The 138769-nt window shown below is 45.7% G+C and overlaps 5 protein-coding genes across 16 annotated transcripts in view; 3 read left to right on the top strand and 2 right to left on the bottom strand.

Annotated features, from left to right (window-relative positions):
* LOC131591400 (DENN domain-containing protein 2A-like) overlaps positions 1–43728 on the top strand; it is a 56084-nt gene extending 12356 nt beyond the window's left edge. For 2 of the 4 annotated variants that reach the window (XM_058862052.1, XM_058862053.1), the window contains 19 exons: positions 9867–9965; positions 10832–12043; positions 13062–13189; positions 16395–16516; positions 18880–19077; positions 20995–21088; positions 22367–22417; positions 25299–25486; positions 26182–26291; positions 26519–26588; positions 27208–27285; positions 27778–27918; positions 30191–30339; positions 37469–37646; positions 38434–38475; positions 39797–39914; positions 41083–41322; positions 42145–42231; positions 43011–43728. In XM_058862052.1, coding sequence (XP_058718035.1) covers positions 9895–9965; positions 10832–12043; positions 13062–13189; positions 16395–16516; positions 18880–19077; positions 20995–21088; positions 22367–22417; positions 25299–25486; positions 26182–26291; positions 26519–26588; positions 27208–27285; positions 27778–27918; positions 30191–30339; positions 37469–37646; positions 38434–38475; positions 39797–39914; positions 41083–41322; positions 42145–42231; positions 43011–43042 — 3309 coding nt within the window. In that variant the 5' untranslated portion in view covers positions 9867–9894 and the 3' untranslated portion in view covers positions 43043–43728. Of the gene's footprint in view, positions 1–7010; positions 7030–9866; positions 9966–10831; positions 12044–13061; positions 13190–16394; positions 16517–18879; positions 19078–20994; positions 21089–22366; positions 22418–25298; positions 25487–26181; positions 26292–26518; positions 26589–27207; positions 27286–27777; positions 27919–30190; positions 30340–37468; positions 37647–38433; positions 38476–39796; positions 39915–41082; positions 41323–42144; positions 42232–43010 lie in introns of those variants that run through there. The other 2 variants (XM_058862054.1, XM_058862055.1) reach the window with 2 other exon arrangements.
* Positions 43729–48663: 4935 nt separating this feature from the next.
* On the bottom strand, positions 48664–73492 carry LOC131591401 (uncharacterized). Of its 2 annotated transcripts, none has more exons than XM_058862056.1 (19): positions 73367–73492; positions 71620–71723; positions 70976–71090; positions 69509–69683; positions 68755–68866; positions 67675–67781; positions 66734–66860; positions 66069–66189; positions 65716–65801; positions 64530–64654; positions 63288–63347; positions 59370–59436; positions 58139–58233; positions 56463–56591; positions 54884–54998; positions 53979–54116; positions 53146–53312; positions 52625–52713; positions 48664–49636 (listed from the first exon to the last, which is right to left on the bottom strand). In XM_058862056.1, exons 2-19 carry the CDS (start codon positions 71702–71704, stop codon positions 49441–49443), a joined length of 2109 nt encoding a protein of 702 aa, XP_058718039.1. In that variant the 5' UTR covers positions 71705–71723; positions 73367–73492; the 3' UTR covers positions 48664–49440. The 2 variants fall into 2 exon arrangements, with proteins under 2 accessions (XP_058718039.1, XP_058718040.1); XM_058862057.1 differs by having other exon boundaries at positions 71639–71723; positions 73367–73433.
* A 4010-nt stretch (positions 73493–77502) lies between these two features.
* LOC131591571 (E3 ubiquitin-protein ligase makorin-1-like) lies at positions 77503–97223 on the top strand. Of its 6 annotated transcripts, none has more exons than XM_058862390.1 (9): positions 77503–77687; positions 84744–84872; positions 89257–89483; positions 92139–92279; positions 94064–94290; positions 94757–94971; positions 95677–95787; positions 96231–96345; positions 96784–97223. In XM_058862390.1, exons 1-9 carry the CDS (start codon positions 77518–77520, stop codon positions 96994–96996), a joined length of 1548 nt encoding a protein of 515 aa, XP_058718373.1. In that variant the 5' UTR covers positions 77503–77517; the 3' UTR covers positions 96997–97223. The 6 variants fall into 6 exon arrangements, with proteins under 6 accessions (XP_058718373.1, XP_058718372.1, XP_058718377.1 ...); XM_058862389.1 differs by having other exon boundaries at positions 96231–96369; XM_058862395.1 differs by lacking the exon at positions 77503–77687 and adding an exon at positions 79097–79113 and having other exon boundaries at positions 96231–96369.
* A 3436-nt stretch (positions 97224–100659) lies between these two features.
* On the bottom strand, positions 100660–107948 carry LOC131591625 (ras-related protein Rab-19-like). 2 transcript variants are annotated; one of them, XR_009280422.1, is made up of 4 exons: positions 107632–107948; positions 106605–106788; positions 104166–104564; positions 100660–102015 (listed from the first exon to the last, which is right to left on the bottom strand). XR_009280422.1 is itself a non-coding variant. In XM_058862512.1 (3 exons), the coding sequence occupies exons 1-3, from the start codon at positions 107824–107826 to the stop codon at positions 104299–104301; spliced, it is 645 nt and encodes a 214-aa protein (XP_058718495.1). In that variant the 5' UTR covers positions 107827–107948; the 3' UTR covers positions 102840–104298. The 2 variants fall into 2 exon arrangements, 1 of the variants encoding a protein (XP_058718495.1); XM_058862512.1 differs by lacking the exon at positions 100660–102015 and having other exon boundaries at positions 102840–104564.
* Positions 107949–108037: 89 nt separating this feature from the next.
* On the top strand, positions 108038–130348 carry LOC131591624 (sugar phosphate exchanger 3-like). Of its 2 annotated transcripts, none has more exons than XM_058862511.1 (15): positions 108038–108173; positions 111328–111502; positions 111605–111719; positions 113737–113829; positions 114270–114353; positions 115548–115693; positions 116247–116343; positions 117386–117470; positions 118529–118713; positions 121108–121249; positions 122418–122519; positions 124108–124155; positions 124886–125037; positions 126751–126816; positions 127636–130348. In XM_058862511.1, exons 2-15 carry the CDS (start codon positions 111402–111404, stop codon positions 127726–127728), a joined length of 1509 nt encoding a protein of 502 aa, XP_058718494.1. In that variant the 5' UTR covers positions 108038–108173; positions 111328–111401; the 3' UTR covers positions 127729–130348. The 2 variants fall into 2 exon arrangements, with proteins under 2 accessions (XP_058718494.1, XP_058718493.1); XM_058862510.1 differs by lacking the exon at positions 108038–108173 and adding an exon at positions 108421–108502.
* The last annotated feature ends 8421 nt before the right edge of the window (positions 130349–138769 follow it).

Below are 138769 nucleotides of genomic sequence, written 5' to 3'. Positions count from 1 at the left end.
GACATGCTGAGTTTTAGAGCATCACTGTGTCAGTCTGTCCTCCAAGCTGCCAGATGTGAAGAAGCTCTTTAGACGTCTGTAGATTAATTACTTCTTCTGGAAGTTCCCTTTTCAGGACTGTGATCTGTTATCTGAGACATCTCCCACGTTAGCAAGCTCTGCCAGCTCTGTGGAGCTGGATCTGGCACCTGGTGAGAAGCAGAGTTTACGTAGGTGCACGAAGGTGCACAGAAATGTGCTCTTTATTTTCCCAGCCATACCTAGACCCGTCTCCTGTTGCAGTCAGCAAAAAAGGAATGTGTGATTACAATTCTTTGAAAATTGTAAGCTGCTTCTCCAGTCACGGGATCATTTAGATTGGCAGAGACCTTCAAGATCATGGAGGCCAACCATTAACCTAAAGCTGCCAAGTCCGCCACCACACCGTGTCCCTAAGCGCCACATGAATACAGTGTGGAGCTAATTCAGTCAAAGCTGGGACTTATTTGGGAGTTAAAATAAAGAGATGGAATTGCAAGTGTAAGTGCAAGCCTAGTAGGAATGTTTGTTTAAAAAAAAAATCTGATCCTCAGTTGTGAAAATTGGTCTTAAACTTCAAAGTCATGTAGTCGCTTTTGAAAATCTTACCCTTCCTATTTTACCTCTTTCTTTCTTTGCCTGAGGCTTTACTCCCACAAAAAAGTGGCAGAGGAATGTGCCACCAAGCCATCACAATGTTTTGCCAGCATTTTTGCCTGACCGTACCAGGAGATCAGATCTTTCCTGCCCTCTCTTACCAAGTTTTATGATGAGAAGCTGTACGGAAGCCTCTGGGGTATAATGTATGGCTTATTAATTGATAATGTATGGATGGTTACCTGCAACAGGCTGGCTCCCTGTGCTCTGCCCTTTGCTGGGATTGGGGAGCCTTGGGAGAGCAAAGGGTTGCTCCTGGCGTTGTTTTGTGCTCAGGTTGCCAAATTCCTGCTTATGGAGAGGGTGTGGGCGGACAAGCAACACAGTGATGTGAGTTGATTTTCTCTCTGTGTCACTTTCTTGTCTGGGTTGTTGGTGCTGGGGAACCCTTGTGCTGCTCTCCCCAGGCCATCGCCCTCCAAACCCCGTCCTGTACTTGGGATCGCCCTGCCAGGGGGAAAGAATCAAACCGCATGTGAAAAAGGCTGGAGGAGGAAGAGGAAGAGCAATTTTTCCCTAGGATCTGGGGGTTTTGGTAGGGCCTTTATTGGCCGTGAGTGCAATGACCGCCTAACCACAGGGGCCAGGCTGGCTCCCTCCCCCTCGCTTCCTCTCCCTGGCAAGGCGAAGTCGCTCAGATTTCCTCCCAGCACGGGCGGATAGATGGCGGCTCTCGGCTACATTCCTCTCAATACAAAAGGAAAGGAAAAACTGCTCTCTGCACGGGCAGATGGCCGACTGTTTCCTGGCAGCTCCGCTCCGCTGTCCTTTTTCCCATTGTCCTGACACAAACACTCGCACACATGCACGCACACACCCACCGGGAGCAGCTTTCCTCCTGGAAAAATAAATAAATGCAAGCCCAGAGGTTTATTCCTCCTTGGAGCTGTGTGAGCCTCCTCCTCGTGACGGCTGAACCTTGGGCAGCTCACGTGCTGCCTGGCCCTGCTGTCCGCTCGGGAAGGCTGGGCGAGGGGATGATGTGGTTGGGAGAATTCCATAAATAATAAGGTCAGCAATGAACAGATTCTGCCTTTGTGATGGCCAAGATGCGTGGGAGAGTGAGGGTAAGGGCAAAGAGGAGGTTGAACAAGACAGAGGGAAGCAGGGTCTCCTGAAGTGAAAAGCAATCTGTGGGTGACTGCTTGAGCTCAGAAGGCTTGATAGAGACAGGCTGTAGTGAAAGGTCACAGACCCGGAGTGGGCACAGGAAGGTCTCATGGAGCATGCAGATGCTGCCCCAAGGTTGCAGTGATGGACACTTCAGGAAGCTGTGTGCTAAATCCTCATCACGAGGGACAAGAGTCAGCATCCTGCAGGGTGAAGGCCACCAAAGGAGAGATTTGCTGAGGCTCCATTTATCTCCCTGATGATAACTTATTTTGGAAGAAGTTGAGGTTCTTCATTTTAATGCTCTCATTTCCTTTCTGAATGTGAGACCATTTGTCTTCCTGCCAGGAAACTCTTTGCAGAGTTCCTCCTCGAAGGGACCTCTTTGGGTCTCATTTATGTTAGAATAGCAGAGATTATCTCACCACATCAAAAATGAATTTCAGTGTGGTTCATGAGCTGAACACTGTTTTTTAGTGACAGGTTGTTTCCTATGCTGTCAAATGTCTGGGTTTCTTATAAGCATAATAACCCTGAATTCTTTCCGATTCTTTTACACTAGAAGTGATTTACTGGTGTAGTAGGACTGGAATGTTTGTAACACAGCACTCCTATTAGAGGAGGGAAATGCACCCACATCAGCTGTGGTAGAAGTGAGTATTTGAAGTGAGTATTTGCCAATTTATTTTTGACTTTGTTGGAACCTGAAGCCAGTTCCACTGCATCTGCTGGAATCCTCTCTCTGTGCGGCTGATAGAGGATTCTGCTGGCAGATGTGTGCTTGTGTGAATCTGGTCCATATGTCTTTTGTTTTATTCTGTATTGACCACAGTCATCTTCTCTGTGGGTAGTTTCAAAGCCAAGCAAACCAGGTACGGATCACCATCTCCAGTGATGTAATCTGCAGGCAAGGATACACCCCCAGTGTCTTCTTCAGCCTTGACTTCAAGTAACTGAATTTTCATTCATTAGGCTGCAAAGCAGAAGCAAATATTATCACCCCTTCAAAGGGGATGAGCAACCTCACTGTGTGCACACATACACTCACACAATACCTTAAACACAGGGAGACGATCTAGTAATGCCAGGAACTGTCCCAAAGGGTTGTCCTCCAATCCTGCCTTCACTTCCCAGGGTCTTGCTTTCCTCATCTGGAATCACAGGGTTTTTTCAATCTTTTTTTCATTGCTTCCTTGTAGAAAGCATAGCCTGAAACACATAATTCCATTAAGCATTGCAATCATTTTAGCAGCCAGATTGGAAAATACTGAATCATTCTCTTCCTTACCATGTGAATTTTTTCTTACTATTTGTTAACCTATCTGCAGGAGTTAAGACTCATCGTGTCTCTAAGCAGTCATACTTGCCACCAGGATGAAAAGCAGTATTTACCTTCTATGCATGCAGGACTAAATATGTGACTGGGGGCAGTAAATTAGAAAAAGAGTGTTTGTTTTTTTGTCAGGGTCATGAAACATCCTACTGCTAACCCTGAAAATGCTGTGTTTTTCAGCTGAGGGTGTGTCTGCCTGAAGGAAACTGAAGTCGAATACCCTTTGAGTTGTTTTTTACTGTTTGTTATGTGTTTAGAGGGAGGAACAAAGAGAAAATAAGACAATGGGAAATGTGGAACAATCTTAATAATAGTGGGTGCAACGAGCCCCACCTTTAACAGAAGACAATTCATTGTGAGACCCTGTTTTCGATTACTGTGTTCAGGTCAAGATTTTATTTTTGTTTCAGTCTGCACTTTTCCATGCTGAGCATTGCCTCTGGCTGAATTACTTTTGAAAACCTTTAGCCAAAATGGTTCAGCTGTTTCAGTGTGAAGCTTGGGGAGAAAATTGTTGCTGCTTCCTCTGTGTTTGAAAAGAAAAATGAGGCTTTTCTTTTGCTAAAACGTATCTTATGCTTTGAAACAAAAGTGCTGTTTGGATCAGGAATTTGTCCTTTCCTGAGTCATCTCTACCCTAACTTTTCCAGGGCTCTGTGGGAAGAAAGTTTCAGCTCATGGTCAGCAGAGGTTTTTAGAGCTGCCTTGTTACCAGATGTGCTGTTCTTCCAGCTCCCAGTGTCAGGCAGGTGATGCTGGTGGAGTCCCTATGGAGCTTGACCTACAACCTTCAGCAAATGATCAGTGGAGGGAAGTAGTGGACAAGAGATGAGTGTAGTTTCTCAAGGGTCCATCTGCTTTAGTACAGAATAAGGATGGTCTTGGGATGAAGTTGAGACCCGGCGTGACCCCCTAATATTGCCCACAGCAGGTCCTGCTGGCTCCCTCTTCTCACTGCTGAGGGTTAACTTCTTTACAAGCAGAGTCTTGTTGCCAGCCCTGGCAAGGGGGATTGGAATTCAATTCAAGGCCCCTTCCAGCCCAAATCATTCTATGATTCCTTCCATGTGCTTCAGTGATCATTAGGTTCTCCCAGACAGGTGACTGATGTTGCTATCTGAGCAGAAAACTTTCTGCTTCCCCTGCCTTTTATTTCTTTGCTGGTTTAGGGGGTCAAACCAGGCAGCTTGTGAGCTCGTCCTATCTTGGAAGGGCTTTACGAGCATTGGAGCTGATACAAAGCAAAAGCAAGAAGGGAAGAAAAAAGTAGGCACACCCTTAGTCAATGGCAACCATCAGATGTGATCAGGCATGTCTTTTACCAAGGGCAGGGATAGAACCACCTTGCTGGCAGCCAAAGGAGGAGCAGGGCAAGCCTTGAACCATCCTTTCAGTTAGGTTAAAGACATATAAGCAGGCAGAGTTTGCTCTGTGTGCTTAGAGAGGGAGAAGGTCAGTAGACCAAATTATATCACAGAATTAAAGGTATGTCATAACACCCAGCACAGCTCTAGTGGACACGGTGCATTCCTGCATTCCTGGCATTGCAGAGTTGTTCCCCTGACGTTGGGTGCTTGCACAAAGGCAGAGGTTGTGATACATCAGTTCTACTTGGGGTCTTTGAAAATACTGATTGTTCTGACACACAGGTTCCCGTGACCTCCTTGTAAGCTCTGTGGTGTAAGATATGATAGATCAAAGGGAAAAGTTAGAATGGAGTGGGGAGAGGGGAGTAGGAGGCTGTGTGGGATCTGGCTCTAAAAGATATTGTAGGAGCATGTCACTTCCCAGTCACTGGTCCTTCATCAATACGTTTTGCGTAAGTTTATCCTGCTTTTTTTGTCTTTAACAAATTACTTGGCCCTGATTATCTAGAATTGTCTACAGTTAGGATCCCATTATATGTGTGATGAACTGAGCAATCCTGCTGTTGGTGTCTTCAGTCTTCATGAGATTCACGTAGCCAGGACAATCAGTGTCTGCAAAGAGGTCACCTTGCCCTAAGCTGACTGTGCCCAGCACAGGATAGCAGAGGAGCTGAGGTGGGAAGACACCTCTGGAGGTGGTGAGTACAGCGCCATACTCACAGTGTGGTCATGTAGAGCAGCTTGTTCGGGACATTGTCCGGTTGGGTACTGGGTATCTCCAGGGTAAGAGCCTCCACCATCTCTCTGGTCTTGGTCACCTTCTTGGTAAAAAGGTTTTTCCTCATGAGTGAGCTGATTGACGCTTTTCATGCACTGAGAAGCCCTGCTGCTGTGGAGGCGGCCCATCTGCAGGACTGACCAGGAGAGGAAAGAAGAGGACTTTGTGTAAGTTGTCTGAGGAGAAACTGTTTGGGCTGTCAGCAAAAGATGGCTCATGGCATGTGTTGTGGAGCTCAAGTTTGAGAAAACCCATGCCTTGCTGCTGGGTTGGTGTTGGGCGCCTCAAGTCTGGGACTCCTCCACTGTAAGCATTCACCAAGGGAGCCTCTCCTGGGTCTTGTTGCCCTTCTCAGCTCTGGCTGCACCCTGGCTTGGCTCATGTCCTCCCGGCTAGGCACAGGTTCACTCCCTGAGGTTACACTCTGCCAGGGACCTCAGGAAGGCAGCGTGTTTGTGCTGGGAAAATGGACACTGCCTGCTGCTGGGGCTGTGCATGGGGACCATGCAGTGGCTCTGTGTGTGTGTGTGTGTGTGTGTGTGTGTGTGTGTGTGTGTGTGAGCACAGGCACGCATCCTCATGCCGGCTTCTTCCCCCAGAGGAAAACAGGCTCCAAACAGAGCAAGGGCTGGGGGAGGGAGCCTTGAAGACTTTAACTGTTGGCTTCCCCTTACTCATGTTTTTCCTGTTAGTGTTTTGTCTTCTTGGCATCCTTCCTGTTCGTTATATGTGGATATATGTTATATATTGTTGCCTCCTTGTTGCTGTCTCTATGCTGCACCCTTTGTTGCGTAAAGGAGAAGGGAGGCGTGACTTGTAGGCTTTGGCTGCTCGGAGTTACTCAGGTTTTGAGCACCGAGAAGAAACACTACATGTCCTTTTTCTTCTTGGAGGACAGTTGGATCAGCCCCAGGTTGCTCCTGTTGCTCTGAAGCCATGCTGTGCATATGTGGCAAGTGGCTAGCATCCACTTGTGGACATGGATGAAATTTTCGGGAGGCACAAAGGAAACCTTGAGATATGGCCTCCAGCACACAGCAAGGGTAATACCCATCCCCCAAACCACCTTCAAGGTGTGCTTGGTTTATTCCCCACAAACTTCAAAGAAGGGAGGCCTGGGAGGCTTGCTGCCATCACTGCCTGACCTTCTCAGGGACGAGGCTCCTGGTGTGTGACCTGTGTGCAGTTCTGATAATATCCACCACGGGGCCTTTGCACTCCCATGCCTTCTGTCGTTGTCTGCTGACTGCACCAAGTGTGCTGGGCAAAGCTGGTGTCTTCCTCTCCCTGGAGGTGTTCCTCTGGAAGCCTTCTCTGCCCTTGAGGGTGGGAGTGTTTATTCACTGGTTTTATTCACTGGTTGCTCTGGAAACATCGTGTAGTATCCCGTGCCCTGAACCAGATGTGCATACTCCAAAAGCGTTTGGATCGGAAGTGGGGAAGAGGGCACTGGGGAAGGGGGGCGGGAGGAAAACTTAAATTAGAAGAAAGCCAAACAGCTATTGCTGGAGACAGATGATTACAGCTCATGTCAAGGCTGTTTCCTGCATGCCAATGATAGATCAGTAAACAAACGCCTCTTTGCGAACACAAAGCAGGCAGGAACTCTGTTTGGAAGAGAGAGGTCGGGGTAGGTCTCACTTCACTTGGTAGCAGGAAGCCCCTATCACATGGCCCTGGGAATTGTGAGGCCGGGTGCATGTGGGAGATACGCCGAGAGGCTTCTGCTGGGAGACTTCACATCCTTCCCAGGGTCCAGCCAACAGGTTTGAGAGCTCCTTCCCCTCCCTCTTTCCTCCCACCTCCTCCCCTGTCCTTCCTTTCCCCGTTTAATTTTGAAACACTATCAGATGACTGCTTTGTTCCCCCAAACAATGGCAGGGAGTAAATTGCAGTGGCAAGGTTCTCCAAATGGGGCTCAGTATCTTCTCTCCCCTTTCATGGCCTTGATGTCCTGCTCCAGGATGTACGTGCCAGGTGCAGTGGCCTCAGGCTCGGTTCTATGGAGCTCTGCCTCCCATTGGTAGTAGAAAGTTCTTGTGTGGCTTTTGGAAAAAGCAGCAACCTGTCAATTAGTACCAGCTTGATGGGTGTGTGTATGTCCTCCTTGGGTCTCCTGCTAAGTGAGCTCAGCCCTGCTTGTTTCTTCTAGGCAGTTTATAGAGCAGTTGTGTGGGGTCACATCCTGCTTTGTCACAAACTCTCAGTGAGCTGTAGCAGGTCATAGAGATGCTCCAAAGGGCCTGAGCCAGCACACAGAGTAGTGTGTAGTTGATTTTAGGAGAGATGTGGGCGGTCAGGAGGGACAATGGTTTCTTTTGCCTTTCACAATAAACTGTCGTGTTAGCTTTGGGTGCCTTGTGGAGCCAAAACTTGGAAAACAAAGGTAGATGTTGTCTGTCTACTGGAGGCAATTTTCCATCATTGCCATTGCAATTCCTCTGATCAGGTGCTGGCAATGCCTGTGGGTCAGGCCTGCGAGTTATTTCTGGTGAACTTATTCTTGGAAGAGATGATCATATCACCTCTGAAGCTCACTGGGCTGGTGCTTGGTCCCGGGAAATTGTTTGACTGTTGGGCTTATTGAGACGTATCTTAATATTTTCCACTGTTTTATTCCAGAGGTGACTCTTTTTTCCCCTCATGTGTCTTCTGACGTGTTTGGATAAATATTTACTCTTTTGAGCAGAACCAGCTGATTTGTTGCAATAATTCTCTAGGTGATGCTGAGGGCACCTTTCCCGTGAGACTCTTGCAGCTGCTTTGTGACTCACTTCTGCAAATCAAGGCTTATGGAGTCTGTCCCATCCACCACAGAAGAAGAAACAAGTGCACTTCTTATTCTGTATCATCTTCTTTTCAGCCTGTCCCACAGGAGGCCACATCTGCTTGTACCCATATGTTCGTTTTCAAGGCAGGGTTTGTTAGCAGGCTGCTGGAAAAGGCTGAGAGATGGAGTTTGCTGATGGAGAATCTGAGTGATCTTATGAAGACAGAGGAGCCTGTCCTCAGCAAACACTCGATGTTTCAGCACAGCCACAGGGACTGTGTGTGTGGACACAAGAAATGTTGTATTTCTCACTGCTAAAGGCAGTGATGAGGAGCTGCAAGGTACCAAAAGAGTGCTGAGTGAGGAAACTGTCCCTGCTCTAGGGATGTTGTAAACCAAGTGCAGAGCAGACTCTGTTGCAGCTTTGCAGGAATCTGCTTTGGCTGCCTGGGTGAGTCATTCTTTGGCCAAGGCCACAAGTATGGTTAGTTTTTCATTATATTCAATCCATAACAGTTAATGGATGGATGAATAGATTTTGTTCCTTGGGCTGGTAAATTTTCTTGACAGTGTTGCAAGGCTGCTCTGTGTCTAGAAGTGAAGTGGGTGCTTGTTCCAGTTACTAATGAGGGAGAGAAACCAAGGGGGTTTATTGTCTGGGAAAAGAGAGTCTGCTAAATGGTTAGCAGTGAGCTTCCCTGAGTGTGTACACACTGAGTTGACCCAGAGTTCACTCCTTGCCTCAGGAACATTGCCAATGTGGAATAAAAGGAGGGAGAGAAAACTGTGAACAAACAAAACTGATTTTCCCCCCTGCCCCCCTTTTTCCTTTCTCTGCCCAAAAACTTGAACTGTAGAAATGAGAGATCCTTTTGTTCTTTACTGTTTCTGGTGTGGTGGGCTGTATTTTTTTTTATGATGAGAGGCACTTGGTCAAATGGCAGGCATGGCAGGACAGCCTCTGGCAGACGAGCTGGTGGAGAGACCTGAGAGACTTTTCCAAGTAGTGCCTACAAGATGCTGAGCTTGTTGTCATTGCAGTGCTTTAGGGCAGGCAGACCACACTGATAAGTGAGCAGAGATGGTGCTGCAGAGTAACAGAGTAATTCTTCTGTTTTCTATTTAACAAAAGAGAGCATTGCAGCACAATAAAATGGAGATGGAGTCTGTTGCATTGACTGGGTAGCAGTGGCATTCAAAGAGGGGGACAGTCATTCCAAGAGTGCTAGAAACCATGAGGCAAACAGAATGACTCATTTATGTGAATGACTTATCTTATCCCCACAAGGAGTTGTCCTCTGAAATGAGATCAGTAGCAGGCTAACGTGGGCCACCAGAGAGAAGATCAATGGCTGCAGTGCAGTGTCTCTTCAGGCTAAAATGTTTTCTTATCCCAAGTTTCAAATGCTGTGACAGTGTTATATGCCCAACAACCACTTCTGACTTGCGGCCTTAACACGGGTTGTTATAAAATTTGTTTTGGTTTAGTCTTCTGCAAGGGGAAAAAAGTCTAAATCTGAGGAGATTTTGACAGCAATAAAAGCCTTCTTGTAATGTGCTCCATATTTAATTCAAGGTGTAGCAATTGATGCTGAGTCCAAGACAATCTTTGCCCTCAAAAACTGTCAACTCCTCACTGGGCTTCCAAGGGGTATTGCTGTCACCCCTCTTCCCATTTTGCCGGGGAGGAAGCCTGGGCTGTCCTCAGAAAGCTGTCATGTCTTGCTTCGGCTCCTCTCCTGGATTTCAAGGAGAAATGTGTATGTGTGCGTGGAAGGAAAAGAGAAGGATGCTGAGTGGAGAGCAATGCTTCTTCCTTGTGTCTGTCTGCAGGTGACCTGCTGCCCTGCTGTGTGCTGACATGATGACAGCAAGCAAGGCGGCCGATGTGAGCAGCAAGTCTGGGGGTGCTGTCTGCAAGTCTGTTGAGAGGTGAGAGTTTTCCATCTTCCAGTGCCAGTGTGTTTTGCTTGTGTTTATTATCCTCAACACAAAGAAAACCAAAGGAAGGAAGTCTCTCTGCTAGGCACTGTCCCTCTCTCCTCCCACATTAAAACATAGCCCATGGGTCCCATCCCATATCCCAAGTGTGATATCACACACTTGGAAATCTCTAGGCTAAAGATATTTGGAATTTTTGTTGCACTTTGGACCCAAACAGTGAGGATGTTTAATCTGAGAATGTTGGGTCTGGTTTCTGGGTGCTGTGGGAGTGTGCCTGGCTGCACATGTGGGCTGGGGTGCTAGAGCCCATAGAAACAGAGTAGTAAAAGTACAGTCTTTTGGCATCAGTATGCATTTGGGGAACATTAGGATGGACTGAGAGATCCTCTCAGCAGCAACAGAAATTCCAGCTGCACCATATGCTTTCTCCTCTGTGAAACAGCAGTACTTCTGCTGTTGTTTGCAAGTGGTCCATTTTGCATTTGTTTGCTTAATGCCTGATGATGTCCAAAGCTCTGCTGCACTTCTGCACACCCATACATGCACATTGGAGAAGCTCTCGTTGGTGTCAGCATGTCTGATGTACAAAAAATACCTCTCTCACCTGCAGCCTGCTTCTTCCACAGAGAAAGGTTCCATTTCAAACCTCGTCTTGGTTTTAATGAGAGAAGGGCAGTGTGTTCTGGCTAGAAGGACTTTTTCCTGAGTATCCTCCCCTCTAAGCCCATGTCAAGTGCTTGGTTTGAGCATCATCTGTCATCAGCTTTATGACTAAAGTTTGAGGAGCTGATGAACTAAACCAAGGATGAGCAATGGCAGTGAATGTTTCTTTCCTTTTTGTCTTTGATATGCAGGATCAAGCTTGCAGATAAAAACAATACAGCAGCTGTGAAGGAATTAGAAAAACCTTTGTGTGGATTTTTGAGTGAGAAATGTTCTGAAGGTTCCTCTGTTGCCCTAGGTTTAACACCTGGAGCTGAACCAGTTTCTTCTGTGGTGAAGAACCCACTGGGAGCCTTGGAGAACTTGATGCTGGATCCAAGGCTTGACTGCTTTCAGCAGAACATGCTTAGTCCTAAAATGATCATCAGTGACCCGTCTGTGGATCTGAATGTCAAAGAAAACAATAAAATCATCAGGAGACAGATAGGAGGCACTCAGAATATACGGTCACCTGGAAAAATTGGCTTGAGGAATAAGTCCTTCAGCATCAAGGACAAAATTTCAGAATGGGAAGGGAAAAAGGAAACGCAGTCTGCTCCTCGCAGAGAGGAGGAGCCAGGAGTTAAAGAGGAGCACAAGGTGCCTTGTGGAACTGAGAAGATGAGTGGGGAAGCACTGGTGACTCGGAAAACAGAGACCAAGAGACTTATGAGCTGGGAACTGGAGTGCAAAGGGGCAGGCGAAGAGAATGAGCGGAAAGCAAGAGCTCAGAAAGGCACAGGGCAAGCAGCAGAGCGAAAAGGGGAAACGCAGAAGGATGAGGAAATGGAGTTCAGCCCTGGAAAATGCAAAGAGGTGAAAGGTGGGAAGTGGGAGGTCCAGAAGGAGAATCTTTCAGTGCTTAGTCAGGTCAAGAAGCTAGAGCAGGCTATGAAAGATGGCTCAGCAGAGCTGCAGCCACAGTTGCCGGGTACTTACTATTCCCCACAGTGCTTGCAGGAGAAGGCGACACAAGGGCACACTGCTCCTGAGGGCCACGAGGGCATATGTGGGGCTGAGCTCAACAAAAGGCTTCTTGGCGTGGACTCTGAAATCAGTGAGCCAATTTTTGGGACTCTAGAGGAGATAAGAACTTCTCATGTGAAATCCAAGCACTGCACAGTGGAGAATGTGTACACAGAGCCGGGGGTGCCAGAGAAGAAGCCCTTCATCAACCCACTGCCCAAGCCCCGGCGGACTTTCAAACATGAGGGGGAAGAGGACTGGGTGCCAGCAGCTAGGAATAAAAGAAACTTGCCCCCTCTGCCATCCATTCCTCCCCCTCCTCTGCCCTCCTCTCCTCCTCCATCAGCTGTCAGCAGGAGGCTCTGGAGCGGGAAGCACAAGAACAACGCTGACCACAGGTATTGGGGCTGTGTTTCGTGAAGCTGTTGGTCTTCATGTTGGAGTCCCACCTAATCATCTTTCTCTGAGAGGAACAAATCCTCCCTTTTTGCTTAGAATCTCCAGCATAATCAGCACTCAGTCATCTCTCTGAGAATGTATGAGTGGCCAGCACTACTCCACAGGGTAACTGGAGGGATAAGTCATGGCAGATTTAAGGTCACTGTATTACATGGTTTAGCCTTCGAGCCCAAAATTGAGGGATTTGGGGTTTTGTTTTGGTTTTCTTAGCAGAAACTCCGCTTAATTACAAAATGACCGCAGCTGGTCTGGAACAGTGTTTGGAATGATAATCTTTAGTCTCTACTGCAGCATTTTCACTGTCCATAGTAAACCTCAGTGAATCTCATGTGTATATATTCTTCTGGAATGCTTGCTTGTTTGCCTTTTATCCTCTCCCACACGACTGTCACACATTTTTGGGGTGGAGGACATAAAATACACAGCTTTTCTAGTGCCCTCTGGATAAATCGTCACTTAAAAATTCCTGGCTCTGTTGCAGAAAGGAAATATAAACTTGCTAGGTTTGCTCTTGGAGGGCATAGTTTTACCCTTCCTACCATTCTGCAAGCAAGTTTTGTTTTTTTGTGCTGCTCAGAGTAGATTTTGGGGCCCTCTTACTCTTTTCACGGGCGGGATCTGTGCTGTAAATGGGACCTCTCATGTCCTAAGGTTCTGTGCAGTGTTCCAGGATGTGCCATTTAACACTTGCATCTTCACAGTGTGCTATTGCCATGACAACCCAGATTATCTATGGCACCCCCAAATGCCTTTATTTGTGTGGCTGATAAAAACAGCCAATCTCAGTATTGCTTTTTCATGCTTTATATGGGATGAGGCAGTGAAATGTTCTCAAGTAATTTATTTTGCCAGCTGTGTCGCACGTTGGAGAAGTGAATTAGCTGTAATTTGGTTATAAATGCTGGTTAACTGCATCACTGTCCTCTCTGCTCCTCCTCCCCCCACTCTGTGGTGCAGGAAATCGTATGAGTTTGAAGACTTGCTGCAGTCGTCATCCGAGCACGGCCGCGTGGATTGGTACGCGCAGACCAAGCTGGCCCTCACACGCACTTTATCTGAAGAGAACGTCTATGAAGACATCCTGGGTAGGAGCTCAGCACAGGGAAGGAAGCTGGCTGCCAGTCCTGAGTAGCAGGCATTCAGCAGAGGTGCTGAATAAAGAGTGTTCATTATCCAAATGTAAACCAGGACGCATTTTGCACATATTATTGGCAAGTAATAAGAAAAACGGATGGGGTACTTCAAAGCTCATCAGCTTCAAAAGATAAACCTAAGGCATATGGGAAGCAGCTTTTATTTTTTTGCTGGCAAATCTCCTCTGCCTTCCCTTTGTCCTGTGGATTAATTCTCACAGCTCTGATCTGTCCATTGTGGTGATTTTGTCATTGCTGAGATAATGCGAACAGCCTGAAAACATAGCCTTGAAGTCAGTCCCACAGCTCAGGAATAGGATTGTGTATGGCTTCAGGTACCATTGCAATTAAGAAACTGGGTCCCACAATCTTTGAAATTGTGTTTTACTTAGCTCTCTAACTTCAGTGTCAGATCAGTGCCATTTTGAAGATTATTTCCTGTAACTCTCTCCACTCATATCGTGTTTTTTAATATTGTGAGTTAGGTGGCCTTTGATGGAGCATAGAATAGAAGTGTCCCCCTTGAAACAGCCTTGATGAGTTTTAGTAGCTCTAGGCTGGTGCTGCATGGATCTCTTGGCTGAGGTCAGCAGATTAGGAAGGGAATAGCTGCATCAGCTCTTGCCATATTGCTGTAATCCTACAAAGGTGCCTGTACTGTTCGGCATAGGAGGAGCTGCGCTTTCTCAGGAGCAGGCCAGGCATTATTATTTTGATACAAATAAAATCTGATCATACTTGAAGAGAAGGGGCTCTTAAAGGAATCGTGTTCCTTTGGGACTGATGGCAGACAAGGCAGTTCTAATCCATCCTCTCCGACATTTTTGAAGCTGTTGGCCTCATTTGTGCAGTAAGGGCCTTGTGTTTGCTTTTTTTCTTCTCTTTACTTGGGGGGCCAAAGGAACAGGGAGTGTCTAAGTAGCTGCTGTGGGGTTTTTGTATTGGGGCATGATGGGAGGTCTCAGAAACCACTGAGTAAGGGTCACCTTGTCAGCTGGAATAACATGGATAGCATTACAGAGTGGCTGTGAAGGAAAATCCATCTATTCAAACACAAGCACACCCCCATGTCCCAAGTGTGCAGGGAACTCAAATATCAGCCTAAAGTTCTCTCCCCTCCAGCTTTTAGTTGCAAAGATTAGAAGAAAACAAAGTTATAGGTAATTGTCAGCTAATAGAGCATGTTTGTTTTTTTGTTTTCTTGCTGCATGTTAAAGCTTCGTCTGGAGTCAGTGATCTTTAATTGGTTCCTGCAATCCTGGTGGTGTTACCATGGAAGCTTGGAAAAAGAGGTGGACAGGGATAACTCAAAATAAAAAGCTGCAGTTTATTTTTTTTAAAAGACCACAAACAAGTTTAATCCACAAAACAAACAACGTGTGAAAACCTCACCGGTGGAGGGGGAACCAAGATTTCAGCCACAGGACACTGCTGCTGGCCCACAGACAATCACATGTGCTCGTCAGGACGTGCAGACACACACATACACACACTCATATGTGTGACTTGGGGGGGTTCAGCTGCTGGTGGGATAATGGTTCCAGTTCCCAGCAAGTCACACAGATTTCCTTCATGCACCCTTTTTTCCCCTGTTCATTATTGCTTACCTGGAATATTGGAAGCTAGCCCATGGATGACAAGGTTTATTTGTGAAGAAGAGGGAAATGGTGTTCTTTCTTTTAGACTGAAGCTAATTGGACTTGTTTAGCAGTTTGAGGATGGGACAGGCAACAGAATCCAAGCTGGTTCTTTTTTTCTCTCCAATCTTCCAGTGGCATACAGCTGAAGTATATTTTCAGTACTGAGGAGGCTGTTGAAATTTGAAAGTGGAGCCAGTTTCAGGGACAGCAGAATGCTCGCTGACCAAGTGTTAGTGCAGCCTTACTTTGCTGTGTCACATCCACTTGCCTTCTCATGGTGAATTTGGATTCCCTGCTGGAGCACTGGGTGTCACCAGCCACTGGAGAGGACAGGGCTGGGAAAGGCTTGGGTTTCTGCCCTTGTCTGAAGAGTTCAGCTGCACTCCTGCCCCAGCTGGGCAGGCAGGTGGGAGTGCACTGGTTAGACAGATCCCAGAGCCATTACAGAGTCCTGCAGCACCACTGACTTCCAGTCTTTGCTCTCAGCCAAGCATTATGTGACAGTAAGAGAAAGGCAGTTGCTTCAAGTCCCAGCTGTTCACAGGGATCTGGCATGAAATGAGGGCAGTGAAGAGACAAGGCTCATAACATGTCATTTGCCTGTGCAGATGCTTGGGCTAAGCCTTTGTCAGTGGTTTCTTAGAAGCTTGGGTGGAGATGTCACAACCTGCTTTGTCAGAGTTGTGCTCTTTTTGAACACACTCACATTCCCTAGTAGTGCTGAAGAGAGGGATATAAGAAGTTCATGACATATGATTTTGGGTGTTTAAAGCTCAAATTAGTTGTGTGCCTCATCTCCAGAATTACTGGGAAGAAAGGAACCCACATCTACTAAAGAGGTGTGCATTGTGTCCCACGTACCCTCCCCCCCATCCTTCTCCAGGGCAAGAGCATCCTGACTTTGAGTGGCTTAATCCTTCCCTCTTTCTAAAGTACAGCGTGTGAGACTGAGGTCTCCGTGATTGGTAGACGTGTTTCAAATCTGGATTCCGTGCTAGACATCCATGCTCAGAGCATGGATTCAATCTTCCTGCAGTCAGCCCAAGAGCAGGGCATCACTTCAGCCCCAAGTAAGTAATAACCAGATATCATCCCCCTAAATGTGAGGCTTTAAACAGAGAGAAGACCTTCATGCTAGGCTTCAGCTCACAGTTTCATTGAGCACCTCCAAGCAGAGGACTGGAAATTAAGAAATATAGTTATGAACTTGTACATGAGAACATCACAGCTCTTCTGGACACAGGAGAATGAACTTGAGGGCTCGCAGGGTCTTTCCCATCTGTAGTATCTGTGATATGTTTCTATGGATGCATTTGTCTGTGTCAGGGTTTGGACACTGTCCAGCAAGCAGCTGGACCTCTAGGGCCATGGAAAGGATGCAGCCATTGCAGGAATGCTTGAGAACAGGTCTGGTGTGGGAGGTGGGAGAAGACCACCAGATCCCTAAACAGATTTTAATGGCAAACCTCAGAAATATTCCTCACTTAAATCTTTTGCTTTTGTTTTTTTTGCTGCAGATCCACCATCAAAGGAAAACCCTTATGAAGACATTGAGACCAACAGCCGCTGTTTGGGGAAGAAATGTGTCCTGACCTTCCCAGCATCCCCCACCTCCTCTGTACCGGGGACTCCCACAAAGGTACTTTGATTCAAGTGGCCATCTCTTCTGCTCCAGAAAGTTTTTGGGTAAAGTCTAGGTCCTTTGTGGGAAAAGTGGACACCTTCATTGTGTTAGGGATTTTTCCTTTATGTCTTTTGCCACAGAATACAGTGTGATACGAGGGGATTTACTGCCCTTCAGTGAGGTGAAAACAATACAGCATTCCCTTACATAAATTGTTTGTTTGCTTTCACTTTTTTTTCACTCCAGGATTGCCTTCCCTGGTGGTGTGGGAAGACCTTCCTCCTCTCAAAGAGGGCATGGAAGTATTTGGGTAATCAAGGCCTGCAGTAGCCTTGTCTCAGTGTCTGTGGCAGTGCAGTCTGCCCATGCTGGTGCCCAGGTGCCTCTGCAGCACCCTCCCACCCCCCTCAAGAGCCTCTTTTGCTCTTTCCATGAGACAATTTGCAGGTAACACAGTGCCAGTCCCCTGGCTGGAGAGCTAGTGCTAGAAGGGCATCCCCACCACAGCCCAGCTCACGGCTTGCTGCATTTTTCCTCCTTGTCCATGGAACCAAAAGAAGAGGTAAAACTTTGGTTGGCTCCTCTTGCTCAGAGCTCAGGGTTTACCAAGGCCAGCCCTGCTTGCTCAGCCTCCCAAGCTTCTTTGGTTGATTCATGTTGCCTGTTTCAATAATCCAAGCCTGGGATAGCATGGACAGCATGACAGCCAAAGTCATCTTGGCAATAAATGGGTTCGGAGTGGATAGCAAGGATCTAAACACAGCTTTCCTGACCAAAGGGTTTTCTCATGCTGTCCAAGTAACAACTGTTATTAGAGCCTTCATCCAACATTTTCAGAAGTTTTATGTGCAGTATTCCTTAACATGCTGCTCTTTTCCAACCAGCTTAATCAGCAACTAAGGTGTCTTTGGATAATTCAGCTCTTGAAAGTAAAAACTGTTCTGTAGTTCACAATCCATTCTCCTTGTTGCTAGTTAGGTCTAGAACAGCAAGGGACCATGTATTTGAGTGTTGGGATGAGGTTGATCTCCCTCAGAAAGATTTGCATCACCCCTGCACCCAGATTTCCCACCATGTGTGCTATGGAAAAGGGGCTGCGGTGCTGCACGGGAATGCCTTTCCCCAGAGATACTGTTCCCAGCAGGAGAGCTGAACAGCAGAAATTATGTTACTCTACAGTGCTTTGCCATCTAAAAGCCAGGGTCTGCATGGGTCAGAAAAGAAATGCTGCTGCAGCACTCTTGGCAGCTAATGGGTTTGCACCTGCAGCCTTCATCCTGCTGGAGAGCCTGGCTGGGCTGCAGTGATGAGGAATGGGTCTGGACAGACTCTCAGGATTACTATGTAAGTGCTAGCTCATATCCCTAGTGCAGAATGAGATTCTTCAGTGCAAAGACTCCTTAGAGCCTCATTTTTACACGGCTTCTCTATAAGTGGCAAACATTTTTGTGACCTGAGCATCCTCTGCCGAATCCAGAGACACCTGAGCTAACCTGAATGGATTAATTGGTCTAATTAATAACTGCTGAGTATATCTGTTGATGGAGGCAGATGGTGGTGCTGCCTCAGCTACAGTCACGGTGCTGCTGTGAATTATTCAGAACTAGGCTGGATAGCTCTCCCCCACACTTCTTCATGCCAGATACGTCCTCTGGCAGCGCAGATACTGTTCCCACAAAAGGTGCAATTTACCTTGTCATAACTACTGGGAAATTCTGTAGGAGAAGATTAAAAATGTTCTTATTGAGCATCTTTCTGGTGAGAAGTAGTTTGTTCCTCTTTATCTGGAGCTGAGCTTTCTACTTCTCTGATGCTATTTTTGGTCAGAGACTTTAGGAACTTTATTCTGCTACTAAAACATCTTCTGTTGTACTCCCACCAAACTTGCTAATGAGTTTAGGAGGAAAGCAGTTTCCATAATTGTCTAGCAGCGTCTCTTGTACCCTTTGAAATATCTGATTCTGGCTCCTGTCAAAGGCAGCCATACTGACAGTGCTTTTTGCCTCCTCTCACTGCTTCTCTGTTCCTCCTGGCTAGCTGCTCCTTATCCCAAATGCTTGTGGTTGGTTGGTCTTGTCCTGTTCACAATCCCAGCCTCTGGATTACCCAAATCCTGGGAGATTTTTTTGCACCCTGGAGCAAGGCCTTCTTGGCCAGCCCCTGAGCTTCCCTTCTGTTCTGGAATGAAAATGGGATACTTAATTGCTGGTCAAGTTGTAGCCTGGCAGCTGCATGGGTTTCTTGCACGTGCTGAAATCTGTGGGCTCTCTCAGGCTGTTTTGATGACTGAGTGCTGTGGCTGCCCCCCTGGATTTACTGATATGACAGAGTAAAGATACATGAGGTACTGTGGTCATTCATTCCTTCTTCATTTCCAGCTGCTTTCCAAACCCATGTTTTTCCGGCAAAACTCAGAGCGGCGGAGTTTCAAACTGCCAGACATACGGAAACTGAGCCGTGATGGGACTGGGTCACCATCCAGAATCAGCCCTCCCTCGACCCCCAGCAGTCCAGATGACACCTTCTTCTCCTTGGGAGACTCTCAGAATGGCAAGAGGAGAAGGAAGATTCCCAAGGTAAATATTTGTCTTTTGTGTTTGGCTTCTTCCAGGCAGGAATGTGAGTATGAGACCAGGTTTTCTTTAGTTTCCAGTGTGTGGCATCCCTGCAAGGCAGCTGCTGTCCTGGCTGTTGACTTGACTTGTGTTTAGTCCCCTTTCTGCCTGAAGGAGAAGACACACAAACATGTCTGCACTTTTCAAAGAAGTTATTTTTCCATCTGAGATTTCATAGTAAGGGAAAAAAACAAAAAAAAGGCATTGTAATTTTTGGGGTAGAAGTATGTCGGAGGGGAAGAAAGCAGTTCATATTTTGCAAAAGATGTACCCCATCATACTTCTTTCTGTGCTTCCTGGATGGGACAGTCAGAAATTGTCTGTGTGTTGTGTGTTTGTTTCCCCCCAGAAATCTGTTGTTCTTTGCTCACTCTGATTGGTGCACTGGCTGTTTATAATTTAAGGGAAGGTGTGATTGTAGGAGAGCAATGAACATAATGACAATTAAGTGACAGAAGGGACTTGTCTGCAGTTATGAGTATTTTCTGCAGCAACATTTCCTATTTCTTATTTGGATACAGCATTACTCCGCTTAGATTTTATTTTCTTTCAGATCTGTCAGGATGTGTATTCAGTCCAAATGAGGTTTGGCAGCAGTCTATCTATTGAATGTTTCAAAAACACAGTTATAAAAACACAGTTGCTTATCCCGGTCTTTGCAGGACAAGCAGAGGCTACCAGGGACGGTCTGTGGTGACTTTTTTTCCAAACCCACAGTTTGCATTTGGGGAAAAAGGGATGTGTTTGTGTATCTTCTTTGTTTCCTGGTTGCCAGATCTGGGTTCATGTTTGTATATCTGATTTTTGAATGCTCTCCGTGTGCCTCAACCTTTCAGGAATGAGCCAAAGACTATAAATGTTTAGGGTTTCTTTCCCACTATGTCTTCACATCTGTGCATGGGCTTCAGCTCTGTCAGAGTGTTCACACATACTTTTATGTCAGTTGAAGAGAGGATTCCAAGTATTTATTTACCCCACAGTGTGCCACTCAGCAGTCTTTCAGGGCCAGCTCAGAAATGAGGTTTGCTGTGTCAAGGGCAGCATTCCCTGAGGCTTGAGCTGGGCATCTGGGTGAAGGCTGCACTTCACGTCACAGCATCCTGCTTCCCACTTAAATATTTGTATCCAGAGTTGCCTGACCAAGTTGGTGCTGGGCCTGTCTTACCTTGAGCTCACAAGACCTGTGGAAGTAAATCTGGAATCCGAATTTATTCCAATTATTTATGGAATAAATCTGAATGCTGTGGCCCTATCCTGCTGCTCCTGCCTGAGACCTTGAGGAGGAGGCAGGTCTGCTCAAGCAGGAAGCCTGGCATGGCTCTGCTGCAATTCTCCTCCCCTTCAGGAGTGCACAGGAAGACCAGAGGCACTGAATGAGCCACTAAGGGCAGCATTGCCCAACACTGAAATGTCCTCCCTCTTGGTCAGCTGGGAGCATAGGGATTACAGGATTTGCAAAGGAAACCGCTGGTGTAAAATATTTCAGTATCACTGGCCTCCACCCTTCTCAATTTATTCAGTCATCCACCAGCCAGTTTTCTGCTTCCAAACCTGCAGACCAGGACAGGTTGTCAAGGGACCATCTGGTGCTCCCTGGAGCATGGATCGTGGTGTGGAGAGATGGACTCTGTCAAGCTAATACAGCTGCACAGCGTGGAAGTGCATTGAGGTGTGGCCTTTCATCAGGGTTTGTTACCTGGGCTCCTGCTGTACCAGAGTGTACCAGCACAGATCCTGGGAATTGTGTGTCCTGCACCATCAAGTGAAGAGTTTCAGTATGGCCAGGGTTGGGATAAAGAGCACTTTGCATGAAATTCTAACTCAATTTCTTGCCTGGGGAAGAAATTAACCTTGTTTGTTTGTGTGTTTGCTGAGCAGCTTGTGTTGAAAATCAATGCCATTTACGAGGCACGGAGGGGAAAGAAACGTGTCAAGAGACTGTCACAGTCTACAGAGAGCAATTCAGGGAAAGGTAAAGGAGCTTCAAATTATCCTGCATCTAAGACTTTCTGAGGACTTGCCTGGCACTTTAGACTGCCTTAGTGGTTTATGTGACACTTTCTAGCACTTCTTCCAGTCTGAACTAAGGTTCAGTTGGGGTTTGCACTCCTTTTTTTTTGTAAGATAAGGGCTGTTCCTCTGCCCCAAAAGACTTTGGTTAAAATGGAAGTTTTCTGTTTTTCTTGCTTTTTCTTGCTTTTTCATTCCATGGCTTTGCATGATAACCTTACAGGTCACACCAAACATGTCCCCTCTTTTTGATGTTTATTTCTGGAACATGCTGGAAGCTGTGGAGAGGAATGTTCTGTCCAAAAACTCTGATTTGTTGAGATCAAAATATTTTGTGGGAATGTGTTGCTTCAGTGAACTGTCCAATGGAAGACAGGAGATTTTGGAACAGCCCTGGTTCTTTCACCATCCCAATAAACAAATAGCCTCAGTTGGGAATCAGGGTTTCTACAACTGACTGTAGGACCATCTCCATTATAGAAGGATGGAGACTTTCAGCCTCCCACTGTCAATTAACAGTCTGCCCAAAGCATTCAGACACTTCAGAACAATTATTTTTAAGCATCTCATCTCTGTAAAAATAATGATTGTGTCTTTCCAGCACAGGATTTTCTTCCAAAACACTTTAATTTCCAGCAAAAGGCAACCACCTCTATTTGTTTCCCACAATTATTTGTTACTGTTTATTCTATTTCATAAAGCACAGACAGCCACAGGTGGATGAGGGTGTTTATATGAACTTTCAGGGGCAACATCCCAGACTTTTTATACCCCTCCCTAAAGTATCATTCAGAGAAATAGATTACTGGACCATATAGACCTTGAATCTGATTCAGTCTGACTTTTTTTTTGTTTGTTTCTTTCTTTCTTTTCTTGATTTTATCCCATGTCTCACAAACTACTGCATATTAATGAGTATTTTTGCCTTGGCGTTGTGCTTATACAGACTTGGATAAAATACCATTCTGGCATTTTATTCTTTATGCAGCTCTTCTGGCTGTGCAAAATTGGTTTTGTTGTTTGTTTGGATGGTTTTTTCCCCTGAATGAATGGGAAGATACCTGGGTTGGTAAGCTGAATATCTGTGGGCATGTGCATCCTTGAAAAGAACAAGGCCCTTGAGACTTAAACTGCTTCCCCCTGAAGTTGCCAGGCCCAGCTTTCTCATGCCGGTGACAAGAAATGCAGAGCTGTAAACAGACTTTCCTTAATTCATCTTCTTTCTTTTTTTCTTTCCTAGTTACAGATGAAAACAGTGAATCAGACAGTGACACTGAAGAGAAGCTGAAAGGTAAGGCAATGGCTCCTGATAAACTCTGCTCTGAGCACCTAGGACAAGATCTCTCCTTTGTTTTCTGCCTTTGGAGAAGGACCTTATTTCGGCATAGAAGACAGAGATCTTAATACTGCAGGAGAAAATCTATGGGCAAAGGGCTATGGGAACCCAAAACAAGAATCTCTTCCAGCTCCCATCAAAGCTCTTTGTTGACTGACTTTCCCAAGAGGAGTGTTGGACACTGAGGAAATACATTGAGATTTCTCTAAGTGCAGAGTCAGAAATGTGTGACCAGACTGGTAGAAGCAGTGTTGCATGGCACTGGATGTCCAGACACCTCACCACATGCTTACTATGGGAGAAAAGCCACCAGCCAGACTGGCTAGCTAGGAAAACAGAGTTTGCTCTGTGTGATTTATTGCTGGTTAAACTCTCCTGCACTGAATAGGTTGGGATAAAACACTGCATTTCTTTCTTCACTCTTGTAGAATTACGCAGTGTACCGGTCTCCAAAATGCTCTCCTGAAGCCTTGTACTGATAATTAACCCCTGGACATTCTGGGGATGTTGCTGTCTTTTGGGAATTTGTGTGGCAAATTCAAAGTGCTGGCAGAGTTAGAATGCAAGATGGAAACTCCCTCACATTCCAAAGTTTCCTGACTCACATGCACATCAAATCTGGATAGCAGGTCAGTTCAGTTCCCAGCTGAAAGGACAGGCATGAGCAGCAGTTGAGCTGTGTGTCAGCCACACTGCATTATGAGTGGGAGTGCTTGTTCTCACCTTCTTCCAGGTTTTTAGAAGTGAAAGCTCAGACTGAGTTCCCTCTTGTGAGCAGAGCTTCCCACTCAAGAACTACTGTATGCTCTTGCTTTCTTCTGCATTGAAATCTTTTATCTGTATTGGTATGGTGGCAAGTTCAAGCTGAAAATTGCTGCCACTGCCTACCTTTTCTAAAGCTAGCCTGGAGACAGGAGAGAGGGTTTTTACCAGGGTGGTGCAGAAATTCCATTCACAACCCTCCTGAAATGTGGTGCAGTGAAATACAGACCATGTTCAGATTCAGCTGAGAAAGGCTGATGTGTAGATGTGGCCAGGAAGACTTGAACTCTTGTCTGCTGCTGGTTGCCATAGTGAATCATGTGCATAATCCTGTGTTTCTCTGTAACTGCAGCTCAGAACTCCCTAGAGAGAAGATGATGGAGATCATATGAAGTCACCTCAAATCCAGCAGCACTGGGCTCTGAACAATATCCAGATCCAGACCTGGGTCTGAGTGACTATGCAAATCTGCATAAGTATAAACAGGAGCTCGGCCACTTGCTGTCTGCTCTAACTACACCTGTATTTTGCTTGATGCCTTATTGAACTGTTGACTTCCCTATTTTTAAACAGGGAAGTGAGATGATTTAGCAAGTCTTTTGTTTTTGGGACTTTGTACGTTTTGTGTAACACATCAATCACACCAGCCAGCTGCCTCTGCTTGCAAGTCACTGTACATGATCTGAGACTCAGTAAATCATAAGGCTGTATGTCAGGGCTGGAAGTGCTGACCCTCAGAAAGGAAAAATCTTGGAAGACAAACTCTGCCATGATGACAGCAGTAAAATTCTGGTATCTTTAGAATATAAACAGTGAAAATCTTGAGCAAGCTTTTCAGAAGCACTCAGCATTGCTGTGACACTGCTCCTTTTCAAGTCCCAGGTGAAACAGGAACCACTCCTGAAAGCTTTACAGCCCTAGAGCAAATAACATAGTAGGTGACAAGAGAAAGGAGTCTAAGCCAGCCATCTTTCCAGGCCTTTACCTGTCCAGGGTTTGTTACACTTTCTGGTTTGAGAGGCACCTCAAGATTGCTTTAAATTGCATTGTCTGGAATAGTCCATGAGTGGCACAGCTTTACCAGACAAAAGATCAACAAGTATATTCCATCTCTCAGGAAGTCCTGTCTCCCAAGCAGATATCTTATGTATTTGAGTTCCTAAAGTGTCTCTGGTTGTTATTTCCATCAAAAAGTTGCATTGCCACCCAGCTTCCCAAAAAGCAAAGCTGTGAGAATGCTGTAGTCTCTGCTTGTAGTTAATTCTTTCTTTCTTTTGTAGCAGGGATAAGGGAGACATCATGGAGATTTAATTTGGGATGCAACTGTAAAACGAAGCGGGGGGGTGGTCTCAGGGAATCTCATCTGGTCTCTTCTCAGCAGGCAACTTTTCATTACTTTCCATGCTGGAATGTTTATTGTCCCGTGGCTCATGTGTGTGTTGCAGTTACAGCTTGCTTGGCAATTTTTCTTGTTTTCCCATTGTCTTGGGTGAACTTGTAGAAGTGTGGCACTGAGAGATTAGTTTTGGGCACAGGAAGAACTGGCATGAGCCAGCATTTTTCACTGGCACCTCTTTTCACAGTTTTTTGCTGTTGGCCTACAGCCCAGCCTGTGTGCTGGAGCTGGGAGTCCCCAGCATTACTCAGACAGCAGAGCCCTGGCCTGACCCAAGTGCTGGTCTTGTAAAATCGTGGGGATTGCTGCCTTCTCTGAACAATGGTGGTCAGTCACCTCGCTGTGCTGGCTTTGAAAAATGCATAAATGTGTGCTAGGTTGAATGCCTGGACATTCTGTTACATCATGTCCCATATCTCATCTTGGGCTGCTTCAGCTGTAAAAGCTATCCATTAAATCCTTCTGCTGCCAGAGTTCTTCAGGGTGATGGCACAAGATTATGGCCCATCTCTGTCAATATTTATCTGCAGCTTCCAAATGGTTCCCACCTCTTAGTCAGACGCCGAGAGAACCACTGCAATGAGGTGATTTCAGGTTTGTCCCTCAGTCTGTGCAGAGCACTGTTGATGCTCTGTGCAAAGAGCCAGACTAAGTCAGAATCTCTCCTTGTTTCGGTAGCTCACAGCCAGCGCCTGGTGCACGTGAAATCCCGGCTGAAGCAAACCCCGCGGTACCAGACCTTGGAGCGGGACCTGATCGAGTACCAGGAGAGGCAGCTCTTCGAGTACTTCGTCGTGGTGTCGCTGCACAAGAAGCAGGCTGGGGCTGCCTACATCCCTGAGGTCACCCAGCAGTTCCCACTGAAGGTCTGCCTGACCTGTCTCGGATCGAGTGGTGCACTTGGACAGCGGGAGGAGCTGCAGCTTCTCTGCTGACCACGTTGTATCACTGACCCCTCTGCTGTGTCACTATTGAGGGAGACTGAAGATAGTGGGAGGGCTTCAGTCACTGCCTGAGGATTGCCATGGTATCGCTCACTTCTGAAAGAGCAGCTGATTTAGATCTTTTGCTGCACTTGGCTATGGCTTTTATGTAGTTATTCCCTTTCTTCCCCTTTCCTCTTTAAAGAAAACCGAAGGCTGAGAGAAAATACTTGTTCTGAAAGGGAAGGAACAGCTTTTGGTGACAGCCTAGCTCAAAATGGGGAAGGAGGAGTGGAAGAAACACGGAACCAGTGTGACAGAGAGTCTGTAAATGGGATGTGACCAGAGCTCCTCTCAGACTTCAGTTCTCTTGCCCCTTGCCTGGAGTTGTGTCCCAGATTAGAGGCACAATATAGCAGAGGCAGGTGTTGCAGAGGCCAGGCTTGGTGGAATTGGGAGCACAGAGTTACCTTGAGATATCTAGAGATTAAGTGAGCCAGAATCACGGAAATTTTAATATCTTCCAGGCAGAAGCTTAGCTTCTGTCATCACCTCTTCATTTGTCACAGGAAAAATATTTGAAGTCATTCCATCCCCACATGACTAATTGGAAACATTCCTTCTCTCTATTCTGCTAGCTTGAGCGCTCGTTCAAATTCATGCGTGAGGCAGAAGATCAGTTGAAAGCTATTCCCCAGTTTTGCTTCCCTGATGCAAAAGACTGGGCCCCCATCCATCAGTTTGCCAGGTAAGTACTGTGCTTTGTATCCTGATTCATGAGAAACAGATTTCTATATCAAGCTAATTAAGTACAAGAGCTTTTATGGTAGAAGATTGGGCAGAGCTCTGAGTGGGCAGAGCTCTGAGAGGGGTGTATGGGAAATGCAGAAATACTGGGGGTTAATTGGATTTGTGTGTCTGAGACTGGTAATATGGCTGATGAGTATCTTGTCATTCTGGTTTCTCTTCCTGCAGTGAGACATTCTCATTTGTCCTGACGGGAGAAGATGGAAGCAGGAGATTTGGGTATTGTAGGAGGCTGCTGGTAATTATCCCTGAGTTTTTCTCTTTTCCTAGTGGTGCAGCCTTCTGTGGGGTTGGTGTTACTGGCACCCATTCTGGAAAGTGGATAGCTGCTGCTCCTCTCTTTCAGTGTGGAATGAAAAGAGAGGCAACAGAGCAGCTTTGCTCTTTTTTTTTCATTGCCAAAGTCCCTCTCTGCATCCCATCCTCCACTCCAGACATAACTCTCTTGCATTTTTCTTGCACCAGCACTTTACCATGACCATGGACTGTTGTTTCATCCCTGAACCGAAGACAGGGTTTATCCTCTTTAGATTTGGATAACTATTAAACAGTTGTCTAAACCTGTGCTGGTCCTGTAGGTTCAGAGTTGTCTCTGTAGATCAGTCTGCTCTGCCTTTGTCATTTGATTGGGGTAAGCTGGGACTTTACTGTGGATGTGGCCATTTCTCCTCACTGTTTCTGGTGTACCAGGGTTTGAGCCAGGTTGTCATCATCACCATGCTATCAAATGCCTGCCAGTTTCTGAGCCAGCCAGTGAGATGTACAACTGAGGGACCACTCACTCTACCTTTGCAGTAGTTACAACTCTGACATTTCCTTGGTGTTTTTTGTCTGTGTGTTTGTGTTTGTCCTGAAAGCCCAGTGGAAAAGGGAAGCGTCTCCCAGAAGTTTACTGCATTGTGAGTCGCCTTGGATGCTTCAATCTCTTCTCTAAGGTGAGGGGGGAGAAAGAGAGGGAATTTTTGCTGTAGGTCAAGAGGGACCTGAAAGTGAAGCCAGCATCTGAATGAATGAGGATTAGGGAAGCTGATAGCTGGAGAAAGGATCTCAAATGGTGTTGGTGAGGCAACCACATGCTAATTCCAGAACCCAGCAAAAGCACAGTTAGTAGGAAAACTAGATTGTCAGCTCTTGCCTTCTTCCTTCAGCAGAACTCCCAGAATGCAAGAGAGGTTAAAAGGTGGAGTCCTGACTCTGAGTGTAGTGGGGAGTTTGCAAATTTCCAGCGTTACAGTGAGCTCAGTGGAGCCATGCTTCCCCTGATAAGTGAAATCAAGGGTCTTCAGTTGCACCTTTTGCCTTCTTTCTTTTGATCCAAAGCTCCATCTCAGTACTGGATTAAGGAGAAGACATAGATAGGTGTTATCTTGATGTTATCTCCCTCCTCCTGATTTGCATGTCTTTGTGTCTTCATGCTTTTATTTCAGATCTTGGATGAGGTTGAGAAGAGACGGGGCATTTCCCCAGCCCTGGTGCAGCCTCTCATGAGGAGTGTTATGGAGGCACCTTTCCCAGCTCTGGGCAGGACAATTACAGTCAAGAACTTCTTGCCAGGCTCAGGAACAGAGGTAAAGATACTTCCTAGAGAGAGGGAAACAGGCCAGCAAATGGTGCAGGACTAGCAACTGGAAGTTGGAACCATGGCATAGCTCTGTGGGTTTTCAAGAACAGATGATCTGTCAGCTGTGGGGGAAGCTGAGGAGATGGAATGGAGACTTCAGTGACCTCAGAATCAAAGTGGAAATCCTATGGTGAAAATGAATGTAAGCACACAGACTAATATACTAATATAGCAGAAGGAAATGGGACACTGGCCTTGAGGCCACGAGACACAGACAGCAGGTCCTGTGCTGCCCAGCATATGACCTTGGATCTGCTCAAAGACACCACACTCACCATCATAACGACAGGTTTGTACAGCGTGCTCCAGCACCCTTAATACAGAATCTCTGCTTGTGTGGATCAGGTCAAAAAATTCTTGAAACCACACCAAGCTAATGTTGCAGCCTTTGAGAACAGCATTTTCACAGTGTGGAGGTGAGAATCTGTGCCGCATCTCACATGATGTGGTGTGAGGACAAGGGGAGAGTTTTAAGAGTGCAGAGCTTTAGGGTGTAGCAATGAAGGACTGTGGGAGGATGTAGGGAGACAAATTGAATGTAGTTTTGGCCATACTTGCTGCAGGGCATGATATGCCTTGAATGTGAGAGGGAGGAAAGTAAGAAAGTTGATAAAGTTGTGTCTGTGGGCTTTCAGCAGAGCACTACATGAGCACATTCTCCTCAACCCAACTGAAAACAGCCCCAACTAAATGACATTACCGCAGAGAACAAGCAAAGCTGGTTAAAAATGTGTGCTGGAGGAGCAAAGTCCCAGTGGTGTGCTGTGAGAAGGTTGTGGCTGGCTTGTGTCTGGGATTCTGTTCATTAATTATCTGGTTGATGGCATAAACTCCACATGTGCACAGTACAGCACTGGGATGGGGACAGGCACTTTGGAGAGTGAGGGATTAAAAGTTCAAAGTGCCCCACTCCCCTAAATTCAAGAAATACATTCAAGTGTTCAAGAAATGACTGGATGTGGCACTGTGGTCTAGGTGTCATGGTGGAGATCCATTGGACTCAATGATCTTGGGGATCTTTTCCAGTCTAAATGATTCTATGATTCTGTCAATTGAAGATTCGGTGTGAAAATCAATATGGACAAGAGCAAAATTCTGAGAGGAAGAAAGGAATAGTCTAATAGAACATGAAAGTAACTGAGTGAGCAATGGTACTTCAGAGAAGGATCTGGTGGTACAGTGGGCCATAACGTGAGCAAGAGTAACAGTGTGGTATTATTTAGACAAAATCCTTCATTGCAATAGCAAGTGAAGGGATGAATAATAAAGGAAAGCAACTTTTCTACTTTCCAGTACTGATGGAGTTTTATTTAGAGTATCATTTTCCAAAACATGCAACCACTAGGAGAAAGCCCCAGAAGGGCAGTTCTGCTTACTAAGTGATCTAGAGAATACAGGCAAATCTTGAGGAATTGTTTACTTAATAAAGAAAACAAAAGACAAAGGAAGACACGTGATAACTTTTCAATACACAAGAAGTTTCCTACAGAGAGGAATGTGACCAGTTGTTCCTAGTGGATACTGAAAGTAAGAAAACAAGTAATTGAAGTAATTTGCCACTGACATGTTTCAGCTGCAGGCTTAGTGTTGGTGAGGCTAGTTCAGAACTAGAGTAATTTTCTTGTGGGATTTATGAAATGTGTGGTGTTGGAGGCTTTCAAAAACAATTTAGATAAGCATCTGTCTAAGATAAGGAGTATGAAGTGCTAAGGTGCTATGACAGGCATTATTTAAGTACATATGAACAAAGAAAAATATCCACAGGCTACTCTTGTCTGTAACTGTTATAAAAAATACGGTCAGGAGGTTAGGCATCCAGATTCTTGCAGTAAAACAAAAAAAAAAATTGTAACTGTAAAAGTCAGAGTGTAGATTTGAAAGGCTCCATGACATTCTGCTGCTTGAATACCAGAAAGCCTGAAAACCACTCCTAGCTGGACACAAACTAGTTTTCCTCCTTATGAAGAGCTCCCTGTCCTCAGTCCAGTGGGAAGAACTTGTGGTTGATTTCATGCTGTGCCTGTTGGACTGGACTCTGGATCATCTTCATCTGGGAGAAGGATTTCTGGGAGGCGTTTGGAAGGACTGTATTGGAGGACTTACTGCTGTGTGGTGTTCAGTGCAGTCAGTGCTAGCTGTGACAATACCTGCTGGGTCCTTGCTTGGCACACTCTGGGAGGGCAGCAAGGGCTCACCTGTGCTCTTTTTGTCCCCACCAGGTCATCGAGCTGCGGCGGCCGCTTGACTCCAGGCTGGAGCACGTTGATTTCGAGTCCTTGTTCACGTCCCTCAGCGTGCGGCACCTGAGCAGAGTCTTTGCCTCCTTGCTGCTGGAAAGGAGGGTGATCTTTATTGCAGACAAGCTCAGGTACCCTCTTGCATTTCCCTAAAGAAAATGCTGGCAAGGAAGGGAGTCTGGAAGGGCTGCAGTGACAGATCTCTCTGCTTTGTTCTTTTTCTTCTCCGCCCTTTTCCAACCTTGTAACAATGTGAACAGAGCTGTTCTTCCCAGGAATGGGGAACTTAGGCCATGAACCATAATTTCATTTTGTAGCTTGCAAAAAGTGCTGCTTCTCATCCCCAGGGAGAACCAAGTTCCACTTCCTCCAGACAATTTCAGAGCAGATTCCTGGTGCTAAGGAAGCAAAACCCCTCCTTTTGCTCCATGATGCTGCAGTGTTCCTGGCTGAGCTGTGCTTGGGTTTTCCAGGGATCTCACACTGTCCTTTCTGAGTTCTTCCCTGATGTCACAAAATCTTCTTAATTTTTTAGCTTGTATTTTCATATCGGTTTCTAACAACTCCTTTTTTCTTATGGGGATGAAAGTAAAGGAGGGCAAGGGGCAATGAGACAGAGGACTTCTCCCTTCTGTTTTGAATCTGCTCAATTTGCTCTTTTAAAAATGTATTTGTTTGCTCTCCTAAATTATGAAAATGGGTCCGGATTTCTTTAAGATCTTGTGCAGCTGGTGGCTGGCAGCTCTCCAGCTCTTGAAGCACTTGAGGATTCAGGGAGGAAAGTTCGCCAAGGCTGGGGAAAGAAAAGCTGCCTGGATGAGTAATGACACTTAGGAGCACGCTCAGGTTTCAGGAGTGTACAATGCCCCTAAGCTGTCTGTTTTCACAACTTCCAGGCAGCAGCCTGCAGCTTTGGGACTGAGCACTGGGGCAAAGAATGGAGAGGCCCCTTCTAGAGGAAAACGAAGGGGAAAACTTTGTTCTACATGGATCCAGGGCTCTCTCTGGGCAGAGCTCAGGCAGTCTCATTGCAGGAATAGAAAGGCTGGGGAGAGGGAAGCTGTAGCACTGTCTACTTGCAAGTTTTGGCAGCTGTTTTGGTTCAGAAAGGGGAAAATTTGCCTCTTTATAATCACCGAGACATTATGTGTGTAGAGACTTCATATTCTGGATACTTAAACCACACATTTCATGCAGAGCATTTAGATTTGAATTGAAAGTGAGAGAATTCATCCGTACACTAGATCTCTGTGAAACATATATGATTTATGACATAATCTATGATCACAGGCTCTCAAATATTTTTCTCTTCCTCTGTAGGATAAATTTTGCATTCTGAGAAAATTTTTTAAGGGCACAGATTGACATTGTAATCTCTACATGAGAGCTGGGTGGTATCAGGAAATGGCAGGGAACTTTTTTGTCGGGGGGGCGGTTGAGACATCACTTTAGAAAGAACATTTATTTAACAAATCTTTTCTTATCACATCTTTACATCTTTACAAAATACAACACTGTGTATTCTGAGTATGAGGTGTGATATCTCTAACTGAAAACACCTTGATGGGTTTTGGTGTTCTTTTCCCACCCCTGTATCTTTTGTCAGGATATCTAGAGTCCTTAGGAATGAATCCAGCTGTACAGGCCTGTAAAGAGAATGGGAAGCAGCTATAGGATCTTAGTTTCTAGGATCACTAAATATCTCATAAACAGGTTTGGTTTTTTTTTCCTGTGAAAAAAAGGAATTGTCGTGTTTAAAAGATCTGGGGTCTGTTAGACCACAGGTCTCAGATTCAAATATTTACCATAGATTTGACAACTCTCTATGAGACTTTTAGTATTTGATGTTTCTGAGAACACCTTGCTCTGAGCAATTTCAGGAGAGTCTTTTTCTTTTCCTCTTACAAAATACGAAGATTCTCTAGCTCATTTTTGTGGAGTGAAAGGTTGGAAATTATCCCAAAGGACTGTAAAGGCATGAAACATGCAGAAAACAAATAAAATGCCCTTCAAAATTAAGTAACTACTATATTTTAATCCAGTTCAGTGACTTGAATGGACTGGCTTTGTGAGCCTGTCCTAAGGTGAGCAGTCTCTTTTACTCATAGGTGGGCCTTCCATGTTTTGAAAGTTGATGCTGTTGTAGGTATAGGATCTTCTGTCCAAATTATATTTTTCCTAGGACAGGAACACATTGAACTCAATGAGTATTGTGTAGTATTCACTCTAGGAGTGAAAATGCCAGTTTGAGAGGAAAGAAAAGAAGCACTTTTTGGAAGTAACTGAAGAGAAGGAAAAAAAGCTACAAAAGCAGCTGTTGGAAACTGCTCAGAGGTTAGGAATGCTAGAAATAATCCAGCTGAGATGGATTAATGGGAAGAGTGCAGGTGACACAGTGAAAGATGCACAATAAATTACGTTTATCGTTCATCTTTGTGGTTCTTCGTGTGGGCACTATCAATAACTATCTGTCCATGTTTGAGAAGGTGTGTCTGGGTGTGAGTGACAGAGAAATGAAGTGAACAGTTTATTTACGTCCTTTAATTGCTATAAAATCAGTCTGTGGGAAAAGTAGGCTGAAAGGTCTCCTGCCAAATACTGCATGAACTGTGAAATGTTTTCAAGCTGAGCCAAAAAATGCATCTAACAAGTGTACAGCAAGTGAAATACTTTGTCTTTTCCATCTTTAGAATGAGCATTGAGTGTTTAAATACCTGTCAATCCACAGCTTGGCAGCGGAAAAGGAAAGAATTTGGTTTATTAGTTTTTGGGTGGGTTTTTTTTTTTCTCTGTCACTATGGATACTGGAGTTATACATTGCCTCGCAACCCGGGAAAATGACTTAGTTAAAATTGTGTTGGCCTGTGTAATCTTTTCCCAGCTTTTGTTCATTCCTGCACTGTTAACTTTAGTCCTAGGGCAGTGGAGACAGTGGCACAGGTTAGACACTGCAACATGAGAGCTGCTTTTGTTTCAGAGGGATGTTGCCTGGCATGCAGATCCAGGCGCTGCCAGCCAACCTTTTAGAAGGCATCTTTCAGCTGAAATCACCTGATGTCACAAGGTACCTCGAGCTGGGCAGTTTTTAGTGGCCTGACCAGGAGATCTTTGTGATTCAGAAGGCTTTTTAAAAAGAAAAGCTTGCACGGGCTTAAAATCAAGGCATCCTTTTTCCAGAGCTCAAAAGCTTGTTGTGGATCTGACCAACTCAAGCAATTGCCTCTGTCTCTGCCAGAAACCACAGCTGTATCAACAACACAAAGTGGTCATTGTTATCAAAGGCAGATCTGACAGAATTAGAGTAGACACTTTAAATGTGGTCATCCCCAGCAAAAGGTAATTAATCATCAGGAAGAACCCTTTACCATGTGCTACAAAAACAAATTTGGGACTGCAAATACCAACCTCATGGGTTTCTCCCTTTTTGCCCTGTGATTAGGGAGAAGAGGAAACCCAAGGATGAAGTTTGGATGTCAGATAATAGTGTTGTGTCTTCAGATCATCTTAATACTCATTGCTTCACCTGCACAAACCTGCCACATTGGCGGGAGTCAGTGAGGGTCCCCAGAGAGCTGGTGGAACTTGGCGCCCTCCTGGTGGGATTTGCAGCAGTGCTGTGTGAAGTCATGGGACAATGCTTGGAGGCTCCCGTGCCTGCTAAATGTTGTCAACCAGATCTGTAATCCATCATAAGTAAATCCAGATGTGACACAGTGTCAGAAATCTGAAGGTGTTTGTAAAACAAATCCTACTGTGGCAGAGCTTATAAAAAAAAATAAATTTAAATATACATATTTGAACAGTGTTAAATTGCCAAATGCCAGCATATTTTGAGCAGTTTGGTTAGTGCAAGGACCACAGGACTTCCTGGCATTAAACTAAAGCAGGGTGTTTGGATCAATGGTGTTTTACAGAAATCAGGCAGTATCCTAAACCCAAAGAGGGTGTCAGCTTTGGGGGCTTTTTATCACGTATGCATGCCTTTGGAGTGGAAAGCAACCAGGCTGAACAGCCAGTGTCCCTTCATAGAAGCTGTTGCAATTTGTCAAGGTGCCTTCCAAAGCAAGTCAAGCTAGTCTTGGATCAAGTTTTCCCAGGAGAGGAAGAAGGGATTCTGTGTAATTGCAGCTGTTGTGTTCAGCTTCTGCATTGACCACCTGTGTTCGAGGTGGCTACCAAGAAGCAGCAGCTTCACAGGGTGCTGTGGGGTGGGTTTGTGCACAGGGTGCTGTGGGGTGGGTTTGTGCACAGGGTGCTGTGGTGTGGGAAGGCTGTTGTTCAAGGAAACCTGTGTCACAGGTTGCTGCAGTATCATTGTTCTGACCAAGGGAATGCTTTACCCAGTGAGATCTGTGTGTCAGTGTCTGTCCAAATCAGCCCTTCAGGGAGGGCTCTGAGGGTTTTTGTGTACCCCAGTTGTTTTTAGCCTCTGCACTATTGACATCTCAGTATCAGCGGAGGGCAGCATGCAGCTCAGCCACATTCCCTGCAGAATGCTGAATGAACCCATGAAAATTTGCTTAGCATCTTGAAAGTGTTTTTCAGAGACCTGCAGCATTTTAAAGATTGCACATGAAACCAAAGGCCTTAAAAAATGGTGTCTGTGTCCCGTTTGAACAGCTGGACTGAACCTGTGTGGCCTGAGGGTAGGGCATGGCACTTCCCAAAGCACGCTGCAGTGATGTGGCTGCTGGCTGAAGAGCACACAGTCACACAGGTGGCATAAAAGGGATTTATCAAGCTGGATTTTTTTGCAAGGCTCAGCAGGCTGGTGTGAATCAGCAGTCCCTTAGTGCTTGTTGCAGTGCCAAGTGCAAGAGAAAGAGAGAGCTTAGGTTTGAGTCACTCCAGAAGGCCACGGTTCTCCAGGGCTCCTGGCAACCTGCAGCTCCCTGAGACTACCTGCAGAGTGAGTCTGATGTGTGAAAAAGATACCTCAGCGTCCATCCCTGAACTGCTCTGCCTACAAAGGAGGCTCACAGAACCTCAACCCGACCAGTATTGTTCCCTGGAAAGGTCTTCCACAGTGAGAAGTGTTTGGGAGCAAGAGATCACTGGGTTTCACCCTGGAGGCGATGAGTCATGCACAGATGGAAGGGTGGAAGGGGAAGTTATCTTTACTTCCCACTGCCTGGTGTGTACAATTTCAGACTTAACACAGCTCTCTCTTTGACTTCACTTGCTGGAGCCCAGCCATCTCTCCTCCCACTCAATCTCTCACGTACCATGTGTACTCGCTGGGACTCGAGAGCTGGGCTGAGGGAAGAACAAGCACCATAAATATAGCAGGAGACAGCTTGCCATAATATCTCACCATGCCATAAATAACCACATACTTCAGCTGCTCACTGTTCCTCTGTGGAGCTACCTGGACTCAAAGATGTTTTCCATAGGTTTTCACATGCTGTCTATAAATTTAGGTCCCATGTTTAGGCAGAAAATTTGGATACACCTTCAAAATAGAGGATTGGTGACAAATGTAAAACTTCTAACACTTCCATATTCACCCTTTCCTCAAAGGAGAGGAACAGTGGGTGGTGATAGTGCCCCACTGCTGTGCACAAGTGATGAAAGGTGCAGTTCTTTCAGCTTTCACTATGCTGCTGCTGCTATTACCAGGTCTATTATCAGTCAGAAACTGAGGAGTGGAAAATATGCTCTGCAGTAATGGAGAGGAAGACAAGCCCCTGCTTTTGTATCTGCTAACATGACCTGAAATGTATGAGTAGCCCAGCTTTGAAGGAGATGGTTTTTAAAGGATCTTATTAGCTTGGAGTGCACTTCTCAGACGACACATTCACTTTCGTTGCAATTCCTTTCAAGATTAGCTTGTATGAAAGATACAACAAAAATCATCTACTTTGACATTATTCCCACAGTTTTTCTGGGTGGGTTTTTTTTTTTTAATGTTTCTGTTTCTTGCTAGCTCTGTGTTTTCTCATTATTTTAATTTTGTGTCTCTCAGATTCATTATCTACCTTGCATTTGTGATAGACACAGCAAGGTGTGGGCTTGCTGATGATGGCAAGCACAGCTGGAGAGCAGCAACACAGAGGAGGAGTGAATGCAGGGAGGGGGATACACTCACACCTTCCCAAACAAGGATGCAGAACTGAAGGGTTTTTCCCATTTAAAGGCTTAAAGCTGCCAGTCTGTAACACAGCCTGGCTGTGTGGATTGAATCCTGGCTTGAAGGATCTTCCTCTGTTTTTAGAGTATCCCCTTAAAAAAGACAGTCCTCTGGGAGTGAAGGTAGAGGAAACCATCCCCATTTTGTGAAGAGACTTTCTCAGAACACAAATCCCAGGCATCTTTCCCAAGTGCCAGTTCCCTACCTGTTGCTGTCAGCAATAAAATTTTCAGGTTAAAGCAGATTCCAGCCTCTTCACTGAGATCTCCTTTTCTCCAAGAAGCGTCATGTGTTTATCAATGTTTGCTGCCTGATTACTTTGTACTGTCACACTGATGTCCCAGCAGCTACAATTTTGTTCTGCTAACCCGAGCTTACGTGATGGAAGGCAGCCAGCAGTCCCCCAGCCACACCACTCTGCTCGCCTGCCCTAGTGATACAGCACAGGGATGCACATCCACCAAACTTAACTGGAGTGGGGAGGGAAAGCAGGCTTCACTTCTCAAAGCAAGCTCAAGTCCACACCCATCGAACCCCTTCCCTGTCAAGTCAGCAATAAACCCAGCTTGCTGAATATAAATTCTCCCACAGAGTCTAATGGGAGCCAGCTGGGCATCTTTCTGTAGCCACGTGACTCCTGCATGCTGCACCAGTCTCCTTCCTCTCCCTCCTCTCCTTTCCCGGATGCTGGTAAAACCAAATGATGTTATATATACAGGGTTTGTAGCAGCTAGCCTTCCCTCTCTCTTGACACATAAAAATGCTTCCAGACCCAGAACAGATGAGTAACTGGTGCCCTGTGGCAAGCTCTGCTTGTTGCAAGTATCTGCTAACTGGATATTCTGCCTGATTCCTGCCAGAGAGCTGTGGGAGAATGGACTCGTTTCTCTTAGGAAAGGCAGTGGCATCAAAGGTGTTGTGTTTGCCTGATATATTCCATCAGAACACTGGAGCAGCAGATCTCTGATTCAGTGGAACCTATCTCTTGTCATTGCTTCTAAAGCTGAAAAATGGGTCAGAAATGAGGGAAAGCCCCTAGTAATTGGAGAGCTATCAGGGAACAGTTGATTTCTAGGAAGCACCCCTCATTTCCTGACTGACCATTGTCTTTGTTGTGTTTTGTCTTCCAGCACTCTCTCCAAGTGTTGCCACGCCACAGTGGCCCTACTGTACCCCTTCACCTGGCAGCACACCTACATCCCCGTGCTGCCACCTTCCATGATCGACATCGTGTGCTCGCCCACCCCCTTCCTCATCGGCCTGCTCTCCAGCTCCCTGCCCCGCCTGAAGGAGCTGCCCGTGGAGGAGGTGAGTCCTGCATCCACACTGTGCCCTGCTCGAGGTTGTTTCCTGTGGGCTGAGCTGTTTTCTGGCAGCGCCAGGGAGCAGAGCTCTCATCCTCTGGCTGCTGTGAGTGTGGGGTAAGGGTGGAGCTGGATGTTCCCCCGGGGATACAAAGGTCTGTGCTCTGCTTTGGCCACAGCTTGGGAAGGCTGGAAGTCTCCCAGTGTGGGGCTGCTGAGGGTAGGAAATGGTTTTAGTACAGTTTATGCTGGTTTCTGCATAGTGCTGTCTCGGGGCTGTGTGCAAATCCTGTCACTTTAGGTGTGATTGCTACAGCTGGCCAGGATACCTGCTCCTTGGGTTAATACAGGTGCCTCATGGTAGCAATACTTAATAACTAAATAATAAATAAAACACAATAAATAAAAAACTAAGAATTGGATTCTTGGCGCACAAGGGTGAGCACAGCAAGGCTGAACATGCTTGGGGAGGGATTTCCCTCCCTGCCTCCCAGGAGACAGCAGTGCAGCAACACAGGGAGAAAGGATGAGACTGACTATGCAATGAGGAGCAGTGGGCCAGGCCTGGAGCACAGCCTTCTGTTGTCCAAGCTGTGCTGTGGTTTGCAATGACATCCCCAGAAAGCCACAACACAGGCTCTGTTCCTGGATCATGCTGGGTGCCTCCTCCAGCTGCAGTGGTGGGTAGGAGGAGCAGGGAAGTGTTCCCTCCAGAGCAGTTACAGAGAAAGATAAACTCTGATGATCGAAATAATTACTTCCCCTTTTAATTCTTGCTCTTTCATTCTTAGGTCCTCGTCGTTGACCTTGTAAATAATCGGTTTCTGAGACAGGTGAGCAGAGCTAATTCATATCTTTTTCTCCCCTTTTTCCTCCATAACTTACCTCCATCTGTGTTTGCTGACCTGCCTGGCAGGATAGATCACTTTCTCCCCACTCAAAAACTGAGGCAGGGCTTGTGGTTGGCAGCGTTATAGGGGTTGGTGTGTATATATGTAACATCAGCATCCCAAACCACATGTGTTGAGGACTAAATCGTTGTGAGTTACTTCTTTCTGGGTTTTTTGTTTGCTTGTTTGTTTGTTTCTTTAAGAGGGGAAATGGTGGCACTTGAGTGCTGTGGATCCTTAAGTGTCATCCTGTAGGGCAGAGGACAGAGCTGGAAGGCCTTGGCTCAGCACTGTCTGCTGGGTTCTTCCAGCCTGTGTCTATCAGTTCATCTCCCATCACATACTCCTCCCTGAGTGGGAAGGGAGCCTCGATGATTTTTTGAAATCCTTACTGCCTCGGGAGCTTGTGGCACCTCACTCTGGTCCTTGCTCTGGATGGCTCAGAAGCAGGAAGGTGGTACATGGGAGTCTGTGTGTTGCTCTGCAGGCAAGATTGCTCGCTGATTTTCACTTCCCTTTGTTGTGGAGAGGAGGAGTGGGAAGGGGAGGAGGAAGGGAAGAGGATAAATGAGCAGACATACTCCTGGCCCAGGAAGCTCTTTTTTCCCAGAGCTCTTTGGCAGCTCTCTGAGCAGCGCTGGCAGTGTCGGTCTCTGCCGTGACTAAGACGGGCTGAGTGCTCCTCCTGCTGCAGGGAGCAGCGTGTGGGTGAGGGCCAAGCCCTCCCACAGCCCTCGCCTGCCAGCTGCCTTTGCTCTGGGGTAATGCTTTACCTTGCACCTCTCTTCTGCAGGCTTAAGCTGAATCAGCCAACTCAGCCAGGGCTGGTGGGAGCTCTGCACAGTCACTGGCAGTTCCTTGGCTCCGTTGCTCCCTGGGAATTCCTTATGCCTGTGGAAGAGGATTGGTGCCTGAGCAGGGGCTCTGCTCACCTGGCCACATGCCAGCATTGTTCACACACCTCCCCTTTGTGGTGGGGCCAGTGCTCGTGGGCAGATGGTGAGCCCTGCCCAGTAACCTCTCGGGTCAGACATGTAAAATTCCTCCAGAATAGGGGAACATTTAGGAAAAGACACCTGCTTTCTCCTTCCTCTTGTGCTTCTTGATAGTACTGCACTGGGTGGGGCTGGGAATGTGCCAAACATATTTGCCTTCTGCCTCTCCTCACGGTTCATTTCTAGTGCTCCCCCTGCTGTGCTGGGGACAGGGTAGGAGGTGTTTTTGTCCCAGCCCAGGTCCATGAGGAGGTGGATCTCTGTTACAGATGGAAGATGAGGACTCCATCCTGCCCCGCAAGCTGCAGGCTGCCCTAGAGCACATTTTGGAGCAGAGGAATGAGCTGGCAAGTGACAAGGAGGAGGGCCCTGTCAATGGCAAGCAGGGTAAGGCACAGTGCCTTTCAGCTTAAAACCATGTCTTTTCCTGCCCCTTTTTTTTCTGCCACTTCTTAGAGGAGAACTAGGCTTGTACTGAATTTAGCACCACAGGTACTGGAGGTAGATGAGGATTTTGTTAAGCTCTATGAAATATTCCAGCACACAGGGGGCAGCTCTCTGTGTGAAGAGCAGCAGTACTTATCTCTTCCCAGCTCTGCTTACAATTCCTTACAATTCCAGCGAACACCTGTACTCAGGTGGGGTTTCATAAGCTTCTTCTCTCTGCTGCTGGCCATGAGTGATGCAGGCTCCTCCAGGGAACAGTCACCTGCAGAGCTGCAGACTCCCGTGTGGCTCATGGGTGACTGGGCTGAGACAGCTCTCTCGGGGGGACAGTATGGGCATCTCCTTGCTGCAGAGGAGCCTGAAGAATTTGCTGGTTTTGCTTAGGACAGAGTTCATTTTCTCCATAGCTAGTATGGGGCTGTGTTTTGGATTTGTGCTGGAAATGGTGTTGATAATACAGGGATGTTTTAGCTGCTGCTGAGCAGAGCTCACAGTGAGCCAACACCTTTCTGCCTCTCATCCCACCCCACCATTGAGTGGGTTGAGGGCCCACAAGGAGAGGAGAGGGAACATAGCCAGGACAGCTGACCCCAGATGACCAAAGGGATGTTCCACATGGAGTGATGTTCATGGAGTCATGCTCAGCATATGAAGCTGCAGGAAGGAGGAGGAAATGGGGGGACATTTGGAAATAGGGCATTTTGTCTTCCCAAGGCACGTGTGCTGGAGCCCTGCTTTGCTGAACACCTGCCTGCCCATGGGAGCTACTGAATAAATCAATTATTTTGCTTTGCTTGCATGAACAGTTTTAGATTCATCCATTAAACTCTCTTTATCTTAGCCCATAAGTTTTCTCACTTTCACTCTTCTGATTGTCTCCCCCATCCCATCAGAGTGAAGTGAGCACCAAAACAAAGCTAGGTATCTTTCAAATTACTAGCAATTTGGTCTACTTCCATGACAAGCACTTCCTAGGATGCTGTCTCCCTTGAGCAGCCTTTTCTTCTCAGGCTGGATCTGAAAAAAGCCAGGGAATTTTTAACCAGAGATTTTCCTAGCACATTCTTACAGCACCATCCTCACCACTGCCTCTTGATTTTTCCCTTAGAAACCAGCCCTTTGAACGAGGTGGTGTCCGAGGCCTTTGTCCGTTTCTTTGTGGAGATTGTGGGCCACTATTCCCTCTTCCTGACCCCCGCGGAGCGAGAGGAGCGGACCCTGCAGCGTGAGGCTTTCCGCAAATCCGTCTCTTCCAAGAGCCTCCGACGCTTCCTGGAGGTCTTCATGGAGACACAGATGTTTGGGGGCTTCATTCAGGAGCGGGAGCTGCGGAAGCAGGGGGTCAGAGGTGAGGGGCTCCAACTGGGCTCTGCTGTGGTGGAAACTGCTGTTGTTCCTACGAGAGCAGGGAGATGCTCCCCAGCCACCACCTCAGTCCTCTGTTCCGTGGCTGGAGGCTGCAGTGTGTACAGAAGCACCAGAAGGGATTATTCTGGTGGTTTCTTCATGGGGTTGGGATTACAGGCAACTTTCACCCTGGCAGTGTCCTCCACGTGTGTGCCTCTTCCATTCCACATTGAATTCCACTGCTGGAATGACTTTTATTCTTGCAGTCCCTCATGTCTTCTTCTTGTGTCTAGAGGAAAAATGGGCTGGATTCATGGTTATGGTTCTTTCGTCTAGTAGAAAGCTTGGATGCTCATCTCCTTCCCAGAGCTACTTCTGTGGTTTCACTCCTGTTTTCCCACAGTCCCAAGGGCTCTACTGGCAGCTGGAATTTCTTATCCCTACTGCTACTCAGTGCTGGCTTAGCAGCTTCCTCCCAGGCATTAATAAGCAGGGGATGCTTGAATAGGTGGCTGAGTAGAAGAGGTAAATTCTACATGATGATTTTCCAGATGATGTCACTCCCTGTGCTTGCAGCAGAATGAAGGGAGGTACATTCTGTACCCTGAGTGAGGTACAGCAGCTCAGTCAGTGGGGAGGGAGGGGGCAGACCAAAGCTTCTGTGCCAAATCTGGCCTCAGCTGATGGAGGAGGTGGGGTGAGTTGTTCTCCCTCCTGTGCAATAATGTGTTGGTAAGCTGAGACAGCACACTTTCAGGTGGGCATTCTTACTTGGATTTATAGAGACACCAAATAGAAGCTGTTGATTTCTGTCTTTCTGCAGGTCTGTTTGAGGTACGGGCTCAGGAGTACCTGGAAACACTTCCCAGTGGGGAGCAGAGTGGAGTCAATAGGTTCCTGAAAGGCCTAGGTAAGGAACCAGAAAAACCTTTGGCTTCTCAGGAGGGCTGGGATTCTTGTTGTCTTCAGGCTGGGCAGCACAGCAGCTGCCCAAGGGTGACAGGGCCAGTGACTGTGTGGCATCCAGTGCCTGGCCATGTATCCCTGTGCTGGCACGCTGTTGGCTCTGGCCCTGGTCACTCCTTGTCTGGAGGCTGGTGGAGAACCAAAGATTGGGCCATGATCTGTCCTCTAAAGGACACAGGTGGGCAATGGAGCAGCCAGTGACTTGGGGATGGTGGATGCAGGTCCTGATGGGGGGATTGACACAGTTTTCATTGCTTTCATTTGCCCTTTGGGATCAGCAGTGGGAACTGCCCAGGAGTATTCTAAGATTGAATCTATTTTCTACCGTAAGGGGAACTAGCCAAGAGCTTCAGACTGAGGTTAAAAGTCTTTGATAAGTCATTGGACACCATGGCTGAGTTTGAGCAGGTGTTAAGATCACATCCCTGAACCTCTTGTCTGTTCTTGACCACTTAAGAGCATGAGGGGCTGGTGTGCTCTGGACAAATGGGCTCTGGAGTGTGTCCCTGGGAGCTTGCACGGTCCCAGCCTGCAGCACTGCTCCCAGGGAATTGGCAGAGCTCTGCAGGCCCCTGCTTCCAGCTTTGCAGAGCAGCTGGCTGTGGACAAGGAGCCAGGGATGGCAGCAGGGCCAGTACACTGCATTGGACAGAGGTGGTGGGAAATTACACTCGTTTTATCTGTCACTGTGGGGAGTCCATTTTCTTTTCTCTGTCTCTTCAGGCAGCAAAATGAAATTCCTCCACAAAAAGTAAGAGCGAAGCACATCCTCATTCCACAGAAGAGAATGGCTTTACCATTTAGCAGCAATAAATCAGACTTATCAACCATTCCCATTCAGCCTGCTCCCAGGAGCCAGCAGCCTTGGGCACGCTGGCCACGGCCAGGACGTGCTGCACAGACCTGTGGTGCTGCAGGAAGATGGGATGGCTGCAGGGCTGCCGGGACAGGTTTCTGGATGTCTACAGTAGCAAGCACTGGACCAAGCACTCTCTCTGAGCTCTGCACTAGCACGTTGCAGGCATCCCGGCGGATTGGATCTCTTAGCTAGTCAATTCTTTATTTGGTTGTATTTTTCTATTTATATTGAGGTTAGAACAGTTATTAACCAGTGACTCCTGCCCTGCCTCCTCTCTGCCTGGTGCTGCAGGAGGCCCAAGTGGGACTCCCATGGGACTGAGCAGGCAAAGCTCAGGCCTGGAGGGGAAGAACAGAGATGTGTGAAAGCAGGTCTCTGCTAAGCAAGGACACTGAGGGCTGCAGGGATGGTATGGACTAACCAGGAGCTTCCAAGCAAGGGAAAAGGGTGAGGGGGAACCACTAAACCTACTGAGGACTTGATGGGCCAGCCAGCTCCCTGGATGGCTGTACCAGGGAGTCTTGGCACGAGGAGAGGCCTTTCCTCATGCAGTGTAATTAAAAGCGAGTTGTGTAAAAGGCATGTAGATCCATGGTGTTTTCACTGAGCTGTCTTCCCACCGTCCCACCTAGTGCCAAGCATGAGCCAGAAAGGACATCAAGCAGCTGGACCCATGACTTGGCCAGGCCCTCAGCTTCCCTGTGAGTCCCAGAGGCCGGGTGGCCTCAATCCCTCACCTGGCAGCTTGCCAGGGGAGCCCAAGGTAGAGCTCACCTGCAGGATCTCATCTGGGAGACCTGCTTCCCAAAGGTCAGATGGGCTCTCCTCTCCTGTCGTGGGTGTTGCTGCTGGGAAGCACAGTGGGAAAGGGACAAGGGCAGTGTCTGCTGCTGCTTCTGTGGTGAGGTAGGGCCTCCTGCTCACCTCTCCTCTGTCTGTGGTGACCTCCTTCACTGAGGAGGTTTCAGGGAAGTCGAGTGGAGGCTGAGGCAGGGTGGGGGCTTTTCTCCAGCTGGTGTGAAAGCTGTTAACACTTGCATCGCTTGTGAGGGCAAGAACATCCTTGAGTCTGCTCTTTGGAGGAGAGCCTCTTTCCCAGCTGCTGTGGCGTTGCAGGGTGAAAGCTGCATATGGGTACCTTGTCTGCAGCTGTGCTACACTGGGCTGCACAGGACTCCCAGAGGCTTTGAAAACAATCCCTGTGGTCCACGGGTTTTGCCAGGTGAGAGGACCTTTCTGACCAGCAGTGGGGTTCAGAGGACCTCACCTCCATTCCACACCAGAGCAGAGCGGTGGCTCCAGTGCTGCTTTGTGAATCTTTTGAAGCCGTGCAACCAGGTAGGTTGGGAAAATGGCTCAGGGTGGCCCTGCTTGAGCAGGGGCATGGCCCAGGTGACCCTCACCTGGGCCCAGGTGGTCCCTTCCCACCTCAGCCTCTCTGTGGCTCTGTGGTGAGCACAGGAAATGCTGGACAGCCATGGTGTCACACCAGGCAGGGGGCAGGCAGGCAGCACCTGCAGCTCTGCGCCCCCCAACTTCTGTGCAGGAACAGAGGAAGCAACAATAGAGGGGCTCAGAGAAGCCAGCAGCATTTACTCCCTGCCCCCACCCAGGGTCAGGGTCCCTCAGGGGTGACCAGGTGGAGCGTGACAGGGCTGCCCCTTGGGTGTGCTGAACAAAACTGGTGCCACTTCAGTCCCAGGAGGTGGTGGTGGCTCACTGAAGGGAACTGCAGTAGGGCTTGAGGTGAATCAGATGCTGTGCTCTGGTTCTCGTTTTAGAAGGAGTTTCTAATGGAAGCATTATGAAGCTTTGCAAAACTGGGGTCACCTCCACACATGTAAAGGTGGCCAGGATGACTGCAAAGCTCTCTGGGATGCTAAATAAAGCTGATTTGTGGCTCAGCTCCAGCCTTCAGGAGCAGGTCTCCTACATGGTCCCACACTGCTCCTGGGGACTCCACGTTCCCCTCCTTAAGTGACGTTTTCAGTGGTGTGGGACTTGGCCTTCCTTGGCAGGAGCTGTGGAAAGGAGTGGGGAGGGATCCCAGCTTGCCCAACACTTAGCTCAGCTTGAATTGGTGTGTGAGCATGCTGGCAGCTTTTACAACAATATCCTCAAATTAAAGGATATTTCTTGCCTCAGTTAAAGGCTCAAATTAAAAAGAGTTGTGAAATAGCCCTGTTTGTCTCATTGGGGAGCTCCAAGGGGGCTCTGCCAGCACAGGGCTTCATGACCACTCAGTGCATTTATTGGCCACTCTCAGGAAAGTGGGAATCAAGCCTACATAGTGTACAAAATCCAAAGGGAGTGTTAAAAAGCAGCAGCATGAGAAGTACAATGAAAGAAACATTTACAAATGTGTCATTAAGGATTTAAAAAGAAACTTGGACAGGAAGTGTTGATCTCCAGCTGCAGGACAACCTCTTCAGCTTTAGTTTGAGATGTGCTGCTCTGAGATGAGCTTGACTCTCCATCTAAGGGCTCTGTATGCTTTGGAGGAAGCCACCTGTAAGGAAAAGCCGTAAAACCATCTGTGCTGGGTCTGACTGTGGGTCTGTGTGTCCTCCTATGGAGGCTGCCAGCAGCAGGTGATCAGAAAAGACTGTGAACAGAGCACATACACTGGGCATGCCCTACATGCTACACACACACAGACACTGTCCTGTACACAAGCATTAAACTTGCCTACTCTACATGCCAGGGGTTTCCTGCACCAGAGCTGGGTCTCTGTGTTTAGTAGCCTTGGATGAGTTTCTATTCCATGACCACGTGTACATGGGTGTAGGCAAACGTGCTGAGGCAAAAGGCCAGTCTGGGGGCAGCATGGATTTTCCAAAGAGTACTGGAGAATCAGAACACTGGTTAAACATTAAAAGCTGTGATCTCTGCTCCCTGACAGTTCCTGCCTAATTAAACACCTCTCACACACCAGTCTGAGCAGCTCTGCAGGGCCCATGACATGCAGAACTGCACTTGCTGACTCCCAATCTACTGGCTGAATCCCAAGCTCTGTACCCCTCCTCGGTTTTCCACACAGGCTATTGGTGTCCTGTGATAGCTCAGGACACCTGTGAGATCCCAGCCCTTCCAGAAACTTTTGGGAATGTACCATCCACCATAGAGTTGTTCATTCTGTAGCTACTGCTGGCAGGACAGCCAGGAGGCCCTGGGCAGTCAAGAGACCAGACCCAGCCATGCAGAGGGCAGTCAGACTTGGGCTTGCAGTGTTGCAGCCAAGGGGATGTGCTTGCACTTTGCTGCACGTGGGGATCCCTGGTGCCAGTTGCCAGGAGACTTAGAGCTCACCTCTCTGCCTGGAGACAGATTTCAGGTTGCAGGTGCCAGCAGGCAGCTTGCAGGTGTAGAGCCCCAGGCAGCCACCACAGTCAGAGGGCTTCTGGCAGGGCCGGGACTGGATGCTGTGGCAGGAGTGCTGCAGAGAGAAGGAAAGCAGTGGCTGCAATGCCCATGGCAGCCAGGACCAGCCCAGTCACGGCTGCGTCATCTCTGCAGTAGCAGGACAAGCAGCTCACCAGGGTCTGGAGCAGCAGCTTCATTGCAAGGAGCTGGAGAGGCAGGGCCCCAAGGAAGTGCATCCAGGGGCAGTTCATTACTGGTTTTGGCTGGAAGCACTCGAAGCTGGCCCCCACAGCCACAACAAACCCCTCCAGTGCCTCTGCTCTTTTGCTGTGGTAGCTGAGTGGCATTTGGCACAGCATCACCCAGCACTTTGTGGTTAAGGCAAGGTCCACTTGTGTGCCACCAAAGTGCGGTTTGGGTTTGATAAAGGGGAAGTTGGTTATTTGTGGGATGCTGTGCTGAGCCTGTGGAGCAGATTTCCCATGGCTGGAGAAAGGCTGTGCCTCCCTCAGGGCAGCGCTGAGAGGAGCTGTGCCCATTGGGGTATCAGGGCACGGTGCCCCCATTGCAGAGCATGGAGAGCTTTGTTAGCACTGCAGGGAGAAAACACGGGACTTTGGAGAGCACAGCAGGGGCTGGGGCTGGAGCAGGACTGAGGGCAGCACGTGGGGACAACTCCAGCCAGACCTGCACTCTCCTCCTCAGCTGCTCCCCACCTGTGCTCACAGCCATCAGCTCTGCTCTAAGCCTTGCCAGGTACTGGCTGGGGATCTGGGGGTGTCACTGCCCAACTCCCTTCTCAGCACCCAGACCCACGCTGTGCTGTGAGGCCGTGTTGTGGACTGTGCACCTTAAAATGCATCTCATGAGGAATGGCCTCAAAAACACCTTTTCTACCTGATGTTTGCAGGATCGTGGCAGCTCCTGCTGCCGTCAGTCCTGTCTGATTCTGACTGCTACCTCTGCTCACCTGAGTCACCCTGCAACCCCCACCAGCACAAACCCTGACCAAGGACAGGCAGTGCTTACCTTCTCACTGTTGAACTTCCCGTAGTCCTTCAGGTGGTGGCTCAGCCTCGTCATCCTGCTGCGGGAGGGCTGCAGCGGGAGCCTCCAGGGTTTGCCAGGAGGAACCTGCTCCCCACTGCCCAGGAGGGCTTTGGCCATGGCCTTGCTGGGGGACCTGGAGCTGGGCTGTGCCTCTCTCATCACTTTCCATGCATTGGCCAGAGGGTGGCTCCTCTCTGAGCCCTGCCCAGGCAGCTTGTCTCTTCCATCTCCAGGTGGCCAAGGGGCTTCTTCAGGTCCCCCAGCCCCTGCCTGCCTCTCCAGGTTGCTGGCCTGGCTCCCCAGTGCCCCAGATGGTGCTGGGGCTGAGCAGAGCAGCACCAGGAGGAGTGTGGTGACTGTGAGTGCCTGGACGTTCATCTTCAGGTCCTGCCTTTGCTCAGGGTCCTCCTGCCTGGACAAGCCTGTTGGAGTCAGTAGCAGAGGTGGAAGCTGCTTTATTCCCCTGACGCTGGATCCAGCTGAAGTAATTTTTATAGTGCAGGGACATACCTTGGGGGCACAGCCCTTTTCCCCCGCCCCTGCTGTGTCCCACCTCCCAGCCTGTGAGCAATCCCAGCTGCTTATGTGGGCCCCAATCCCTCTCCCTTGTGTTCCCAAACATCCCAGCACCCTTCTGCCACAGCCACCGTGTCCCTGCTCAGGGTGCACACCTGGGTGTGTGGCATCTGAGGACACAACCTTTTTGCTGAACCACATTTGCAAGCAAGGTCTTGGTAAAGGGAGAGCTGATGGTAAATGTTTGTGTGTCTGATGGAAAGGTGGTGGGCTCAGAGGGAAGGAGTTGCTACAAGCCTGGTGGAAGTAGTCTTAGGTAGAGGAAAGGCACCCAGGTAATGCCTCCATCTATTGCAGTGGGAGCTCACTCATTAAACAGCACAACCCACCCAGGAGAGTGGTGTTAGAGCTGCCCTGATCAAGCTTTGGTTGACCTCAGTGCTGTGTCAGACACCAGGGATCTGCTCCTCGGGCAAGGGCCCTCACTGACAGTGGTCTCTGGATGAAATGGAGGGTGAGTCTGTACTCCAGTTTTACAATCAGTCAGGTTCAAGGAACAGCCAGCACCAAGACTCAACTCTACTAGAAATCAGTTTTAATGAGTTTAGTGTTCACTGATTTATTGGCACCCACAGCTGCATCCCATGCACATTGCATGTTTAGAGAGAGGAGCTGACATTTCCTCACTGCTTCCATGGGAGATGCCTTGGCTCCCTCTGATCTCTTTCACTTCTGACTCAATACTTGGAACTAAAGAAGGAAGGAAGCCCCCAGTTCAGAGAAGGCATGTGGAACAAGGGGCTGTCATCTTTTAAAGGCGACCAGCTGGCCCCTGGTCACTCTACTTTGTCTTGCTTACTTTCTCCATTGGAACTGGAGAAAGGGGCATTGGAATTCAGAGCAATAAGGTGTGGTGTGTGCTGGCTGGCTTGGGAAGATGGATGGGGTTAACCCTGCCACAGGTTGTGATTCATGGGACCTCTTGGATAGGAAAGATAGGAAAGAGTAAGCAGCAAGAGCAGATGTTGCTGCTGGGCCCAGCTGAAGAGACATGGTCCTGAAGATCCAGGAGTCAATGACAGAGGAGCTACCATGATAGTGGACAACAGTGGCACAAGGTGGAGGAAGAGAAAATTCCCTCAGTAGAATATCTAGAAGGCCTGGAGGTCAGAAAACCAGGAGGTCTGAAAGACCAGAAATCAGCTTTCTATTCCACAGAAGTCCCCTGGGTTGGGGCCTCCTTTCCTGAGGGTTTACTCAGGACCAAAGCAGATGACTGTTCCCAAAGCTCAAAACACAGTCCAGTTCCTGAAAATAGGAATGCTGTGAGTGCAATGAGATGATAGATGAGAAAGCCACAGTGTTCTAGTCCATCTTCCATACAGTCGCCTCTGGCCAGCTCCTGCTCTTGACTTGCTCCTGGCTGACACTGGAAGTGCTGATTTCTGGGGAAATGGGCTCATAGGAACGGAGAGACAAGCTGGCAGCCAGCAGACCCATCCGGACACACGTGCCTGTGTCATGTTTAGCAAGCATCCCTGCAAGGATTCCTGCCATTAAGCTGTGGAGAGAAGGAAAGATGGTTTTGAACATGGGAGGAACAGCTTTGAACCCAGGAATGTGGCTGTTCATTTGCAAGAGCTTTCATTTGGACCCCAACCAGCACTTAGAGCAGCAGAATATGTTGTACAGGAAGGCTGAGGTTAAAATGAATGGGTTTTTCTTTTTCTATATCTATTTTTAGAGTATCATATTGTGTAATTTTTATTTGCATTTTTTTTCCTTCTCATCCAAAAAGCTGAGGTACTTCCTCTCATACCACATTTTCTATTCTGTTTTCCAGGTGAGGCAGGAGAAAAGAAAGGAGCCTAAGAAGGGAATAATCTAATTTTCCCCTGCTCTCTAGTTATTTTGTCACTTTTCTGCTCTTTGGTACTTCATTATGTCCTCATTATATTGGTGCCTCCTCTCCCCAAAGGGTTGGGTGGGGTGAGAGACAGTTCCCCTATCTATGTGAGAGGGACAATAGGCACAGCTGGAAAAAGAAATGCAAAGCTGAAATTACATTGGAAAGTCAGATTTTTGGGAAACATTTGCTCTGGTTTTTCATTTGAGATCTCCCAGTAAAAGTGATGTGAGTGCCGTGTTTGGGATAGATTGGGAGCAAATGCTCTATTCACAGCAACTACTGTAACAATGTTCAGAAGCTAGGAAAGGACAAAGGAGAAGGGAAAGAGAATGGAGGAGACAATCACATTTTAGAGGAAGAAGCACAGACAGGAAAATGTGATGGCAGGGAGGATTAATCAAGCACATCTATAGGGAAGGTAAAAGGAGCCCTTTTTTTGCACTCCACCTAATTACATCAACATCTTTTTATCCATAACAAAGGCACAGAAGACTGACTTCCACAAAGTGTTCAATCTCTCAACAGCTCTAGGAGATGAGAGTAAATATTTGGGGGAGCATCCCCTAGCAATGCCATGTGTGGGCAAGTGGTGTTACGTTGTCATGGCAGCTGGGGCAAGGAGCAAACAGACACCACACACATGCTCAGCTCATGGACAGATCACTGGAGATGTAGAAGAGCCACAGGGTGGAGGGGAGGCATGAAGTGCCCTGGGTCACTGTTTCTGGATTGCACTGTCCCCTGACCAGTGCTTCTAAAGTGTGAAGGTTCACAGAGGCTAAGCTGGGAAAGAGTTACATTTTAGATATTTGGGAAAAGTTCTTCACAATGAGAATGGTGAAACACAAACACTTTTCCCAGAGAGGCGGTGGGTGCCCCATTCCTGGTTGGATGGGGCTCTGATGTAGTTGAAGATGTCCCAGCTCATTGCAGAAGGGTTCAAACTAGATGGCCACTAAAGGTCCCTCCCAACCCAAACCATTCTGTGTTTACGATAGTCCTTTGAAAGCGCCACCAGGCTGGGCCTGGGACATGTAACCAGTTTATATGCTGTGGAGATGGCTTGTACAGCGTTGTAGTGTCCTGGCATTTCCAGTCTGCTTTGGCACTCTTACTCTGTAGAACAGGGATTTCCAGAGTCCAGGGGAGCAGTCGGGGTTATTTGGAAGAAAAATCCTGGATGAACAAGGCGACAGTGAAAATTCCCCCACGTGGCCTTGGGGACTCTGGGGAGAGGAATTTCCACACCAATATTACTTCAGGAATGGGAGCAGTAATGGGCCCCAAGCTTATCCAAACCAAGATGGGCTTGGAAGGAAAAACAAACTTGCAAGTTCCCCAGTGTAACTCAGTGGAGGTGGTTGGCAGAGATGCATTTTATCTCACCTTTGATCTTCCCTTGAATTTTAAAAAGGGAAAGAAATCCCTACCAAACACATTTCATTTACATTAGCCTCTAGGAAAAAACCCTTGTCCTGCAATAAGGAGTACTTGTGTTTTAAGCAGATGGTGCATAGGGGAGGCTGTGTCTCTGGAGGGGCTGGCTGGGGACAGCTGCCCGAGGTAGTGAGCAAAGCTGAGCTTTCCTTAGGTCAGGCTGACCCCACGATGCTCCTCCAGCCCCCATTCCTCTCCTGTTATTACACCTATTGCTTCAAACAACCATTTGGAGAAGACCAGCTTGCAGCTGGAGTCAGCTCATCTTAGAGATGATCTGGGACACAAACAGCATGTCCTGCTGTTAAGCAGTCTCACCAGCTTGGCAAGAAGTTATTGATTGATTTTAAGTAAAATATTGAACACTCCCTATATTAAAAAACAAAAAACAAAATAATCCAAAAAACCCACAAAAAACCACAAAAACCCTTTTCATTCTGCACACAGATAAGAGAAAAAAAGAAGTGCTGCTATGTTGAGTTATTGCTAGGTAAGAGTACAAAGGGAAAAGGAAATATCAGGCTTTTGGCCTAGCCCAAGGCAATGAAAGGACAGAATCAATTACTGCAGCCTATGAAGCAAGAAGAAAAAAACAACCTGACTGCTACATATAGTTTGTCAAGTTAACAAGAAGCATAATAAAATATTACTCTGACAGACTGAGAATTGATCAGTGGGGCTAGGGATAATAGCTGTCATTTCCCACTTCTATGTATGGCATTGTGTGAACAGCCAGGCAAATTATACAGCCGACTCTTTTGAAGCAAGAGCTTTAAAATTGCCAGAGGCAAATGCAGAACCTGATGATACGCTTTTACAGGGCCATTTTAGCTCTTGAGTGGCAGCTCCACTTCCATTGGAGAAGTGTGGAAGTAAGGCAGTTAGTTAGTAAGACAGCTCTGATGTAAGGTGGTTTGCTTTTAGCGGCTCAGCCCGGAGTAATTCACAATTCTTAGATTGCCAGGAAAGGCTTGGATCTTGGAGAAAAGCAAAACTAATAATGGCAAGCCCGGCTTCCAAGATGCTTCGGGGGACATTTTTAGCAAGCCTTGCATGGAATCACTGTAACCAGCACTTTTCTCATATCCTTAGTGTCTCTTCCTCAAGCAGCAGGGTGTCGTGGCTTTCCAGTGGAATTTCAAAGGAATCCGATTACGGCCCTTTCACATGGAGCTGGAGAGGACAAAGCAGCGAGAGATGTACCTGTCACCAGCTCCGGAGACGTTGACTATCTCCTCCCTGCTGATGGGGATGGCGGGGTAGTGGGCAGCACAGAGCCTGCCAGCAGCAGTCTGTGGGGGAAGGAAAGGGAAGTTTAGTGGGAATTGCCCAAGCTGATAAAGCCTGATGCGCCTGATGCCAGATCCGCATGGGTGACAAAAAAAACAAAAAAGAGAAAAGGCTGAAAAAAAGGCAATAATCTTTTTTCACACTTCGATCGTTTAAATGAAGCTTCCTGCAAATGAAGCTCTCACTCATGAATATTCACATAAGCGCATGTAATTCTAGCTGATTCTAAACACTGCTGCTAGGAGCCAGCAGTACAGGGACAGACAACTTGATTTTCTTTCAGAGCTGTGTATTGCACCCCCCCAAACACATACATTCTCCAGCAGCGATGCTGTTTCCCAGGACTGCTGCCATGACACCAGAAATAGCAACAGCGCCATATGGTCCAAGAAAGAAGGAACCGAGAGCTCAGAGTTAGTTTTCCATGCCCTTACCTGTTCATGAGCTCCTGGATAAAGGGAGATGCTCCCTCCCAGGCTCCTGCCGCACAGGAGGACGCCGTGAGCGCCGAGGGTCACCACCACACAGTGCAGGTGGGCCAGCAAAGGGCAGGCCAGGGCCACTGCAGTCCGGACAGCATCCTCCAGCCTGGATGGCAGCTCTAGGGAGAGAGGGGAGGGGAAAACGTGCTCTAACTCCAAAGGTCCTCAACCAGCCTTTCTGTGGGCTGACAGCCTATTTATGAGCACTTCTACTACTATTTATGGGCACCTCTGAAATGTGGTTTGCAACATTATTTTTCTTTATATTATGGGAAACATGGAATTCTCCAGAGTTAGACTTCCACACTGTACTTCTGTGCTGAGGAACCCAACTCTCAAGGGACTGAGAATATGCCTGTAGAGATCAAAAAGCTGTCTTGGAGCATGACTTCCTTGCTTCAATGCTGTTGGATTTCCATCTGCATTTGGTGGGGCACACCATTTCTGCAAAGGGTGATACTTCTGGGACAGGTGTCCTCTGAGCATCGTGCTTCAGGGGCATGCTGACAAACCAGGTATTACTCCTGTTTAGGTGATGAAGTGAGGCAAATGGGACCTCTAGTTTTGGGCAAGGAGCCATCCCAGGCCTACTGTGGTCTCTGATAGGCCATCAGTCCATAGAGCCCACACAGAGATGGCAGTGAGGTGCAAGATACCATGAGCACTTATAAATCCCCACTATGTTAATACCCAATTTGCCTGTATTAGAGGCTGAAGTAGAAAATGCTCTTCTCCAGGTTCTAGGTTATCTAAAAGTCTGACTGACCCTTCTGAGTATTCAATACCTGCTGGCAGAGGGTTCCCAAGGGTCCGATTTATTGCTCTCAGCTCTTGCAGGTTGGGAGAAATGTATGTGAGTGCTTTCCAGCTGTCTGAGAGGAATGGCTTGGAGGCCTTGTTCTCATCTGTCGGCTCATAGCACACTTCAAAACAACAATGCAATTGGTTAGTTAAGTAATTAATTAGTGGTTCATTTCTGTGTCAGAGCAGTCAGTGTAGAGCACAGCATAATCTGCACAATTAGAGTTACACCTTTAACTTATGAGACACTTAAATATTACTTTCCCCAAACTTGGGACAAGGTCTCCCAAGGTTTCCTTCTCAGGGTTCAGCAATGAGACAGCTGCTTCTGGCTCTGGATGATATAACCAGACCCCATTTTTGTTACTCCAGTTAGCTGGTTTTGGAGCCTCTGCCAGGTTTTTAGATTACCAAATCCTTCTTTGGGATTTGCTTTTAAAAAGGAAGGTGTAACTCCAAAGGTTTAGGAAGGTCCCCAGCTTACCAGTGGAGGGGGGCATTTATTTTACGGGAATGGAAGAGAATTCTTCTCAAAAGATATTTTAGTGCTTTTTCTGAGAAGCAAACTATATTGCTGCTGAAACTGTCCGAAGTGCTCAAGCTGCCACTCGCACTGAGATTAAAAGGCTCAGAGAGCAGCATTCCCTGGCCCTCTGGCAGTGCTCAAGGGCTTTACCAACTATGCCTCGGGAAATGTGGTTCAGCTGTAGAAAGAGGAAAACTCCAGGGAAATCTGAAATGTTTTATCCATCTGAAGCAGAGTGGCAGAGTACAGAAAGAGGTGCTGAATAACCCAGCGTGTCAGACAGTAAGTGGGTATCTCCAGCAAGCAGCAGGGATGTGCCTGGACTGTCTTGGCACACATTCTGTGAGGGCAAGTTCTCCTTACCTGCTAGCTGGTGCTCTCTAGCTAGTTGGCAGACGTACTGAATAGTGGAGAGAGGCACATTTCCATCAATGCAAACAAGCGGGGCCTGACACAGGTTCTCCTTGAACTGGGACACCTAGTTAAAATCCAGGACACACAGGAGAGACAGCCTGAGTCATTGCAGAGGTACAAAATCATTGCTAGTCAGGCTTGATGTAGGATTTTGACTTGTATTCCAGCCCTTTGGTGCAGGCATGAGTCTAAAAGAGTGATTCCCAAAGGAAAATGGATTTTTCCATTTGCCTCATGTCCTCCCTTTCTCCTTCCCCTACTCCTGGCCATCATCAAGAGCTGGGCTGAACTGGCAGGGCCCCTCCAGCAGAGAAAGATAATTGCTGGTCCTCACTGGACCACTACAGGGAAATGGAATGCTGCTGTTTAATGCCACTGTAGGATTCCCTGGGCCATGCCTGGCTGGGCTCCACCTCTGCTCGCTGTGCACGTCATTTGGATGTCCTCTCTGCACAGTGTCTCCTAAGACAGGTTGTTCAGCAGTGTGTTTTACTCCTGGGCCCCACTGAATCCCATAGGGATGGGGTACAGTGCAGCAGTGGAGTAGAGAGCTGCTGTTCTCTCCTTTGGCTCTCTGAGGTTGCACAGCCACTTGCTGGGATGCCAGGCCAGTGCTATGGGCACTCGAGCAGCATCCCCCATGTCTCTGCCAGCCCTGGTGGAAAGAGGGGCTGCCAAAATCCACTTTGCAGCACAGGACTGGTTCAGATTTTCCACTGATCACAGCTGCTTTGTAAAGCTCAGGAGAATTAATCCCTCATGTAGTGGTTTTCTGTGCCAAGGCTTGGGGGAGGCAGAGTGGGGATGGAAGTGGGAGTAATGACCAGATTTTTCTCTAGGAAGGCTCTCCCTCACAGAGATGCCACTGGTAAGTATATTGCACTTAACTTCCATGTTGCTGTCAGTCATGAAGCACAGGCTTTTGTTCTGTCAATAAAAGGTTGAGTAGGAAAGGAGGGTGCAGTGATGGGGCTTTCACTGAATCATTCCTTAATCACTGCTGCCATTATGCTTCCCTGATGTTTTTGAATGTTTGGATGTGCTGAGCAACAGTTTCTGTTGATACAGCTCAGCTTGTAGAAACAGCAGGGATACTAATGAGGGGGGGAACAGGAAAACTTGCTTTAACCAGTGTTCTGTCCACTTTTTCCCCTGCTTTTCCCTAAAGGGAGAAATATGCGTTAGGAATAGGGTTAGGGTTATAATCAGGTTGATCTCCTGTTGGCTTTAAGATGTGAAATTATAAGTTAGCTTGGACAAGTTAATGAAGAAGATTCTGGCCTACGTATCATAGACGAGGGTAGTGGTGGTATTTGTAAACCAGAAACAGAAACCCCATCTGGGTCAGCAGTAATAGAGGGTTCTGGTGACTTGTTATGGTGCTGTGCCAGTGGCCAGGGTTAACCTTAGGATCCCCCATGCCCTCTGCACACCATTCCCTCCTGGTAAAAACGTCACCAGAGGCCTTTTGTCACAGGCCCACACTCTTTCTCATGAGAAAAGCTGACAAATCTGAGGGAGTGCATACATATTGCTCCGTTATCTGGTGGTGGATGTCCATGTCTCCCAAGCCAACGCTGAGCTCCCCGGCACTGGTGATCACGGCACAGTAAGTGGCTGTGCTCTTCCCCTCCAGCTGAAGGACGCCACTCATGTCCTGAAACAGGGAGGACAATTACACACTGAGCATGTTCCTCTCTCCCCTGCCACGCTCAGCTCACTCTTTCTGTGCCCACCCGGTCTCCAGCCCAGCTCACTGCTCTCCCTTGGGATAAGCAGCCCTGTCAGGAGTATCTCAGTCTAGACAATGCTGGCACGTGGCTATTTGTTAATATTTGCAATGCAACAAATGCTGCAGGTTAAAGCAATCCTTTAGTAAATGAGTGGCAGGTCTCAGCAGGGCAGTTCCACGGGTTTTGTCTCCTGTAACAGAAGTGGTCTGCGGCCCTGCCTGCTCCAGTCACCCCTTCTCATAGCTTGTGTGGGACAGCATCTCTTGGTGGCACTCTGCAGACAGCTGTGACTTATGCTGGCCACCTCACTGACTGCCCAGCCTGATTCTGAGCACACCCTGGAGCTATTTCTGCAGCAGTGGGGCAGAGAGCTGTGGGGTGGCCTTCCTTTGTGGCTCCTGGGAATGATCTGCTTAGGGAACACAGGGCGTATCTCAGAAGGAACATGTGGATGGAGAAATGTATCTATCTCAGGAACTGACAGGGAAACCGGAGTTTTTAGGGAAAGTCTCCTCTCTCCAACACTGGTGGGAATGAACTTTCTTACAGGCACGGAGTGCTTGGTGGCTGGCCAGCAAGTCCCCCTTCCCTTAGGAGACTGCTTGCTTGGATGGCACAAACTGTGCTATGTAGAGAAGAGATTATAGACCAGCCATGGAAAAGCCTTAATAACCCAAAATAGAGATAATGCTCTCATTTCTTCATTTGCCACATTGCTCAGGTAGCCAGAACCAAGGCCCCATGGGCTCTGTTTGGATCCCAGGGCCACGAAGCACTAATAGTAGTCAGTGACCCTGGCCCAGCACTCACACCCTGCCTTGCCTTCAGTCCTGCCTTTTCTCCATGGAGTTGCCTGACAGCCTAGGTTAGAGCTGCTCTCCTGGCTGATTTTGCTCCCTGCAGGGTGGTGATATTGTGCCTTGCTGTCCAGGGGAGCTCCTGCTGCTCCAGCTCCCTGACCTGCAGACAAGCTTCTGCTAAAGTCCAGTATTCCCTTAAACACAGGTAAGTGGTGTTTGCAGCTCTGTAGAGGATCCTGCTCCTCTGAGCTTGGGAGGTGTCCAACCTGCAATTCTAGTTTCACATTTTCTCTGTCTTGGGCTTTAACTAAACCAGGTCAATCTTGGCAATGCTTTGTGTGTCCTCAGGTTCAAGGTTTGCATATTTCTTGCTGTGTTTCGCCATCACTAGAATTGTACATGGTTGCTCCTGATTTACCTCTATCTGCTTCAAGCACCATTTTCTGTAGCTGAATTCAGAGCCCATGGTTCAGACTCCAAAATACACCTAGTCTGTGTTTTAGAGGTGGTTCTTTGCCTTCTAATTGTCTGTAGCTAAAGAAGCATTGCATTATTCCTACTCTTAGCCTGATGGAAGGTGGCTCTGATGTCTGCCAGGGTTGAGAAGAATTTTCCCTCTGCGTGATGTCATCTCCTGCATGTTTTTGGGGTGCCACTTCTCTGCAACGTACCATGTGGTGGCAGTAGTGCAGGACAGACTCTAAATGCTCATCCTTCCCCACAGCTGATAAAAGGAGAGGAGCTTCTCCAAGACGGCTTAAACAGTCTAAAAAACAAATGGAAACAAAAACTATTGACAAAGCCACCAGAGTACTGTGAACACAGTGACAGCCAGTGCAGCATGGGTGTCTCTAGGAAAGCCCTCTCCTGAAAAACTTAATGCTCATCAGTCCTTGCCTAGAAGGATGTTCAACATGAAATTGAGCTGTAGCTGCTGCAAATGACCGCTTAGGGCTGAGTGAGGTGTCCTACAGAGAGCTGAACCAGCAACCTGAAATTTAGGATTATTTGGAACATCTGGGAGTGGAGGAAAAGAGGGGGAAGTAAATTCTGCTCTTTTCTGGCGTCATCTCCTTTACCATCACAGTCACGTGGGTTTTCCCACGCTGCTTCTGAGCACAGCATTTTCTGCTCCTGGCCCTCCCACACTGCTGTTCCCACCATGATATCTTACTAGAACCACTGAAGCTCAATGCATTAATGGGAAACCCTTCCTCCTCTCCTTTCAAGTCACCACAAATTGTACCTCCGTGGGTGGCGTGGGTATTTTGGGGGATTTTTCCCACTCAAGCTTCTTCATTAATGATCTGAAGTGACAGTAGATATGTGTTAGGAGGTTGGAAAATGTCTAAAAGCTGGAATAATCCTAAAATCTTTCTGTAATCTGTTCCCTGTTAACTTCAGTACAAGAATACTGGTCTATTGCTGCTTGTGGTGGAGCCACAGGTGCTGTGTGCTCCTTTCCCATTGACAGGACTGCAGCCTTTCTTCCTCTACAGTAACTCCTGTACCCCAGCTCCTTTTGCCCACAGTATGTGGTTTATCAGTTTGGAGCTATGATTATTCTTTTCAACTTCTTGCTCTAAGCATACTTCTACTGTGTCTGTGTCCTGGCATTAATTAAATCTGAGGCTGCTCAGTAGTCATTGGAGATACTGATGCTTATTTACTTTGATTCAGAGTTACTGCACCATGTGCTAGTTAGCTTCATATTTGTGGACCTTCCTTTTCCTAATCTCAACTCCCTCCCCTCTTATTTATTTTCCAGGCAGTCTGCCCACTAGCATATTGCCTAATGTGCCCCAAATCTTGTCAACATTCACCCTCTCCCTCTGTTGAAGGAATACCAAAGGACAATTCACAGCTGGCATGCACCCGCAGGCAAACCCCAGCACCAGGCACCTGCCAAGTTCCTTCCAACACCACCAAAGGTTCGTCTCACTCTTCCAGCATTTGTTTGCCCACCGCCCTGGAAGAAAGAACTGTTAATTTGCAAAATTGAGAGGGCTGCTTGGAATAGTTGCTACTTCTCCATTATCATGTGAAGCTGATATTGCTAAAATATAAATCAGCAATCAGAGGGAGCAGAGGGCATCCAGCTCACAGACTGAGGGCAATACAAACTTCTAGAGCCAGCTGCTGCTGACTTCAGTCTCAAAGACAAAAGCCTGCTTTCAAGGAGGGGAGACCCACTTGATCTCCCCATGAATTGCTAGTTTGGTCTTACTTGCTAGACCAAGACCTCCTAGAATGGCTAATGAGTGTTTCAGCCACTGTGAGCAGCTCTCCGAATTCACCTGCTCACAACGACCTGGGACTCCAAAGTTGCTTGGGCTCTGCCTTACAGGCCACTTAGCTCCCACCTTAAGAAGCTTGTGGGAATTACTTATTTGTTTGTTTGTTTGTTTCCCTCTTTGAATGTAAAATGAGGTTTGTTATCTTTGCATGTACTGCCTCTGTACTTTATTCATGGAAGGATCTGTTTCAGAGACTGAAGTGTTTTTACCTCACCCATTGCTTCCCAAACATCTCCCTCATTAAAAATAACCTTCTTTTCCACATGTGTGGCTACCAATTTCTTTTCTTTCATGTCTGCCTTCCATTCCTCTGTCCATCTCCCTCTCTGTCACAGACAAATAGTCAGAACAGAGGCAGTCGCTCACCCATCTCATTCTAATTCTTCTGCCAGAAGAATTACATCAGTAAGTGCTCAGATCAATTTGGGCTTCATCTGACTATCAAATGGTTTTAGAGCTCTTGTTTCATAAAATTCTGAAAACTATTCTCCATCTCTGAAGACAGCTTGTCACTGGCAGTCCTAATTCCTGTGTGCAGAAGCTCCTGGCCCAGCCCCTCTGCCCTACGCCAACCCAGGAGCACAAGAATGCCCTTGCACATGACATTTTTCTTGCTTGTAAACACCACTGTCTATTCTAACCAAGAAAATGTCTTGACATCTCACTGCAAGGAATATTCTGCCCCCAACCCTTTCCTGTGCTTGGGCATTCTCAAAATTCATTCTGAAGCTTCCCAAGGATTCTTTTCCCCCTACATGAAGCTGTACATCTGTCCTTTGCACACAATGCTTTTTCCTGCATCCAGCCCTGTGAGATGTGCTCTCACATCTAAATATGATCTTTTATTTCTCTCATCCATTCTTCAGGCTCTTTTTCTTAGCTCTGACTCTCCCCAGTTTTGTAGTCTGTAAGACTTGGTGCTAATTTTTGATACCTTTGCTTTTCTGTCTGGCAGTTCTCCAAGTCCTAAAGTGATCAGACTGCCTGAGCAGAACTGCCTGTATAAGTAACCTATGGCCTTTGTTCATCTTTGCACTGCTTGTCACTCCTCATTAACACAAATGCCCCTCCCTCCCCTCTGCTTGTGCTCCCTGGGAATTGCCACGGGTACTGTTGGGAATGAGGATATTTCCATCTGCAACTGTATCCTGCTGAGAGCCTCCGAGTTCAAAAGCAAAGTGAGTTTGGCTATTTTAATTCTGAAGCTCACTCTCTATAACATAGGCAGCCAAGGGGAAAAAAACCCAAACCCCAACAACCCAAAATACAGAGCAAGGGTGCTTTTCTAGGCAAATCATACAACATGGCTTTGAACACTGGTCCCTATTTCAGTCTTAAAAGAAGGTGCTAGCTGCCATCAGCAATAAGCACAAACTGCAGTTTATGTAATTCCATTATCTGTGTTTGAAAACTGATGCCTGCAGGAATGGTGAAAATACTCATCAGCTCCTTTTGCTGCCTGGCATGCTGATCCTCTCTTTTAGTTCCCCATATGCCATAGAGACAGAGTTTCTGGGTATCTTTTTTATGCCAAGCCTTGCCCTAAGAGCAGATGTAGCAGCCTCTTGCTCAGGGATCCAGCTGTGGGTGACCTCTCCTGTTGTACAACCCCACAGGGCCTAAAAAAATGAAGATGCTAAATCTCTCTTTAAAGCAGCAGGTGGGTACAGTGAGACAGAAACCAGCAGCTGGCTTTTAAAGAAATTATATGAGTGGCTCTCATCACATCTTGCCAACTCAGTTGTAACTCCAAGTCTGAGTGATATTCAAATATCTCTTCTTGGGTTTGGGTGGGGCTGGCTCAGATTAAAGAATTTAGGTGAAAATGGGTTTTCTAAATGTGATCTGAAATGAGGCTGGGCTGATGCTTTCTGGCAGAGTTTCAGAGAATTGAGAAAGTCTCTGGAACCTTCTTCCATGTCCTAAGAGGTTTGAATTCTTAATGTAAAAATGAGACTCTGCTCAACTTCTGGGTATCCTGAGAGAATGATAACCATAATGCTTTTCCCAGCAACTTTGTCTGAGCAAAATAGTTCATCCTTCTCAGCAGGTCAGATAGTTACATATTAAGCATTTAGCTTCTGGGAAGTCTTGAAAGCCATGTGGGAATTACAACCAGGTCAGAATACAGCTGCTTTCCTGCTGAGACAGCACGAGGACTGAGTGGTACCCAGTGCTCTGCAACAAATCCAGCAGGCATAAAGGTGGGCTCTGCTGGGTGTCGAGCACTTTGAAAAAAAACCTGCCTTTAAAAAGCCAAAACAATGATATTGAGAGGGGCTTTTCCTCTGTGCCTAACCACAGCAGCTGTCAGCAGGAGCCTTCTGGCTGGGAGTTCCCAAATCCCCCTGCAGCTTGGCACTTGGGTACCAGCTACGATACAGCACAAGCTCCAGGGCTCGCTGAAGGCAGAAGGGCAGCTAACACCTCACTTCTTTATTCAACATTAAAAGCCCCCTTTTTCCCTCATCAGCTGTTCCCAGCAGGACCTACAGCAGTCCTGGGCCCCCTCACCATGCTGTAGGTGGTCCAGGGATCTGGACATGCCAAGACAGGGATCTGTCTGACATGCCAAGGCGTGCCTATCCTTCCTTGGACACGGCTCAGCTCCTTGTCCTGATGGCTGAGTGTGGACCGTGTATGGTGTTGGTTACATCACAGCTGAAGCAGCTGAACTTTTGCTTTTGCAAGCTTTCATAACTGATGCCACAGCATACTTCACCCTTGACCATTATAACATTGTTTGGCCCCTGTATCATTAAATAGCCAAATTCCTTTCAGACAGCTTCCCCAGCACATTTTCCCTATCTGACTGAGAGGTCTTCACAGGCTGGCCCATCTGATGGCAGAAGCTCCCTGCCTTGGCAGTCATCACAGAGTAATTTCAGACACTGAACAATTTTTGAGCAAGCTTCTTCACCTCAATATGCAGTACTTTGTATGGCACGACAAAAATTGTACAGGCCATGCAAATTGCTGTCATTTGCATGGGGGAGTCCCAAGTTTGGTCCACTTTAGCTTCTTGTTTGCTTCTTGTTCAACCCAAATTGAGACAAAGGGAGTCTGGTAACACTTATATGTTCTATTTTTAAAGCCATCTTTTTTTTTTTCTTTTTTTTTTGTGTGAGACTCAAATCCTTCATGACTACTCTGCACAGAGACTCTTGCTCCTATTTGTGCTGCTTCCCATATTAAGGCAGTCTCAGACAGCCAGAGATGGCTCTTACCTGGGGATTTCCCCCCTGTAGGGACATTGCATGGATGATACATTGCTTTGTCCCTCTCTTGAGTGTCAGGGATGGTGATTTTCACCATGGGGACAGAGTAGGTCAGTATATGTCACTCCATTATCCACCTAAACAACTTACCAAGTATGCAGCACTGCACCCCCCAAGTGTGTGCATGCACACATGTGGGTATCACACATGGACACCACATTCTCCCCAGCCCCTTTGGCTTGGCACTCCTGTAAAAGTAGCTGGAAATACATTGGTGATAAGAAAAACTGCTACAGATACAGTACCAGGATGTCAGGGTTCTGTGCCTTGGCTATAAAGTCAACGTTGATACCGCCAATCACCACCTTTAAGGGGGAAGAAAGGTAAAAAGTGATTGGAAGGACTTCAGGAAAAGGTTTCCAAAATTCTTTGCTTTGCCTTGTCACTTCTCCCACCCTCTTGAAAGCTCTTTCACTTACAGTGTAAGGGCCAGTGCTTATTTTGAATAGCTAGAGACAGGTTTGTGCAACCCCAATCAGAAAGAATCAAAATCTCTGCTCTTTGCTGCTTTCTGAATTATGCCTGCTGACAGGAAGCCCCAGCATGGCAGGTGGGATGTTACAGTGGACACACGGGGATGCTGATGGTTTCTCTCTGTGATACACCAGGCCTTAGAAACATTCAAGCACTGGTGTGTAAAAAAGCAAAGAAAATGGGAGAAAGTGGGCAGAAAAATGCAGTAATTTCTTGCGAGCTCCCAGGAGAAATTGCCATACCCAGTGACACTTTACAGATCACTTCTTTTATTGTCCTACAAAGCCAGAATAAGCAGTTCAGCTCCACAAACAGGAAGTTTCCAGATTCTTTGGGGACATACAGCTGTTTTTTCTCATCAAATGCTGGATTATTGCCTCTGGAGTCACTGCCCTTTTTTATGTTGACAAATCTTATTGCAAATGGGTTTTAGAAAATCTTTCATGTCTCTAAAGACCACCTAAAATAGATTTCCTGCAAATTACATGGCACAGGCAAAATCCAAGAGAGTGAAGAGTATTAGGGTTATAGTAGATCTTGTTCAGAATTTGCAGTAACTCTTGTGATTTTGTCAATCATGAGCAGGACGCCAACAAAAAGAGATATTTATAAACATTTATGGCTCAGCAGCTCAAAATATCTCTCCCCACCCTCTTCCAGGTCTACTCCTGTAGTCACAAGTTCCCTGGTACTAAGAGCTGTAGAGCTGAAGCTGTACATAAGGGCATAGTAAAAGGTGAAAAGATGATTAAAGTTTTAATGGCCCTAATGGTCTAAGACTTAATGAGATTAGGCCGTTGTCAGTGTCTATTCCTTGTAAATGTGGATAGGGGGAGGAGGAGAAGACACTTATCTTTCAAGAATAACAAGGGAAACTAAAGGGAGAATGTCTGAGAGTGTGAAGGAGAATGATTGGTCCCTGGCTGAGTCATCTTTTACTTTTGGGAACAGATATAAATTTATCTCGTGCTGTCAGCAGAAAGGCATCATATGGAGGCCAGCAGAGGACTCACTGGTTGGGGTGTGGTCATGTCCTCTCGCCCAGGCTGGTTCCTCTTCCTTCTGGCTTTCTGTAGCTTGCTCAGGGCCACTGCAATGCAGCTGCCCACTCTGGCATTGTTCTGGATCAGTGCAAGGTCTGATTGGCATTTGTTTAAGGAAAATTAAAAATACCAGCAAGTCTGACCTGTTAGAAGCTTATGTAGGAGCTGTTTAGAGGGAGAAAGCAGGAAATACAGGCTGAGACTTGATAGGTTTGATCTCCCAAACCATAATCCTTTCAAATATAAAAATATTTAATTTTTGTTTGTTTGTTTTTTGGTTTTTTGTTTGTTTGTTTTGTTCACCTTCTTCCTCCAGTATCCACAGAGAGGAAAGCTGTCTTTGACAGGTGGGGGACAGAAACAAAGGCTTCACAGAGAAAAGAGAAGGCGAAGTACTTAAATTACAGCAGAGAGCCTAAAAACCTTAGAGGATCTTGGTCAGCTTCTCCAGAAAGACATACCTGCTGAGATTTTGCCGAGTCACTATAAGCAATTTTTTTTTTAGCAAATTGCACTGGGAGCAGAGTATCAGAGGCTTTGAAAGCCCTACTTTGTGGCTGCATATAGCTCTTATATTCAAAAATGCCTTTACCATTCTGCCCTGATGGCTCAGGTCTCCTAGAGGGCTGGCAGCAGAGCCTGGATGTGAATCTGGCTCTCCCAGATCCTACACTGGCATCCCAGCCAGTACCTCCTCTTTCTCCTGGCTGTGCAGTAGGATTCCTGCTTGCCCAGGGGTGTTTGTCCTCCAAGCCTCTCTCTCTGTACCCTCAGGGAATGTTGGATAAGGCAATGTGATGTACAGCACAGTCCTCTGGGAAGCCCAGGGACCTTCCAGTGTGGAACCCCTGCACAGACAACAGTATCCAGAGATTACAGGCAAGCCCCAGGGTCAGATGTGAGGGATTTCTTTGGGCTCTGGACCACCTGCCACCTGTGCTGCCCTACAATTTTTAATGTAAAAGGGGATGAAGGTAGTAAAGAAGTTCCTGAAAAATCAGGATGCAGGTGCTAAACTCTCATCTGTTTGCAGACACTGAAGTGTTTGCTCCTTGCTAGACCATCAATAAAGTGACAGTGTTTCCTACCAGGCATTATCAGAAGAGACAGGAAATACACTGGTACTTTCTTTTTCCCTCATTTAGTAAGAGGATACTGGAGTCCAATGATTTCCCATCAGTTAATTCTGTGAGCTTCTGTAACAAAAAGGGGGTCACTTCTTTGCCTGTGATTCCTTTGAACCTGCAAATATAAAGAAAATGCCCACAGATGAGCTGAAATGGCATCAGAGGAGAAGCACTGTTGCCAGCAGATACTTTATCTCCATAACCACACACCATACCAAGTCCTGTAAACAAGCTTTGGTTAGATAAAGGTACAGTTGAAAATAAGTTGTGGGCTCACCCATTCCCAAGGGTAAGCTGTGCTAAGGCTCCTGCAGCAGTGTCCCTGAATTTGTTTACTCCCCCAAGACCAAGAGTAAAGGCAAAGGCCATGGTTGATCCTCACCTGGCTTGGCTGAGAGCTTGCTGGATGGCCTCTTCGATGGCCTGGCCCTCGGCAGCTCGCTCCTGGGGACAGGGCACTGCTATCAGCACCCCGCTGCTCAGGCCCAGCCCCAGAGCACTGTCTGGGAGAGGATGGGAATATTGTTAGTGGCAATCCTTGGAGAAGTCAGATGCTGCAGGAAAAGGACAGAGAACAGTGGGCACAAGGTGTAGGAGGCCTCAGAGGTCAAGCTTCAGTTTTTAGCTGACCCAAGATCAGGATCTTTTCCAGCCACCAACCAGTTCACAACTGCCTGTTTCTTTTGAGTCTGTCTGTACAGTAAAAGGGGCAAAGGCTTTGGTTTTTTTTTTTCATTTTAAAATTATTTCCCTTCTAAAGGCCCAGAAGTTGTTTTTGTTGATATATTATTATGTGTTGCCTTCATCAGGTGGAATAAAACATGAATGCAACTGGCTGCAGATGGCTTGCAGTTTTACTTGCTGTAAAGACTGGACTTCTCTGCTACTGTATTTTCAAAGCAGTTTTGATGCAGGAATGGGGGTGGTGGGATGACATATTTTTCAGGGCAAATTTTTCTGCAGACTTAAATAAAGTGCCTCATCCAGGGCAATTCTGTGTCACTCCTTTCCAAGACCTTACATGGGCCATTTCCATCTGAAACACACCAATGAGTTTAGCTGCCTCCTCTTCATCCCGGACATGATATGGTGCTTGGAAGCCACTCTGGCGTGAGAAGAAGGCTGGGAACTCTCTTGATTCTCCAAAGGCAGCCACGCACACACCCTGAGTCTCCTACAGCAGTGGAGGTGAGACAATCAGGTGATCAGTGGAGGGAAAGGGGAACCAGCTAAAGAATGGGACTTTTTCCTTCCACCCAGAAAGAAACTGCCTTTCTTTGGCACAGGTCATGGTTATCTTTGTACATCCCATTCTATTCTACACTCTCACCAAGAGCCAGACATGGTAAGTGGCTAGATCAGCTCCGGCTCACTGAGGCAGGGGAGGCATGGGCATCCTCTGTGTGTGCTCAGGGCTGATCCAAAGCCATGCAGCTGTCATTGGCACCATCCTGAGTCCAAGATAACACCCTGGGATCTGAAGACATGTCATGAACTGACATGATATAAATGGGTTCCCCTTACTATTGAGAAACATTGACGTTGACTGTCACCTGAAGTGCTGTCCCTGGTGGTTTCCAACATGCCAAGCCTTAAAAGGTGACTACTGAAAATTATCTGGATTTCCTTTTTAATTCTGATTTTATTTAGTGTTTGATGTATCTAGCTTTCTTGATCCATCAGTTTCTGGGAGCATCATCCCAGAAAAGCAAATCTAATGCCAAAGAAAAAGGACATGGCTAGCACTACCTTTGACCTCAGTTGGAGCAGCTGCTGGAGCAGCCCCTGGGACATGGATAGATTTATGTGAGGGAGGAGCCAAGTGCTTGTAAAGCCCCAGGACTACAGGAGTGTAAATATGGCTTCACATCCTCTCAGTAGCAATTTCTGAAAATCTTTGGCTTAGGACCCATCCCAATGCCAGCGGGTACTCTGTGCACATAGAACAACGTTATCTGCTTTCAGACACCACAGCCCATGCTACCTACCAGATATTCCAGTGTCCTGCCAATATCAAGGATAGACTTGGCTCCTGCACATACAACAGCAACCGGAGTTCGTCCTAGCTCTGTCAAGTCAGCACTCACATCCAGAGCTGTTAAGGGACAAGCAGTACTGTGGTGGGGATTGTGTTGTGCTCCAAGCTGATGAGATCTGACCTCCTAAAAAACCACATATGCCCAGGATGCCACTGCCTGACTTTAAAACTGCTCAGATCCACAAGCAAATATTAAAGGTTTAGATCATGTCTTTAGGTGCTGACATTGAAAGAGATATTGACAAAAACAAGTTACATGGCTAAGGGCAGGTGTGCAGCCTTGTACTCTCTCTCGGCTCTTTAATCACATTGATGAAGAGCATGCAAAAATTTGGTAGAAGAGAAAGAAAAAGGTGTTGTATGGCAAGGACAAGGTTCAAGGAGATGCAATATCACTGAAGTAGACTTTGAGTTTGGAACTGACAGTGCTTGCAAAAAAAAGGAGCTGACCTCAGGAAACTCCCTGCTCTGGAATTTACATCACATCTGAAAGGGATGGCATACAATAGGGCACTGCACTTGGGCTGTGCTGGAAATATATATGGCTGAAAAGAGAGAAAGCATTTAAAAGCCACGAACTGTACAACCAAGACCAGGCCATCTCCCAGACACACACCTCTAACACAGAGCACACTCTACTGTGGCAAGGCTCTTCTTCTCCTCAGCTGAGAGAGCTGATAACAACACTGTGCTTGGCAGCCAGTATCAGGTTATCCAGCCCTTACAAAGAGGGAGAGGTGCAGTCATCTCCTGTTACACCAGCAAACAACATCAATATAACCCCGTGTAAGCAAGGGATAAAGTGAAACTTCCACCCCCTTAACAATTGTCCAGGGCTTAAGAGGAATATTTTGAGGCTTCTGGAAAGGGGACATCAGGGAGAAAGCAACCATAGTTTGATCAAGAAGAATGTTAACTTTATTCTTCTGACCAGGCAGTCACTGTAGGACAGGCTGGGAAAGAGGAAAAAGAAGGAATTGAATAAAACTGTAGCAACAGAGTGAAAAGTAGAATGTGTTGATGTTCTTACTGTTCTCTCCATCCCGATGGACACCTCCTATGCCACCCGTCACAAACACAGGAATTCCTGCTTTGTGTGCCGCGATCATTGTTCCAGACACGGTAGTGCCACCGGACAGGCCCTGTCAGGGAACAACCAGTCACAGTCAGCCCCCAGAGTGACATGGAGAAGCTGTGGTCTGCCACACAGCAGTGTGAGCAGCTGACCAGTGAAATTCTAACACAAATACTCTTTTAGCCAAAAAGGCAGAGGAATTCACTTAGGAGCTGGACTCTGTAATCCTTGTGGGTCCCTTCCAACTCAGAATATTCTGTGATTCTGCAAATCATCTGTCATCCCTGCTGTATCAGCTGTTCTTGCCCTGAAAGCAGAGGCCTTTGTTGTTCAGGGTGTTCCACAGGCAGCCAGTGGCACCTTTAGCTGTCACTTTAAGCCTGGGATGGCCTAAGTGTCACATAGTTTACATGCAATGTGATAATGTCCTATCATGCCAATAAGAATATTCTTAGCCAAGTGCCCATGGCTTGCCAGCAGAACCAGAATAACATTTCAGGAGCCCTATTTCATCTATGCTATTTCCTTACTCTTGTATTTTCACTCTAGTTAGGGCTACTTTTGTGTTTACCAATAAGATGCCACTTTCCATTATGTTTTTGAGAGGTTTAAAAGCCACCTGGCTTGAAGCTGGAGAGCACTATGCTGTTGCTAGAAAAGCAACTATACTTTACTAGGAAAGACAACCCTAAAAGTTTGCACACCATACCTGGCTGAGGATGAAAGGAAAATCTCTGCGAGACACTTTAACTGCATTTTTACTGCTTGCCAAGAACTCAAGTTCCTCATCTGTGAGTCCCACGTGGATTTGGCCCCTTAAAATACCTACAGTGGCTGGCACTGCTCCATTTGTTCTTACAATTTCTTCCACCTCTCTGGCCATGCTGAAATAAGACAAACAAGACAATAATCACAAAATTAGAGATGGAAACAATCAGGCAAGAAAAGTGTCATGTTTGATGGCCATCATTCACAGTTCTACAGTTCTTGTGATTTCAGCTACATCCTGCTCTTCTTGTATCTGCCTCATGGCAGAAATCGTTGCACTTGAACTTGCAGAACTCCCATCTTCAAGGATAATAATGTCCAAGCTCTGTGCTTAATTTTTGAGAAAAATCATTACAAGTAAATCTGGTTATACAATATACTACTGAAAACAGGGATCTTCTCAAAGTAAGACTTTTCTGTGTCTTTTCCCTGTTATTTCTCTGACATCATAGACCTCCACAGAAACCCCAGGTAGTCCAAGTCCTGCTCAAATGACCAGGATATATTTTTCATAATACAGTCAGTGAGATATAGAGTAACAACAGTGCCAAAAATCTACTGCCTTAGGGTACTCCAGGGCTGCAGACTAAGCCTAGGTTTAGCAGATTTTGTACTTGAGTCATTTATATGCTATCTTTTTTAGGAGCAGCTTCTTCTCCATTTCTGAGCTATCTGGACATATGCTTGGCAATCTTTAACTGCAGAAACTACCTCTTCCCCAAAATCGAGTTTTTAGAGCTTCATTTTAAGACAGAATGTCAGGTAGAATGTCCAGGTAAAATCAAGATGGAAAATCAATACCAAAAACCTTTCTGTGCTCTCCGGAAGCAAGGATGGAGGGGAGAGTGCAACGATTTCTGGCACTGCAACTCAAACTCAAAAGTACATGAAACACACAACTACTGAAAATTGATAAATAAAGAGTAGACGTGGGGCGTTCCGTGCAGGGTACAGAAGACAGTGGAAAGGGACCAGGATCTCTCACAGTAGCTGCTCTGAGTGGGCTAAGGAACAGATTTCACTATTGTGTTTCAATCCTTTTTGCATTACAAAAGATACAGGAAAAGAAGGTGCAGAGTGTTTTCAATGTCTCTACAAACTATGCAGCTGAAAAGGCTGATAGCTCTCTTTTAGAACAAGTGGTGACATTATCTGCTGCTCCATTTTAAAGAAAGCCAGAAATTTAAGGTGTTGGATAAGGAGATAACCGAAGCTCTCCATATGTGTCTTTAGAAGTCCAAATACAATTGTTTTACACTTGAGCTCACAGTCTGCATGCCTAGCAACCTGACATTTCCTTTTGCTCTTGCAACAGCTTTGGCTTGACCAAGAATACCGATACCAATCCAGTTAATTATGTGCTTTATTCTTACAACTTCACTGAATGACGAACATCAAAATCCACCACCTCAAATTCAGAGGATAGGCCATTCCATGTGTAATAATTGTGCTTTCCAAGGCTACAACGGGTCTCCCCTCCACCAGAGCTTCCTGTACAGAGGGATGAATCCTGACATAACCACCTGGGGATAAACACAGAAGAGTGAGTTATTTGTGTGGGTATTTGCAGTAACTGCTGAGCTGTTTTATAAAAAGCAAATTGTCGTCATCACAACAAATTTATCCCCCTCTTCAGCTGTCCTTTGGGGTGAATTTACAAGTAACTTTAAGAAGACTAGAGCTGTGTTTTATGTAAGTGAAATGTGTGCAAAACATCTCCACTGTTAATATGAATTATATTTCTCATTACCATCACTGAAGGATCCTCTGCCACCATTTTTGCAGTTGTATGGTTACTAGCTCCACTAACATTACTTGAACATTATTGTGAATAAACTGAGCCCTGCAACCACACCTAAAGATGGAAATATGTTTTAAAAGAGTGGAAGCACCAAGGATACCATAGTAACTCAATATATTTTAAGACTACCATACACTAAGACTATTGTGGCTCTTTGCTGTGCTCCAAGAACACTGCCAGCAAGGTCTCTGCTGAATTGAGATGAGGAAAATGCTTTCCACTCAGGAACTGTTGCAGAATGCACTACTCACCATGCAGAAGTCTTCTCACCTGGGTAGTCCCACGTGCCATGGAGGACATGTGTCTTGCCAGGCTGAAGGTTATCTTCCTAATCATCTTGTGAGTATGGATGGGCCTGAGATAACAGAAGTCAGGTGAAAAGGAAAGATGTAATGCAGCAATGATGTGAGCCTGAGAAGCTAAACACATCAGCTCTTGCCTTGACCTTGGAAGGTAGACAGCCCTTGCCTAAGAGACTGCCTGGAATCTCCTGGTGTTTCAAGCATGAGCCAGGGTGTCCAAACAAAATGTTAAGGTGCAGAAATGGAGCTGGAAGGGGTCACCTGGCCCACTATCAATGCTGGGCTGAAATCGTGGTGGAGCAGGGGAAAGGATGAGGAGTAGCAAACTAGGGAGAATTCTGAAGCAGAAAACCTTTTAAATTCCAAAGTAACCTGCTCATGATAGATGTCAGGCCCATCCGCTGCCACCTTCAACGTGAAGGGTCAAGAGCAGGAATCTACAAGGCAGAATGGTGCAACAGGGATATGAACCGGTTTTTTGCTGGTGTCTAGAAGAAAATAAGCAGCTCAAAAAGGAGCCGAGAACTGACAAACCAGACTGGAACTGCAAGGAGGAGAGAGCAGCTTTCCCTAGAGCCGGGAGTGCTTTATGCAGGCTCATGTTACATCATCCTTCTTAGCACAGTGCCTTGGAAGCAGAGTGGCAATTCAGCCCCAGCAACAAACTCCAGAACTCCTCTGGTCTCTTAGCAACTCCTTTTCACTCTAATTAAATTCATTCCCGAGCAGAGAAAGAGGGGGAGAGAGCTGTAAATGTTAAGAGAGTGGTCTGGTCTGGGCCTCAGGGCAGTTTCACTCAATGCCTGGCTGCTTCACATACTTTCCCTGGGCTTTTGGCCATATCCCTCCAGTCTCCCTGTTCCTCACCCCTTCACTAGGAAGAAAGGATTCCCTTCCTCAGTCCTTTGTGCCTATGGTTAATTCAGATGGCAAATTAATTAAAATACAGTGCTGTGTTCATGTTACACTTCGCAGAACATGGCTCTGGTCTCAGTACAGTGTGTGGCACTTCAGCTATATAGAAAATTCTTATACCCAGGGAAAGTGCATTTGTCCAAATCTAAAGACTTCGACTATACAGGACAGCTTGGGCTGTGTAATTTAAGAAATGTGGGACTGGATCAACAAGACACAATACACACCTGACTGAAACACTAGGATTTTCCACTTTCCAAATCCTTTTCATGCTAAGCTCAGCAGCTTGAGCTGCTCATGAGTTCATGCAAATGTTCTGGTATGGCTGTGTGTGTGCCTACACGCCACTCGCTCTCTGGGGTAAAGTCAGTTTCAGAATAAATTCATTAAGCCAACAGGGTTACGCCAGGGATCACTTGAGCTGCTCGGGTTGTGCTCTGAATTTTAACAACGCCCCGAACTCTGAAGCACAACACCAAGAAGTGCCCAAGCTGTACTGGCCAGTGGCTAAAAACCAGCTGGTCACCACCTGAAACCCAGCAGGGCTGAGCTGATATTCACGGGAAGCTCGGCCAACATTCATCCTGAGCTGGCTCAAAGATTTTTGAAGCTTGGCAAGTTTTGCTGCAAGACCCGTATGACCTTTTGCCTTGTAACCAAACTTTGCACATTCATAGTGCACGTTTCAGGCAGCTCGAGCATGGAGCTGCTCTCCTCCCACCTCCCCTGTGTCCCGTCCGGCGTATCCGAGCTCATGGAGCAATGGCCTGATGTCTCTTACCTCTGGGTGTCCGTCTCATGGAGGGAGGCTGGGTGGGTACTGGAGCAGTGCCGGGGCAGCCCTGGGAGGAGGCGGAGGAGGGGGTGCTCTGGCCAGAACTCCTGGCCAAGAGAGTCTATTTATTATTAACCACAGGCACAGCTGAGCTCCACAACTGCTCCCTGCCCAGGGTGCAGGGGGCCGCTTCATGGCAGGGCCAGGAAAGCTTCTGTGATTATTTTTGTTCACGCAGAGCCAGATTTTCCCCTTGCTCTTTAAAAGACTTCTCTCATTTTACAGATTCCTTTCCTATTAGATTTTTTTTTAAAATCGGTGAATTCCTTGCTCGATAAAACAATGCCTTTGCAGACTGAGCCTCTTTGTGCTTATTCCTAAAAAGCAGAGGAATCACATTCATGCCTCCCCCACAACTTTGCCAAATGCAGCTGTTAAAGCTCTTTCTTCCCAGGGTGAGAGCTCTACTCAGCTCTTGGCCTCTCCAGCAAGGAAAGCTGTATGTCTAAAGACAGCTGTGGCTATGTTTTTTACGGTGCAGACACCTGGCTACACCAAGAACATGGGCTGAGGTCACAACAAAATCTATCGTAGCCTCCTCCTATAAAGACAATCCAGTCTAGCAACTCAAGGGCAGCTTTGAACAAGGACTGTGAAATTAATGTTTGTCCCCTCCTAATATAACTATGATAATTTGATATCTATTGCATTGGTATTGTACATGTTTCAGTTGTATATTCTGCAGAAAATACCAGAGTTGAGAGTTAATGGTCATGAAGGAACTGATTTACAGGTTAAAAGACAGACATGATTCTGTGCAGCTTGGAAGTGCACAACATAAAACTGGCTGAAGTAATTAGTGTCAGGGAACTGATTTTACTGCAATCCATTAATCAGGAAATTGTAAAACATAGGTTGTTAAAGCAGTATTTGCACTTTACACTCATCCCTTTCAAAAGAACTTTCTCGCAACTTTTGTTTAACTCAGCAGTAACAAATTGTGTCTCACTTTCTACATCCTTCCAATCTCTTCAACTAAACACATCCAAGGAAACTTCAAACAAAGCTTGCTGAGTTACAAAGACAATCTGCCTCTGACTTCTGCTACCCAGTCTGGAGGGAATTTAATTGCAGGAATGATAGATTACATCCTCCAATTCCATAAATGGATGCTGAAGATTTTGTGAACAATATCTTTTTCCTGGGAGGAATAGGCAGCTAGTTGTACTGAAAGAAAATGTGTAGGTAAAATGGCATTTCTTTAAAATACACGCAAATCATATTGACATAATCTTATTTTCCATTAAATCTTTTTGGAAGGACTGCATATTGTAGGAATCCATCTGGACCATCAAGTTTTTGATATACTTGTCAGGCAAGATGGCTTAGTAACCAAGCTGGTCATTCAGTTTCCAATTATCAACATCATCTCAAGGTGATCTTACACAGTGGGCACCCAAGTCCAGCCTGTCATATTAGTTAAGTCAGGGGTAAGGATGTTTTGCTTGATTTCTCATTTATTTTCCTTAAACCCACTAGAAAATCAGCCTGTTGGATTTTTAGCTCAGCTTTCCAACATGAACCTGTGGGTCTCTGAGACAAAATGAGGCAGGTCAAACAGGTCTCTGAGGGCACTACTTCAGTATTGTGCATATCCCAGCTCTGGAATTGCTCCCAGCAGGCTTCTGCAGTGTCATATATGGCTGACAATAGTGATGATGGGGTTTGGAAGCAGCCAGTAGGTGACTGGCAAGAGAAAAAGCCCTAGAGAAGAGCTGGGGACAGGTTTGTATGAAAGTGTGGGGCAGTGTATAACCCACTCCTCTGCCTGCTGCAGTGTTAGCTGCCTTTCCGGTCCTGTCTGCCTGCCCGTGACCCGGAGCATGCTGCTGGTGCTTCCCCCTCCGGGCCTCAGAAGTAGAAGTTAATATTAAACAGGTTCCTGAGTAAAATGGGAGCGGCTGGGAACAAAGAAATTGTCATGGCAAATTCCTACTGCCCACTGGGAGCTGGGCCCTACGGCCACCCTGGCATTTTCCTTTATGAATGATTCGTAGAGTTAAAGTATCTCCCCTGAAACCTTTCCTCTCTCAGGGGCATCACTGCCAGAGGCATTAAGGAAATGGGAAACTCCACATTACTTTTGTCACTCTGTCATGTGCACCATGGGACAATGCTTTCCTCTCCCTGTGTACCTGATTTTTAAGAGTCTACTTACAGTAGTTAGATTTGCTCATTGGTGTTTCTCTGTTTTTGAAGCTTGCTTCTAGGCTGCCAGTATCCAGAAGACCTCCTAGGGACATGCACAGTCATACAGAACACATTTAATCATTCACTTATTTTATACCTTAGTGAGAACTGTGGTGCCTGGAACTCTCTGTCTTGTCAGGGCAACAATCCAACCACTACGAAGGTCTGACAAAATTGCTCTTAAGTCACTTAACCTCTTCAACTGTCTTGACATCTCCTTCCACTTTCATCAGCAGATTTTCATGATCTTTCTAATGGATCCAAAATAGCTTCCCAGATTATCTTAATGGCTTAAAAGTATTTGATTGTTCTTTTCCTAATATGAAGTATTTTTTCCTCCAGCTGCTTCTGACAGAATGCAAGACTGAACATGCACACCTGACACAGTTTTTTAACTTTTATTTCAGTGCTGACAATTGTGTTAAAAATGCTCTGTGATGGAATCAGGTGCAGAAAATAAGTTTATTCTTTTAGATATTAAAAAAGGTCTTCCCAATTCTCATGGGACAGTTTTCCATCAAACATCCAGACTTTCTCATAACAGGGATTTGAGGAACTGAATTTATGAACTATTTGGCATTGATCACAGTGCTGATAATATCAGGAGAGAGTCTGGTGCATAAAGAGCCTGGATCAGGGTCTTTATAAGCCTGGATCCTGGTGCTCCGTGTCCTGGATGAAGGTTGGTCTTATACAATCATTCAAAGAGGTTTTCATTCCAAGATTGTTGGAGTTCAAGGTTCATTCCAAGAATTAGCGCCTTTTTTTGTGTGTGTTTTATGCATACCTGTATCTTGTTTTGAAGCCTGTTAAAATTGATATGTATATTTCACCTCCTTTTAATACAGAGCTGTGTTTCCCCAGGTCTAGATTCTGCATATTCCAGAAAATGCCAGCAAGCATTCCCATAGCCTCATCACTCAGGTAGTTTGAGGGCACTAAAGTAATTGTTTCAAGGAAACCTGAAAACAGATTTACCTCTTTTTTCCTGTCTAGCACTCTTCCTACAGTCCAGCATCTTAAGAGTACTGTCCTACTGCCTATGTTTAGAGCAAAGGCTTAATTTCAGTATTTTCTGGAGAGACTGACGGCTTGGATACGTTTGATTTATTAATATATTTTCAAGGAGAGGCAAATTGTCAGTAACACTGCACTGACAGGCTTCTCCCTTCACCTCGCCCCTGCACCCCAGCTTGTCACCATCTTTTTGCAATGTGTTTAGTACCTGGCTTACGGTTCTTGGCAGTAGGAAGCCGAGGGCACCATGTGGACCAGGCAAACAGTAGTTTCACAACCAGGATTTATTACAGAATCACGGAATAGGTCGGGCTGGTGGGACCGCAATCTGGCCCAACCTCCCTGCTCAGGCAGGGTCGTCCTAGGGCACATGACAGAGGACTGCGTCCAGAGGGTCTGGAATATCTGCAGTGAGGGAGACATTACAGCAGAAGGACGCGATGTTTCTCACCCCATTAGTGCAGCACCGGGTGGCTTAGTGCCAGCTTTCGGGCTGGGCCTTTGCGGCGCCGCTGTCCCGTTTTGCTCCCCGCCCCCCGCGGCGCCACGTTGCCGTTCCGTGTCGTTCCCTTCTGGAAAAGGCCCTTTCCCGCCGCCGGCCGATTCCGGCGGGGCGAGCCGGGCCCCATGCCTGGCCGCGGGGCCGCGCCGGGCGCGCTCCCGGCGGGGCCACGAGGGCGCGCGCGGCCTGCACGCTCCCCGCGGCCGCGCGAGGGCAGCACCGGCGCGGCCCCGCCCCCGGTGCGTTCGCGCGCGCCCGTCCCGCTCGGCCAATGGGAGCCGCCGCTCGGGCGGGGGGGCGGTGCCGCGGCCGCGCCCCGCCCCGCACGGCCGGAAGGATCCGCTCCCGGAAGTTCCGGCGCTGCCGCCGCTTTGCGGGATAAACAGTAATGGCGGAGGCGGTGGCGGCGCTGGAGACAACGGCGGGCGCGGCGGCCGCGGCCCTGGGGTCACCCGCAGCGGCTGCGGGAGCGGCGGCCGTCGCCTTCGACTTCGCGGCCGTGCCGCCACCCTCTGCGGGGCCGGGGGGAGGCGGCTGGACCAAGCAGGTCACCTGCAGGTACGAGCCGTCCGTGGCGGGTGGGGAGGGGGAGGGAAGCGGGCGGGCGGGGCCGCCCTTCCCTGTCCTTCTTTTCCTTTCCCTTCCCTTCTCCCCGCAGCGGTCCCGTTTCCCCCCCCCCCCCCCCCGGGGCTTTTTCCCTCACCGCCGCCGCCCCCCCCGCCCCTCCCCCCACGGTCACGTACGCGCCGCGCGCGCCCGCCCGCGGCGCGCGCCGGCCCCGCCCCGCGCGCGTCCCCGGGGGCGGCGAACGGCCCCGGCCCCGGGCGGGAGCGGCCCCGGGCGGGGCTACCGGCGGAGGTGGCGCGGCCGCGGCGCCGGCAGCCGGGCCCGCCGGTGGGGGCGGTGCGGCCCGCGGCCTTTCTCCAGCCGCGGCCTCGTGTGAGGGTGTTCCCTGCGGCCTAGCGCCTGCGGCCGCCGGGCCGGGGCGCCGGGAGCGCTCCCGCTGCCTCACCGGGAGCCGCGGGCCGCTCTTTATTGTGCGGGAGCGGGCCCGCAGTGCTCGGCGCGAAGGACGCCGTGTAAAAGGAAGTCCTGCATCCGCGTTCCGCAAAGCGCGACAAAGCAGGAAATGCGACGTAATTTAAAATCTTGTGCGTTTCAGTCGAAATTTAAAATTGGGAATTATCTCGTGATTGATATAGCGAAAACTATTCATTAAACCGGAGAACAGCAATAGGTCGTGACATGTTGCAGAATGTGCGAAGTGGCCCTGCCTGTGTCACATCGAGGTTCTGTGTGCTGCGTCATTTCCTATCCGTGTTTTCCTTTAAACTATATTTCTGATAAATCCTCTCTCTGGGGTTATGCGAGCCGTACTGCGTGTTTTAAAGCTTGCCAGATGCACTATTTTTAAACCTACACTGCTGGTAGGTTGGCAGGCAGAAAGGAATTTAAAACAGCGTTGGGAACGTAGGCATATATTAGTTAATATAAAAGTGATAATCCAAGATTAACATCGATGAGCGTCTCCTGACTTTTTAAAATTTATTCATTTAAATAAATAAATTACATTTCACGTGTTTGTGGGCACATAAATTCCAAGTCACTTGGAAGCGAAAATGAACATCGCTTGGGTAGGTCAGAAGAGGCTGTAGATTTTAATGGAGTTTTTTTTTATATCTCTTCCGCTTGCTTTTTTCCCCCATTTGTTTCAAGGGCAGATCGCAGCAGCATGAGGAGCCGCTGCTCGGCTCTCGCAGGGAGCTCGCTCGCTGTGTTTGTTTCGCGTGCCCTGCAGTGTTTAAAGCGTCCCTGCTCGCTGTTGATCCACATCCATTTTGGCTAATGCCCAGCTAACTGTTTCCCTTCGGGGTGCTGCTGCAGGCAGAGGGTTTTGCCTGCAAATCCCCGGGTTAATGTTTGATGCCGAAGATGAGGAAATGACCGGGAACCGTGCTTAGCTCAGCTTTAAGTGAGCCGCAAGGTCAGTGCTCCCTCTATTGAAGTTTGCCTCGTAATTTCTGAAGATCGAAAGGCTCAATTAGGCAAATTGGATTCGTGAGACAGCTATAGAATAGGTATAGACGCAGGATCGATTTATCGAAGACAGCGACTGCCATAGTACAGAGGCAGTCAAGTTCATCAGTATCCTGCAGTGCAGAGAGTCTAGGGAATATATTTATTTGCAAACACACTCAGGCCAAGTGGGAAGCTAAAGCTACTCTTTTGTAATAGTTAACGTGCTTTAATTCGTGCTTAAACAATGGGATCTCGGCCTTGGATCTAATGAATGTCTCCGTTCTTTGTTCTCTTTGGCTAATCCTGCTAGTTATCCCATTACTTGCTTTATTAATTTTTATGGGATCATTCAAGTTGGAGGGAGAATAGCTTTACTCAGGCTTTAAAATAAAATGAGCAATTTTGACTTGCCCTTCTGGGAACCTGTAATAAAAATTTTGTATTTCTGAGTTTGGTTTTGATAGGATATATTTAGGAAGATATGTTTCTTACTACTAGATTTTGCTCTACCTTTATAAATGAGCTGGTGGATTTAACAATGAGATGAAGGAGTTAAATTTCAAAATGCAGGTTTTTAGTGTAGGAGGTAGAGCAGTTTTTGTTTGAGTAATACTGCACAATTCTTTTTGTTCACGGGCTTTTTTAGTTGAATCATCAGACAGGTGACAGTAAATGCTGCCTGAAAAACTTTTGGGAGACAGTCCCTTCAGTATAAGAAGCTAGCATGTGATGGCTGGTGCAGAAATACCACTTTTTTGTGGAAACTGGAAGGCTTAAAATTGGTACCATAAGTTCTTGCTCCTCCTTTGAATATCTGATATGATAAATAGGTTGGTTAATGAGTTTTAATATACCAGTGTGATATCCTTGGGATGGATGATTAATATCTCAGAGTGAGAGACACAGTGACTAAGATGAAGGACTTTGATTTCTCCTGCACATACAGTTTTGCTCATGTTACCCTTCTGTTTTTCTTGCAGCTAAGTTTTAGAAGTGTCAGGATAAAACATAGGAAATCATGTTCGCTAAGAGACAATGAAAAAACTTGGGGTTTTTTACTTCTGTAGTTTAGTAGTTTTCAAGGCTTGTGTTTTGTAAAAATTTGTATTATTTTAATCTGGAATAAATAGCGTGGGAACAAAGCTAATTCACAACTTGTTTAATATTATGACCTTTTTCATACTGATATGTTTGAAATAAAAAGAATGGTCGTCCTTACCAGGTTCCTCAGTCTTTCCAGTTCAGATGGCTGCATGTTTTTATTGAGCAGTGCTATAGCCCATCTTTTTTTTTCCAAAGGCTTGGCACTGTTTGTTCTGTGCTTGTGTTTTCCAGATGTCATGCGACATTAAAAGTCATCAAGTTGAGGTAAACAAATTATGTTTTACTTGTTTGTTTAAGAATTGAATGTAAATACAACCCATAGCAACTAAGTGGTGTACTTTGAGGGCTGTTTATGTGTTTGTGCCTTGGCTGTTCTTCCTGAAAACCTGGATCAGGTTTTTTTTTGTTTCCATGTGAAGAGTGTGCATTAGTAAAGTAAGCCCTCCTTAATTCAGTGCAGCACCAGGGATGAGGTGCAGGGCGCAAACCTCCTGACAGCCTGCCTGAATTGCTCCTTTCATGGCTGCTCTGGTCTGCATCCCCTGATAACTTCTGAAGGAGGTTATGGAGAAGGGACTACGAGCTAAGTACTGTTAAGATCAACTTTTTTTCCCCTTTTTACTAACTCCAGCAGAATTTCCTTAGCCAGTAATGTGGCTGAACACCGGGAGCTGTACTAGAGCAGTGTGCTTAGCCTCTTTGTGCTTGGCCTCTTTCCTGCTACCTTCTTCCCGGGAATTCTCGGTTTCTGTATGGCACTTGAAGAAGCTAATGATTGCAGATGGCTGTTATCCTGAGCTTCTCCATCTGCCAGTCATGGCAGTGTCTTGGGTTTGATGTTGATTGTAACATTCTAATTTAGCTGAAGCAGTAGTTTGATAAACAGATTAGCATTCACTGAAAGCAGAAACCTGAAGAACAGAATATATCTGAATAAGGAAACACGTTGCAGGTTTCCAAAGCTATAGAAGGAAGCCTTGCCTATGGAGAAATACCCTCGAAAATCAGGATATCCTATTTTGATCAAGGCATTCATCACTAGACATTGAACCTTTTTCAGTGATAAAATGCCAGTGCAGGCAATTATCAGTTTTGTCTGGTTGTTCCATGTGTTGGTGTCACTCATGTTTTATACAATCGTGCAGTGAGCTGAACTGGGGAAATTATCTGGACTTGGACCCCGATGACTTCTCTGGTCTGGCTCCCCAAGCAGCTTAACCAAATTATGCTCGTATATTTGAATTGGAAGGACAGAGGGCACTGCCAGAATAAGTGCTTTTTTGGATGACAGCATCACAGAGGCTCAGAGAAAATCCAATTATATACTTGTCTTGATCTAGTTTATTTTTTCAGATTAAATTACATGTGTTCTCCAACTACTTGACCAAATGCAAATTTCAGATATCCTTCTACATGTCAGTGTGTAAGACAGATAACTCATAGTTTTCAGTTTCAAGGATGTTTTTTTCCTATAACCAGAGTGAAAAGGTTGGTATCACTGTTGAGTAGGATTAAATTGAATACTCTGTGTGAGTAAAGATGCTCTCCAAAATAAATTTTATCTTACCCCAAAAATAATGCACTCTATTTATTTTTATTTTTTTTTTTTTACTGGGCCAAAATATGTTTTAGCCAAACACTGTAATTTGATATGTACCGTGTCACATTCTTTGTGAACTTAAAGTAAAAATCTTACCTTTTAGTGAACGGGAGGGCTGTGGAAGAAGTTGGGGTGTAATCCTAAGAGAAACACTTTCTTTCCCCTCCCACTCCAGCCTTCTTCAAATAATGCTGAGTTTACTGCATAGGGTTGAAGGCCTTTAAAAGTGATATGTGAGTTATAGCCTGGGAGTGGTTTGTTTATTTTCCCCTTTATAGCCTACCATTTCAATATAATAAATTGTGACAACTTTCATAATTACACAGAATCTGCATTTGCAGAGGATTTGCTGTCATAAACTAGGAAGGAAGGAAGGAAAGGGGTTTGGAGCTTCATTTTCCTTATCATGCAGTGGAAGAACCTAATTTTGGAGCTTAGGTACTTGGCATAAGTCATGTTGACCAGATAGTTTCTATCAGATGTCTTCGGGCAGGAGCCTTGCTGTCAGTCACTTATTTCAGCTGTAGTGGTGTCCCAACACTTTGTTGGCTCAAGGAGCAGAGTGGCTGTGCAGAGTGGTTGGGCAGTGATCTGATCCAGATTAAAAATAACCATGGGGGCAGCAAAAGGAATGTCAGGTTCCATGGCAGCCATTTCCTGGTCTGTGCCGGCTGGTGGCTGTGAAGTTGCTGCCCCAGTACACGGGGGAAGCGATGCTGCGTGGGAACAAGCAAAGGGTGGAGATAACACTTGTTAAAGAACAAACATTAAACAACCTGAAGTCTATCTGTGTGGCTTCCATTTCTTAAAAGCAATCAAGCCAGAAATTCCAGTTATATTCTTGTCCTATGACTTCATGAGTGGTTGGGTTTGTTTTTTGTTTTGTTTTGAGGGCTTTTTTTTTGTTTGGGGAAGAGAGGAGGTTAAGTAGGGGGTTTTATTAGTTGGATTTTGGTTTTGCTGGTTTGGGTTTTTTTCCTTTTGAGGTGTGTCTTTGTAGGTGGGTTATGCTGGTGGACGCACGGGTGTGAATTATAGGGGGGTTTGTGTGGTTTTTGTTCAGTGGCGAGTGCTGGTTGTATAGCAGGGATGAGTCTTGTTCTGTTTTTGCAGCACCGTATTCCTGCTGGCATGGCTGTTTGCACCTCCACCTCACCCTGCAAAGCCTCATATGGGTCTTGTACTGCTTGTTTTTTATGTTGGATCACATTTCTTGGTTAAGAAGCCATTTCTTGGTTACCTGATTAATTTGTCTACAGGGTACAGACAGGGGATTTGGAGTGTGAATTTGAGTGTTTTGAGTGTGAATTGCAGCCTGATGGCAAGTGTCAGCTTGTGGTCTGTAAAGCTAGTTGAGGGTTTGTTTTTTTTTATTGTTGATATGTTGAATACACCAGTGATGTTGCACATGGAGGGTTATCAGGTCTCTGAACACTCAACCTCGGATTTTAGTATTTCCCTGAAACTGGATTTCATATGTAGCTCTACATATCATTTAGTGCATTGTTCCCTGGCTTCATCTGACTTATTAAAAATACAGTAGACTAAATAGCTATGTAAAAGTGCATGCAGTTCAACATCTTATCACCTTTCCTGGCCAGGAATATAAGTGGAATCTACTGTTTTGTGAAGAGCTGTCCTAATCTTAGTTGTGTCTGCTGAAAGATGATCCCTGTCTCTTGTGCTGGCTGTGAGGCTGCACTCAGCTGCTTGTTCTTCTGGCTGCACAAAGTGCTGAAAAGTGTGCAACAGGAGGAGGGCAAGTCTGCCCCATTCAGCAGCAATGTGGGCTTAGCTGGGTATAATCTGCTTCTCAGCCTTCTCTCTAGTGGTGTTTTGTACAAGACCTAAATCCTCACAAATTTTCTTGTTTACTAGGTCTTCATATTTCCAGTGAGTTCAGGGTTTGCAACTTGTTATCTGGAGGCAATGCGGCTTCTTTCTAAACTGAAGTGTTGGTAAACGTTTATGGGTTCAGTTTTTACACAGGATTTTTTTCCTTTTTTTCCTTTTTTCTTGGTTAATACTTTTATGTGAATTGGGAAAGGTGTACTTGAACTTTTCTGTTGTAGTTTTGAACATACTGAATCTGAACATTTAAGGGGCACTGAATTTCTAGAAGCTTGTTCTTCTAAGTTAAAATTGAAAAAAAGCTTGAAAACCACTCTTCAGTTCTCTTGAATAACTGAATTGAAGATGCTAAATTAAAGTTGTTCTACTTGACATGCTAAAATTGATCAAATTGTCTGTAAAAGCTTTGAAATTGTCCAAGTTTTTTCAGACAAGTTGCACAGTATTGAAGCAGGGGGCTTCAGTTTATTTGGCTCCTATCACAGGAACTAATGTGTGTGTTTTGTCAGATGTAATTATCCATCACAATCATGTTTTTCATTCTTGAAGAGGAAATCACATTTGATTGAATTACTTATGAATCCAGAATAGATTTAAAACCTTGTGTGATTTAGGGTGTGTCTGGATTTAATTCTTGTATCTGTTGTTCGGTTTCTGTAAGGTTTTTGCTTGTCTCAGGACACAGGGGCTACAGGTAAAACTTAGTGCCAATCTACTTAGTCCAAGACTCTTTCCTCTTGGTGTCACAGCCCAGGATAACTTTGTTTTTACAGGTTTGGGGTTTTTTTCCCCAGGCTTTTGTAAGAGCAAGTCCCTAAATGTGCAGCACAGTTTACTGGAGTAGAGTGAACTGCAGATGAAGCTGAGGCTTCATCTTTCCTCAGATGTTCTTATTTTCATGTTTATACTGGGGTAGGGTCCCGTGAGTCTTTAGGGCTGTTCTTAATACAGCATACCTTGATTTATGGAATAACAAGAGCATCCAAATACTTTTGCAGCTTCAGTGCTTCTCCTTAACTCACTGTTATCTTCTCTTACAGATACTTCATGCATGGAGTCTGCAAGGAAGGCGACAACTGCCGCTACTCCCATGACCTCTCCACCAGTCAGTCTACCATGGTGTGCAGGTATTACCAGCGAGGATGCTGTGCTTATGGAGATCATTGCAGGTAAAGAAATATCCCTGGCCATCCTGCAGGGATCTTTTCACACTGAATCCCTGAGGAGAGAGCTCAGGGAAGGGGACAGTAAATCTTAGTGCTTTCCTTTTCTGTTGCAAAGTCAGATATTTGTAAAAATAGCTTTTCACTGACTCTCTTGTGTTGCTAAATACCAGTGTTTGCTATGCAAATAAATGAGCAAAGGCAAGGTAATAACTGGTTTTTATAAAAGTGACAGCTGTCAATGGAGTGAGTTTTCTGATTTTTTATTAATAACATGAGTAGATTAATTGAAATCTGAGACTACATTCAGACTAGTTGAATGGATGAAACTGAGTTACACTGTTTAAGTAAAAGCCTGAACAGGTAAGATTTTTTTTTTCTTCATCTAGTCTCTTGAGGAATTGGTACACTGACACCGGAACTACCATTCTGGTTAAGTAACTGGAGTTTGTCGTGTGAGTTTTAAAATGTTGCCTGTGCAAAATAGCTTTACTTTATGAAAACATACTATGAATTGATTTATACCCCTGCAATTGTAATAAAAAAATTGTGAAGAAGAAAAACAGATACTTTCCTAGTGGAACAAAGCTTTACAAGGATTTAGGAATGTTTCATCACTTGTTTTATTAAAACTTACTAGAAGTTTTAACATTCTGTCTTACTGCAGCTGTAATTTGTGATTAAACATTTGCATCATGATTTTATATGGTAGCTCATAGTTAGCTTTGCTTTCACGTTTAATAAAGGGTTACTGTATCTAAGAAAAGTAATGAAGAAAGCCTCTCTGTAGTCTTCTATCTGCCAGTGGTTTTTTTTTTGATTGTGTAGATCAGTGGTCTTCCAACTTTGGATTGTGCACTCTTATCAGTTCAATATTTTTGAGCTCCCACCAGCATACACATTTATTTATTGTTTATATGTATATATCTACATCTATTACTGTACTAATGTTATGTACATTATAAAATATAACCCAAAACCAGAATTTTAAAAAGGGTGTCTCAAAGGTGAAATGAAAATATTTAATAAATATTTTATAAACAGTCCGAAGCAATTTTTACTGTCACTAAAAGCCTTACTAGTAATAATATTTTTTTACTGACAGTAATGTTGATTCAGTGGGCTTTCTTATTGTTTAAAATCTGAGTGTAACATTTTGTTATACAGTTGTTTGAAGGTCTCATTCTAAGTTCAGTTTATTTTAGTCCTTGGTTTTAATGGTGGTTGTAGCTGAAAAAAATCTTTCACAAAGATATGCAGATCCAAAAGGAAGTGTATTGTTGGCTGCATGTACTAATGTGTGATAAATTTAGCTAATAAGTTTCCACCTTCCCTGATGTCAATCAGCTATTAGTGCAGATTAACTGGAAGGTGTTGCATTTTTATATGTTTAGGAAATGAGTCCAAAATACACTGGAATTCTAAATATGAAAGATTTTAAAACATGTTAGACAAACAATTTTTCAAGTTTTTTAAGCGTACAAGTTATAAAAGGTTTTTTTGTTGTTGAAACACTTGGGTAGTTTATGGCAATAAAATAACACAGTGGTGGAAATACTTAATTTTTGAAGTGTTGTCTCCATACCACAAATTTCCTTCAAAAGCAGTTATCTGTTTGTAGAGTGACTTTATCTTGGAGGGGCAGTTTGAATGTGGTTGGATTTGGTTGGTTTGGATTTGGTTTGGTTTTTTATTAATAGCTGCTCAGCAGCATAGTGGTGGCACTGGCTTGTCACGACAGGGCAGCAAGCTTGGAGCACTTTGTGAAATAAATGTGCATAACTCATCTGTGACAATTTTTAAGTGCTTTACCATGAAATAATCAGCAAACACCTGTGTAGAACAGAAGATTTTTCATGGGAGCTCTCCACCTGTTTTTACATCTTTGCTACAGTATCTTGCCTATGAACAATGCAGTAATGGGGTGGGATGCTATCCCTGTTCCCTTACTCTGGAATCTCTTATCGTGGTCTGAGCAGCTGCTGCTTCAGTGGTTTTACTTGCACAGTTTTTTTCAATAAAGCATTGTTTTTATTAAAGTAATTGTTTACTATTGAGAAGATACCTCCTCCAGTGAATCTTTTTGTCTTTGTTACAGCAGTAATTTGCTGAGAATGTTTCTCTACTGGTGCATCTTTTCTTTGGTGTCTCACAAAAAGTAGTTCGTTATTGAAACAGAATCTAGCAAGTATCATAAGCTGAGACATGTGAAAAACATCTGTACTTTTCCTTCTGCCATGCAGCGAACTTCCCACACTGCAAAAATTGTTCTACTTCTTGTTTCTTCAAATCTCTAGCAGTGTTTTCTATGTGTTTCCCAACAGTATTGGCTGACAAAGGAATGTGTTTTACTTTGTCACCATATTGTTTTCCATGAGTTATTTCAGTCATTTTTACCACAGCAGGAAGAAAAAGTGGTCCAGTGGCATATGCCTTTTTGTCTCTCATTGTTATGTAACAAGCCTCAAAAGAGGTTTCTAAACCCTTATTGTGAAGTTCTGCAAAGTACTGGATTGAGTAGCACGTGACTTGAAACATCTTGGAAAAAATTGTAGGGGTTTGTCTTTGTGTTCTAGATGTTTTGATTTTCAATGCCTTTCTAATTGAGATGGCTTCATCCTTTGAGTAGCTAATATCTCAAGGTACAGTATACATCAAAGGCATGGTTCTTCATTAAAAATTGTGAATGTAAATCCATACTTCAGATTGCCTTCTTGGTAATCTTGATCTCTTCTGTGGTTCCCCTCCCCCTGAGTTAAAGAGCTGATTAGGTTGGCATTGTTTTACTTTGTAGTGTGGCTGATGAAGAGTAGGAGTAGAAGTGTTAGCTCTGACATTTTCTTGTTGGCTTCTGCTCACATTATCAGTGTTGTCATGAGCCCACAGTTGCAGGCATCTTTTCACGCCACTTGTTCACTTTGTCAGGGTTAGTTTAGGTAAAACAAGATCACATAATCTGTTCATTCATTAAGTGAGTACTAGCAAACTGCAGTATGTCACAATATGCTGAAAGTGAGCAGACAAGAGGGGTGCCACTGTCAACCCACAACCCAACTCCTCCTTTAGGGCACTTCACATGTACCACACATGGGCCCCCTGACGTATGGACTGTGAGGACACTGCCATCAATGTGTATCTTAATAATAGTAGTAATTTATTGTATTTTTAAAGGGGAAAAAACCAGTAAGTTCTGGTATTTTCTTCCTGCATCCCATTGGGTTGCCTTGGACACCTCGCATGGTGCACACGCTCTGGAGGCCACAGATGTAGAGATCTGAAGGCTTCAGTTTTAAATTGGTGCTTCACAGGATTAGGATCTCCAAGCTGATATTTGTTTAGAAGCACCTCTTTAATATGCAAGAACTGACACTTCGTTGTTCTTAATCTGACACAAGCTAAATGAATCACAGTCACTTCAAACTTCTGTATGATCTCAAAAAATTCCCTTCTGTTGTCCTTGAAATTAGTCAGCAAATATCTAAGACTACAACAGTATATTTGTCATTTATTTTCCCCATGTAGTCTTCTAGTTGCTGGAAGACAGATTTTTGAGGGAAATGGTGCCTTCCTGTTCATTGTGGGTGGTAGGGCTCAAAGTGTTCTATCATTTTCCACAATGAGCTGAAAGAGGCATTAGAAGGACTCAAATTCAGTGTAAAATCTGCATGAGGCAAGATGCTTAGACACAGGAAAAGAATCATTTATGTTGGTGGGGATCTCTGAATCTGTGCCAGCTGAGGCCAGGTTGCCCAAGGCATGTCCAGTCAAGTTTTGAGTATCTGCAAGCGTGAAGATTGCGCACCTATTCTAGTGTTTAACTACTCTTACAGCAATTTTTTTTCCTAATACTCATAAGTGTAACTTCCCATTTTGGATTGGTGCCTACTGACGGTCATCATATCACTGTACCTCTAAAGAAGACTCTGTCTGATCTTTCCTGTAGCTTCCTGTGGAGTGGTTCGAGACAGCAGTGTCTGTCCTTAGTCTTCTCTTTATAAAGCTGAATGAACTCATTTATCTCATTCAGCAACATGACATAATATATAATTAAATATTAAATAACATATATATAATAATATAATGTAAAATAGATAACTGACTGGTTTGGGACATATTTCAAGATTGTTCTGTGTAAGTTAAGTAAGAATTGTGCTCTTTTTTCTCCGAAGTCACAGAGTACCTTAAGTTTTCTTGAGCAATGCTGACAGATTGCAAAAGTGGAAGCATTTCTCTATAAAGGGTCATCAGTGACTTTTTCTTCCTAGCCATTTCTGGGTCCTCCTTCCAGATACCATGTTCACATCTTCATTAGTTTATTTTCAATACATGGGGCTGCTGTCTGGAGGTATTTTTTTGTGGAAAGTTGACAAGATGTGTTTTAACTTTTTAGATACGAACATACCAAGCCACTAATACAGGAAGAAGTGACTGATGTGAATCCAGAGGCAGAAATCTATCCATCAGTGTCCTCAGAGTTTGCATCACTTCCTGAAACAGTTGAAGAATTTATTGCTGAGATAGAAGATGAAAATACAGATCTGGCAGCAGCAGGAGTAGGAGCTGAAGACTGGGTGAATGCTGTGGAGTTTGTCCCTGGGCAGCCATACTGTGGACGTGGTAAGCTGATCATGGGATAACAGTGAATTTCCATCAGTGGAATTCCAATGGCTCAGCAGTTTCTATGTAGTGCATTTATTTTAAAGCTTTTGAGTACAGCTATTTATGTTTATTGATCAGTTCAAGTGAGATTGGGATTTCCAATGTGAGTAATTGGACTGACTGTTTCATTCTGAAACCAGGTGTATTTCAAGTCGGTCTCTGCATGACTGGCTTTCTCTTGCTACATTTCTGAATGATTTGAGAATCTCCTTTAAAGTTTAGTTTGTATATAGGATGTGTGAGGAAATTAGTGGTGATAAAGTTAATATTGCTACTCTGGAGAGATAATGTGCTGCCTTTGTGTTTTGAGTTGGTTGATTTGGTTTGGGGTGGTTTTGCAGTCTTTCAAAGGTGTTTCAGTGGAGGTACAGATTCCTATAGGAGGAATTGAAGCCTGATGCTTACTTTCGTGAATCTCATGACCAGAGGCTGAAAATCATTTATTCTAGTTAGCTTTCTGGAACTCAGCTTTCTAATACTGGGACAGATGACAATGAGAATGAGACTGAAGAAGCTCATCATATGGGACCAGACTATTTGAGTCGCATACTTACCCATTTTTCCTGCCAAAATACAACAGTCTTCAAATTTAAGTGAAAACTAGGCTGACAGTGTTCACTTTAACATAATTTCTAATATTTGTCTCTCTAAGGCATGAGGAGGCTATGAGTACTTAAATAAATGTTTGAATTCAGAATGGACACCTTGCCTCCAGAAGAGTTTGAAGAAGTCATAGAGTGCTCAGATTATACGACTTCGTCTCCACAGTATTGCTGAGATTCTCAGATTTGGAAAGAGAATGACTTCTCAGTATTACAGGGTGCTGCTTGGAGCCTCCTGCCATCCAGTTTGAGGAGGGTGAAGAGGAATGGTCAAGTGACACAGTTGGCTAGTGTTGTTGAGAAGTTTGATTATGGAATTGCATAATAGATCTGTGACTTGAGTATATTCCGAAGGAGTGAAAACTTGACTACTACCTGTTAATGTGCCACCTGTCATAAAAATACTTGTGAGACAACGGATTTATTTAAATATTTTAATCAGAATATAATATTTAGATAGGAAGGAACCTCTGGATTTCATCTTGTTAATTTCCTGCTTAAAAGTTGCCAGGGGCTTTGTTGAGTTGAATCTCTATCCTCAGAGATGTTCAAAGGGCCATAACCTCTGGGTATCCTTTGTGGTGTTTGACTCCTTTCACAAAGAAAGCCTCTTTGCTAGTATGTAATTGGATTTTTCCCTGCCTCAGCTTGCCTTATGTCTCTTGTCGTTTGCACATCTGAGAAGAGTCAGTCTCATTTCTTGGGCATCAGCCCCAATAATGACTGGCTGGCCCTCCAGTGGAATCAATTCATTGCTAGTTTGAACAGCCAGAGATCTTTTAAATACACACAGTCCTTAAATAAGAGCTGGTGCTTCTTCCTTAAAGTCTTAAGTCATTACACAGTTAACTTAGTTTTACTAAAGCAATTTCTTTTCTAGGGGTTAGGCTTACTTTTCATGCTAACTTGTGTCAGATAAAGTTGAATAGTGTTCTCTTCTGTGAATCTTGTTGCAAATCTCTGTTTTATAGCCTTTGAAACTTGATGTATTTTAATGTACAAACATAGTCATCTGTTGCTGTTCTGAATAGTGCTACATAATGCTAATTCCCATGGTGACTTTAAAAAACTTTAATTTTCTGAAGCAACCGTCTTTTGCTACAGAAATAAAAATGTGTGCAGTGTGTTCTGTAGTGTGTGCCTTAAAGCAGATTATTCTTGTCAGATCGCTGGAGAAATGTACAGATACTTGGAAGCTTCAAAATTAAACCCTATTTCTCAAGGTCACCTAGAAGCCTGTGTGTTTAAAATTTTAAAAATTATAAAGATTCAAGGTTGGCAGTTTAACCATGCATAGCTGGGACTATAATGCTCACCTTTTACCACGATTCTCTGGCTTGAGACTAAACCTGGTATCTTGAAGATGACTTCAGGACCTAACTTAGAAAATAGTGATGATTCTTCAGTTATTCACTTGTTAGTTGTACAGATGTGCCACATTTCCATACTTGTTCTGCAACTATTGCTGCTCGATGTTCTGTAGTAATTGAGGAAGAGTAGACAGGCAGAAAGACAAGAAGCACTAAATTGGGTGTCTGTTTCCTGTTACTGAAATATTAATGTGTTTAATGCTGCAAAGTGTGTCCTGAAGTGCAAGCAGGTGGTGTGTGGATCAAGGGTAACACATCGCTTTTTCCACTAGTATGAATTTAACCCTGTTGACTGGGAAATGGGCAATGAGAAGGTGGGGCTTGAGGCCACCTACTGGTGAGCAGAGATTGGGAAAACAGCAAACAGAATCATAGAGAACAAATGTTACTCTGAGGGATGTTGAATTTGTAACTTGAGGCAGTGAAGTCCTCTGAATTTTTCTAATTGTGATTTCAAAGAGGAAGTACAACTGTAGCTGCTACAGTGCAGTAGCTGCAGAAGATATATATGCTGTTCATGCCTCCCAGTAAAGAGTTTCTTCTGAATATCTATTCTAAACCCACCCTCTTTCAGGTTGAATTTTAGTTTGAAATCATTACCCCTTGTCTTATTACTACATGCCTCTTCATCTTTCTTTTAGGCCCCCTTCAGGTCCTGGAAGGCTGCAGTAAGGTCACCCCGGAGCCTTCACTTCTCCAGGCCGAACAACCCCAACTCTCTGAGCCTTTCCTCATAGGGGAGGTGTTCCATCCCTCTAACCATCTTCATGGCCCTCAACTAGGTAAAAAAATCTGTGACAGCATTAACTGGAGCAAACACTGGCAAATGCAACTGTTGAGGGACTAGAAACTGAATGGTAGTTGTGATTTTTGTTACTTCCTGTGGAAGTGGAGACCATAGATTTCAAATGGGAGGGCAAGTGGGATTTCAATAAGTAAGTACATATTTTCACGTTATGCTGAGCTACCCAGGAGAGAATGTAGAGCCTAATGCATGGTTTCTTGTCGCTTTTCTTGGTGCTGGTTCACTAAACCTCATGGGGAAGAAGAGCTAATGAACATTCTTTGTTTGGGAATCTCTGACTGAAAATTAGCAGATTTTCAGGTGACTTGTTACTCAGTTACTCACTTGCTTTGAAAAATATGTTTCTAACAAACAGACTGCTCCAGGATTGCTGTGAGTGACCATTACACTCAGAGATGATTCAAGAAGCAGACCTTATCTTGAGAGCTAATATTTTTTTACACTGATCTTCAATATTTGCTTATTCCTCAAAACTTAAGTCGCAGAGACCTGCATTTTCTTTTTCCTTGTCCTAAAACTAACAGACTGATACATGCCTATTGTTATGTCTTTGCTCCATGGGGATGAAAACTGTGTGAGTGTGCAGCCTCTCTGATTAATTTTGAGAAGTCTGTCCTTCACTGATCCAAGTATGTCTTTGGTAGTTTCTGCTTGCTTCTCCAAATCTAGTGCTTGAACAGCTTGTGAAAGTTACTTTCTTATGGCACTGATGACTTGTTACTCTTGTAACAGCTTCTGGTTATGTAAATAAACTCTAGCTGCTGTTCTTCCTGGTGTTTACTCTGAATATAGTAATCCTTTATGTTTATTACATCTTCAGTTTCTCACTGACCGCTTTTGTCTTCTAATTCATCCTACTTATGTAACAATCTCAAAAGGCTGACTTGTGGTGAGGCAGGCAAGCATGTGTTTGAGGTACAGGGAGAAGTGTTCAGCAGTTGTCTAAAAGGGGAAGAGAAATGATACAGATTTCAGATCAATTTAGAATTAGGATAGGGAATTTACTTAGGATTCTGCAAAATTTATGGCTGGCTTTTAAAATGTAGTGAAAATAGCCTAAATTTCAGTGTCTTAGGTTCATGTGGCTGGCTAATTGACCAGATAACTGTTTAGGACAGGCTTTTTGGCAAATATGTAGAATGAAGTTAGTTTGAGAGATGTGGACACCACTTTTCTATCAATCCTAGAGATGCATGGGAATCCAGAAATGAAAGTTTGTTCAGGCTAAAGAACAGTGTGCTAATTAGCTTGCATGTAAGGAATTGCTGGTGTGGTATTGTCATACTAGCATTTTGTTATGCTGGATACACTTTCATTGCTTCAGCTGTGTAATTTCTGGGAAAAAACCTTTTAATTTCAGCTGATGTGAAAATTTTAGCTCAAGTGAAATTGATTCTAAAAGCAGTGAGAGATTTGTAGCCTTATTAAATGATTGCTGAACCAGAGTGTGTATAACAGTGTATTTAAGCTGCTGAGGACTAGGGTGATTTTTCCAGGTGGACTTAGCCTGTAAATGGATCTTCCCTGACCACTGAAACTTTGATAGTTTTCATCTTGTCTGGGTTGAAGGATGAATAAATTGGTCTTGAAATTAATTGAGTGGGGAAGATGATTTAGTTCAGGTTGAGGGTGTGTGAACTTGGACTGAAATGAACCTAGGTTGTTTTTATTATTCTGTTTGGGTAACCCTGAGTGTTCTACTCCTTACAAGAGTGCTCAAAATCTGAATGTGCTGCTTACTGTCCTTAATTCTGTTCCCAGCTGCTCCTTTCTGTGCTGAAGCACCCTTGCAGGAAATGGTGATTGAAGAAGAATATGAGAAGCAGCAGGCAGATGTGGAGATGAAGAAGGAGCTGTGCCCCTATGCTGCATTAGGAGAATGTCGTTATGGAGAAAACTGCGTGTATATCCATGGGGACGTGTGTGATATGTGTGGCCTGCAGGTCTTGCATCCCATTGATGCTGCACAGAGATCTCAGCACATAAAGGTAAGCAAACAACTGTCTGGTGTTTAACAGCTCTAAGTTATTGCTTCCTAGCTCCCCTCAATCACTTGTTACTAATTCCCTTTCATTTGAAGGTGTGTGCAGGTCAGACAGTGAATGAAATTCCGGTTGTAAACTGGACTGTTTCCTGCCAGGGCCATACTCAAAAGCAGCTGGATTCCCTTATCTGTTTTGGGAGAGCAGTCTGCTTAAAGATACTGAGGCTTTGTTCTTTGCCTAGTCAGACTGGATGGTCTTTGAGACTGCCTTTTCATGTTTAGAAGCAGTGTCTGAAGGAATGAATTTGAGCTCTGAATTGATTGCTCACCAGTACTTGAACAAATTTTTTTTTTTGAGGATCAATCACTCTTCATGCATTATGCAAAACAGCTTACTGAGTTTAAAAACCTGCTTAGACCTCACCAGGTGACTGGTCGTCTATGTTGTTATCTTTGTGTCTCCTTTTCAGTCTTGCATTGAAGCTCACGAGAAGGACATGGAGCTTTCCTTTGCCGTCCAGCGCAGCAAAGACATGGTGTGCGGGATCTGCATGGAGGTGGTGTATGAGAAAGCTAATCCTAGCGAGCGCCGCTTTGGGATCCTCTCCAACTGCAGCCACACTTACTGTCTCAAGTGCATCCGCAAGTGGAGGAGTGCTAAACAATTTGAGAGCAAGATTATAAAGTGAGGCACTTTCCCATTTCGATTGTGCTTTGTTACTGTGGAAGAACTTGGTAACTTGTGACAACTTGCAACAGACTTCCAGATGCAGACTGCACAGAGACTGCATTTAATGCATACTAACTTGTAGTTTAGGAGTGAAATAATTGTTAGGGATAACATTTACACTCTGATTTGGTTAATACGGGTTAAATTTGCAAAACTCAGTGGTAGTAAATACCTGTTGTTTATTTGGTAGCATGTTGTCCAGTGGTTACTGTTTTTGTCTTGGACACCCGGGCAGGAATCTGGAAACAGATTAACCAGTTCAGAATGTATGCTGCTTAATTCATTACTGCCTTAGAGCATTACTCAGTTGGCAAAATATTTCTCCATTTAAGGCTGTTCTAGAACCTACAAAGTTCCAATCAAATAAATATAGGAAAAATACAAAAATAAATTTATTTAATTCTAAAGAAAAAGGAGTCTGTGTGAAGTGTTTTTTCAAGTTTTTCTGAGACAAGCTGACCAGCTGCCATTGCCATTGAGTTCTTGAAGAGGAGAGTTTAGGTTAATTTCATGTATAAGAGAATCTAGATTGAAAAGGTTGTACAGCAACTATATGAGTACAGTACCTCTTTAAAGATGGATATATGCCATGACTTGTTATATGGGAGAGAGAGCACCCTGTAATGTGGAATTTTGCAGCACAGTCTGTTCATTTCCCAGGTCCTGCCCAGAATGCCGGATCACATCTAACTTTGTCATTCCAAGTGAGTACTGGGTGGAGGAGAAGGAAGAGAAGCAGAAACTCATTCAGAAATACAAGGAGGCAATGAGGTATGAGCAATGCAGCCTTTTATCAAATTGAGACTGCAGAGATAAAGGCACAGGGAGAAGAAGGGTGTTGATGTAAAGCCCCTTTTCGCACCTCCTTTCCACTACCACGTGTGAAATGCGTCTTTGCCTGTCTGCCCACAGATGCATGCACACAGTCCCAAAGCTATTCCTGTGTTCTTTCACCTCAGCCTTTCCCTTCTCTACACAAAACACTGGTGGTGTAGCCGTAAGGCAGCCCAAGCCTGTGCACTGCACAGCATTGGTGTCCCTCTGCATGCATCAGTCTACACGTTGTGTAATGAATCATTTCTGCATGTAGGTCTTTTACTCACAAAATGCTTTCTGCTCCTGGTACCTGCAGGTACCTGGACTGCAGGTAAATGCAGTTCTGAAGTCTGATTGAGGTGTGCTGTCAGTAAGGGTTGCGGTATTTTCCTTTCCAGCAACAAGCCATGCAGGTATTTTGATGAAGGCCGTGGGAGCTGTCCATTTGGAGGGAACTGTTTTTACAAGCATGAATATCCTGATGGCCGCCAAGAGGAGCCACAAAGACCCAAAGTAGGAACCTCAAGTAGATACCGGGTTAGTGCTGCTGATTAATTGCCCTTTAAACAGACAGAGAGCACATGAGGGGTGTGCATTATATCTTCTGTCTTGATAAGAGGATAGGGAAATATTGACTTTTCTTTTTTCCACTTCTGATAGACCTCTGTAATGGTGAATTTGAAGGAAGCAGTGCTCTAAAGTTTGTGAATGCTGGAGACCAAGATGGAAATAATAAATTTAAAAAACTTTCCTACAACATACTGAAGTAGAAATGTTGGGTGGCTTTAATAGGGGTGTGTAAGGGTAAATTCTGCTGGAGGTCAGTATCTCCCTGAAAGAGAAACGTGATTTCTTGCATGTCGGAAAGTCACCAGGGGCATGTCAGCCTCTGGAAAGGCTCCTGCTTTGTACTGCGTGGTCACTGGGGAAATCCTTGTGCTCCATTTGCAGGCCCAGCGGAGGAATCGGTTCTGGGAGTTCATCGAGGAGCGAGAGAATGGTGATCCCTTTGAAACTGACGAGGATGAGGTGGTGACCTTTGAGCTTGGTGAGATGTTGCTGATGCTGTTGGCAGCTGGAGGTGATGATGAGCTAACGGATTCCGAGGATGAGTGGGACTTATTTCATGACGAGCTGGAAGATTATTATGATTTGGATCTATAGCACCTGTCAGTGGAGTGTGGACTGTTGTCTTGGCTTCAGGCAGTAGCTATTACCTGTGGTGTTGTGGCAGTGCCTGTGTTTCTCCTAGGCAGGCCGATCAATTCCAGGTGCTGTTGTAATAACTTTTACCCAGGGTCTGTCTCTTCCCTTCCCCTCCTCTCCCACCCCAGGAGTGTTGTTTTTCCTCTGTTTCAACAAATAACAAGAAATAAATCTTTAAAATGTTAGTTTTTGTAAAAATGAATTTAACTGTCAAACAGTTAGCTTAGGTTTGTTGCTTCATCTGTGTACCCAACAGAGTTCACCCAGTTCCAGGGTTAAAGTGTTTACAGGACTTCCACACTCATTTTGAAGAGCCCAGATACAAAAATGAGCAGTGGCCATGCAGTGGGGATGTAAATTGGCTGATGGCCTTTATTCTGTCTTTGTACCAATATTTCTGATTTCAGGCCAGATAAAAAATATTCTTTCTGGAATCAGCTCCGTTCCAGCCCCCTCATGTACACGTCTTCATTTGTGACTTTTGGTCTCTGTTTACTTGCACATTACTATTACTACTGTGTAACCAGAACCAGGTGTGAACGTTCTGGATTTTTACTGTGTTTAGCATGAAAGGAAAATGTCTTTGTGAAAGGAGAACTCTCTATGTGTATATACAGATAAATGTAGAGTTGGACCTCAAGGATGGGGAGACTCTGTGTAAGTTAAAAATAACAAAACCATCTTTCACCCCCTCTTGGTGCATGAAGTCTTGCCTCCAATTGGACATGAAACTGGTCTAGTGGTCTCAGCCCAGACTGGGAAACGATCCTGACTATTGCTTAACTTGATAGATGGCACTCCCTAATACACCAGCTCTCTTTCATGTGTATGATTAGGGTTGTCCAGGAGCAGAAATCCGGTTAGCCAAGGTGGGGTCAGAGGAACACCAGAGAGGACCCTTTAGCTTTATCGCTCTGTAAGTTTTAGAACTTCATGTAAACACTTAAGCCGTGAGCTTTGCTAGAAACTCGCTGTGCCTCCCAGCTGCTTTGAGGTACTTGTGCCTCTCTGCAGCTGAGCTGGGCAGGTTGCCTGGTAAAGCTGTTCAGTTTATGTGAGTTACTGCTTACAAAGGCAGTCGTGCAGTTTCTGGCTGTAATTTGCATTGAGAAATTACTTTGCCACCAAAGCCCCAGCACAGGAATTTTAACCTTGCATTACATTATTGCTGTTTTTTATTGACTTGTGGATGCCCCGTGATCTGTTCTCCTGCTGCTCTTGTCCCCTAGACTGCCTCTCCTTTCACTTTTAAATGGAATGAGAAATTGTTCTGAGGTCTATAACGTATTGTTTTGCAGCTGCCTTTTGTAAGAAGCACTTTTCCCAAATAAAAAAAAGTAAAAAAAAATTAAACAAGAAGTCAGTCTGTTCTTTTTAAGTTTGGTGCTTCTGGTTTTTGACTTATTTTTGTGTGTGTTTCTTTAAATACAAAGGCATTTATGTCACTTATTCTTAACTCCTGCAGAACTGTGTTATGCATAATATAGAATTCCAGCATTGTTAGAGCCTTTCCAGCAAAGAGCCTGTAATGCAAGGGAGGCATTCCAAACAGACAGCTGATATATTGAAGAAATATCTGGGGCCATTAGTAAGAGCTGACATGTATTGCTTTCTCAGACGTCAGTCCTCCACTATTGTGTTAATTTTATTTGGACAAATGGACAAAGCCAGATGCAGGACATACCCATAGTTTCCTATTGTAATGCTATTTGGACAGCAAGTCCAAGCACTGCTACTAGCCACTTCCTGAGACTCCACATGTTTGTAGCCTGTGTGTTTACAGATGGAAGCATTTTTCTGCAGAAATACATGAAGTTGGAAGTAAACTTGCTAGAAGCATATTCAGATGCTGGAGAATATGATTTAAAAAAAAAAAAGTTAAAGTGAGCAGAGTAAAGCCGCTGGTGTTCAGTGTGGTGTTTTTGGTTTTTTTCCCAGGGGCTAAGTAGCAGAGGGAGGAAAGGAATGTAATTTGAAGCAAATGACACTTTAAACTGAAAAAAGGGAGAAAACAGAAAAAAGTTAAAGCCTCCTTGCCCTACATGGTGAACATAAGTTGTTACATCCTATTGGCAAACTTCATTCAAATGTGAGTTTGCAACAAAGCTGTGTTCTGGTAAGATGGAAGAAGGTAATGAACTTAGCAGCCAGAGCACACACGTGAGCTTGTTTTCATAAGGGGTCAGGAGTGGTGTGCTTTACTCCCTGCCTGGGTGTAGGTGTGGCGCCGTGGTGGCTGCTGGTGCGCCTAAAGCTTCCTCCTGTAGATGTTACAGGAGAGGCCGAGAATACCCAGATGAGTGATTTGCTTTGGTGGAGCCTGGTGTGTGGAGCTGCCCGGGCACTGCTGTGTTCACGTGCAGCATGACAAGCAGTTCCTCTTGCTTTGAACTGAGCTGTGGTTCCTGTTGTGCAGGTTCAGGAAGTGCCTGTGTTTGTCCTCAGGCCAGCGCTGCTGGGCGCCGCTTCCCGTCCGAACCCTGCTGTGCGAGGCTTGTTTCTGAGCTGGCTGCAGCATTGGGATTGCCACCCCCACCAACCCCAGACCGGGACAGCTGAAAATAGTAGGGCCTCTGAAATAAGTATGTTAGTAGGCTGCTATGTCTTTCCCCTGTGAGAACAGGAATAAACAGAGTAGAATTAAGCTTATCATGTAAGAAAATGGAGGGTGACGACTTAGGCTGTGCTACATTCTCTTCAAGGAAATACTTAAAGGTACAGAAACTGAAGAGGTCAATGAGAGTAGTGTCCAGGCGGAAAAGGTATAGTCTCCATAAACTTCCACCAGCACAATCTTAGTTTCAAATCAAAAATCTTTAGAAAAAGATGGATGCTGTCACTTGAGGTGCCTTGATTTACTCCCTAGGCCAGAATATATACATTTAGTTTGATACAGACCCTTGCCTCTCGTGGAAAGTGCAGAGTAAGTGTGTGCTACCTGTTCTCACTGCTCTGAACTCGTAATCATACGAGGTAAGAGGACCTGTTACAACTTGTGCTGCTTTAGTTCAGCTGGCCTTTGTGGCCGAAGGTGGATTGTAATCTTTGAGGGAGTACCTGGTTAATTTATGAAATACAAAGTAACTTTCCTGCTACTGCAGGTACAGAGGAGATTTGTTTTTGGAGGGTACCCTGAGCTCCAGGGTGTCTCATGTTTGGAACAAAACTGGTGTAGATGAAATTATTAATGGTGCAGCAACTTAAAATGAGGGAATCCACATGTAATCCTTTAGGATTGAGATACAATATAGGACTGTGCTGCAGGGATCAAGTAGCTACAAAGTCAGTTTAATTGGTAGGATCAGAAAGGCATTAAACTATAGTTGTGGTGAGCCTCACTTCAGGTTAGCAAAACTAGACTTAGGAGTTAAAACTGTATAAGCAGTGATGTTCATGGACACAACAGTAGAAAGGAAATGCAGGATTGTAAATATGCTGAAGTCTGGTTAACCATGGGTGTGCTGTCTGTCACTCACTGTCAAGCCAGCCAGCCCCTGCTTGGCAGCAGCTTGCTGTGACTGCATTGACAGAAGCTGTGCAGGAGCTGCGTGAAGGTTGATTCACAACAGCAGCATTAGAAAAAGTGCTTTAAAAGATTTCTGAAAGCCCTGCCCGTCTGAAACTGGATTCCTGTTTCAAGGTGAAGTACTCTTAGGACAAAGGGGCACTTGGCCTGTCTAGAACTATTCTCAAAAGAGTGTGATATCCCAGCATTGCCTATTGGTGTAGTTCCAGTTCTTAACACAGTTGCTTAAGAGTGGTGCTTGAAAATCATTTCAGGAGCCAGTTTGCTGAGCAATGACTATTTGAACCCCTCTCACAGACCTGCAGGCACACGTGGGCTCTGGGAGCTGAGAGCCAGGAGAATGCCTGCTGGCAGCCACCTGGGGAAGGGGCACCTGTTCCAACAGCGCTGCTGTTGGAGCACTCACCTGGCTGGGGGAAACTTCACTTCCAGTTCCTTGTCCAAAACCACAGGCATGCATCTTCCTCCTGAAAGAAGGCTCCAGGACAGAGCGCTCCACCTCTGCTCAGCGTCTGAAAGTTGTCTCCCTTCCAACTATACTTAAACATTAACTAGAATGACTAGGTCAGAACCTCAGCTTTTGTAACTGAGAGCCTGTCTCCTGCATATAAAGCAAAGCTGGACCACAGAGGCAGTGCTGTGTGCCTTCCACATCACAGGGCTGCTGTTGTGTTGGCTTCTAACTAGTCAGCTTCTTCACTTTGGTATATTTTAAAATATTTCTAATTATTTTTATTAGCCTGTTCCACCAATAGGTAATGGTGCTTCTCATCTGGCCTGGCTGTGACACCAGTGCAAGTAATGTGCCACTGCAAAAACTCAAATACTTCTCAGTAGATAAGAACTTAACAAATGAGCTCATCTTCAAGCTGAATGTGCAGCTCTTGAAACTCAAACCTGTGGGGCAGTAGTAGTTTTTAAAATAGTGTTGTAAACAACTTTATAACCCTTTGTACAAATGCATTAATGATGCTGTCAGGAAGCACTTGGAATTTGCATATGATGCTGGGGAACAAGCCATTAACAGAAGGCTCCACAGCAGTTATTGCTGCTTTGCCTTGTCATAGCTGGGTGTTTCCATCTGCTCTCTGATGGGGAAAGGCAGAACCACAGAGATGCTGAGCTTGTGTTTTAATCTAGTGGTTCTCACAGTCTAGAATAACAGGCTATATACTAAGAGGTTTTTAAAAAGTTCATGGCTTCATGTATTACCTCATGAGGAACAGCGTTACCAATATACTCCGAAGAACCTTGTTAGCAAGTGCTGCTCTTCCCTCTGGTGAGGACAGCTTGAAAAGCAACTCTGTGGAAACCATTCAGTGTAACTGCCCAAAGGCCTCATGGAAAATGCCAAACAGAACCAACCAAAAGAGGTCACGCTCCTGGTTTAGCTGCATAATGGGTAGGTGTCCAAGACTAAGTTTCTTGGAGGAGTAGGAAGCCTGTTAGACCTGTTAAAGGAAAGGGAACAATCACAAGCCTGTTCTCCCTGATCCTGTGTTGCACAGCTTTCTGCCAAGGTCTTGCTTTGCCAGTAGCTCTACATGTGCAGGAAGGGAACAGCAAGAGCCCTGTAGCCTGGCAGTGCTGGGCACTCAGGATCACATCAGCCTGCAGAAGTCTCCCTACTGAGGGTAAGCAAAATAACTTCATACAGCAGTGGTTAATTAAGATGGTAAACCAAATGAACTGTGCAAAGTTAACACTGCTGGTACCATCCTTCCCCTAATTCTTGACCAATGAAAGATTGTAACTGGAGATGAAAGCAATACTTTTCTATTGCAGTCTTCTGGAAGATTGTCTTGGTTTGAAATGCAACCTAAGACAAAGATACAACAACAACCAAAAAAAGAGTAAAAATTATGGATTACAAACTACTACCAGGAAAAGAAATATTAATCTAACATTTGACAGCTCTTGTAGTGACAAGAGCTGTAGAAACTAGCTGTTTGGAAGCTGGCTTGCCACTTTGAAAGGCTATGGTATTTACTGTTGCTTAAATGTGCAAACCAAAATGCAAGTACTAGGCTAGTAAAAATGAAGAAGGAATAATTATTTTGAAAGTAATCATGAGAAGGAGGATGCCTGAAGATGAAGCTTTCTCCACAGCATGCTGTAGCAAGAGGGTAGAATGGAAGATTACACAGCTTACACAGAGCTGAATTAACCATTGCTCTTTGCATGTAATAGCAAAGAACCTGGGCACAGAAAGCATCAAGAGTATTAGAAACATTTCCAAGACTATTATTTAATGATTCATTCTCCTTTATTTTTTGTGCTTCTCAGACAATATTTTCCAGCAATACTTGCTACATGTTTTTCCCTATTTTTCAAGGATTTAGGAAACAGGGGCAACCAGCCATTGGGTAAGCTGGCAACACCCCAGCCTTCCCAAGGCTGCTTTACATGTAACACAAACTGTGTTTTATCATTGCAGACTTTGAGTTGTAGTTCATAGCTTAACAGTAACTAAGTGATACACTTTGGTACACCTGGACTGCAGTCAAAAAAACCTCCTCTGATTTTTCTTTCCTCCTCCTCCTTCCCGGTTTCCATCTACTGGGAAAAAAACTTGCAAACAACAGAAAAAAAAACAAACAACCTCAAAACCCTCACCAAAAAAACCCAGCCCAAACCAATTCAAGTATACAGAAAAGCAAGCCCCAAGTAGCAGAGCTTACAATTGGGAGGAGCAATCCAAAACCTTCCACTGCTACCACCATGTTCAGTCTCCACAGCAGCAGCAGACATACTCACCTAGGGCAGCTCTCTGGTGCACTGCATACCATTGCCTTACTGCTCTAACACAATCTAAATTTTTAATTTTATACCTAATTTAAACCATCTCACCCCTTGCTGAGTTTTACAGGAGTTGCATCCATCCTTCACACTCCCTTGAAAATCTACAAGGATGCTCTCAAGCTGCCATTGGCCCATCACACAAGCTACAGAAGGCTTTTGGTTAATATCAGCACATCAAGAGCAAGCTGAGGTTGAAAAATGAAAAAAAAAAAAAGGTCCTTTCACTGGAAGCTTTGCTGCTTGCCAGCAAGTCCATGTAGCAAGATGGAGATCAGTGCTGCAGACAATCCTGACTATTACAAAGCAAAGTGAAAGGCAACTTTTCTCACCCCAGGAACAAGTGTATCATATTCTGCCTGCTATGCCACTCCAGGTTTGTCTGGTGAGGAACTCAGGGCAGATCCTGCACTCTTTCACAAATGTTATTAAGCTCCTTGGGATGGGTGGCTACCTGCCTGACATCAGGAGAGCCCTTAAATGAAAGTTTAGGCAGGAGTGGGTTAGTGCTGTCCAAGCAAGTGTCAGACTTTTTACAGCTACCGGCAGAGAGGAAAGTGCTTGTACTTAAAACCAGCAACACAGCTTAGAAGGGTCAGTGCAGAACTCTGGTGCAAATTTATCTTCTGACAGAGCCAGAAAGATATGTAAGGAAATAATTAAAGGCAATGATTTTTATAGTTCTCTTTGGTTAAGGCAAGGGCTGGCAGCTTCCCGAGTCCTCTCATCTCAGAAGTTCACATTGCTATGTTCAAAGCAACCTGTGCTACCAACAGCAACAATGATCTCTGGAAATACTCACAAGCCAAACTGCAAGGTAGAAATATCGAGAGAGATGGCTTGAGGCCACATAGAACACTTTCATCAACTGAACAAAACTGAATCAAACAGCCTCAGAAGAATGGCAGTTTCCAAGTTCTCCCTGAAATCTCTCTTCAACAGGAGCACTGGGTCTTCTCCACACTTGGACTGGCAATCACTGGCCTGGAGTCAAGACTGAAGCTGTTTGGAGGGTTCTCCCCATGAAGCTGTAAGGTATTTCGGGCTATCAGCTCCTTAGCCATTAATGTGAACACCTCTTCTATGTTTTGAGCTTCTTTTGCTGATGTTTCCAGCACAGCCAAGAGCCCGTGCTTCTCTGCCAGGGTGCAGGCATCTTCAAACAGCACTTGGCGCTTGTCCAGAGAATCCGATTTGTTCCCTTAAAAGAAGGCAAAGAGATACTTCAATCACTTAGTCTTTCAAAAATTTATTTTTAAATGTGATGCATGAATTCAATTTTGTTAAACAACAGATTTATGTTAGGAGTAAGAGTTACTGGATAGAACAAGATGTGAGTACATCGGAGCCACAAATACAGACTGTGGTTTAAAACTGCAGGAAATCATATGATAGCAAATGAGATGAAATCCAAGAAAAAACTAAAAATCTGTGTTCATCTAATTACTTAGTGGAGGTAGTGGAGGTAAAGGATTATTTGGAAGCAACTGTTGGTCCTGTTCCCTAGTGGTTTTAAATGTTAAGTAGTGTTTAAGTTGAATATTTGAAAAAGAAAGTCTTTTAGGGTGATGTAAAAAGAAAGACAAGAATTCAGATCAGATACCTTAATGCCTAAAATATATACTTAAGTTGTTTTTGCATGTATAGAGTAAACTTTTACTTGCAGCACTTTAGTCAAAATCTATGATGAAACACGTCAGATAAAATACTTTTGAATGTTTAGGCAGCTGCAGCACATGTGGATTTGAGTTCTAGTAGCTGGCTGAAGTCTACATTCATAGTTTCAAGACAACCCTTCATTAAATTCGTATCTTGAATATATATAAACTAACTACCGTCCTATAAAGTCCCTTTTAGTATTTCTAAAAGAAAAAAAACCAAAACCAAACAAAACCAACCTATCCCACAAAAAAAAAAAAAATAAAACAAAACACACATCAAAAAACAAATAAACAAAAAACCCAGCCAAAAATACCCCACCTTGAGGATTATTTGCCTTCTTAAAATGAACCCACACACCTTTTCCTCCTTCAGTTCCAGATAGGAAATCTAGGTTTCTTAACTCCTGCTATAGAGGTGTATAACATGACTAACCATAATTAAATGTATAACGACTTCTCCCAGTGTAAGTAAAGCAAACAGCACAAGCTTTGGAAAAAAGCACCATGTTGGATCCTTAACAAAAGCTTTATTTTTACTAATTTTAGCACTTATCTCTCTAAAAAAAAACCAAACCAACAACCACCACCATCCCCCACCACACACAGATAAGTCTCTTTCTTTAGATTCATGAAAGAACTTAGAAAAACCTGGCCAAAGTGCAGTGATTTACACTTCCTCTGCCCCCAGCTCCAAACACTGCTTTAGATACAGGTCAGAACTTATCGTTTGCTCCTTCCAGAGGAAGGACAGGAGAAACCTCCGCAGCACAAGCACGGAAGGTGCTGGGAGCAGAGGCGGCAGCTCAGGGGCCCTGCCTGGGGCTCAGCGCTGCTCGCAGCACACTGCAGGCTCAGCCACGGCAATGGAAATTGAGGCAATAAAGGCTCCGGCGTTTCACCACACCCGTGCTCTCATTTTGCAGCTTCTTCCTTGGGCTAAGGAAGAGCAATAATAACCATGAAACCCAAGGGAAAGGAACCGTGGCTTCCTACCAGCTCCATTCCCGGCAATTCCCAGCCACTGCTTTCCTCAGAGGCAGTTTCCTGATGCTAGTGGAATGCAAGCAGACTACTCCACGCTCTGCAAAAGCCATCTCCCCATCTATTGTCTTACCTGCTCGGAATCCCATTACAGAGCAGTGCGCACGCATATCAAGAGAACAGAGAGGAAAGATGAGAACCAGGAGCCTGTGCATTCCCCTTCACCTTGAATTATTGAGCTGCTGCATTCCTGTGCATCAGGAGTATAGGGTCAGCCTTACTGCAATTCTAACCTCAACAAAGTGGTTCCTGCCTCCAGCCTGGCAGCAAAGGTTGTTGTGTTATTCCAACAGGAAAGGAACATCTGAAAAAAAGGCTTTGCTGTCTGCAATGGGTTTGGTCCCGTCAGGACCAGACTATGACTTTCCTAATTTTTTTAAGCTTACGCTGAATTGACACACTTCGTGATCTTTAAATTAGAACTGAATTTTTCCTTAATGCATAGTGCATAGATGCTTCAAGTAGTGGTAGGAAACGAGGGAGATTCTATATTCATATTAAATATCTACATAACACAATATTTAAAACCAAAATCCTACCAATTAACATCATGACCAAGTTTGCAGCACCATACTTTTCAATTTCATGAATCCAATGAGGAATGGATTCAAATGTGGACCTCCTAGTAAGGTCATAGGCAAGGATGGCCCCGTGGGCACTCCTGTAATAAGACTGGGTTATTGTCCGGAAGCGCTCTTGACCGGCTGTGTCCCACACTTGGATCTGTAAGAGAAAGGACAGAAGTTGTAAAGAGCAGTGAACACCACTTTCCTAGGTGCTTGCCCTCAGCATCTGATGCCCTTTGTCTAGAAGGCAGCCATTCCTGTCCCAGTTCACTCTATGACACCGGTGTGCTTTGCCCTCTCCACGTCTGAAAAGCCATTTACAAGCCTGGAGAGTCAATCTACACGGACCACAGAGAAAGCTCCAAGGGTAAACCCAGCTTTGCAAAGAGGCCAAGAAACCCATTTTCAACAACTGTAGTAAAAGTTATAGAACATAACAGCCTTTTAATAGCAAAAGAAGAAGAGCAAAGAACCCTAATACAGGACTGGGTAGAGCAAATCTATATATAAAGGCCAGGCATCTTGACTTTCATCTCCACACAGAGGGAAGCTCTAGCTGACAATTTTTTCTGGTGTTTGTTTTGGAAGTCTTCTTCCATCAAATTAAGCACACATCACAAAGTGGAGCCTTTGCAACTTTGGGAGTTTTCCCTCCTTGGTGTCCCAGCTCAAACCCCCCACATGTCTGGAGGGAAGAGACATCCCCCCCAAACTCTACAGCCGTCTTCCAAAGAACTCGCTGCAGGAAAAGCACAAGCCAGCTCCTCAAGTAGATCCAGAGAAGTCACGAGAGCAAGTATGTACCCAAATTAGGGTGGCTGCTTCCCCCAGGGCATCTTCCTGAGAGAAAGCTCCACTGGGAAACACCCCTGGTTAGAAAGGCAGTCAGCTTCTGCCAGCTGCCTTCAGCAGGGCCGAGCAGGAGGTGCCGTGCGTCCCGCAGCCTCCTGGCACCTGCCCGGGAAGGACGGCACGGCCGAGGCGCTTTAAGGCCACCGACCTTCACTTTCTTGCCGTCGATATCCATCGAGCGAACGGTGAAGTCGACGCCGATGGTGTTCTGCTGCTTCTCGTTGTACTGCCCTGTCTTGAAGCGGTGCACCACGCACGTCTTGCCCACGTTGGAGTCGCCGATCAGGATGATCTTGAAGAGGTAGTCGAAGGCATCGTCCGCGCCGGAGCTGGGGAACGGCATCGCGGCTGCCGGGCGGGCCTGCGGCGAGGCGGGGAGGAGGAGGAGCCGCAGGCCCGAGGAAGGAGCCCCGTCAGGCGCTCACCTGCCGGGACAGGTAGCGCCGCGGGGCCGGCGGGAGCTGTAGTCCGTCCCCTGCCCTCCTTTCCTTTCCCTTCCCTTCCCCGCCGCCCCGCCCCGGGCTCGGCCGGACCGCGGGGCCGGCGCCGCTCGCTCCCGCCCCGCACAGGGGGCGGGCAGGGCCCGGCGGCGGCCGCGGCCGGACTACAGCTCCCGGCGCTCCGCGGGACCGCCCGGAAGAGCCGCCTCCTCCCGCCGACTTCCTCCGGCCGCGCTGGGCGCCGCGCACGGTACGCGGGGCCGGGCGGCTCCTCGGGGCGGTGGCTGAGGCGCGGAGCCGGGGCGGCGGCGGCGGAGGAGCCGGGCCGGGCCCTGCCCTGCCCTGCCCTGCCCGCTCGGCTCCGCTCCCCGCCCCGCCGAGGACGTGGCCCCAGCGCCGGGAGGGAGCCGCGTCCTCCTCATCGCCCCCTGCTCGGGCTGGGCTGGGCTGGGCTGGGCTGGGCTGCCCGGGCCTCCCCGGCAGCCCGGATCGTTCTCGGAGCGTTCAGGTGCTCGGGGCAGCTCCTTGGGCATCCGCGGTGACGGACGGTCTGCTTGTGCTGGCTGCGGAGGGCCCTGGGTGGGTTTGGGGTTGTGCCACTGTTCTTCTGTCTGTTTGGAGACATGGAGTGTCGGGGGTTATTGGTTTGGGTTTTCATGGCGTTTTCTTTGTGTTGTTGTTTTTTTTTAATTATTACTATTTTGAAGAAAACCCGTCGTTTGTTTTGCACTTTGGAATGTTAAGGCTGCGCTTTCCTGCCGGCTTTGGAGGGCATTAAGGGTGTTTATTTTGAACTTAAGATGCCTTATTTTGACTTTAAGTGAAAGGATAAGGTAGGACAGCGAGGAGAGCTTAACAAATAAGGGTGAAAGCCTATCAAAAGCTTACTCAAAATACCGGCTTGCTGAAGGTAAATAGTGCTAAATAGTTAGACAAGGCAGTCCAACACTCTAAAAGCACTCTTCTTCCTTTCTTAAAGGCATGTGCTTCACTGTCTTGAGTTCTGTGGGTCATCCTGCTGCTGAGTTTTTGTTCCTCCTCCACCACAAAGTTACTGTGGTGTTCTCATAATAATTAAAAAACTAAGTTTAAAGAAGAAACTGGTTACAGACTTTTCTAGCCTAGTAAAAATGCCAGTTTTGAATATAGAAAGGGCAGGATGAAGAAAGAGGGAAAACAAGATCTTGCGTGGTTATCTCAACACTGTGTAAGTATCCGGTGCCAGGTCGAGAAAGATAGCTGAGATTGGGAAGCTCTGAGGAACAGATTGTTTCAATAGTAAGTGCTGCTAAAAAAAAAAAAGGTGACTTTAAGGTCAAACCAGGTCTTAACTTTAAAAGGACTTAGTATCTTGGACAAATAAGATCTATATTTGCATATGTTGACATGAAGCAAGTAAATCTTGTGCTTTGGGCTGCAAACTGATGACCCAAGGAAGGAACTTTTCCCCACAGCATTGCACAAGTGGCAGTGTTTTGCTTTCCTCGGCACAGCTCTGTTATCTGCCTGGTGGGAGGGGAGGGAGAGGCAAGGAAGCTGTTGTGTTTGACCAGCAGACCGTGTGGCTCACAGGCCTGTAAGGACCATGGAACTGGGACACTGGAGTGCCTTGGCTTCCCTACTCTGTGTGGGGGGCAGCCCTGAGCTGCAGGGTTACTGCTGCCTGACGGGGAGTAGCACTGTATGGCACTTGTGTGAGTGCTGAGTCTGCATTCACTGATGCTGAGAAATGGTCTGGGACCTCAGGTGAAGGTAGTATGAAGACTCCTTGCAAAGTTGCCTCTTCCAGGGCTAGTCTTGCCTTCTCACAGCTCCAGTTGTAGGCACTTTTTTTTCCTCTCTGTGAACCCAAGCAGCCTAGGCACCTGTCCCTACAAGGAGGTGCTGGCACACCGAGGTGCTGTGTGCCAGCTGGAGCAGTGACAGTGTGGCTCAAGAGCTCCTGGGCTGGGAAGAGGCAGATGGTGCCAGGTCTTGTGCAGACTCGCTGCATTTGTCCTGGATGAGAATGGAGGTGTTCAGGTGTGGTGTAGCTCCAGTGGCTCAAGGCTTTCATAGCTGGGTCTGTGTTACTCAGAGGATCTTCATGCCACTCTCTGTTGTGGAGGTCAGAATGTGGTGTCAGTTTCCAGGGTGGTTCACATGTCCAGCAGTAGCTGGATATTGCTGTTGGTCAGGTGTGTGTCATCACTCAGAGAACAGGGAAGGGAGACTGCCTGCAGTGAAAGATGTCTTGATGAAACTTTTAAAAGGTGGAATAAAAAGTCTGTGTGAAATAAAGGGTTTTCAGCAGCAGAAATTTGTATGAAAGACTGTCTGGGCAGTGACTTCTACTTTCTCCAAGTGCAGTTATGAAGCTGAAGTTGAAAAGTTTTCTGTCAGATGTGCAAATAATTTCAAGCAGTGCCTGTGGGTACAAAAGGACACAAAGGCATTATATTCTGTTTTATTTCAGTGCTGATCCTTTGGGGGAACAGGGGTGGTGCTTTATTTTACCTCTCAGCATTCAGAATGTTTGTGGTGTTGGCATGTCTTCTGAAATGCGTGGAGAGATTCATCCCCTCACTGCCCAGTGGGGCTGTTTCCCAAAACCTGCTAGCAGACATTGTCCCTTGGCCATGCCAGCACAGCTGGGGGATTGTAGTGGTGTGATGTGGAGCAGCATGAGTAAACTGTGTGTTTGTCATGGCCTTCCTCCAGCACTGTTAGTTTCTACTTGTCTGGAGGTTGAGGCAGGTGTCACCCATGCCCTGCAGGTAGGAGCAGGAAGGTGTGACGTGTGTGCTGCACTAATGAGTTAGGGACAGATGGAGCTGTAATCTCAGGCTTGAGAATCCTTGAGAAGGATTCCAACTGTTGGATTTCAGCACTGTCCTCACAGTTACTTACCGTTTTCCATCTATGGAAGTCCTCTCTTGAATTTATTCCTTCAACAGCGTCTTAGTGAGGCAGTTGGATCCCAGACCTTTCCCCAGCCATATCCGAATGCTGCTCTTGTGGCTTCATCACCTGCCTGTGTCCAGCTGGGTAGCAGTGGCTACTCTGTAGTGCACCTTGTGTGTAAATGTACACAGTGGTCTCTAATGGGAGAATGCTGGAAGTTGGTAGATCCAGGGGGTACTCCTTTGGTCCTGGGCACTGAAGAAGCGTCTGCTAGGAGGGACATAAAAAAGAAGTGCCGTGAGGGAACTGGGAGAATGGGAATAACAAGACACCTTAAGCCACAGAAGTTGCTGAGGAGTGTACAACTGATGAGATGGGTAGTGGTGTGAAACAAGTTGGAAAGGCATGGCATAGAGTTGTTCCGTCTGGATTCAAGCTGTTTGGGGAGCAGAGCTGTACTTCATACACCTGTTTGAATTCAAATATGTTTTCTCCTCCCTTTCCACCTTCTTCTCTTTCAGTGAGCAGAAAAATGACTTAATCACCATTCAGCCCTCGTGGCCAAGGCAGGAGCAGGGGTAGGGCTGCCAGGAACATGGCTGTGCCTGGAAGCTTACGGAGGCAGCCTGCCAGCAGAGGCCTTGTGTCCCACTGCACCCATCATCATATTGTTGTGTTCCTGCTGACCTTCTTCAGGTAGGTTGAGTGTACCTCTGCTCAGAGATTTGTATTTCCACCCTTTCCCCCTTGACCTCCAGAGGAGATTGGGCCAACCTGTGTTTGTGTGTTTCCTGGCAGTTATTCCCTGCTCCATGCCTCCAGAAAGACATTCAGTAATGTCAAAGTCAGCATTTCTAACCAATGGACTCCTTCCTGCCTAAACAGCACGGCCCCCGAGCTCCGGCCATATGAGGTAAGGACACAAGGGAGAAGGAAGTGCTAGGAAAGGTGGGCAGCTGCCAGTGAGCTGAGCTTGTGGAGCTGAAGAGGCCCCTTTAGGTGTTCCTCTCTTCTCAGAATGTGAAACTTCAGGTGTTGGCACTGTAGTTTTATCGATCACCAGGCAATGCTGAAATCTTCCCCAGTGGTGCCCAGGGAGAAACTTCTCAAGTAGCTACAGTGTTCCAGTGGAAATGGGGGCCCCAGAAGAGTCTGCAATAGCCAGTAGCATGGAGGAGGGAAAGAGGACTCTTCCTTTGAAGTGTTGGAGGCAATAAACCAAAGCAGTTAATGGGCTTACAGAGAATTCTGTGAAATCCTGGCTGTGTTTTCTCTGTGGCAGTGGTGTTGCTGCCATCCCCTTAAAAAGATAGCCAGACTAGGAGAGAAAGCTGTCTGACAGTGCTAGCTGTTTGTCCTAAATTGATAATGAAGAGTGACATTTTGTCTTGCATCTAAAAGGCCTGATTTCCATGCTTAACATCCAGTACCCCTTGTCTGTAAAATCCTGGTTTCAGTTAAAGCAGTGGGAGTTTTGGCAGTGCTTGCTTACAGGAAAGGAACTTTTAAACTGCTTGGTTCTCACAAATGAGAATGCAAGAACTACCTCTTGGTTCCTTCCCTGGGGTTTTTAGGGCTTGTTTTTTGTAGTGCTTTTTCCTGTTGCTTTTGAGAACTAGAAGAAATCTCACGTTAAAAGCTTGGTCACAGGCCACAAGATCTATTAGAGGTAGGAGTTCCAAGTCAGCTGCTGGAGCGTTGCCTGCATTAGAAATCATTGTTTGTTTGAATGTTTGACAGAGGGAACAGAAGGATGATAAATGCAGACTTCTTGTGATAAGCAAAACCAGAAAATTTGGCTTGTAATGTGTTCAGGATTTTATAGTATGGCCAAAAGGATTGAGCATCTCAGGGACGCTAAAATGAAATGCAAGATGTTTATATTTAGTTCTTTAACTAACATTCAAACAACTAGTGTATTTTGGAAGCTGTTTTGATTATTATTATTTTTTATATATATAGATGATTTGGTGTTTGCTGGATGGTGAAATGCATGTGTCTGATCAAGAAAAATGATCAGACTGGTCCTTTAGGTATCAATTTAGGTTACATCTGTTAAACTAAGTGGATGTATCATTAGTGTTGTCTGAACAGGATGTTCTCCTGGACAGGCAGAATCAAGCTGAAACTAATGGCACATCTGTAGGCTGAGCTTGGATTGGGTTTGTTTGTTTTGTAATGGGGGCATGGTGGGAAGGGAAGAAAACTTTGTTCTGATTAACTTTATTAATTCTTCAACTTATCCTCAAAGCTTGCTATTTTTTTTACCTGATATCACTAATCTTTATTTCTGGACAAGTGAGACTTTTTCCCCTTTTTTGATCATATTGAAACTAAAGAGAAACTCAGGGTAAGCACAAAACCAAACAACATTAGTGATTGGAGTTTGTTGTAAATAATTTCCAACCAGTCTATTTCTTCCCCTTGTTCCTTTTCTGCTCTTTTTTTTCTGTTTGTTTCCTGTCATTTCTTATTCTGGCTGCTGTCACAAATACTTTAAGGGAATTATTCATTTAGTGAAGACAGCAAGAGAAGTACAGAAGAGATGCTGCACATAAAACAGAATATGCCTTAGTTGTATTATTCATTAAAATGCTCATCAGTGTTTCAGAGTACGAAACTGTCTAACAGCTGCATGCTAGTTAGAAGAAGGGTTTGTTTTGCCACTAATTTGTCTTGATCCAGGTGAAAGGAGCATTTCTCACTTCTGGTTTGCTAGCTTGCATTTTAGAAGTGAAGCAAAGTGTCAGTGGACGTTTTCCACCAGAAGATAGTGCCAGAAGTGTTCCTGATTTGATAACTGAAGTGTTGGAGAGATGGGAGCTTGCTTGGGCCAATGCTGTTCTGCTTTGGAGCTGGGGTTTCCATTGAAAAAGAGTAGAATGAGCTATGACTCTCCCTGTTTACCTGTCAAAATTTTCCCTCTGTAGCTCTGGAACAGCAGCCATTTATTTCCAAATGCAGAAGAAGCAACTCTCTTCCTGGGGACATTGGACACCATCTTTTTGTTTTCCTATGCTGTGGTGAGTAAAACTAACCCCAAACTGCTCAGCTTTGGTTGACTCTTACTGGAAAGATCACACCCACAATAAAAAACTTAGTTCAGAAGCAAACCCTGCACTCTTTCAGTTTCTGTTAGTTCTGCCCATGCCTGTCACCCATGGGAAGATGCTTGTAAATAAGCACAAGGGAAATACTATCACTTCAGAATTTCTTACACTTCTGTCACTGGGGAGAACTAGTTCTGTCTCTCCAAGAGTTCTCAGCTGAGTTCTTTTAAAAAAGAAATGTAATAGCAGCTACAATCAGGGTTTCTTTGGTGGCAGGAGTAGTGGTTAGAATCAAACTGTAAGTTGGTATAATAGCAGTGTTTGGATTAGTGTGGCCTTTCTATGTAATTTTAATTCTTACAGCTGTAAGGTGAAATCCTCTGGCTTTATTTAATGCTGTGTTTTGTTCTCAGGGTCTCTTTGTCAGCGGCATAGTTGGGGACCGCCTGAATTTACGCTGGGTTTTGTCTTTTGGCATGTGTTCCTCTGCTCTGGTGGTAAGTTGGAACATAATAGTGGGATTTAAAAATCTGCCTGAGGTTTTCTGGTTAGGGTTTTTTTAATGCCTGAGGGTTTCTGGTTAGGGTTTTGCTGTAAGGGAGAAGAGGCTCTGTTTCTGTGTGAGCTGTAGCTGTACCACAGTGGTCTCAAAGCCTGCAGGTCTAACTTGTTGCAGGATGCAGGTACTTCACTGTCTAGAGCATTGAGCATAAATGACTCTCCCCTTCCTGAAATGTCTAGCTCTGGACATCGTGTTAGAAGGAAATTCCTAAATTTGGGACACTGTCTAGAGACTTGATGAACAGCTTTTTTTCAAGATTGGTGTATTTGGGCTTTGAGGGACTGATTTGTAGTATAACTTAGTCTCTTGGACCATGTTTGTTGTTATCCAGGCTTTTGCTTCCAAACACAATCTTTGCTCTGTTCTTTAAAGGATATCCTAACAATACCAGGCACTCATTTACTTATTTTATATAATTGCAAGCAGGGTATGTGTCAAAACAGAATGTCTGCTTTAAACAAAAGGTGTTTTGTGTTCAAGTTCAAGCCTCCTCAGATAAGTGTAAATCAGTTTTATCTCCTGGTTTTCTGGTTATTAAAGTAGCGGTAAAATGTGTGGAGTGTGTTTTATTTACTCTGTGGCTACAAACCCCACTGTGCCTTATTGGGTTCTGCAGACACATGACTACAATTGTGCATCAAGCACGCTGTGCCACAATGTGTCTTTATCTTGAGTTAGAGCACTTAGTAATTTGAGACCTGGCTAGGTAGTATTTGTGTTAAATTGGTGAAGATACATGACCTGTGAGGGTTCTGTGTTCACAGAGAGCCTCACGGATTAGGATGTCAGTACAACAGCAGATCAAAAGGCTGCTGTATTTTTAGTGTTGTCATTGAAACTATTTATGTCATCTTCTCCTCTCCTGTTATAACTATGCTGTTTGGGGAGACAAAAGTCTTTTGGAGAGGAAGTGCCATGACAGCACATTTGTCTCTGGAGTCAGAGCTGTGCTGGCTCAGCAGAGGGTGCTGTGAGCCCTGTACTGTCTCAAACAATGCCAGCCTGGCCTCTGCCCTGGCCCCTGCATAGCTCCCTGAAAGCTTGTTCCTTTTTTTAGGACCCCACTCCTGCCTGTCTTTCAGCAGTAGCCTCAGGGTGTCTTCTCTGTTTTCCCTCTGCTCTTCTCTAGGTATTCTCCTTTGGCACACTCACAGAATGGTTGCATTTCTACAACAAGTGGTTCTACTGCTGTCTCTGGGTTGTGAATGGCTTGCTGCAGTCCACTGGCTGGCCCTGTGTGGTTGCTGTCATGGGAAATTGGTTTGGAAAAGCTGGGTAAGTTGAGTTTTCTTCAGTGACTCACTTATCTGACCTGCTGAGTCCTAGACTGAGCTGAAATTCTCAAACCAGAAAGGACAATTGTTAGATCATAATTAAAATTAGGTAGAATGAAATATGCCGTACTTGCTCTGTCTTTTACTTTTTTCTGGAGACACAGGACAGCCTGGTGTGAACACAACTGTGTGTGTTAAAAGTACAGGTTCAAACTTCAAAAATCCCATAGAGTAGAGTGACTGAATTTTAATTTTCATAGGCTCTACTCTCACTTTGGGGTATTGCAGATGAGCTCTAGTCATAGTTTGTAACCTTGTTGCCAGCTCACTTTGCTTTAACACAGATGTTTCAGGGTTCCTGGCTTATCTATTTGGCATCTCCAAGTTATTATGTGTTTTGTTTTAAATGAACTTCAAGTCTCTTTGAAGTGGTCAGGGAAAATAGCGTAACTTTATTCCTAAGTTAAAGTTCACTTAAATGTTTTGTTTTTGTCTTGTTCTTAATGCCATCTGTCCTCACATTGCCTGCTTCAAATCTTTTTTCCCCTCTGCAGGAGAGGCTTTGTCTTTGGACTCTGGAGTGCCTGTGCATCTGTGGGAAATATCCTTGGGGCATTCCTTGCTTCCTGTGTTCTCAAATATGGCTATGAGGTAGGTATTGCTACCTGGCTTCCAGCTACACCTGCATGTCTGAGTGGGTTATGAGACACTGGTTTCTTGTCCTGTCTTTGAGAGATAACAGCCTAATGTGTCCAATTTCATCTTCCTGAATTCTGTGGAAGTAAGCAGTAGGCAGAATAGAAAGGCTCTTCCTTTCCTGACTCCTCCAAGCTGGGAGAAATGAGCCCCAGACTCCTCTCAGAGTAAAAGGGACTGATGTCATTGAGGAACTCTAGTGTCACATTACACCTTCTTCAGATTTGGGTGGCTTCAAGTGCTCCTCAGAGTCATCCATCACAGCTTCTGAGTTGACTGGAGTCCCTGGAGCTAGAAGGGCATGGAGGCATAGCTACTGTGACTGGGAAGAGGCCAAGCTGTCGTGTGGCAGTGGACAGCTGAGAATGGGAGTGACCCAGCACATCTCATAGCACAGGGCCTCTGAGGACAGGCTGGAAGAGCTGAGCTGGTCACTCTGGACATGAGAAAGCTTAGAGTACCAAGAGCACCCTTCCAAAGCCTGGGAGAGGATTGCTGAGAAATCAGAGCCAGACTTTTTCCAGGACTACATTGTGAGGGAGCGAAAAAGCAGTGGGTATAAAGTGAAGCAGGGAAGGTTCCATTTGGATGTTTGGCAAACCATTTTCCTATGATGTACGTTAAGCAGTGGAACAAAGGGACAGAGCCTGGACGATCTGTCTTTGGAGGATTTCAAGAATCTGATTGACCAAAGCTCTGAACAACCTTGTCTGAATTTGGTGCTTGACTCTTCTTTGAGCAATCCCTTTCAATAGAGTTGGATCTCTGTTTGTGTTGGCTCAGCTCCTTCCTCGCTGCTGTCACCTCAGTACAGATGGGCCTAGATAGGACCAAGTCTGTTCAGGAGATCACTTGTTTTCCAGTGTCATGGATGCAGACTGGGTTGTTGTAGCTGTGTTTGCTCTCTCATGAGTTTGAAATGTAAAGAAACCCTCATTAGAGAGGAAGGTGTATGTGACTGAAAGTGCTTAAAAAAGCATGCTTTATTTCTCCTCAGTATGCTTTCTTGGTGACTGCCTCAGTACAGTTTGCTGGAGGAGTCATTGTGTTCTTCGGGCTCCTGACATCGCCGAAGGAAGTGGGTGAGTGGAAGAGCTGTGCTGTTTCAGCCCCTTCATGGAAAGCAGATCTTCAGCTTCCCATGTAGTACTACTCATGCTGACAGCATTTATCCTCAGGGCTCTTACCAAATGGTGCTGCACCCTAGTGCATGTAATGGAGCAAATGCTTTGCTTGCCAAGATCACATTAAATGCTACCATGCATCATGTGAATAGGGTCTGGATATTTTTTAAAGCAAAATGAAACAGCCTGGCTCTAACATCTCCACTAGGATATGCCTAATTATCTGTTTTTCTTCACCTTAAACATCAGTATTTATTAAAGAAAACAGCAGGCAAACTGATAACTGGCTGTTGTAGGAGAAAACTAGGGCAAGCCTTAAGTGTGCAATGGGAAGGGAAAGTAGTTTTGGTCTGCAGGTCTCCCACAGACAGATAAATAACTCTTGGGTTGAAGGTGTTTCTTCTCTGAGAAGGTGGCAGGCAAGTCAGAATGCAACAGGAAAACAAAAGAACTTTGGGGCTTTGACAGGGCCATGGAGGAGGTTTCCCAGGTCCCTGCAAAGGCTGTAAAGTCGGGAGCTCTAAAGCTGCCATAAAGTGTGCTCGTAAGAGTGCTCTGCATCCCAGGAGGCACAGTGCAGTTCCCAGGCCTTCCATTCCAGCAGAGTCATTAACAGGCAGCAGGTGTCTGAGACCCTGCTGCTACTCTCAGCCTCCACACTCGAGAGAGGTGGCATCCAGGAGCTAGGGCTGAGTATCCCAACCCCTCAGTAAGGGGGGAAATGCACTAATTTGTTGTGTCTTCCAACTAATGGCCAGACACTCAGAACAGACAAAGCCGACGCCAGGATCACACAGTACTTTCAAGAGCCCTAGAAGACAAAGGGTAGAAACTGGCGGCACTGCAGAACACCATCTAGAAGAGTTTCTAAGCCAAAGGAGGATGGAGGTATGGGAGAGCAAGGGAATTGCTAGAAGGTAGAATTGCTTAAAAGAAGCGAGCGTAGTTTTAGAGTGGGGAGAGGGTGAACAGGCTGTGGTCCGTTTTTCCTGTTGCTTATTCTTTGTAAAACTTAGGCCTCCCTGAGCTCGGAGCAGATGAAGATGAAGTCAGCGTGGAAGAAGATGCCAACAGGCCCCTAATGGGCAATGATGATGTGGATGATGATGACCGGAATTACTCCATTCAAGCAAGTGACAATGACAACCATCCCAAGGCCATTGGCTTTTTCCAGGCTTGTTGCCTTCCTGGTGTAGTACTGGTGAGGACACAGATTCTTAAGTAAGAGCTGACTTACCTGTTGAACGTAAAGCTGTCTTTTTGTATTATCAGGATTTGTTCCCATCACTGTTAATAAGTTGACCATATCTTGTAGTGGCTGACATCTGACGTGTCATGCTGTTAAAATGTTGGGGTTGGGTCTGGTATCCTTGTGTGCATGGATGATGCTGTCTGGGTGTGTGGTGTGTGTTGCTCTTCCCATCCTGCTTCATGGAGTGCATTTAATGAGTCAGTGAAGGGCAGCAGGGATCCTGCCCTTCCTGCTGTGAAGTTGCAAGCGAGGCCATGAGCAAAAGTGGTTGTAGGATGCTTCCTTGGTAAGAGATGCTTGCCCCGAGGAGTGGGGTTCTCACTCCTAACTGAGCATCACACAGAGCTCTGTGGCACTGATACTGAGATTTGGAGGTTTTCAGTTATCTTAAAGAATAAAACTGGCCTGAAAAGCCTGAATCAGCATGATGTAACATCTGGCAAAGCATCTAGGGTTTTTTATGAACAACAGGAAACAAGGCCCGGTGATGCAGTTTCCACATATCCTTGTCTGTCCCTTGGAAAATTGTGGTTCTGTATCAGCAGTATTGCCCAATTCATGTTCAGCTGAAAAGTTAACCTGTCATTAAAAGCAATGTTAAGCTTGTGCACCAGTGGGCTGTGTGCCCCTGAATACTAGAACCAAAGAAAGGGGGCAGAGTGGCTGCTCAGCAGAACAGTGGGAGCTGCCTGGATTTGTCATGAAACAGAACTACTGAACGGGCAGTGTTGTCAGGTAACCTTAACAAGCAAAGCAGTTGGCTCTTGAGATTAAGGCAACAGAAAATCTAGAAGGGATGAGTGCGTTGTCAGTATGTTGAGTGCAGGACAACCACAGTCCTATTGTTAAGGCCTTAGTTGAGGGATGGCAAAAGAAAGCAAACCCATCTTGAGTTCTTTCCTGCTCTGGCTAAGTGCCTCACACAAAATGTTAGTGATGATGTCTGCCTCAGTTGATGTGTGGCTTTTTTCACTGGCCTGAACAAAAGGAGATGGCAGCAACAGAGGTTGCTGGCTTTGAACTTTGGGTTTTGGGGACAAGTTCCACACCCTCATCCAGTGACCTGAACACCTCTGAGTTTTATCTGATGTCAGCTTAGTGCCCAGCTAAACAGGGATACCATGTCAGACTGGTGAGAAACCAAATACTGAAAGAGTCTCCAAAGCATTGTCAAGATTCTGCAGAGAGTTTATTTGACATACTTTTTCCTGTAGCTCTTCTCATCTCCTGCTGAGTGATATGGTGGAAGAGTTTTAGTACAGACAGCTTTCCCCTGAGCTAGGAATTCAATGTTTAATCATTCAAGGCAATCTGGTAGACAGTTCCTTAGTGTGTTGTAATAAATATCACTTTGTACAGTGCACTTTTCGCACCCAGAGGCAGGAAAACCCTACCAAACATCCCCATGTCTTCCATGTATGGTGGAAATGAGTTTGTGTCCTCTAAAGAGTGAAAAAGCATTACTAATACAGCTAAGAAGTCTGTATCTATTAATATAAATTCAGAAGAGGTGATTTTGTGGAGTTTAATGTATAAAAATATCTGCTTTTTGAAATTCAAAGTCAAGTGTCCATGTGCACAGAGCCTCAAAGGCTGTGCTTTAACATCTTTGTCCTTGTTTGCCTCTTCCAATGGGTTCCTTGAACTGCTGTCTTTACTGAAATAGGGTGACCTGTCCCTCTGCATGCTGGGCCAGCAGTCCCTGAGAACTGGTCTTTGCCACACACATGAAGGCTTTGAAGGAGGAGATCTGCTAGCTAAGGACAAATTGAGCCCAGCAGCCAAAAGGTGGTTGTCTCAGCTGTTTGGTTTGGAAGCCTGAGCTCAAGCTTTGGCCAAACCTTTCATTCTGTGTCCTGGAATACCTGCCTGGGGATTATGAGTGAAGCTTTCTCTTCTGGTGCTGTAAGCAGATGAGCCTTCTGAGCAGCACAAGATAGCACAGAGGAACCACTTCATATAACTTTCCTCAGCATGATGCACAGATGACTAAATCTCAAGCTTGTTTCATGTCACGTGGCTGGCTCCCTTCTCTTCAGAAGGTGAATTAAATTTTCTTTGTTTTTTGAAGCCTGGTGTCATTTCTTCTCAAGATTACACTGAAAGTGTTTTAACCCATTGCATTCAGTGATAAAAAATAACCTTCTTGGCAGTGATTTTTTGCATTCCTGGGTTCCCTTTGATGTTAGGCATTAAATTTTCATGATGCTGCCTTCTTACATGAAATTCAGAACTGCTTTCCCCTGAAAGCTTTATCTGGATCCAGAGCTTTATGGGAATAAGCAGAGATGTTGTTTGCATTTCTCAAGTGCTAACTGCTCACTGGCCCTTTTTTTGTTCCAGTACTCCTTGGCCTATGCCTGCTTGAAGCTGGTGAATTACTCATTCTTCTTCTGGCTGCCCTTCTACCTCAGCAACAACTTTGGATGGAAAGAAGCAGAAGCTGACCAGCTCTCCATCTGGTATGACGTGGGAGGAATCATAGGTGAGTGAGCAGGGGAGTGACATCTTGCAGCTGCCTCCGTAGTGTTTGAGGATGAAAGGCAGTGAATGCAGCCAGAGCAGTTGTATTCAGTGGGATCTAGCTGTTCACTGAATGTGGGAAAAGTCTAGATTTGTGTGTGGCTGCTTGGCTTTTTTTTACTTGAACACAAAGTGTATGACACTCTAAAGAGTTAACATATAACTGAAGGGCACTGCCATACTCTTGAAAATTACCCCCAGCTGGCATTTTTCTTCACTGACTAGGGCTTCTTGAGAAGTGCTGTGTGCAAAATGGGGCACCTGCTTGCTACTTCCTTTCTGACAAGTACCCTTGGGGAAGATTTAGATCTGGACTTCATGGGTTCTATACTGTCCAGTCTGCTCTGTGTTTCTAAGGACAGACTCATTGCACATCTCAGCAGAGCAGGCACTGTGTTATGTTCAGAAATTAAACGTAATTGCTCTTATTGCAAAACCTGACCCACTTCCTCCAGAACAAAATAAACTTACTGTATATGTGTTAGACTTCCTCTCCTGTGGTCAGGTTCTAGCTTTATTCCCTTGTCCAGTTAATAGACATCCCTGTTTGGGTCCATTCAGGGTCGGGTTTTGCTTCTGTGGCCTTTTCTGCATTAGGCTTTCTCAGCATTCTGGCTTTTACCAGCAGAGCAGTTCCTGCAGAGGTACCAGTGGTACGTAAGGTGATTTTTATTGGCCTTTGGCATTTGTTGTGTTCAGTTGCACCCACCCCAAGTAGGTGAGACAGCAGAGAATGTGAGGCTCCTGTGTGTTAATATTTTCCCTGTGAGAAAGAGCTACCTTTTCTTGTACTTTCAGTAAAGGAACCAGCCACAGTGTTCAGCTTGCTTAATCCAGGGCTGTGGTGGTCCTGTAGGAGAAGAGAAAGGAAAGTAGAAGCATTGGCTAGTGGCAGAAAAAAGAAATAATAAATTCCCAGTGAAGCAGTATGAATAGTTTTCTCTGCTTTATCTGAGACACTTTACTCTGTCTCTGTGTCCGGGACAGTAAGGGCAGGAGGCTTAGCTCCCAGGATTTTAGAGGGAATGTGTATTGATGAGGAGGCCAGAGGCCACTGCACTTAGTGAAACAAGCTTTGTTCCAGGTATCAGCATCCTGGGCCTGACAGGGATTTTTTTTTTTTTAAACAGGTGGGACTATCCAGGGCTTGATTTCTGATGTGCTGCAGAAGAGAGCCCCTGTGCTAGCAGTGAGCCTGCTCTTTGCTGTGGGCTCTCTCTTTGGATACAGCCGTGAGTACGCATGTGCTGCACAGGGATAAGAGGTTCATTCAGCACCTCCTGCAGAGAACCAGAGTACAGCCTGTTCTCGTTATGTTTTCTGGTCTTGAAACTGCTTCTGGATCAGAATGGTGCCTTTTGGTCTATTTTGCTCAAGTGTGACACTGCACAGGAAGAAATCTGTTCTCTGGTTAATGGGGTGGAAATGAATTCTCTGAGTAGCTGGATTTCCCTGTAGCACTGAGTTATGGTACTGATCCTTCTCCAGTGTCAGTGAGATTTTTGGCATTGTCATTGTGTCAGCACCATAACTGGCAGAGCAAGAAATCTCAGGTGCTTCCCTGTACTATAAGGAAAGAGAATCTGTGGACAGATCTGTGCTGGAGTATATATGCACTACTCAGAGACAGGAGAAGCTCTTAGACTTCACTACGTACACTTCTGAAAATGGTGCAACTGGAGAGTTTCTGCCTCTTTTATGATATAGTTCTTGGTGTCGAGCTTTTGAAAGGAATCTTGGGAAAACAGAGTGTGAGGAGGTGGGAAGATGTAATTTCTGTGAAACATCTATGAAGCACTTCTAGAGGTGACAGGTCTTCAGACAATATCCTGTGGTACAGAGTGATTTGACTCACTGGGATGCCATTTTTCCTCTCTATGTGTTCCTCCAAAATGGGATGGTGGTCCAGACAGACGTTTATAGACCACTTTGAGATCTCTGGGTAGAAATCTCTGCTGGATCTGCACATGAAAAGCATGGCTTTTGGGAGCATGCAGGCTTACTCAGATGGTCTTGAAGTAAGGTCAGTCAGTTGTTATCAGTGAATAGCAAGGATTTGGTTTGGTGGTCTTTGTAGGCTCTTGTGCTAACTCATTGCTTTGAAAAGTGAATTGGAAGTAAACATGAAATTATTGCTGATGTGGTTTGAAGTTTGTGACTAGGTAGCAGAACAGCCAGAGCCCCAGGTGCCTTGTGCTTAACTCAAAAATGTGCTACTGTCCAAGCAGATACAGAAGCCTCAGGTGATCCCAAGTTCCTGTAGTGTGAAAATTCAGCGTCCCTCAGCCAAAACAGGAAACCTTATTATGCCCATAGTGTGCTGCACATAAGACTAATAATGGCCTGAGAATATGGAAGAGGGTGCACCTTGCTTTGTGCAATAACTTGCCATGTGTAGGCCCTGGGTGGAAGGGAGGAGTTCAGGTGATGCCTGGAAGTGAGGAAAACCAGGGAAAACTGTCTGAAAGGCACTGAGGGACTGGAATGGAAAACCAGCTGCATGTACATGTGCTGTTGGAAAGCCAAGGGGAACCTGTAGGTGTTCAGACATGGCTTTGTAAGGAGGAATTTGGATATGGGGGTTTGCATGTTTTGCTTTATTACACAGTATTGTTTGGGAAGTTGTTGGGTTACTACCTCCAGGTCCAATCTCTGTACTTTAAAAAGTATTTCAGAGAACGGAGAAAGAGTGAAAGGGTTGATTCAGGTGCTGAGTACTTTGTGATTGAGGGAGTTTGAGCTGAGTCTGACTTCCCCAGAGAGATAGATGAAGGATTCTCTTACTATTCGAGTTACACTCACATGGACTTTCTCTTGCAGGTTCCCCAAACAGCAAACCTATCAATGCTGTGATCATGGCAATTACAGGTAATTTTTCAAAATCCACTGTTATGCTGGTAGACATCTAAATCCATTGCAGAACAATCAGTAACACCAGCCAAGTGGTGGCAAGGTGTTAGTGTGTGCTGCCATCTCTACTGGTTTTGCAGAAAGAGTGAAAACTGGGTCCCAGTTTCTGTCACCTCTGGAAAACAGCTGTAGGAAAACTGCCTTATAGAGGCAGTTACAGAATATAGACTGTATAAAATAATGGCCTGGAGCTGAGGAGATCTGCCTTGGCTCAGTATGATGGAGGTGGATTGATACAGTGATCTGGGATCTGAGGTGGTGGGTATATGACAGAGTCATGAACTGCAGCTCAAACTGGAGGGTGTTTGTCAGAATCCAAAATACCCTGTGTGCTGCGAGAGGTCACAGGCTTTTTGTGCTACCACACATACTGTGCTGTGTTATGGAGTTAGGCCTGCATGAATAGAGCCTTTCTTTCTAAATACTCTTACTTCAGAACTCTCTGTCCTGTTGTTGTGGGTAATTTTTTTTTTTTTTTTTCTATTTCTGTGTGACTGCTCCAGATATTCGGGGTGTTCCATGACTCTATGTTTCATATATCCCTTCACCTGCAGTTAGTCTCTGAGCACTGTCTCTAGACTTAATCCTTGTCCTGAGCTTTCATGGTAGAAAATCTGTGTTTTGAAGATGTTTTGTTGAGAGTCTGTCTGAGTATTTTGCACCAAGGCTGTTTTCTTGTCACTTGCAGGATTTTTCATCGGAGGCCCTTCTAACATGATCAGTTCTGCAATTTCTGCTGACCTGGGGCGTCAGGATCTGGTGAAAGGCAGCAGTGAGGCTCTGGCAACAGTCACAGGAATTGTGGATGGAACAGGCAGTATTGGTGCTGCCGTGGGCCAGGTGAGGCTCCCAAAGGACAAGAGAGGTCTGGGGAAGGAAGAGAAGCGTCTGTTGTGGTTACAGATGTTTAGTGCATTCTTCAATCTGAAGTTGTGTGCGGGGAGAAAGAGAGGGTTGGGGGTTTTTAAAAATGATTACTTAAGTACCAACCAAGGGAACCTGTCTGTTTTAATAAAGTTTCCAGTGGAAACCATGTAATTGAGAATTAAACTAAGTATTCATAGTGCTAATGTTAAGGCAGTTTGATAATTCAAGTGAATTTTACAGACTTTCATATCCTGAATTTCAGAAAACTTTGCAAGGAGTGAAAAAATACTTTGAAATTTGAGATTTTTTGTTTTGAGGTGATAGGAAAACCTTCTCTTACAGAAAAGTGTATCTGTATAACTGACTAAAATTTGAGTACCTGTTATGAATGTTACAGTGTTTATGAAGTGATTTAAAATTTGCTCTTATTTGTGCTTTCTCTTTTTATCTGTGGATGTCTTTTGCACCTTGTAAATCCAACCCCACTTGCTTCAATAGTCCATACAGTGTTCTGCCAGAGGTCTGAGGAGTGGTGTGTTGCAGAGGAGGAAGCTGACAGTGTGCCCACTGGGGATGTTTTCTTCTCAAATACAAGTGTTAGCTACGTGAAAGAACGCAGTGGTGCTTTGGGGAGGATTTAGTAGAGAGATCTGAGCCAGTTCTACTCCAGGCATCCCCAGTGGTGGTAAAATACCAAGGATGCAGGCAAGGCATGCGAGTTTCTTTTCCAGAAAGAGATTTGGGTTTCTGCTTGCCATTGACTGCCTGATAAATACAATCATTCAGTCAGTGTTTCGTAGGATAGATGCTGCTTATCTCCTCTGAACACGGAAAATTACAAGTGCTTTGAGGACAAATATCAGTGCACTGTTGCACTCTGTGTTCTTCTGGCATCATCTCAGTGTTTTTGTCTTCCCACACACATACCATCCAAACTCACGTCATCATAAAAAGTGGGTCTTTGGTTCTGAGAGATTCCACCTGCCTCCCCTTCCAACACTGCATTTATTCCAGCAGAGACAACCACGACGTCATTCCGGGGGTGTGTGAATAACGGCAAACGCACAATGAGCATGTTAGAAATTCAGATCCTGTTTTGATGTACCCAGTAGTGAAGAAGGGAGGCCCTTGTGCAACATCTGAATATAAATCTGCTTATAAGGGATGCATTTTCTTGTGTGGCCTGGACTGTCCAATTGAGCCAGGGTGCAGCTCAGAACAGTGTAGGCTCAAGTGTCTTGCCTAGATGAAGGGTTAAGTATAAGTAGTTACTGGTTGCACAGCTCTTGGAAATGTGCCCTGTATAATTTATAAGCCATTCTAGAGCATTTAGTTCTCATGAGAGTACTTACATCCTCTTATGTCCCACTGTTCCATGCAAAAACCTCATATTCAGCACAGTTTGTCACCCTCTGAAATTGTAGTTCAGTTCTGTCTTTGTGCTGTTCTGAGTTACTGTAAAGCTTCAGGATGGTGTCTCTGCTTTGCTGAAACTGTGGGTTTCATACAGAAAAAGGCTGCTGTCCTGAGTCATCTCTTCTGCCAGGAAAAGATCAGTTGGAAGACTTTGTCATCAGTTCTGTGTGGAGTGCCAACAGCCCACAAAGTCTAGAAAATGAAAGCGTCATGCCTGAATGTCATGCTTATCTTCCCAGTTTGAATAATGTTTTTTTCATTTCTGTTTAGTATCTAGTGTCCTTGATCCAGGAGAACCTGGGATGGATGTGGGTTTTCTATTTCTTCATTCTAATGGTAAGAAATCACGTTTTTAAAAAATTCTTTGTCAAAGCTCTATTTGCCATAAGATGTTTTTATGGGAACCTGAGAACTGTGACTTCTGATACCATTCTCAAAGTGGCCGGTGGTGTGGCTTTGCCTCAGGTTGTCTAAGTCAAATGGGTTAATTTTGGATCCTTTAAAGTCACGTTGTCTGACAGGAACTGAGATCGTAGCAGAGACACAAAAATACTTGTCCAAAAATACCTGTATGCATTTCCTGAAGCTCACACCACCTGACTTCCAAGGCAGGACTTCTTCCTCCTTCATCTCCATGAAATGTAGTTTCTAATATTTTCAGAGAGCTGAAATTAAGCTGCTTCCTTGTTAGATCTTGAAGATAAGTGGAAATGCAATGACAGTATTAGAACTAAACTGGAAATGCCTTGGCCCTGTTTTGCTGCTAGGGCAGAGAGCTGTTGAGGCCCTGATATGCTCAGCATCACCACAGTGGTGAATGCTGCACAATTTACTTGGTCTTCTCTGCTGGAAGTGCCAGGAGATATCTTTGCATCTGTGCTGACAAGGGAGAAGGTCACTTTGTTAACCAGCAGAGGTGGTGAGGAGGAAGGTCACTGAGGAGCTGGAGAGCTCATCTTTATGAAAAGGTGATTATGACAGCTGAAATTGCATGAGCTTTCCTGCAAGCTCAGTCCTTCCTCTGCTGTGCCACTCTGTCATTGCTTCTCTTAGCCTGTGTCTTCTTGGGATGGCCTTGGATGCATGTTGGAGCAGGGGATGGCTGCAGCTCAGCTTTCTCTGTGCTAATTGTCCTGGATTTGCTTCTTTCCACAGACAAGTTCAACAATCCTATTCATTTCACCGTTGATCGTGAGGGAGATCAGGTTGCTGCTGCATGAGCGGCGCCTCCGAATGCTGGCAGAGTGACTTCTGCTCCCCTCTGCAAGGACTGCTATATGGAACTGACAGCTGGGACACTCATCAAAACTCTGGGAGACTTGTTTGTTGCATCCTCCAGGTTTGGACCGATTCAAAACAACTCCACAAGGCTTGATTGACTCGCCTTGGGTGAGCTCAGTCGTGAAGCACCAAATACCTGTCCTGAGACCACCTGTGTCACGGAGCTGCTGACCTAAGCCTGACAATGCATGGGACTGATGGATTGTCCCAGCCTCCCAGACTCTTCCAGCAGTCACACCAGGGTCTTCTGTTGGGTGTCTTATTCCTATACCTTTTCTTATTTATTTCTGGATGTGCTGACCAAAGTCAGCGGTTTGAAACTGACGGTTTTTAGGAGGCTGTCTTGCAATAGTGCTGGTAAAGTCATAGAGTGCAGTTCATGGATAGTCCTAAATTTCAGATCACCTTAGCTTTTAGAAAGGGCAAAAATAATTATTTGGGATTTATGCTGTCCAGTTGTTTAAAAACTGCTGTTGCTAAATCTCTGTGCAGATGGACCTCTGCTATCCCCTGTCTCATAACTGTTACATATTCCAGCAGTCACATGAAGAAGTTACCTCTGTATTTTGTTTTTAACATTTTTTAATAATGTTACTAATCTCTGAGAAATGAGATTTCTTTTAACTGTTGAAGCAAATAGTGTGCAATACTTTCCTGTAATCTCTGAAATAAGCCTTAATAGGTCCTTTGTGTCTAAAGGATCCTTGAGTGGCTTCAGGGATCAGTAATGGGACACAAATACTTTCACTACTTTGTTTATTGAACCTGACCAATACTGACCAAAATGGGTGTGAGGTGACCTTCTGAATGAAACTAGTGTCACTGACTTCATACTCCTTGGGCAATTGCTCATCTCTAGGAAAGAAGGATCAGAATGGAATTAAAGGAATTTAAGGGACCTGGCTGCTCTCAGGCAGGGGCTTCCAGACAGGGACTGAAGTGTACTCATGGAGTAGCATTAATGAGCAACTGCTGCTGTCTGGCCTCATGCTCCTGTGGCTATGGCTGCATAGGGGACCTCAAGCTCCAGGGTTTGGAAGCTTGAGTTGTACCTTGAAGGGAAAGGTAGATGCAGGTTTTCCTGCAAGCACTAAAAACAAGCGGCTGTGCTTGGTGTGGTGGAGTTTGAGTGCTTTGCAGTACTGTGGTAAGTGGGGTGACCGACTGACACCTCTAACATCTGTTTGTGGTCTTAATGGGATCACTGATTAACTTCTCAAAAAATTTATTTGTGTTTATGCCTTGAGATGTTTCATTGTAATAGGTCTGTGTTAACCTGCAGAACTTGTGAGCAAGCACTCGACAGACTAGTCAGCAGTGCCTGGATGGAGGTGGGGAGCATCAAAAGTGTTGGAGCTGAGAATTTGAAACTTTAAATAGGAAAACAGTTGCCTTTTCAAAATGTACATTGATTTTATTTTATTTTTTAATTGATGAATGTCAATTTTTAGCCATGTGTTGATTGTAATGAGTGGAACATCATTAGTGCCTTACGGTTTTACAGTTTTGAATGGTTGCTTGGTGATTGCTGCTTCTGTAGTTATGTCTCCATGCACAGCTTTCCTTAATGTGGAACTCAGTTGCCCCGTTTTATACTTTCTTTGAGTCTTTCTCTGGGTGGAGGTCATTGTTGCATCTTTTTACTACCCCTCAAAATATTTCAGTGCTTGAGGAAATGATGCCATTAAGCTGATATGGGACCCAAGTCCTTGACTCTTCCCATTCCCATTCCAATTTTTGCCTGTATAATTAGAGCAGGAGACTGAGAATCTATCATCCTGTTCTCAGAATTATGCCCTGGGGTTAGTGTTCACATCCCAAGCTATTCATTAGCTCCTGTACAAATAGAATGAAAACTCCCTGAAATTTAGTTCTAAAATTGATGGTGGCACCGTTTGCCCCAGCCACAGTGTCTGAGAATCTCTGGTTTCAAATTCCAACCTGGATGAACTTCTTGGCTGCCTCTCTGGGCAGCAGATAAGCTTCTGATGAAAGGTGGGGTGGGAAAGGGACGTTCCTGGGGTTGGGGGGAGGAGAAGCCGGCCCCTGTAACAAATGGCTTCCTGTAAACAGTTCTGTCCCCTCTTGAGAAGTGTCAGAAGTGATGGAGCGCCAAGCCCAGGGTGCTTTGGGGCCAACCCCAATTAGTGAGGCGTGCCTAAGGCCTCGGGATTGCTGCTGTTGCTGTTGTCCTGGGTTTTCAGTTCCGTGTATTTCTCCAGGGTGCTCTGAGGGAGAAAGGTTTTCAAACTGGTCATGTCTGAACTGACCTCACATGAATAAACATACTTTGACTTGATCTGGGCTAGTTCTTCTGTGTGCTTTATTCCACTCTCCCCAGTGCAGTTCTGAGCATCCTCCTCTTCCTCACAGGTCTGGCTCTACCAGCTGCTTTTCACTCAGCTGCTTTGAAGACCTGAGCCCTTACTAGTGCTGAAACCATCCCAGCCTAAAAGGGGACCATGTTCCCAGGGCTGTAGTTTGGCACTCTTCCTGATCAGGCTCACAGGAAGTTGTGTGAGAGTTCCCTAACAGAGGTGCCTATAATGATGTAATTAATGGTCTTAAATAAAAGAATCAGACTGTCCGTATGCTTGGTTTTATTAATTTATTTCTTTGTTGATCTGCATGTAAAAGTCAGGTGTTCTTCCCTTGGAATTAAATGTGCCATGTGGCTGTGGGCCCTGCTGTGCCTTCTCTCCTGTGGCTTGTTCCATTAAACATGAACCCACGTCTTTGCTTAGCTGTGTTTAAATGGACACAGTGGGGAACATAGTAATTGTGTTTGTGTTTTATAGTTTATAATAAATTCTGAGTCAAGCACAATACCAGACCACTGGAGAAGCTCCTGTGCCTGTGTGTTCTGGTCTCTCAACCCCAAGTATTTTGGTGGTGCTATCATGCTATTCCTCAAGGAAACTAATAGTTCATGTTTTTATCCCTTTTCTGTGACTTTTTTCCCCCACCTACTCATCAGGAACTTTCCAACCTACTCTAGAAGTACTCTGAGGAAGGAGTAGAGCTTTGCTTGAGTATCTGAAAATGCTGACAGTACCAAACAGCATCACCACCACTGTGACTGTGATCTCCAGGGCAGAATGTGTGGACAAGCAAGAGTAGGACTTGCTTAACTTCAGAAGTGCAAAGGAAATGCATAAGGAATTGATCTCTGTTTCAGACTGAAAATCAGGATGTGACAGACTGACCAAAATGATACCAAAAGACAAGGTGTGCTTCAGCCCCATGACACTTGTCTGTATCAAGGAAGGGCCTTGCAATAGATGCCCTACAAGCAATGCTGCTGTGTCCTGGTTTTCTTGGAAGTCTGGAACCCAAAAGGTATGGATGTCTGCCTAGTAGGTACCACCGTGCTCTCCAAAGCAGGGAGAATTGAACTTCTGCTCTAAGTGCTGGGCAGCCTTACAGAGCATGTGAGCTGCTTGTCCTCACCAAACCCAGGAGAGCAGCTTTCCCTTCTGCAGGAGAGTGGGAGGAGAAGCAGCAGTGTGTTTGAGGGGTTATTTTCTCTCAGAGATAGGAGAAAGTATTTTGAGGTAGCCCTACAGACCTCTCCAGTACAAGCAGTGGCTGCTCAGGGATGTTTTGGACACGCTGCTCTTTGGTTACTCTCCTGTAGTTTAACCCTCTATCCAGCTGTGTCCAAAGTGCTCTGCCAAACCTGTTTGAAATTTTTCCCCACTCTTCTTTTCTAGGTTCTTTTCTAACTGGAATTGCCTACAGGGATCTTTTGGGTTCTGTATTGCAAAAGTTTTCTAAGGCACAGCATGACCACCTTCCTGCATCTTTGTCAAGCCTTATCTAATCCTTTTAGTAAACAGCCTCCCGCTCGCAGCAGCCTGTACATACAAGCTCTTAGGACGCTGTGTGAAGCTGGACTGGGGCTCCTTGTGCTATGTGCACGCCCATGAAAGCATCCCCCATCCCTGGAAGTGTTTAAGCCTGGGTTGGATGGGCTCTGAGAAGCCTGGTCTAGTGGAAAGTGTTCCTGTGTACAGAAAGGGGGGGATTGGAACTAGATGAGCATTAAGGTCCTTTCTAACTCAAACCACTCCGTGATTCTATTAAAGCCTCTCTAAATGAGAGTTGCTTAGAAGACTATTTAGTACAAAGATTAATTTAGTCAATTACTGGAGACATTTATTTTGGTTCTCCTGCACCAATGATGATATTTCTGTACATTTGGATCCCAGGAGGTTCTCTTGGAATGTCTCCTTTGACCAGGGCTGTGACAGCATGCAGGTGCAATAGGCAAGTTGGAATCTACTGGAGCAGAGACAAGCTTTGTTACACTCTTGTAAAATCAGAGTGCTGCCAGAAGACAGACTGCTGCTGAGAATAGAGAATTCCAGGTAAGCTATTTGGTGACAATCTATTTTGTTTGGGAATAGATTTTTAAATGGCTGGTGACAGTTAGCAGACTTCTAGGTGAGTTGGTGAAATCCCTGTCATTTTGGTCTTCTTCCCCCATTGGGAAGCAAAGGAAATCCATACAAAACCACCTCTTGACCTTGAGGGCTACATAAGTAACAACAAATTCAGAATGTGCCAGTGGAATGACACTGCTAAGGAGGAGCTTACACATGCTAATTAAATCTTCTTTCTTTATAATGCAGTTAGCAAAGTATTAGGGATTTAGGATGGCTTGATTTCTCTGGGCTCCTGGATCCCAGCACTAGCTCAGAGAACTCCTACACCAGGACACCTATGTCCTCACTCTTTTTCCTGTTTGTCATGTGGGATCAACTCACTCATCTGCTCTGGGGTGCATGGCAGAGAAAAGGGTGTTGGGCTGACAAAGGCTGGTGCTTGCCTGCAGCAGGTGTTAAAGATGACAAAGCAATTGGGTTTCAGCCCATGGCTGAAGCCAGCAGGATGGGTGTGTTTGAGAGGCAGCAGTTTCATCGGGACTGGCTCAACTATCCGTTCACCTCTTCCTCAGCCTCCTTGCTCTCTGCTGTAACTCCTGCGTCCTTCTGGGAGTAAAGAAGTTTCCATTCTTCCAGTCAGTAGCAGGCTCATCCCAGGACTGATAATCAAGTCATGGCAACAAGTAGGGCAGACAGCAACAAGCAGCTGCTTATTCCTGGTGAATGCGAAGGAGCTGTTCCATGGGGATGGATGCAAAGCTGGGAGCAGTCCTGTGTCAGCATCAGGGACTTGGGAATCAGCCCACACCCCCAAAATGTCCGTGCTTGTGCAGGGCTGGGACAGCCTCTGCTGGAGAGAGCCTTGTCTCTATGTTTATCTCTTAAGCCCCCCAGCCCATTTTAAAACCCCTGGTTTGGTCCTGTGTGCTCAGGTGGCATCAGGGCCGCTTTCCCTGAGGGAAGGAGGAAGGGCAACACAGAGCTATGGCTCCAGCAAGCTGGGTGCCAGCCTGGTTGTGAGGGAATCTGGCCTTTGCTCCCGGATGGCAAAATCCCATCTGCCTTATGCACCTGTTTCCACTGTACTTTGTCACCTGCTTTGCTCACTGTTTTGCTCTCAGTTGGATGAGGATCTCTGCCTGTCTTCTTCAACTTTATTGAGGACAATTTTCTCAACTGCCTTCACTTACACAGAAAGGGAGCAGGGAGTTTTTTTGGAGGGTTTATCATAAGACAAAGACTGAGTTTGCTGACTCTTTTCTTTGCTCTTCTCTTCCTAATTCCACTATTTCACCTCAGTTTACCTGATTGACCTTGGATGTACGGGGCCATTTTTTATTGCCCCCAGTCTTTGCTCCAGCCTTTGTGGTAGTTTGTCTCCAGGACTAGAGAAAGAGACAGTATTTTCTGTGCTAACAAAGTGAGCATTGTTGTAATGCTGTTGTAGAGTGGGTGGATGTGATTGCCGACAGATGTATTCCTTCTGCTAGGGTGTGGATTAAGGCTCAAGGTGACTTTGCTCCTTCATAAATTCACTGACTTTCCCCAGGGAACTGAAGGAGCAGGACTGGGAGGGGAGAACTATGATAGATGAAAGTGTGAGAAAGAAATGTACTTACATAGGCCATGCTACCTAAGAACAAATGTGTGCTCTGTGAGAAGCTCTCACCTTTGCTTAAGGTACCACGCAGTGGGTTAAAAATCCCAGGAAGATGTTCAGCTGACAAGTTGAGCACGGCTCCCTGCAGGCTGCTCTCCCAGTGTAATTGCCTGGGTAAGTGGATTAGCGAGCAGCAACGTGGCTTGTTTGGGGTTAGGCAGGCTTTGAGGGAGCCAGCAGAGCCCTGTTCCTCACAAGAGGACAAGATGCAGGCAGCGCTTGCCGTGTTGCTCCTTTCCAGTCAGACCTGTTTGATTCCGAAAGCTGTGGCTGACGATCATTGCAGGGGGCTTGCTGGGGAGAGTCCCATGGAAACAGTTCCTTTCAGAGCTATCACTTGTCCTTATCTGCCACAAGGTGGGTATGGTGACAGCAAATCACATCTTGGGACACTTCTTTGCCTTTGTTGCCATGGGAATCGGTGTCTTCCACAGCTCTGCCTCCTGTGAAAAAAAGAGGAGTATTGTTACCTCCTCCCCTGGCTCACCCACCAAAATGTGCTGAGGACGAGAGGGGGGTTGTGGTCAGCCACAGAGCACCAGGAGGAAACCTCAGTGCTGGGGACAGGCTGCAAGGTCACTTTGCTTAAACTCTCACCCGGCAGTTGCCACACCTGCACTGTGGCGTGGTGATGCAGAGCACAAAGTGAGGCACACTGGCCCAGGTGGCCCTGCTCCACCAGCCCTGGGTGTCAGATGCTATCAGACCTTGCCAGAGTAACAGGGTTGGGACCTGCCCCTGCATCCACTCCATGGTTAGGTAGAAGAATCTGGGTCATGTCTGACGTGCCAAAACATGACATTGATTCAAAAGCCTGGCATGGCCCAGAGAATCAAGCATGGGAAGTCAGGTGGGGTCGCCTGCCTTTGGGGCAGTTGTAGGGTATGGGCAGAGGTGTACCAGATTTGTAAGAAAGCTACTGTGGTTTTTTTCCCTTCCTGGGTGACTGAGTAGCCCCAGAAACATGGGGGCCACACAGCTGGTGCTTCTTTCACAACCAGGAGGTGAAGGCACCGCAGAGCCATGAGGGCACCCAAGGACTTGCCACAAAGCAGGACCCCAGCTGGGTTCCTAACTCAGGATCTGCATCTCTCCTGTGCTTCAGTTCATGATCAAGCCCTGTTGAGTGTGGTAGGGAGCTCCCTGTGTTTGTACCATACATCTCATCCCTTCCTCATAGCCCACGCTTGTGTCATGTCTCTAGAAATGCAACCGATCTCTATTTTAGTTAAACCTCTGGTGTGGATTCCAATACCCATTGAAAAGGTGTCTATCTGCCCAAAACTCCTACGTAATACAGTGGTGGTGTTATTTCCCCAGTACTGAGGAACTGAGTCAGAGGAAGGCTAAATGACACATCTGAGGTTACCCAAAGGGGCTGAGCACTGCTGGGAACTACATCTGGAAGTTCCTCTCACTGCAGCCAGAGCCCTCACCCTCTTCTTATGTGGCACTGGATGTGGGGCATCGCCCTGCTCTGCCCCCAGCCTTTCATCTCAGCCTGAGCCCTTGGACTCTGAAATGAGCCATAAATACAATCAGGCCCTTTCAAGGGGAAGGAGTGATTTATCTCAAGTGCTAAACTTTTGGCAGTGGAATTAAAAGTAGAATTTGAACTAGTCTGTGTAAAAAACCCCACAATCACTATCAGGTGGTTTTGCTTAGACTTTGATGTTTGTGCTGCTTCATGCTATGCAAAGATACTTTTTAATGTTCAGCCATTCAAACTAGAAGTGGTTAAATGTAGAAATATAGATAAGAACTGTGGAAGTTCTCGAGCAGCAGGAAAATACCATAGGAGTTTAACCTGGGATGAAAAGGAAACTTACAGGAAGTGTGTGCAAGTGCTATGTTTTTAAATATATATATATCTATAAATACCTGTGTAATAAGCTGGCTTAAGACAGTCATTCAAAAATGCAGAAAGTTTCACTTTCTAGAGATCTAAGGGATGCATGTTTCTGTATTTATTCTTTTGCATATGTATGAGTATATACACATGTATAAATACATGAAATGCTCACACTGTTGTAGCTCAGTTTTTCTATATTTTTCTCTCTCCAAATGGTGTTGCTTATTCTCTGAGGATATTCATCCCAAAATTCACTTTAACAGAAATGGGTTTCACTTACAACTTGAAGCTGCTTTTGTTGCCTTTGACCTCTGCTTGTGAAAGGGCTTTCTTGGAAGTAGTTAAGAATATTGCAATAAAATGACGGGATAAAAACATTGAATAATAGAGGGTGGGCAACTACTGAGTCACCATGAAATTCTGCCAATGGAGCTTGCTGAGCTGCAGCTTGGCTTGGTCTGGCTACCCATGTCTCATTGCTGAGTTCTTCAAAATGTGCCACTACAGACAGCTGATGCAGCCGGCTAACCACAGGGAAATGGTACAGCTTCAAAGCTCTGGGAATAATAAAAGTCATGTCTGCCTCTGTCTGCTTACTCACCCTTGAAACGAGCTGGTATGAAAGCAGCAGAGAGCAGTTTAGGCTCACAAACAGAACGACTCGTAGGCTGTGATGTGTTAGAAATTAGTCATGTTTCAGTCTGTGCTTCTGATTTTGCTCAGCAGTTGTCTGCAGTGCCTTGGTCTCTGCCTGCTGTCCTGGACATTGGGCAAGACAGGAAAGGTAGGGAGTGATGGGGACAAAGGGAGGCCTCTGGAAAGGAAAACTAAGCCCTCTGATCTGGCCCACCACGCATAGGGAGCGCACAGAGCAGCGCTGGCAAATGGCCCTCTATGCCAGCATTGCTGTGCCATTGCCTCTGGTCAGGGATTTGCACAGCAAGGACTAAGAATTCCTGGTGCTGCCAGCAGACAGCAATGATGGAGGTTGGGAAGTGCGTGGATGTGGTGTTTCAAGGCACAAGAGGATGCTTTATTGGCATGGGGCTTCTTGTTTGGTGCCTTCCCCCATGTGGGCACCTCTACAAGGTCTTTTTCCTCTGCCAGAAAAAAGGAAGGGAAGGTTGCTCCATTGTTCTCAGGCTTCACACCAGGTTCCCCTCCCTGAAACTGTGGGGCCAGTGGGGGGCTGCTTTGGTGGTGTTTCTCTTTCATGAGTCTGAAGTGGGCTAGTTTGGTTTTCAAACACCTTCCTGCAGCCCTTCCTTATTGTGCAGCCATATACCTCTGCTGGCAGGCAGTAAACCAGCAGTTAAACCCAAATCCCTTTCCGGTGGGTGCTGTGAGCCCCCTGTCCCCCCTCCCAGATCAGCCCTGCTGTGCTGCTTTAGAAGACAGGCCTACAGAGGTGCCTCCACCATGGCCTCAGGGCTTGCTGGAGGTGGGTTCTTGCTGGCTGCTGTGCCCAGAGCCCTGTTTACCCCTGAGTGCTGCAGACACCAAGGGACAAAACCAAGCCTTTTCCTCCCCTTGTTCTGTCCCAGGAGCACATGAAGGCTGCTGCCATTTCCACTTGCTGTCCACATGAGTTCCATGAGGTCCATGTGGACCCATCACACGTGGGATACCGACACTGAGGCGAAGTGCGGTGAAAAACAGATGAGGAAAATGCCAGACTGGCACCTCATTGTCCTCACCCTACAAAACGTGGTGTCCTGTGCTCAAGTAGCACAACAATGTTGTGGTACTGCTGGTGCCACGTGGGGAATGTAAGAGGCTGATCTGATTTGAGGGATGTGCAGTGCTGTATTTTCCATGCACTATGGGTGTCCTGCATTGTAAAGCCTGCTGAGACAGCTGGGTGCAGCTGGAGCCCAGTTCTTACCTAATGCTTTTTTTTTTTGCCCAGTACCAGGTGGCAGGGGACACAGCCAGAGCAGTGGAACAGCAGCAGAGGGGATGCCCACCCACCTGGTGTGTTCCCCTGGCACATCAGCCAGCAGATGTGGTGCTGCACGATCCCACCTGCAGCTCGCAGCTGTCACGGCAAGCAAACCTGGCCTCCAAGTAAGAGCTGAGCTACACTGACAAACCTGAGCAGAAGGGCAGTCCTGGTGCAGTGGCTGTGTTTAATCCATAAGAAACCACCTCCCAGGTGAGGGCAGCTCCCAGCCATGGGAGCCTGCAAAGGGACCTCCAGCTGGGGGGAAGCCGGTGCTGCTGGCACAGCCCAGAGCCCCGTGTTGGGTTGGGACTGCTTTAATGTTTAACAGGCACAGGTGCACCTGTGCAGAACAGCAGGAGGCTGGTGGCAGTCAAAAGAGAAGGGGGGTTTTACAGCCCGTGCTGCAGGCGCTTTGTGAAATGTTAATGTCACATCGTCTTGCTTCCACTTTTCTGAAACAGTAAAACCCAACTCGAGTAAAAATCTTCCTTTGGAGCTAATCAGAGTCGCACATGTCAGTTCTTTTCAGCAGCTGGGAATTAATACAGGATATTTTATCCTTTAAAATGCTGGGCAAACATTAACTAATCCTCTCAACACCCTTCTGGAATAGGTAAATATTACTCTCTCCCAGGTGCAGAAACTAAAGAGGAAAAGTTATGTGATTTGCTTAAAGCCACAGAGGGAATCAGGTGGGGGTAGAGATGGGGGGAGCTTGTGTCTGTGCTCAGGTTCATTACAGGTGCTACCTCTCTCTCAGTATTCTTTTATAAGCTCAGCTGTAGTGGGGGGAAAAATATGCTGGTGTCCCGTTCGCACTAGAAGAAGTGAACCAGCTGATGCATGAACATCCAGGATCTGTGAGGAGCATGGGCAAAAGGAGGGGCTTTTGGAGACAGGGATTCCAGGGAGCACATAGCTCTGCAAAAGCCATCACACTGTGAAGGCAGTTAAGTTTCGGCCCATCACCATCAAGGCAGGACTTAAAACTTGTTTCTTCCAGGCTGAGTTTGCCATGGATGCAGTGTGCCCCTCAAGGGCTTATTCCCAAACCGCCTGTCTTTAAAGTGGGTGATAAATGTTGTCTGTAGAGCTGGACTTGTTATCTTTGGGATTTACATCCCCGATAGGGTGGCGGGACAGCCGGTGTTTGCAGACCTGGA

The sequence above is a fragment of the Poecile atricapillus genome, chromosome W (genome assembly GCF_030490865.1).
Source record: "Poecile atricapillus isolate bPoeAtr1 chromosome W, bPoeAtr1.hap1, whole genome shotgun sequence".
Taxonomy (NCBI): domain Eukaryota; kingdom Metazoa; phylum Chordata; class Aves; order Passeriformes; family Paridae; genus Poecile; species Poecile atricapillus.
This window is presented reverse-complemented; position numbering and strand designations above follow the sequence as displayed.

Bases quoted from the DNA above. Each gene is read 5' to 3' on its own strand.
- LOC131591571 (XM_058862389.1), top strand. From the start codon at position 77,518: ATGGCGGAGGCGGTGGCGGCGCTGGAGACAACGGCGGGCGCGGCGGCC. The intron at 95,788-96,230 runs GTATGAGCAATG...TTTCCTTTCCAG, and splicing joins AAATACAAGGAGGCAATGAG to CAACAAGCCATGCAGGTATT. The intron at 96,370-96,783 runs GTTAGTGCTGCT...CTCCATTTGCAG, and splicing joins GAACCTCAAGTAGATACCGG to GCCCAGCGGAGGAATCGGTT.
- LOC131591624 (XM_058862511.1), top strand. From the start codon at position 111,402: ATGGCTGTGCCTGGAAGCTTACGGAGGCAGCCTGCCAGCAGAGGCCTT. The intron at 115,694-116,246 runs GTAAGTTGAGTT...TCCCCTCTGCAG, and splicing joins AATTGGTTTGGAAAAGCTGG to GAGAGGCTTTGTCTTTGGAC. The intron at 126,817-127,635 runs GTAAGAAATCAC...TTCTTTCCACAG, and splicing joins TCTATTTCTTCATTCTAATG to ACAAGTTCAACAATCCTATT.
- LOC131591401 (XM_058862056.1), bottom strand. From the start codon at position 71,704: ATGATTAGGAAGATAACCTTCAGCCTGGCAAGACACATGTCCTCCATG. The intron at 54,999-56,462 runs GTATGCACTCCC...GATTTTAACTAG, and splicing joins ACCAGATAACGGAGCAATAT to GTGTCCCAGTTCAAGGAGAA. The intron at 49,637-52,624 runs GTACATCTCTCG...TTCTCTCCACAG, and splicing joins GTCTCCGGAGCTGGTGACAG to CTTAATGGCAGGAATCCTTG.
- LOC131591625 (XM_058862512.1), bottom strand. From the start codon at position 107,826: ATGCCGTTCCCCAGCTCCGGCGCGGACGATGCCTTCGACTACCTCTTC. The intron at 106,789-107,631 runs GTCGGTGGCCTT...TTTCTCTTACAG, and splicing joins TCGACGGCAAGAAAGTGAAG to ATCCAAGTGTGGGACACAGC. The intron at 104,565-106,604 runs GTAGGATTTTGG...CCTTCTTTTAAG, and splicing joins CTTGGTCATGATGTTAATTG to GGAACAAATCGGATTCTCTG.